At 29.3% G+C, this 118,241-nt stretch overlaps 7 protein-coding genes and 1 long non-coding RNA gene across 11 annotated transcripts; 3 read left to right on the forward strand and 5 right to left on the reverse strand.

The window, feature by feature from the left end:
• Positions 1-6,317: 6,317 nt before the first annotated feature.
• On the reverse strand, positions 6,318-8,378 carry LOC111034320 (chromobox protein homolog 5-like). The gene is made up of 3 exons (XM_022315474.1): positions 7,947-8,378; positions 7,647-7,855; positions 6,318-6,529 (listed from the first exon to the last, which is right to left on the reverse strand). The coding sequence occupies exons 2-3, from the start codon at positions 7,654-7,656 to the stop codon at positions 6,333-6,335; spliced, it is 207 nt and encodes a 68-aa protein (XP_022171166.1). The 5' UTR covers positions 7,657-7,855; positions 7,947-8,378; the 3' UTR covers positions 6,318-6,332.
• A 3,372-nt stretch (positions 8,379-11,750) lies between these two features.
• LOC111034321 lies at positions 11,751-23,974 on the reverse strand. The gene is made up of 3 exons (XR_002604518.1): positions 23,870-23,974; positions 19,472-19,586; positions 11,751-11,791 (listed from the first exon to the last, which is right to left on the reverse strand). It is a non-coding gene; the product is annotated as an uncharacterized LOC111034321 (long non-coding RNA).
• A 6,892-nt stretch (positions 23,975-30,866) lies between these two features.
• LOC111034319 lies at positions 30,867-60,540 on the reverse strand. Its single transcript, XM_022315473.1, has 2 exons — positions 60,042-60,540; positions 30,867-36,029 (listed from the first exon to the last, which is right to left on the reverse strand). Exon 2 carries the CDS (start codon positions 35,945-35,947, stop codon positions 32,441-32,443), a length of 3,507 nt encoding a protein of 1,168 aa, XP_022171165.1. The 5' UTR covers positions 35,948-36,029; positions 60,042-60,540; the 3' UTR covers positions 30,867-32,440.
• A 4,080-nt stretch (positions 60,541-64,620) lies between these two features.
• On the forward strand, positions 64,621-65,282 carry LOC111034323 (thioredoxin-like protein 4A). Its single transcript, XM_022315476.1, has 3 exons — positions 64,621-64,698; positions 64,792-64,928; positions 65,000-65,282. Exons 1-3 carry the CDS (start codon positions 64,621-64,623, stop codon positions 65,211-65,213), a joined length of 429 nt encoding a protein of 142 aa, XP_022171168.1. The 3' UTR covers positions 65,214-65,282.
• A 2,321-nt stretch (positions 65,283-67,603) lies between these two features.
• On the forward strand, positions 67,604-73,067 carry LOC111034325 (coiled-coil domain-containing protein 149). Of its 3 annotated transcripts, none has more exons than XM_022315477.1 (12): positions 67,604-67,884; positions 68,026-68,055; positions 68,172-68,312; positions 68,375-68,491; positions 69,308-69,412; positions 69,486-69,661; positions 69,733-69,805; positions 70,878-70,959; positions 71,022-71,166; positions 71,232-71,377; positions 72,078-72,125; positions 72,319-73,067. In XM_022315477.1, the coding sequence occupies exons 2-12, from the start codon at positions 68,050-68,052 to the stop codon at positions 72,462-72,464; spliced, it is 1,185 nt and encodes a 394-aa protein (XP_022171169.1). In that variant the 5' UTR covers positions 67,604-67,884; positions 68,026-68,049; the 3' UTR covers positions 72,465-73,067. The 3 variants fall into 3 exon arrangements, with proteins under 3 accessions (XP_022171169.1, XP_022171170.1, XP_022171171.1); XM_022315478.1 differs by having other exon boundaries at positions 67,604-67,735; XM_022315479.1 differs by lacking the exon at positions 68,026-68,055 and having other exon boundaries at positions 67,606-67,884.
• On the reverse strand, positions 72,852-76,231 carry LOC111034326 (copper chaperone for superoxide dismutase). The gene is made up of 6 exons (XM_022315480.1): positions 75,735-76,231; positions 75,321-75,531; positions 75,054-75,252; positions 74,929-74,995; positions 74,516-74,697; positions 72,852-73,203 (listed from the first exon to the last, which is right to left on the reverse strand). Exons 1-6 carry the CDS (start codon positions 75,744-75,746, stop codon positions 73,068-73,070), a joined length of 807 nt encoding a protein of 268 aa, XP_022171172.1. The 5' UTR covers positions 75,747-76,231; the 3' UTR covers positions 72,852-73,067.
• A 2,156-nt stretch (positions 76,232-78,387) lies between these two features.
• On the reverse strand, positions 78,388-97,201 carry LOC111034306. The gene is made up of 20 exons (XM_022315456.1): positions 97,097-97,201; positions 96,155-96,365; positions 94,896-95,142; positions 94,670-94,786; positions 94,270-94,548; positions 92,650-92,815; positions 91,689-91,858; positions 91,550-91,628; positions 90,264-90,464; positions 89,950-90,060; positions 84,808-85,015; positions 83,489-83,735; positions 82,996-83,112; positions 81,172-81,248; positions 80,892-81,093; positions 79,796-79,964; positions 79,543-79,712; positions 79,360-79,438; positions 78,726-78,926; positions 78,388-78,639 (listed from the first exon to the last, which is right to left on the reverse strand). The coding sequence occupies exons 2-20, from the start codon at positions 96,354-96,356 to the stop codon at positions 78,532-78,534; spliced, it is 3,150 nt and encodes a 1,049-aa protein (XP_022171148.1). The 5' UTR covers positions 96,357-96,365; positions 97,097-97,201; the 3' UTR covers positions 78,388-78,531.
• A 3,983-nt stretch (positions 97,202-101,184) lies between these two features.
• On the forward strand, positions 101,185-114,692 carry LOC111034310 (PAX-interacting protein 1). 2 transcript variants are annotated; one of them, XM_022315461.1, is made up of 22 exons: positions 101,185-101,489; positions 101,548-101,732; positions 102,003-102,183; positions 102,781-102,943; positions 103,009-103,172; positions 103,278-104,411; positions 104,995-105,204; positions 105,277-105,408; positions 105,467-105,637; positions 105,720-105,885; positions 108,773-108,906; positions 108,973-109,134; positions 110,661-110,783; positions 111,481-111,582; positions 111,679-111,916; positions 111,984-112,174; positions 112,253-112,509; positions 112,602-112,786; positions 112,910-113,139; positions 113,209-113,377; positions 113,438-113,740; positions 114,454-114,692. In XM_022315461.1, exons 1-22 carry the CDS (start codon positions 101,370-101,372, stop codon positions 114,546-114,548), a joined length of 4,815 nt encoding a protein of 1,604 aa, XP_022171153.1. In that variant the 5' UTR covers positions 101,185-101,369; the 3' UTR covers positions 114,549-114,692. The 2 variants fall into 2 exon arrangements, with proteins under 2 accessions (XP_022171153.1, XP_022171154.1); XM_022315462.1 differs by lacking the exon at positions 110,661-110,783.
• Positions 114,693-118,241: the final 3,549 nt, after the last annotated feature.

The raw sequence follows: 118,241 nt of genomic DNA on the forward strand, positions 1-118,241 counted from the left end.
CATACAGCCCGCATAGCCCGCAACTGCAAACAGGCGACAGCTCTTCGATGTGATTGAGTCACTCGCCGAAAATTAAAAGCTATAGATAACACAGACACACAACTGTGATGTATTTAGTTATTATTGAATCGTTGATAGATAAAATTATTACTGGTATTAATATTTTTAATATAATAATAATTATTTTAAAAATTTAATACGAAATTCGTAACGGAGAACGTACAATATTATAATATGATATATTTTCTAAAAATCTGCCGCCCCTCAAATCACCTTAAAATTGCCGCCCCGGGGCAATTGCCCCCCTTGCCCCCCGTTAAATGCGGCTCTGCGGCGATCTTAACTATACAAAATGACCAAAATTAAGTCAACAGTAGGAATTCGTTTACGTAGTTTTGTGAGCGAGTTTGGTGCCGATATTTTTTCTACGGATGGTATATGGTGCTTTTTTGTAAAGTTTGTAATGTTGCAGTTGCCTCCGAAAAGCAATTTAAAATTCAACAACACATCATTCGAAATAAGCATGCTCGTGGAATTCAACGAAAACTGAATCCAGTGAAACAAAATAATCAAGTACTATTATCTAATTTAACAAATAATAGTGATCAATCGTCTTTAATTTAGAGCTTTGTGAAACATTATTAGCAGCTAATATTCCACTTGCTAAATTAAATAACACACATTTTAGAAATTTTTTAGAAAAAAATATATAATTTAAAATCCCAGACGAGTCAACATTGTGTAAAAATTATGTTGAAAAATGCTATTTAAATACAGTATGAACACTATGAAGTATTAGACACTATGTAGGCGATAAAAAATGTGGGTTAGTGTAGATGAAACGACAGATGTTGAAGGCCGTTATGTAGTAAATATCGTTATTGGTACCCTGGAAGCAGAAAATTCAGGAAAAATATTTTTGTTATATTCTGATGACTTGGAAAAAAACAAATCATTCAACCATTGCAAAAGCGTTCGATAAAGCCATGTTTACATTATGGCCTGAAGGAATAAAACACGATAATGTCCTTATTTTTGTATTTGATGCTGCCCCATTTATGGTGAAAGCAGGAAGAGCCATTTGCACTCTGTATTCAAAAATGATGCATGTGACCTGTGTGGCGCATGCAATTCATAGAGTTGCGAAAGAAATAAGATCAAATTTTCAACATGTCAATAAACTTATAAGTTGCGTAAAAATAATATTTTTAAAATCACCATATTATGGTACACAAATGTTTAAAACTCTTGCTCCAGGAATTCCATTGCCACCCGAACCCGTAATCACGCGATGTGGAACCTGGCTAAATGCTGTAAATTACTATTGTGAGAATTTTTCTTATGTAAAAAAAGTGTTACTTAAATTAAATCATGATGATTCGACTACTATAAAAAGAGCAAAAGAACTTATGTCAAAATCAAGTTTAGAGTTTAATCTAATTAATATAAAATCTAATTTTGGTTTCATTCCTTCAGAAATTAAAAATCTGGAGGTTTCTGGAATCTTATTATCAGAATCCATTAATAAAATAAAACAAATTGATACTACATTGTCCCTTGCTCCTAATGTAATTGAAGAAACAATATCAAACAAACTGAAAAATGTTTTGATGATAACTAATGAGTTCAAAGTTTTAAAAAATATATCTGCTATTCTGGACGGTGATAATACAACAAGTAGAGATGGTATTCCGGAAGACCTTTAAATGATATGGTTCATTTCAAATATGCCCCTGTTACTTCTGTGGACGTTGAACGAAGTTTTTCTTCGTATAAAAACATTTTATCTGATCGCCGTCACAGCTTCCTGTTTGAAAATCTTAAGAATCATCTAATTGTGCAATGCAATAATATGTGTTCTGGTGAAAAAAAATATAATATAATTTTCATTAAATTATTTTAATTTATGCTTTTATTGATTTTTCAGAATAATTGTATCAAGAAGCGGTTACATTCACAAATCTATTATGTTCATAATTAATAATATATTTATTTTTAAAATACATTTTTTTCGCTCATCTAAGTACATTTTTAGGTCATTTTTGCATATTTTTTTTTAGTGCATTTTCGTATATTTTTAGGTCGTTAAATCCTAGCTCTAATTATAAGGATGAACATAGGTGCCTACTTTTTGGGGACTCAAACACCCATTAAAATTACTGAAGGGTGCTAGACACCATTAGAATATTGAAGATCTATAACGTGTATTTATAACCAAGTTTCAACAATGTTAGAATAAGCAAACGACTATTGAAATAAAATTCTAGCTGTGTTAACAATTTAAATTTTGAAAACGAAAAGAAATTTATTGTATTAATAAGAAAATATAAAATAGCACGATTTTGGTAACCACTAACTAACATCGAGTTAGATATCTTTTATAGCACTGCAAAGAGACGGGTACCTAACCTAACCGGAACCTAACTTTTTTTTTTCTTCGTGTTATCAAGAGCCGGAGGAAGGACTGCTGTTGGCATTATTTTCCTTCCAGCCAACATCGTTTTTTGTATATAAAATAATAAATTACAATAATATCTTACAAATATAAGAATATGAGCCTGTCAGGGAGCGAACTCTGAGGGCTAACAATGAACGTCTTTCGACAATACAATTTAATAACTTACATAATTTTAACTTTAATTTACAAATCACTTTAATTAACAATATTGCGGTTTACAAGTTATTTATATCATGCCGTACGCCATTCTGGGTGTCCCTTTCTCGGTGGCTTCTCCACCCGGCTCGCTAGCCCGCCGGTCTCGAAGTCGCGTACGTTGCTCAAACGTTCTCCCATCCTATCACCTTGCCTCAGCTGCCTGCCTCGTCCTTTCTTCTTGCTCTTTCAGAGTCAGGATTGATTCCACCATACGGTACAATAGCCGGAAATGTTTCTCCTCGTCATCGGTCGGTATATCTTCAAATGCTGGACCACACAGGATCTCCGGGAGATACTCGGCGCTGGGCGGTCTGCTCAATCGGGAGCCGAGCTCCACCCTGTGGCCACTGAAAACGTGCACTCGAAAAGCATGTGGTCCACGAAGTCGTTTTCGTGGCCACAGTGGTGGCATCGAGGTGAAGCGGCCCTGGCTATCCGGCACAGGTAACTTTGGAAGCGACCGTGCCCCGTCAGCGCCTGCGTCATGTGGAAGGATAGTGGCATCCACGGCACGGTTCTTCCGAGCCACCTCTTCACGTCTGGCAACACCTTGTGTGTCCAAGATGCTTTAGTCGTTGTGGACGACCCCTCCTACCACAAGGCGATCGTAGCATCGCGCTATTCCTTCCTTGGACGTTGGGCGCATGTCCGGGGCTCTCGGAGCGGTCCATCTTGTTCTTATTCTCTGCTTCTCGAGGGCGAGGAGGTCAGCGGGAGCATGGCGGCCAGGAATAGTGCGGCTTCGTCGGATACCGTGCGGTATGCACGAATCAACCTCAAAGTTGCGGCTCGATGCGGGCGGACTAAGTTTACCCTGGTCCGGGCAGAGGCAGCCACCGGTTTAATCCACACCGGGGCTCCGTACATAAGCTGACTCTCGACGACGGAACACAGCCTAACCTAACATAACCAGACGGGTACTGCAAAGATTCAAAATTTAAAAACATTTTGAAGGTCTCCAGTGACACAAAATCGTCGGGTATAATTAAATTCGAAATTACATTTTTTCAATGTACAACATGGTATAATATAATATTTATATATATATATCATAAAAATCCATAAGAAAATGTAAACGTTTTTAGTTAAGTAGTAAATACATGGCACCGAAAGGCGCAATTAGGAGAGCCAAAATTAAAATTTTAGGGGGCTAAATTGTAAATAACCACCCCCCCCTTTGATAAGGCAATTAAATGCATTATTTAAATTTTAGGGTGACATTATATTGACCTCCACCGAATTTCGCAGTTATGCCCATGATACCAACTACCAAGGCACCCATTAAGTTTTTTAAAACCTGACACCTATGAATATATGTTAGACACATCTTAAAATGGAAAATTATATTAATTGAGCCACAAGTCGAATCGGTGAAAGACATAAGCGCCAAAATGTGATAAGAAAAAAAAAATCGTACCTTACAAAAGCGCCAAAATCGTATCGTACATAAGCGCCAAAATGAGATGAGAAAAAAAATCGTATTTTACAAAAACGCCAAAATCGTATCGTATATAAGCGCCAAAATTCTAGGTACCTGTGTGCTACGCAGTGGCGGCTCGTGCCTAGGTGTGCAAGTGTGAGCTCACCACATATATTAATTAGATATAATAGTGAAAATGTATAATAATAATGCATTTATGTATAATAATAAATTAATTTTAACAAATATCTGTTTAACTGTATTTATTATATAAAAAAATTAAATTTTAAAAACAAACAAACGACAATTATTATTATACTCCGAATTAATATTTTTTAAAGTACTTAATATTATTTTCTAAAACTGTATAATCTCAAAATTAAAAATGCTAATAAATATTTTACTAATTACATTTATGCTTAAAACAGACTAATTTTTTTAAAATAAACTTTTGCAATAATTACACACCGCCTACTTTGAACACCACGAGCCGCCACTGGTGCTACGGTTAAAAGATATTAAATAACAGATAATATTATAATTAGAACTATATCGATCAAAAACTCCAAACGTTTAATCTTAATCGATAAATGTATTATTTTACAAAAACTCAACCAATTTATTAAATTTATATTTATTGCATGTATACATACCTATACTCATATTATATTTTAACAATTTATTATTGAACATTTTTTTAATGTAATATATTATATGAAATAAAATATTAAATTTGGCGCAAATGATAGGTCATTATTATACCTTTGGCGCTTATGCCATGTGTTAAGTACAACAGGTATACAATATTAGATTGGCGCTTATGTCATACAAATTTTGGCGCAAATGATAGGTCATTTTTGTACCTTTGGCGCTTATGTCATGTAGCCAGTCGAATATATTATAATAAATATTCATCATTAGTGTAAGGTACTTTGAACTTCAATCATCGGCGCTTCTTTATAGGAAGCTGAATTTGCCCACCCCTCTCTCAAATACACCACTGGTTATAGGCACATTATAGGTTTGTTCGTTTTAACAAAAAGTGTACACTTTTTCACAACAAGTGTACACCAAAGAGTGTTTTGATTTTGAAATAGTGTAGTCGTACACGCTATTTGTTTTAAAAAAGTTATACATCAGTGTCACTTTTTCACACCGACCATAGAGTGGGTGTAGCTGGTGTAGGTAGTGATGGTTATCATTTCTTATCAGCGAATAGTTGATTCCACTGATAGTCCATTAGATGGCGCTGCTGTTATCGAATAAATTCAACTCTATAAGAGCGGTTAATGCCGTTAGGTTAAATTAAATCTCACTAACCTCGCGTGGCTCGTGACACCGCCCGTGACTTCGTTACCAAGTCAACTCGAACAATGGCCCACGAGCCAAGCGTCATTACAAGACTTGAATTTCCATGTTCTAGAGAGAAATTTCAAATTTCAAATTATGACTGCAATTGTCCAAAATTACATTGTGATGAGGATGATATACCATTGAACACTTAATAGTGAATTAGACAATTGTATGGAACAAGATTATTGGTTAACATTTAAATTATCAATGGTTATTAGGTTTTGAGTAACATCAAAAAAATAAAATCATTTTTGTGCAAAAATTAACATTAATCCTAATTTTTTTTTTTACCTTTCTAGTCCCTAATCACCAGATAGATTCATTTACCAATTAGAAATGATGCCGAAGTAAAAAATTGGTGAATTTTCTTACCACAAGTTGCTGACGGACTGAAGAAAACACATCATAGTAAAACCCATACGTTTATCGCAAAATTAAATATTGAAAAAAATTCTAAACATTTTGAATTTGTAAAAAACATATCGCTGTTGCGAATGACCCAAAACAATCATCATTAAGATGGATTGCTTCAAGTGTTACCAAAAAATAAACAACTTTGTAAATAGATCTACTATGAGTTGCCATATATACTACTCTGTTATCTTGAACACAGTATAATAATATTTTTATGTTAAATAGTGTTGCATGATGCATATCATTAATAAAAATTATGATGTTTAAATGACTACAAGTTAATTGGTTGTACAGGGACAATGTATACATGTAACCTTAAAATGAAGGATAAATAATGAAAAAACCTTTCATTATATCATAATACACAACACTTACATAAAAATTCAATTATACAGGTATTTAAACTTGTCTACAATAATTTTAACTAGGAGGTACCTAATTAATATCCAATACAAAACTATATAATACATTTTACACATCAATATTTATTTATCGTTTTTTTTTAAACAAATTATTTTTAGACTTATATTCTTTAAGAATTTCAGAACAGTTAACCAAATGTTCTTCGGGTTCCCATGTGTTCAGATTCAACTCACAGTTTTTCCATTGAATAAAGTACACAATTTCATTACCTATTACTTGATGAAATATTATTTTTTCAACTTCATACTCTTCTGAATTTTCATCTGAAAAATATATATGTGATAATTTATTATATAGGTACCTCACACTTAAAAAATAAAGCGGTTGAACTCAAATTTTAATACTTTTTAAACTAAGTATGTACTTATAATTTATTTTTTATTAATAAAATCTCCAGATCATGATCATAGATCACTAATATCTACTTAATTGAATATAGAGATGCCCCCGGGATACCCATTGTGTGTTTTTATATTCTACCTGTACACAAAGATTTAATACACTTAATAAATTACATTAATATATAAAAACTTTTGTCATTGTACCAATTCATAAAAATATTTTTATTTTTTATTAATTATCTCGCGGCATTAAAGTCATTGGGAACTACAGAATAATACTGTCTATTGTATTATACAAATACACAATTGTGTCTATGCTGTAGATTACATAGGTACAACTGAAAAACGAGGTACAAAAATTATAGTTAGATAAATGACACCTACAGCATCCTCTTGCTGAAGACTGTCCAATCATACTTTTATTCTTTTTATATTTCAAAACTTTTACAACACTATTATTAATAAAATTGCCATAAATAAAGTATTTTTATTTAATTTTCACATATCAAGAAGGAAAATATAATTAAATTAATATTATCAAAATTATAGGATAAGAAAAAGGTATACATCGTTTGCTCCGATCGATATTCAAATGTAAACATTATTGTATGACAATAGCACCGTTCGATTTTGATAACTAAGAATCTGTTTATACATGTTGGATTGGATAAATTCACAATTAAATTCAATGACATTTAGTAATGGACGTTGGATTCATTAATTTTGTTTTAAATGTTATTAACCTTAAGTATAATTAACTAGGATATTAACAAATTATAAAAATTAAACTAACTTAAGACAGTTTTTGTATTTTATTTTTAATAAAAAATTATTTTAATTGTATTTTGAATGGCACAATTTATGTATACCTTTTTTGTACAGGTGCAATAGATGTATATTATACAAGTAGTCTCCCAAATTCGGGGCAATTGATGAACACCACCAGGAACAGGTGATCATTCCCCTTAAACCACCTTCAACCACTGTTCATATCATAAAGTCTTAATACCCACAATGAGTACTTAACTAATCATCTTACCGTCGGACATATTGGCTGACTGGAACAAACTAGCTGTGGAGCAGGTAAATGGTAATCCAAATGACTGGTTAGTGACCACTGGCCGTCGACGTCGGTATTCAAGTCAGCGGCAACGTTTAGGGGTGTCAATGAACTAAACCGCGTAATGCTTATATACACGACTACAAGAGTGAGTATGGCGCCTCGAGTTCGGCAATGAACAGCATGACCTGAGGATAATAACGATCAACGATGGAACACGTGTTATCACTGGTATGCTGTCAACATACACTACTGCCTACTTGATAGTTTGATACTTACAACTAGTAACTATATACTTATAACTTCACGAGTCACAACATTCTACTGTTGTCTGTGACATGCACATACTCTCACAGACCTTATCCTAATACTTTTTAAAAGATCAGTTGTTACTAATTGTTGCACCGTTATAAGTTATAACTATAGTAAACAAGTAACAGGTATTGTGTAAAACAGCACTACGGCCTACGGACGAAGGAAAAACATTTTGCAGTGATGTAGGCTGTTTTGGACGACAAGCATGCATATGTACAATAATTATTGTGGAGTTTAGTTTTAGACGTCTTCGGCGAATGATAAAGTCGGACATCTATTATCAGCATTCCTCTTAGTTAGGTGTATTCATTTCTAAATTTTACCACTGTAAAATTAAACGCTGCTGTCATGGTTTTAAAATGTATGAATCACGATGTAGGTAAAACCATGGCTAAATAACTTTTTATTTATTTAGTTATTTAGCCATGGGTGAGTCTATATCTGACGGCACTTTGGTTTGCGCGCCTTCCGCCAGGTAGCGCTAAAAAGGCCGATCAACAACCGGCTGCTATAGAGAAGGCCGTATTGTAATGCCGTTTTGCCTATTATCCGCGGTAGTTTTAAAATTTCAGACTTCAGTATTCAATATTCATTCAAATTTATAATAAATATAATCAAATATGCACTTTATAATATTATAATTTATAATACTATTTAATACTATTGACGTAAAAATAATAACTAAACTCTAAAGTGAAGAATAGAAGGATTCTCTATTCCTCTCTCGAGGTTGTTTGTAGCTTTTTATATATTTATTTTGTTTTTGTTATTATTATTTTTTTTTTTTTGTCTTTCTAGTTATATTTTTATTTATCCCTTTGTTATTAGCTTAATATGTGTCAATTATTATGTAATATTTTTTTTTCTTGTAAAAGAGCGTATGTCCGTTGATTATTAATAAATAAATAATTTAGACTACATATTCAAACATTGTATTTGTTACTCGTATTAAAAATAAAAAGTCTCTAAGAGATAAATTAGAATGTAAGAACCCTAGAGAACATTTTGATTTAAATGACATAATGCAAACATTGAATTTGTATTAAAAATCAGACTGCTCTTTATTATTGGTGTTTTTGTATAATTAATTGTATATTTAATTATTTTAGTATTAAGTTATATACCTACTTATATGTATTGTATAGTTTTATTTTGTCTTAAAAAAAATGTTACATAAAGATCAGTAAAATAATAAAAAAATTTGTGGACGCAGGCTTCCTCTCGGTGGTCAACGTGTTAAGTATTTCGTTAGAGGCATGTTACAGTACATAATTAAATGTAAAAAATATTATAATTTAAAACAAAACAATAACTATCGGGTAAGTGTTACTTGTGATGGATGGAACATGGCTGGTACATTCTTCCCTGCTGATTTTATTATTTTAGTGTTACTTAAGTAACCAGACTCGCATGCGGGAACAAAACATTTGTTGGGCATATTAATCAGCACAATATGAAAAATGTTTAAAAATAATAATAAGTTTTACTAGTTCTAGGTAGGTGTGGATGGTTATATTTCTACTATAGCCTATAGGTAGTGTGGTACTGTGGTACTATAGAATAATAAAATATAAATAAACAAGTTTATCAATATGTTAATAATATGTATATTATTCAAAACAAATATACTTAAATAGACAATATTGCTTATAAAATATTTTCAAATCGGCCTTCTTAGCTCTTCCTGGTGGACAATTCTGTAACTAAACTGCCGTAAAAATGGTACTCATTTATTTCTCATACGTATGATTGATAGTGATTACACCGTTTTACCTACATCGTGGTATGAATATTGAAATATAGAATAGCAATAATTATGGGCATCCAACTCATAAACTCATGATATATGTTTGTAAACTATTATAATCTATGTTCAGCGTTTACTCTAATTTTTTTCCTAATAGTCTAACACTCTAACCTATAGTGATTCACTGTGATTGAAATGAAATCATTTTTACTGATGTTTCATAAATATGAACAAAAAATCAAATCATTATACAATTTTTATATTTATTTAACATTTTAAAAGAAATAGTTTTATAATATGATTCACAATAGTTGTTGCAATTTTGGTTTTTTTAAAAATTCGTATAGGTAGGTACAACAAAAATATACTTTCTAAGAGCCTAGGCGCAGAGTACAATAACAAATTGAGTAAATAATAAAAATTTGAGCATTTCGAAGAGTAAAATGTATTAAATACGAATATAGTGTTTCGTTGTGCCTATTCAATTGTTTAATAAATTGAATATGTACATGTACATAGGAATTTGTTTAATGTATACAACATTTATCATCCCAGTCAATTTTTTAATTTTTTCAATTTTTGTTATTATTTACATATTTATAATTTTTTTAGAAATCGTTGATTTATGTTACCACAGTTACGTAAATACGTTATACGTATAATAGTCTGTTATTTACGAATAGCTGTAACAGTTAGCTGACAGCTCTCAGCTGACTAACACTAATCTGAATATCTGATCGAAAATACGAAACACTGTATAGTCTATGGGTGACCGCACACTGGTAAAGCAAAACTGCTATATAGAGACTAAAGTCGCTTTATTATGACTAATCAAAAATAAAACCTTTATATTTTAAGGAAAACACGCACACTGATAAAGCGTAGTCAAAACAAAACATTTTTGTCTTCAGTCATGAATAGAGTCCGGATTTGTATGCACTCAAAAAGACCAAAATAGTATGCATTTATGCATCAAAAAACTTCAAAATATGCACTTGATATGCTCTTATTTTTTTTAAAAATATGCAAAAATATGCTCTTATACCCAAAATACATGCATTTTAATATTTTTTTAAAAATTTCTTCCATAAATAATTCAACAAAATTAGATAAACTTCATTTTTTAATTATAGACATTAACTTTAAACATTTATTAAAGAACAGTAAATATTTAATAAAGAGCAATCCATGTTTTTATTAAAGTTGGAATAGTACTTCGACTTTTCGGCATTTTAAAATTTATAAATTGTAATGAAATGAAAATTTTAATTTATAAATTTACGGAACGCGAATTACGAAATGATATGTGGGCACTAGTGCACAATTTACCGGCGATAACATACGGAGAATAACATTTATTTCCCAAAAATACGTAATGAACTAATAATTTCAACGATGAAATTGAAACAAAATAATTGGCTTAATAAACTATTATACAAAATATGCATGAAAAAAATTTTAAACATGCAGTCATCTCTAAAATATGCATTTATATGCAAAATAAACTTTTACCTATTTATTATCTGTTGCACAAATCGTCCATATTTCTTACTCCCATCGAAATGCATACACTCATTACAAATATGTAAATGCATACAAATCCGGACTCTAGTCATGACTAATATTGTTTTATGGAAATAGAACCTGCGCTATTTTCATTAGTCATTGTCAAGCATTCACTGGATAATTATATCAAAATTATGCCAAATATTATTTATTTATGCTAAACTGTCTACAATATAAAGGTAATTATACATTATATATTATAATATATTATACATTATACACTATAACTACAAGTACTGAAATACGTAATTTTGAATTGAAAACATTTATTTTATTTTTTGTTTTTATTTTTAAGTACTAATAAAAAAATTTAAATATCTATAACATCTGTACAAACTAAATATTTTAACTATAATATATAAGCTCAAATATGTTTAAGCAACTTAAAAAACTTATTTGAAACATTATTTTACTTACTTTAATCTAGGATTTCCACATAAAGTTTTTCAAGCAGTGGAAATTCAAAAGATGATGTGTCACATCGAACTGCAGAATTCTTTAAAAAATAAAAACAAATTATAAAATATCAGATAGAATTTAAATTTAAAAATAAAAATGGGAAGGGGTGTATGGGCGCCCACAGGCATATGAGTTTTAAGAATCAAATTTAAAAAAATGTATAAAAAAATGCACATTAAAACAAATATTAAAGACTGTAGTCTACAATATCAGTTTTCCTAAGCCCATAGCTTTATTTACGATAATTAGAACATAAAACAATGAACTTGAGTACAATTATTGAAAAAAAATTTGAAGGGGATTATGGGCGCCCGCAGGCAAATGAGTTTTAAGAATCAAATTTAAAAAATGTATAAAAAAATATGATTAAGTATAAATTTAAAAATAAAAATGGGAAGGGGTGTACGGGCGCCCGCAGGCAAATGAGTTTTAAGAATCAAATTTAAAAAATGTACTTTAAAAACAAATATTAAAGACTGCAATCTACAATATCAGTTTTCTTAAGCTCATATAGCTTTATTTACGATAATTAGAACATAAAACAATGTACTTGAGTACAATTATTGAAAAAAAATTTGAAGGGGATTATGGGCGCCCGCAGGCAAATGAGTCTTATGAATCAAAATAAAAAAAATTATAATAAAATATGATGAAGTATAAATTTAAAAATAAAAATGGGAAGGGGGCATGGGTGCCCGCGGGCAAATGAATTTTAAGAATCAAATTTAATAAATGTATAAAAAAATTTACATCAAAAACAAATATTAAAGACTGCAGTCTACAATATCAGTCTTCCTAAACTCTTAGCTTTAATGTCAATAATTAGATAATGAACCAATGAATTTTTATGAGGTACTAACTTGCTATCAAATTTAAAAAAGTTTTTAAAAAGTTTAAATAGAGTTAAATAATAGAAAAAAAAATTGAAGGGAGGCATGGGCGCCCGCAGGCCAACGTGTTTTAAGATTCAAAATAAAAAAAATATTAAAAATTTAATATAATTGATATTTAAAAATAAAAACGGGAAGGGGAGTACGGGCGCCCGCAGGCAAATGAATTTTAAGAATTAAAAAAAAAATGTATGAAAAAATGTGCATTAAAAACAAATGTAGAAGACTGCTGTCTATAATATCTGCTGTATTTAAGTATACTAACCTAAACTCATAGCTTTATGCTATTTTATGCTTAATTATGAAAAAATGTGAAAAAATATGATCAGAGTTCTATTGACTTTACCTCAGTACAATAAAATAATGTGTTGATTGAATGAAAGTTATTATGGGTACATGAAATTAATGTTAAAGAGTTCTAAGGGCTCATTTACGTTAAAGCTATTTTTTACTTAAATAATTTAATGGTTGAATTAAAATAATATTGTGTTTCAAACAATAACTAGCATACATTTTTAATAAGTATACAACAATTTCAAATTTAGTAATATTTGTATTTTTGTTTTGGTCTTAATTAATAAGTTAGAAAAAATAGATTTTGTGCAATGTGGAAAGAAGTCAAAAGAAAACATTTCGGGAATTCTAAGTCAAAATTATTTTAATACACTAAACCTTATATTAAATTAAAACTAATAAATAATTTAATACTGATAACCTCACAATAACTCATCATGCCGTCAACTCTCATTATTTCTTAATTAAGATTTTGTTTTATTTTTTGATACATTAGAATTTTGAAATTAGTTTTTATAATTTTTTGTGATAGACAAATCACTTATTAGTGTTGACTGTATTTAAGTTATTATTAATTATAAGTACTGGTACAACGCTAGCCGACTGGCTTTAAAACTGTGGATACAAATTTAAAAATTATGATGCTTAATTAAGTTCTAATTTCTTTTGGTAATATTTAAATATTTTCTTTTATTATTATGCTTATACAATATCGAATACCTTGGTAGTTGGTAGGAAAAGATCATTGCAATGCACTCGACCAGGGATGATAGTATACTACCACTAGCCTACTATCATCACCACAGCTTCACCTCTCCATAGCCCTTAGGCGTACTAACCTCTTTATAACTTATTTTAACCTTCTGTCTTAACAGCATAGTCGCGCGAGTTGGACAGTGTGGGGGGTGCTAGTTTAATCACCCCCGTTTGGCGCGCGACTGACAGAGGGTTAAGTGGGACCCTTAGAATAAAAAGATCCTTATTTGGTTTTTTATTTTTGTGTCCGCTTATCAAGTTGAACTTTTTTTTTTAATATTACAACTTGAAACAACTTGAAGCATACAACATATGCGAAAGGCGATAAAGACTTTTATATGTGCATCAACTTGAAAGTATGATTAGATGTACATTTAAGAAGTAACTTGTTAGTATTAATATTTTATAAGCATGTGTTGGCCCCGTGTTACAAGTGCTCATCAATGTGAGCAGATCTCATTTAGCAATGAAAGTTTCAATATTAGAGTGATTATTTGGAATTAATTATAATTAATAATTATTATTTGGAATCAACAAAGATGAATGATAACTGCTTAACTAAAATTTGATATGTTTCACACTTGTAAGACGCATTTGAACAATTGGAGACCACACATTCAGATGAAGCGTCTTTCTGAAAGTAAAATTTTTTTATTAATTATTTAAGCTTCATATGTTTTGTAGTAAATTCTAGGAAGATGTCTAGATTTGAAGCAACTGAAAAACGTATTGAAATAATTTTATTTTGAAATTCTTTGAGCATTATCTGGATGATAAACTTTCTCCCCTTCCACTGCCAATAACTGGGTAAAATAATCGTAATTTTTAGCGATTCTATGAACCGTGCACTATATGGCTAACAGCATCTTTTGTAGGGGTCACGGTTGGATCCGATCATAACACGTGTGCATGTGGAGCTAGGATTCGTCACTAAACACCCAGGTGGTCACCCATCCGGATACTAGCTACGCCGGCCGATGATTGACACCCATAAGGGACTTCAGCCAATCACCACACCACACCAAGCCCCAACTGCATTCTTCTTATTTTGTACCAATTGTATATTACATATTATTTTGTATGCCAATTTGATTGTAAATAAACCGTTCACTATGGATAACAGCATCTTTTGTAGATGTCACGGTAGGGTTCGAGTAACACTTGTGTAAGTGGAGCTAGGATTCGTCACTAAACACCCAGGTGGTCACCCATCCGGATGCTAGCTACGCCGGCCGATGATTGACACCCATTAGGGACTTCAGCCAATCACCGCGCCACACCAAGCCCCAACTGCATTCTTTTTATTTTGTATGCCAATTTGATTGTAAATAAACCGTTCACTATGGATAACAGCATCTTTTGTAGATGTCACGGTAGGGTTCGAGTAACACTTGTGTAAGTGGAGCTAGGATTCGTCACTAAACATCCAGGTGGTCACCCATCCGGAAGCTAGCTACGCCAGCCGATGATTGATACCCATTAGGGACTTCAGCCAATCACCACGCCACACCAAGCCCCAACTGTATCCTTAATATTTTGTATTAGTTATTTATATTATTATATTTCCTATTGCAACGTGAGAAATTGGCTTACGAATACTGTTTCAACCACGCCACAGGAAATGACATACAGATACTTTAACATAAACTATTACACAGGTAAAAGAGTATCCGTAACTACATATATTATACACAATATAGGTTTATTTTATTTTTTTTATTTAGATAATAATTGCAATACGTATTTTACTAGAAATATTACTTTAATATAAGTTCACTTGATAATTTCATATAACTATTAAAAAAAATTATTGTAATCATTTAATACTATTATTGTCTTTCATTAATTTTGTGTATCAACTTTAGTAGGTCAAAAATCTAAAATACTCCCCATCCAACAACAAAAAGTAAATTTGCCAATACTTGACATACATTTAAATTACTAAATTCATACTTTACTAGAAAATTCGTCACCTCCTCACATAGTACTTCACTCCAATAATAAAGATTTGGATGAGTTAAATACTTAAATATTACAATATTAGTTGCTTCCAATCTTGTAACACTATGTTTATAGGGCCTAACCACAGTTTTTCTCTGATCTCAACAAATTACTAAAGGACTAGTAATTTCATTTCATTTCTTAGAGTAATGTATAAATAGAATGTTATCATTCATCTAAGTTAAACAATGTGCTGTGATTAATTTATTATTAGGTATCTAAAATCTTTTAACTTTTATTAAACATGTTACATGCTTATCGAATATATTTTGATATTATTTACTATGTATCATTATTTTTTATCTTTGACAAACGTTTTTTTAATGAAATAGCATTTCAATATACTAATTTTGTCTAATTTCTATTGAAAAGACAAATTTACAAAAATTATTACAAGGGTAAAAATTGCCTAATTATTATGAACGAAGTGTAACTAGGGTCATAAAAAAATTGTTGTTAAAGTTATCTTATATGGCGTGATAAATTTAATGTAAGACAATATCATTATTTCATTATTTTTTTTTATATTCTAAAGCAAAATATTTTTTGGAGTACTTATGGAGATTATAGTAATCAAATTTCGGACAAGTATAGGCAGGTTTTTTGGCAACAAGTTGCGTCAATCGTATCTGCGATAAGACCAGTAACACGAAGTTAAAAGTAATAATTAAAAATGATTTCTGTGTCGACGATTGCCTCACCGGTGCAGATTCATTGATGGAAGCAATTGAATTGCGTGACGAATTAATATCAATTATGCGAGGTGGGGGATTCGAATTATCAAAATGGACTACGGACCACACGGATTTATCTCCGAATCAAAACAAAGATGAATTAAAGACCGTACCAATGGATAGAGAAAGCGTGAAAACTCTAGGTTTATATTGGGAACCAAAAAGTGATTACTACATATACGTACGTCGTACAAGTACCGTAAGTAAAAACTGAAACAACAAAAAGACATATTCTTGCCGGCCTAGCAATACTTGAATTTTTTTTGAAATGTTTAAATTTAAATTAAAAAAAATTATGGTAAATTGAGTGTATCTTATACCTATACTATTGATTAAAAAAAATACAGTCAGTGGAATCAACATAAACAAATATCCGCCGAAATTGATAGCCGGTGGAATCAATAAATAAAAAAGCTTGGCGGAATCGATAGCCGGCGGAATCAATACAAACAAATATCGGGCGGAATGGATAGCCGGCGGAATTGATATTAAAACGGCGGAATCGATAAAACCCTGTTATTTGACCCATTCGTCTTAGCAGGTTCGGTAATATTGGTGGGTAAAATATTGTTACAAAGTTTATGGATTGAGAAAATCGGTTAGAACAGCCCAGTTCCACCACACATACAAGTACAGCGGGAGACATACAATAATTGTCTAAACGAGCTCAATTCATTTAGTATACCTCGTTAGCTGGGCTCCGACAAGAAAAAATTAATAGAGATTACACGGATTTGCTGATGTATCCACGAAAGCACACGGTGCATGTATATATGTTACGCGCAATGTGGAATACCGGGCAATGTAAACCACGAAATACGATTTTTTTTTAACCAAAGAGTATTATTTTTTATTACTATTACCTATTTATAGTATTGATTTTTTTTTTAAATAAAATATTAATATATTAAAATTAAAAAAAAAAAATTAAAAAATTAAATATAATTTATTTAAACAATTTTTTATTTTTATTTTAAAATCATTATTAATTTTATTCATTTATCATAATACAATAAATTATGAATTTGTTGAAACATTGTGTATAAACTTATTTTTGTTACTTATGGTACTGCCTATTTAAAAATCAAGTATAGAAAAGCAGACAGACTATGTAATTCTAAGTGTCATATGCTTCTAAAACTTGTTCAAATAAATAGGTAAAATTATAAAAATAAAATGATGATACTTGTTATTTTTTTTTTTTTGTTTTCCATCAAAATATTCGTATTATAGTACATGAATAAAATTAATAATGATTGTTTTAAAAAAAAAAAATTATACTATAAATAAGTAATTATAATAATTTATAATAATAATAAATAATAATAATAGTTGGTTAAAAAAAAATTCGTGGTTTACATTTCCCGGGCAGGACCACATTGACTGGGTAATGTACACATTGTCCGGTATTCCACATTGCCCGTAACATGATATATATGCACACAACAGACAAGGATGGAATCGTTAAATCGCAATTAGTAGGTGCTAATAACTTAAGTGTCGTATCGCGCCATTAAAGGTTATTTCAGTGCGTTACATGTTTCAAAGCACAGCCAAAAAATGTGTCGCTTGTAATAGGTAATCTGCCCACGCTCCGAGGTAGTTTATATATATTTTATTAATATTAATAGTAACAGTCTTACTACATTTTAAGTAAAAATACGTTAACTGGTTCAACTAAAGAAAATTGTTTGTTATTAGATGTGTTACCATTTGAGTCTGTTTATAAGAAAATAATAATTGTATATATAATTAAAAATTTTGAATCATATCTGGATATTAATAAGGTAATAGTTAAAAGAGAAAATAGAGCATTTGATGTTAAAATGGAATATCCTAAAAAAACGTTTCGTCAATAATTCATTGATTATATCTAGGTCCACAAATGTATTACTTAATGCGCCAAGAAATATAAAAAAAGGACATATTCATTACAGAAGGTAATCGTATATTCGATTACTACAGGAATGAAAAAAAAATTCATATTTGGTTATTTTCAATACTTTAATAAATTATAACGAAATATATTTTAACTTTGTAATTTAATATTAGTATAAGTATTCTAATTGTATATGTATTGATTACTAAATTCTTGTAAGTTTTTTTTTCTACTTATAATTATGTTATATAACTCTCTACCACCATCACAAGCAAGTGCTTAAAGGTGCTAGATAATTTTTGTTTTTCTTAAAATAAAAAAAATAAAAAATTGGATTGGTTTTGACGCTAGGGTAAAAGAGATCAAAAACCCATGGTTTGACATAGAAATACGTCTTTTCATATTTTTTTGTTCAACTTGATGACACTTTTGAGAGGATGTCTACGCACTATTTGTTGCTCTTTATGTCCCACACGCAACAAAGCAAATTTATGTTTAGCAGAACCAACCATTATTAAAGTAACAATATATGGTTGGTTCCGATACATTAATTGCTTTGTTGTGCGTGGGATACAGAGAGCAAACAAATAGTGCTCTGACATCCTCTACCAATCTTTTTATTCTATCCCATAAGTCAAGGTTTTCAACCTATTGCTAGGTAGTTTTTCAGCTGATTGCTTTAGTGTCCTTTGGAATTCATGAACCTTTCCTACGTATTCGATATTGTTAACCAAACTATTCTACCTCCACACTTCCTATTCTCCCTCCCTAAAAGTCTCACTCACTCTCCGCTCCCCCCATCACCCTTTCACCCTCAGTCTTTCTCCCTCCCATTTCTCTCTTTCTCTCTCTCTATTACCCCCTTTTTTTCCATCTCACTACCCCTCACTCTCTCTCACACACACACACACACACACAGTCTCTATAGTGCCTACAGGTCATCGTACCTGATAATCGGTGAAAATATTTAAATATTACAAAAAAAAATTTTAAACAAAAAGTAAAATAAATTTCATACCTGACCAATTTCCTAATTTTATTGATAGCCGGAATAGCGTTATACCAGTAGTTGCAGAACAATTAAATTGAAAAGTTGGGGGCAATACAAACTCTGATCATTTGACAATATTAAATAAATCTACTGAAAAATAAAAAGTACATACCACATGTTTTCTGCTATACAACCAAGTCTTTGAAACATTCACGTCAACACATTTCCCACTGCATAATATGACATTGTATTCAAAATTGGCAAATTTTCACAGACGAATACCATCTCTGAAAAAAAAGTAGCCTATAAAGTAAAATGTTCAACAAAATACATATGAGCTATTTGTTATTAGAAATTACAGATATTATATAGCTAAAATAATATATTTAAGTTTTAGCTTTTATCTTACCTATACTTGTTATTATGTGTTAATTTGTGTATTAACTATTTTATTCAAAAACGTATAAGTTTTATACCTTACGAAAGTCATGTTTCTTCACTAGGCACGGCAAGTTGTTATCTACTAGAACACTGCTACTGGTTCATTTTTATTTTAATAATAGTATAATACACAGGGACTAGTTACCATTACTGATTAGAAAGTGTGTTTATTTTATTTCAATATTTTATAAATATCGTTCAAATCAATTATTTTTATAATTAATTAATAAATAATATATTAATTCCTCAAATATTGTGTTTAAGAAAATAAATAATTATTGCAATAAATCAGAGTTAGATAATATGTTATGTGAGTACCTATATGTAAAAAATAATTTAGTATAATAATAACTGCAAGCCTGGGCTAGTTAATGAAAATTTTTAACTGAGTTAAGTTAAGTCGATATAAAACATTTCAAAAAGTTTTAAGTTAATAGTTCTCCTAATTTTATTTTTAATTCAGTTAAGTTAAAATTGATTTGGAAACTTACAACTAACTTATTATTTTTTTTATGTTCATAAATAGCCAGTTTTCGGGTTTTAAAAAAATAAAAGTGAATTTTGATGTAATACGTATCAACATCAATATACTAATTTTTACTATAACATTTATTATTTAATTTTTTATAAACAAACTACGCAACTTGGACTTGATTAAAAGTAACTCATTATTTAATAAATGTTTAGCAATAAAAATCAGTTAAGTTAAAAATGTTAAGGTATTGAAAATTATATTTAAAAAAAGCTGGTATGTGGAGGTCGCTCTGCTGCACATTAGGTTACAATTGGGTAACTCAAATGGACGGTGTTAAGTTTGAATTCAACGATAAAAAATCATTGTATACGAAAAAGGATTCTGAGCGAAGACGGTCTGTCAGTCTATAATATTACTTAATAATTTAGTATAATCGATGATATTATTGTGATTAAAGTAATTTATTTTACTAGTAAAATACAGTAAAATATAGTAAAATACGCAGTAGATTAAATTCATTAACAAAAAAGTACATTTAAAAAGTCATTGTGGGTATCAAATATAATAATATACTTTAAAAGTTTCAAGTACCCATGAATAATATTTTTAATTTACAACGAAATAACATCAATCATTATTCTTGGCAATTGAATCTTTAATTTAGTTCACATTTGAACATAAAACATCTGTGATAATATTTTTTTGATTTTTTAATAACAGAATAACCTACTTGCTTGGAACTTTGTTTTGAATTTTTAACCCTAACCTAAAAATTTGAATATTTCAAAAATTTTAAATTATAAAATTATTTGTACATTTTAAATGATGAGAATTTTGTTAAAATTTAAACTTTAAATGCTCATTACAAAAATCGTACCTATGTATTTTAAATATTTTTCAACTAACATTGTAAATATCTATCAGGAGAATTTTATTGAATTTTCAAGCTTTTTTGCCCAACAAATACAATTTTATGAACAATTAATATTTTATTAACATTTTAATAACCTCCTAAAAAAAAACTAAATAAACTAAAAAAATTTTTAATTCAAATTGTTTGTAAACAGCAAAATTGCATTAAGTATATGAATTGAAAATATAAACAAATGATGTGAATTTCAAATATCTGCAATTACTGGTTTTTTATTATAAAAAATAAGTAAAAATCACTACATAAGAAATGGAGTGAATATCCAATGTTGTCAAAATTTAAACATCAAATGCTTACAAAATTTTAATTCGACTTTCCGGTAGAATTTTTTTTATTGGTAAAGGCAGACAAACTTATAAGGAATCTTGTATTAAGTTTTAAAAACTTAAATATAAAATGAAACATTTTTATGAATTTCTAACTCAAAATATTATGCACATTTTCGTGACTTTTACTTAATTTGTCAAAATTCAAAGTTCAAACTCTTATAAGAATTTGTTGTCAAAATTGTATGGTTTATAGAAAACGCCGTTATAAATATTTAGTAAAAATTTCATGTAAATCTACGGTATTTTTTTTTTTTTATTTAAAGTTACATCAAAAACCAAAATCGATTTTGTCGAAAACCGGGTTTCCGTAAAAATTCACTTTTTTCCTTAATTTTTTTGTTTGTTTTTCCTGCCGCTCTTGAAAACTATTGAGAATTTTTTACTTTTGTCCCCTCGAAGTACCGATACTATTCAAATTTCTACCAGAAAAGATGCTTGTCTAAGAAAATCTAAGCCCTTTTATTCTCCCAAATTAACGTGATGACAGAAACAAAATAAATAAATTGTAAAATCAATGCATTCATCTCTCCGCTCGGAATCTGAAAGAAGTTAAAAAGTCAAAATTTACATAACTTAAATTTTTTAACTCGTATACACCCAGGTTTGAATAACTACAACATTTTTGAATATTTGAACGCCTGTGCCTATTTATTTCATTACTATTTAGTATTTATTATATTATGTAAAGAAACCTGTACTAGTATAAAAGTATATTTTTCATAATCACTAGTACGGGGTGATTACTTTTTAGGATAGTGAGTTTACAACTCTGTGAACATTATTGTTTTTTGGAAACAAATATAATATAATGAAATATTAATATATTATAATAGAACAATGAAATATATATAACACTAAATTAATAGTGTCCTGAAACAGCTAACTTTGAATTTAAAAAAATTATAGGTCATAAATTAAAATTGTGCCTTATGAGTAATCACTTATAACGGGTATTTCTAAATTAAACCGTATAATGAATGTCTATTTCAAATACTTAAAAATAGGTTATAATTATAAAATTACCCTACGATCAGGGAGCAGAAAAACGACGATGACGAGCGGCTTTTGTATATTATTTGATCTCTCGTATTTTATGCATTTGCTCTCAGAAATAAAATAATATGTGTGTAAATAGGGGTAGCATATTTTTCATGAAATTAAATTTTTATTTAAAAAATAAATTTAAACACCAAAAAAGTATGAAACTAAAATTAATTACTTTAAACATCGACGCTTTAGGGCTTTGCCAGAATTCCTGATATTGTGTGTGTGCACTGCGGAATAAATCAGATAAACGACTGAACTTAAGTCTGAAAATATTGAGATTTATTATGAAAAAAAAACTGTACGGATCGCTTTATGTTCCTTGATCATGTCTGCAGCTTTGCTAACTGAAATTTTAGATCGATTGCGTCTTTGCAACTACTTCGACAATCGCCACGGATTGTGTTATAATTTATACAACGTCAATATGATAAAACCATAGATGTATAGTATATTACAAAATTGTATATCAAGGAGGTCCGTGCTTGAGATTTAATCATTAAGATAATGAAATGAGGCACGACAATAACCAAAATAGTTTATAATTTTAAAATTTAAATTACAACAATATATAAAGTACCTATTATTTTAATAATTAATTAAGGTGGTGTTTAAATATTCGAAGCACAAGCATATTTATTTATGAGATATTAAATAAAAATCTTATTGTAAATAAATGTGATTACTACTTTTTAGATTTAACATAAAGGTATTCAGTGCCCAATGCATCACATTTACGGTACATCGACTATACCAACAATAATTTGTAAAATTCCAAGTTGAAATCTTTTCTCTGAATACGCACGAAATTAATAATTATTATTTGTTGTATTAATTTTGAGTGCATTGGTTAGGTATATTTTAAGCTATTTGAGAATATTTAAAATTTCCTTATTTAATTTCCGATACATATTCAATAACCAGCAGAGCGACTTTCCCAGCTTTATAAAATAATTTGATGTTTGATGTACGACGGCGTCACTTGGCTCGACCACAAGCAGACGGCATAGTAATATTTATATATTTCTCAACATTTATATAAACTAAAAATAAAAATTTTTGAATTTTGCGGGACATAAGAAAATGTACTGTACTACTGTAGTATGATTACTGACTAGTATGTACAACACTATTTATATCTAATTAATTGTATAAATATGTTAATATTCTGCGACCTGGATATGCCGTCGTCGTTTGTGCTGTAAGCGTATTTTTTTGTGTAGCGCGCTAGGGAACAAAAAATATGCCCCTACTTTACCCGGGTAGCAAATTGTCTGTGACAATAAATTTTGATTTTGAGACCAAAAAGTAAAATATGTAAGCCCCAAAAGAATAAGTAATCAAACTTACGTATGCTCTTCGTATATCGACTGTTCGGGGAATATATAGCTGCAAGGACATATCTGGAGTCCAGACGCCATATCGAGGAACTTCTTTCTTCATCTAAATCCGAAATGAAAAAATCGAGATTTTTTATAAAAATTACTTGAGTAGAATGAAATATGCGAGCAAATGTTTATTGTTGCCTTACACATTTCTCTTTTGTTCAATGAAATTATTAGAATTGTGAATCGTCTCATACGAGTGACGACGATCGGCTTTTGCCATAGATGATAGATATAATATAATATGTTGTTATCAGTTTTCGAGTTTTTGAATTCTTTGGATGACACATTGACACGATACATTTTTTATTTCAGATTCCGAAACATAATATTATTCGGAGTGTTTAAATCTAAACAATTCAGAACACGGAACTCTGCGTATAGGTCATTTAGATACACTACTGTCGCGAGTCCATTTTTTTGTCCGGCATCTCAGAATATTGTTTTTAGTCTTAACACTCTTAACGGTTAAACTATAACCTAATATAAAACTCTAGAAGTGTCGAGACATGAAAAAAATTCAAAATTAGGCTTTGAAATTTACAGAAGTAATAAAAAAATGGATACTTTAATCGTTAATATAATATTCTCTCTGGGCTCAGCATTAATATGTTATCAAATAATATTATTCTGTAATAGTATGCAGTATTTGCTAAAAAATTGTGTGATTATATTATACTACTACACTATAGTGTAATAAATAATTTAATATATACAGCTGTTTAGGTACCTAACTAAGGCTCTCACATAAAGGCAAGTGACTGGGGAAAAAACCTTATGACCAAGGATCGAGACTTATAGCATTTGCATACTTTTTTATTTATTGTAAAATGTAGCAGCGTACGAAATAAATTCATACCAAATCTAAAATTTGAATGTGCCTATTTTGCATAGTTCATACATTTTGCCGGAAATCGCTTATTTGTACGTTATTGTGCTTAATTTGCATATTTTGGAAAATTTTTCGAAATTTCAACTTCACAAATTTCACCCCATCTAAAAAGAAAATAGTAATGCAGGTTACTCGCAGTCTTATGTACCTATTTGCTATGTACAACTCACCCTTATAATTTTCGTGGTTTGAAAGTGTGCCATCCGCCGTTGAAAAACGACTGTGTTTCAACTGTGCTACGTCGAAAACTATACCAAGTCCAACAATAATTTTTAAATCATCATTCAGCAATCTCAATGATATGGAGTTTAGTTTGAAAGAATACAGTGAAGTAAAAAACTAAATGCACAGAACTAAACTGTTTGGGATTTTTAAATGTAACGAGAATTCTAGTAAATCATTTATTTATTGAAACAGATTAAATTACTGAATATCAAGAGTACTCATTAGCTGACTTGCAGTGTTGTCTGGCAATTGACAATAACAGGTATTGTATATAATTCTTTCAAAATAATATATTATTTAATTAATTGTTTTAAATAATTTTTAGATATTTATTATCCGGAGCAGTTTTTTATGGACATGATCATTATATAGCGTATGTAAGCCGTGTAAATAGATGGGAAGTGCACAAAGATTTGGCAAAAAAAATTAAAAGTACCCCTAATTCAACAAAAATAAAACCACATGTAATTTTATATGTGAAAGAGTAAAAAAAAGATATGTACATTGGTACAAAAAGTCAACTATAGCAATAAGAGATGTGTATTTTTTTAATTAAACAAAAAGACAAAAAGGTTATATTTTATTATTTTTAAATTTATATTAAGCGTTTGTTACAAGATAAATAAAAGTAATAAGAATCAATAATTAATTAAATCAATTTTTTTTTTTCAATTTTCCTTTTACCAATAATTCTATTATAGTGATATGACTCCAGGATCCGGCACCAAAATGAGAAAAAGTTCGCAAATGATTGAAAGAGTATGGTGGCGAAAAATGTTTTTGATGTATCGACCTGACGTTTTGTAATAAATGACGAGAACCATGAACCACGATTTCTAACTTTAATAATTCTTTTTTTCATTTATTAAAAATTAAAATGTATCAACATATTTCATGTTACAACAAGTTAGTTATTAAATAACGGTAACAATGACAATTTAATTTAAGATTATATATAAAATATAATATTTGAATTTTAAATTTTGTATTCGTGTTATTGATGTGGGGAATATGTGGTGTGTGTGTGTGTGTGTGTGTGTGTGTGTGTGTGTGTTATGGGGTAGGAGTTACAGGGAGTGTTATTTAATTAGGGATGTTAAAACAGCAAGAAGGGGGTTAAGTATAGATTTTAGTTCGTCGAGGAATTTGGTGATGATGTGTAGAGATTGATCGGGTGGTGATTTATTGGCTGCGATTTCGGCGTATGACGTTTTTTCTTTTGAGTTTGAGTTTGAACTGAGGGCTTCGTTTCCACTTCTTCGAAATGAAGGTGGTTTAGCAAGAGTTGGAACAGGTTGATTTTCTTTATTTATTTTTTTAACTTTAGGTTTGGTGTGGTTTAATATTTTTTTAAAGGATTGGCATCCTTTATAGTTTGCAGTATGGTTTCCACCGCAATTTGCACATTTTGCCGGGTTCTTCCCGTTGTTTTGTGCATTCTTCAGTAAAATGTTCTTATCCGCATTTCACGCAACGCAGATGGTGGTGACAGTAGTTACGTGTGTGTCCGTAAATTTGGCAGTGGTGACATTGAGGAGGACCGAGTTGTCTCTTTGGATATTCGAATTTGACGATTGAGTTTAATATTTTGTTGATATTAAGTATTTCACGATTGTTGGTATTACGAGCCAGGCTTATATTAAATAGAGATAGTGGAACTTTGTTCGCACGGTGTGGTATATTTGAAATACTGATTTCTTTGTGACCAAGGTCACTTAAGCAATTTATAATGTCCACGGTAGGAGTGGAGTAGTGATGGTGGCGTAGTACGACACGGGAAGGTTGGGATGAACGGGGGAGATAAGAGTGGTGCTCGTAATCGACTTCAACCAGATAAAATTTAATGGCCATCCAATTTTCATGTGTGTTCGACCGAACGGTAATGTTCGATCTATTAGATTTGCATTTGAAACCCCCTGGTCCCACTATGCTAGTTAAATATTTTTTGAGGATTATGAAATCGGTAACGTTTTTTAATACGATAGTTGGAAGTTTTATCTTACTCGGTTCTGGCGAGGTCTTGGTAGTTTGTGAGACTAGCTGAGATTCTGTTTGCACTAAAACATTGTCTTATTCCTTCGTTGCTAAAACTTGGAAACGATTTGGTGTCACGAAAAATTTACTTTTCTTCTCCTCGTGAATTGGGAAGTTTGTGGAGGTCGACGAGTGAATTCTCTTTGTAGAGTTTTCCATCGATTTCTTTCTCCGATCAGTATTTTTGTTTAGAATAACAATTGGTGAAACCGTAGCCATTAAACGTTTTTAATGCCTCATTAGTCATTACGGTAGGTAATTAAATGATAAGATACAATACGCGACGCATTACGAAACTGCGGCGCACTAGCTATCGCTTTGACTGTCTGACTAACTTTAATAATTAAAAATTAATAAAGTACATTTAAAATGAATACAATTTGAAGATCTGAAAAACATAATCTATTTATTAACAAAACAAAATAAAAATTGTTATTAATTAATGTGAGCTCTTATTTGACGACCATGAGCTTATAATATTCAATAACCCATGTTATGTTCCTACAAATATAGAGTAAAAAGAATTAATAAATACATTAAAAAAAATAAATTATTAATTTATGTTTATTGTAAATTGTAATATTACCATGTATTAAGACTATAAGGGTAAGAAACAATATTATTCTATATTAAACTTATATTAAATTGTAGCCCGATATATTCTGTAAAATAATTCTGTAAATAGTGTATTTCAATTGTGTATTACATAATATAATTTTAAATTGTACTATAAACTATACCTACGTAATTATAAATAAGTTAGCGGCTATTTGCAAAATGTTAGCAGCATATTTAAATTCGTAGCTCAAAAGGGGGTGTAGCGTGAAGTTGCCCCCCATCTTATATTTTTCATACCGTGTGGGTAATTTATTTGCAAATTCTGAAAACCAATTTGCAAATATTTGCAAATTATTTACAAAATTATAATATAACTTTCAAAAAAATTGGTCATGGTGGGGCGGCCAACTTCACGCACATGGGAGGCCATACTACAGCATAGGTCTTACGTGGTTGAGACGACAACAATTATCCGCCGCCCGGATGTGTATTCTTAACTACCCTACGTTATTTGTCTAACGCCTAAACGTACGAGACACCTACTCAGAAGATTCCATGTACATCAATTTGAGCATTTAAGCCTTTTGTATTCAGCAGCGAATGCTGCATTAAACATTGTTTACCCGATGAAATCCGTAGGATCTGGCCATTATTATTATTGCATATACATAGTTAACAAAATACATGTAAGTATCATGCTATTGAATGCAAATACATAGCATTTTCTGTTGTTGTAAAAAACTAAAATATTTGTGTCGCATAGATACACTATGCATAATAATATTATATAGTCCTGCATCAAATAAATAGTTAATTTTTTTAACATATATTTATGTGTAACCATACAATTAAGATATCGTTACATGAATATATTAGCAGTATACAATTTAACGTTACTCATTCAATTTAGAGTGAATTAATTATGAAATACAATATTATATCATAACACTGAGCATTACTGGTCATTTTAAAATATTGTATTTTATTTATTATTATGTATTTTTGAGTAAATATCGTATTTAAATCTAACTGCAGATTTGTGTTTAACTTGTTATACGTATATTTATAATGGACTTTTTATTTGAAACAAAAGCAGGGTATATCATAGACATTTGTTTGATCTATTTAATTATCTATTTATATGACCGTCGATGAACTTTTTTGTAACTATTTCACATTACATAGTTGCAGAATTATTTATACTGCATGAAACCCAGAAAAATTATGCTGATTTAAAATGTATGATATCTTAGTTATTTATTAACAAGATTATGAAATTAAAATGTACCAATATGTATTGATTTTTTTTTTTTTATTATTAGCTTTTAGTGTAACTATGATAGCTCAACAATTATTGAATATGTATTGATATTGTAGAAAAAAAAGAAGATTATTCATTTCTTTTCTTTTATTTATGTGAAGTGTGTTAATATGTATTTTAAAGTTTTGATTTATTGAGTATTGTAGGTTTAGGGGCAGGGGGGTGTGGGTGGCTCTGCCCTCCACAACTCTGTGATGCATTCACAGATTGAGCACCCTGCGTTTTAGAGGTCTAGTTGCGCCATTGCATATAGATAACTTAGAAGACGATAGTTTCGTTGAAGAACCTATAGGGTCAAAATTCGCAAGTCTAAAAGAATTATTTTTATACTACCTGCTATATTTTAAATTCTGAGTGGAGCGAAAAAATGAAAATGTAAAATAGTTGGACAAGTGGGTACCGCTCTGCTGTTCAGTAGTTGTCAAGCATGTCGTTGTAATGGATATGTTATAATTTAATTCAATGATAAATCATTGTATAAAATAAACGAATTTTTTTTTTTTAAAGCACATCATTGTAAAATCAATACATTATTTCGCTATGCTCCGCTCAGAATCTAATATCTAATTAATTAGAATTTGTTATTAACTTACCTCAATGCCACCAATAATTTCTCTTCTGGAGTGATACTTTTTCTGAAATTAGTATCAGTTTTTCGAATTTAATCGTTAAGTATTTCTAGAATATAATCAAACGCGTCGGTACTCATTCGTGTAAAATTCCTAAATTTACATTCGTAATTTTGAAGTTCATGAATAAAACATTTAACTGTATTATTTTCAGTTCGTTTCAAGTTCAAAGGATGAACCCAAAGATTTTTTTTCCTGTTCAATTTCTCTTAAAAGAAACCATAAAATAGGAATAGCAGCTTCCTCCTCGTCGGACGACATTTTGACGACTACTTGATATACTTTGATTTGGCTAACTATATTTTATCTAGTGAGAGACAACAATGATTTATTATGACTAAAGCAAAATGACTAAATATGACTTACATTTCTTCAGTCAATTTTGCTTTACCAGTGTGCGGTCACCATATGTCTATGAGTCATATTGGGAAAACATAAAAACAGACAAACACAATACAGTATTATGATAGGTAAGTATTATAATATAGCAATTTAATTTGTATGCTTTACAATTTCATACCTACTACCTTTTATTTTAAACTTTGAATTAGTCAAAATTATATAAATAATAATATTAATATAGATACAGCTGATTCAATAATTAGCATTTCATATTCGTTCCAATATATAACAATAATCTATAAAAATTCTTTTTCAAAATATAAAAGTACAAAATATACTTAAGTTCTAAAATAAAACACAAAAATATTTTATTTTCATAAGTAAATAAATGACTTTAATTTTATATTATATACATTTCAACAACATAAAAATTAATTTAAAAAAAAAAGCTGACTACCTATTACATTAATAAAAAAATAAATCATTCCTTGTATATATAGAAGCACATTCTTGATCAGGAGTTATCTTTCAATGGAAACAATATAAATGAATACCGAATTAAAGTAATCACATTATTATAATTTGACTTGACTCTTCCCGAAATTTAAAAGCACAATCAGCTTGCAGCTTCACAGTACATAAAACAACTAAATATTTGTTGCTTTAAAATGTTGAAATTTAGAATAAATCCTGAAAATACTGAATATCTACCTTAAAATAAAATGGAAACGTTAAACGTTTAAAAAAATATTTCTTACGAATTATTAATTAAGACACAACTTAATCATAAATTATTTCAATACATACTACACAAAAGTATATTATTATAGATAAAAATTGGTACGCGAAACAATACATAAAATTATATTTGTAAACTATAAATAATATAATATTAATTTTAATCCTTATCTTAAAAACAATGTTTGTATACTTAATGTGTGTTACATACTTTATAATATACCTATATCGTTTAATATTATATTGCACTCGAATACTTAACAATGATTGCATCGAATCAAAATAATATACGTTGTCGCCTATTTACTATACCACCGTGTACTGTCCAAAAATAATATTTTAACATCTAATGTCTTACAATATTATAGATAATATTTATATTATGTATGATAAATATATATTTAACAGTCACAGATTAGGGCATTTTTCATATACATTATTTTATTTAAATAATCATCGAAGTACAATTTGATTTGGATTCATTTTAAATGCAATATTAATCTAATAAAAAATTATTCAATTAATTTTAAAATACAATCAGTTATTCTAATAAAAAAACCAATCATTTTTCGAATTATTTTTTATTTAAATAAATGTTCATTCGAATAATTATTTAGGTAAAAATATGTCCAACTTTAGCTGTTTGCAGAGCAAACTACATTAACTCGTAAACGCGTGCAAGCGTTTACGTAAGTTCGGAGAAGCAAATATAAGATATCTTCTAAAAAATAAAATAATGATAATAATAAATAATAATAAAGATGATGAATGGATTATAATGAAGCATCAATACCTTGTCGTTACACTTTAGTGGCTCACACGGAGGAGTACAAGGATGTATGTCTACACCCATATCGAAATGAGTGAAGGGTGACTTAAAATGTATTGATTGGTGGCTTATTTCTTTATGAGGCGGCCTATACAATTTTCTGGTAAACTCAATCTAGTAAACTGAATGTACAACATATTATTCTGTTATTAGGACTACCCTAATTTAACTATAAGCTTTATGATTATTATAATGATATTGAATCTGTATAAGATAAAATAGGTCTGCCTAATAAAACTTTATGTTTAAAGCATAAAGATACCAAAAAACTAATTTACACTTGATAGTTATTAAAACAAACATAGAAAAGTGTTATAGGTTTATTTGCTTACTTTTTTTACAGAATTTTATAAATCCCATTAAGGTGAAAACCCGTGTTACAGAAAATCGGGTTTCTTGCGTTGCAGTAATGCAATATAAAGTATTATAGTAGGTAAACAGTAAGTAAATATAGTAGCAGTAAATCGCTTTTATATATCTAATAATGTATGCTTTTCGGTTTAAGTCTTGTTGAGCATACCTATTTTTTTTTTAACATTCATTAGAAAATATACGATCTGTATGATAGTTACAATAAGCATATGAGCTGAAAAAAAAAAATAATGCAGTTGAAGATGAAACGTGAAGGGAGTAGCTACCCAGCAGTAACGCTCGACGTGTGAGCAGACCTAATTAATTTTTATTTGTCTTGTAGATTACAACACTGTCTTAATAAAACAATATAACGGAGCATGTAAAACGAAAAATATAAAATATAAGTCGAGATGACCTGAAGTACCCAAATTTATTATAATGTTATATTATACGAATGTTATTATTGATATGAATCAAATTTGATTGAAGCATTTTTTTTTTAAAAATAAATTGATCGTTACAAGTAGGCAGTGAAAAGGTCTCTAAAATGTCGACCCTCCCACCACGCCATACGGAAACGAATGTGCCGCGCAACTTTAACGCGGCGCGCGTCGTCACGGATAGTAGCCCAACGAGTTTTCAATTCCCGATTTGAAAAAAGTTGACAGGACGTCGTCGCCGCTGCCATCGTGGACGGAATGTCGTCTGGAGGTCGGCTTCATCTGCTGCGGCAGTGCAGGCCGTCGCGCGTGGCCGTTATACTGCACCCGACAGCCTGCCATGTGCACTGCTTCGGAGCTATACGACCGCCTACCCGCCGCGACAGACGCGGCAGCCAGTGGCCCATCCGAACGGCGGTGACTTTGCCTGCCACCGCCGCAGCCGCGTGTCTTCCGTAGCCCCGCAGCGGCATCGGCGGGAGCCGCGAATAATGCGTAATCGATTGCGCGAAAGTTGTCCGAACCGCTTGAACCGGAACGGCGGTGGTGGTGCTTGGCACCGCGCGGTGGTTGTGGTCGGCGTTGGTGCACCGCGGATGACGACGAGTACACGGTGGCCGCGGATAAGGACGACGACGGTGACGACGACGAACCTGCCGCTGTGGTCGAATTAACACCAGCGGTGGCGGTGGCGGTGCTCAAACAGGCCCGGTGCGTCATCTGCAGGTACTCGATGCTCTTGGACGGTTCGATGCCGCACCTGCCACCACCTGTAGCCGCCGGTGAAGATTCGCCACCCATACCGGAGCCGCTGTCGTGTCGTTTCTGCAGCAGCATGAGCAGCTCATTCTTTTTCCATGCGGTGCCCGGCGAGTCAGCCCTCGACACGCTCGACTCGGACGCCGCGAACCCGCGGCTCTTGAGCTCATCGAATATGTTGCGCGGGCGCCGCGGCCGGCCGCAGTAACACTTGTCGCTGTCTGCGCAGCTGTCAGAGTCGCAACTACATGACACCAGTGACGTGGTAGGTTCCGCCGCGCCGTCGCCGCAGCAACTGCACCCGTCATCGTCAGCCACACCACCCGCACTACACTCAGAACAGCTAAAGTAACCACTGGATGCCCGGTGCAGGCAACCGGCCTCGGACGCCGTAGCTGTTCCTCGACCGCCGCCTCCGCCACGCTTTTTGGACGTCTTTTTGTAGAGCTGTGGCAATTGCTTCAACAGTTGTTGTTGGAGCTGTTGATGTTGCCGTTGCCTCATCGCTGCGGCCGCAAAAAAGTCACTGTCGTCGGAAGTGCTGCAGATGGGTGACGACGACGTGGCAGACGGCCGGCGACCTTTGCTCGCTGACATGACTGCTGACCGTTTGACCGCAGCAACCCGCCGTTGAAACTTACGTTCCGGTTTTCGGTCCGCTGGCCGGACATCTGTGGACGACCCTGCTATTGCCAAACACGAACATCGACGTCGCCTTTGTTGTTGTTGTTGTTGCTGTTGTTGTTGATGTTGCTGCAGTAATTGTTGTTTCCGGGACGCTCTGTTCCGGTTGCGCTTGCAAAAATCCGGCAACAGCACAGCGCCGATTCGTGACTTGGCCGCCCTCAAGCTGAACGCATCGCGCAGCTTGTCATTGAAACGGCGCCCGCGGCCGGCCGCCTGCGTAGCGACCGCTGGGCGCCGGTTGTTCCGCTTACGTTTCTGTTCCGTCATTATCGCCTTGGTACGCTGGTATAGCTCGTCTTTGGTAAGCGTTAAAGCCAATTTCATTAGAAACTCCTTGTAAATGGGCTTCAGATCGTTGTAAGACATCCCCTCCACGTTGATGATGGCATTTAATATGTCGTCCATGTTATTCAGGCCCTCTTGAGCGCGCAACTCGTTGAACATGTCAGAGAAACCTATGACGCCGCTACCATTGCTCCGGCGGCGGTGCCTGTCTGCCGCGGCCGTCTCAATGCCGCAACCAGCCACCCGCCTCGAATACTTAGTGGACGCCAACCCGTTAGAGTTCAGAAAACTTCTGCTCCTGGGTATTGCTACTTTGGTGAGTATGTCGCCGCCACCGTCCAAACGTTGCTGCCTAGTGCTGCGGGATTGTATATCAGCCTCCGCCGGGCCCGCAGCGCTGCTACTGTTACACACACCCCGCTGGAGCGACGACGGCTGTTTGACGGTTAATCGGAACGTTTTAGCTCCGCTGCACACGTCACCGCCGCTGCCGTCGTCTGCCCGTACATCAGACGTCATCTCCGACAGAACGCTTTCGCCGTCGTCGCCGGCGGACGTCACAGCGCTGACGGATGATGTGGACTTTTTGTTTCTGCGTGGCGGACGAGGCGGTGGTAGGGCAGGTGCCTCCTCACTCACTCCACCACCTGTGACGCTCGAACCGGCCGTGCTGCTCATGCTCGTAAACCCATTCCGCTGTCGGATGACCCGCTTGGCCGAGGGCGCGGTCCGTCGACCACCCCCCTCGCCGGCCGTCGGCGCATCTACATCTACCGCCTCCGCGGCAGAAGACATGGCCGTTACGAGGGCCCCGTATAGGTTGGCCGCCATGAGCAACGCGTCGTTTTCTGTCTCGCATGCAAACCCGTGACATTCTAGCCGCTTGCCGGCCGCTCGCGTAACCACCGCGAAGACAGGCGAGTGGTCGCCGGCCGCATCCAGCCGGGCCCTATCACCGGCGTCCATGTCCCGGAACAGTGGCGCCTTGTCCGATCCATCTGGATCGGCGATCAGTGGCAGGAAAGCGTACTCGTAACCGACAACGGCGGTGGCGGCTTCTCCGACGATTCTCCGTTGTGGCGTCGGCGACCGGCGGCGGCACACGTATTTCAGGGCCGCCCACACGGCGATTGACGGGAATGCGTTGGTCCGCTGTTCTGTTTCACCCACCCCGTTCCTGTAACGGATGGTAAGACCGGCTGCCGAAATCTCCAAGAGCCCGGAAAAGTCACGCCGCTCGTCGGTCCGGGCCTCATCGTAGTTGTCGTTGCGGTAATAACCGCAGTGAGGGATCCCACCGCCGCGGTAATGGTGTTGGTTTTCCCGGTAACCGAAGTACATATCTCGGACTGGCTTTTGAAGGCCCTCCAACGAGGATATCTTGCCCGATAGCCCCGCGCATCCTATATAGTGTACGTGGAATTTGTTGCTACTTGTTTCTGCCCCCACCGCTGAAGAGTCCATTGACACGTCTGTGTCGAGTTCCGAAGAACTGATTTCCGCAAACATCTTTTCGATTTTCTCCTGTACCGTATTCTTGTTGTTGTTATTATTGCCGTTATTGTTTCTATCATTGGTGCCGGCGGTATAACCATAATCGAAATAGCCTCCGCCTGCATCGCCGTCGTAGTGATTTGTGTCGTCGACCAACGATTTGGTCTGACGACCGGCACGGTAGCCAGACGTCCGCTTTGTATCGCCCGCAACGGAAGCGGTCGTCTTGAACATGCTGTCTATTCGTTTCTTTGACGCTATCGAACTGGTGTCGTCACTGAGCAGTGCATCGGACACCGCCGCCACCGACGCCGAAAAATCTCCTTCCGCTCCACGCAACCGAAAACTTTCCATTTCGGTTTTGATGCTCTCGTAAAAATGATGGCCACCACCGGCGTTTTGCGGGTAGTTATCCATCGTGTAACTACCGTATTCCTCACACGGGCGCAACACCATGTTGTCTCTACTGTCTCGCGAATTTCCTCCTCCTCGCTGCAGTCGATATTTCGATGGCGTCAGCTCCAATTTCAAATTTCACCTGTGAAACCAATAAGATTCCAATCTATATTATCCAGTCAATATTATTATTATGGTTAAATTATCATAATTCACATAGGTATTTATAAATGAAGGCACTCAAGATAGTGGTGAGTATGGTGGTCGAGAGAGAAGAGGAAGAGGAAGACCGAAGAAGAGAGACGAATAGGCAGAATAGTGAAAATGAAATAATATGAAAATAGCTGATGCAAGAAAATTATGAAACTGCTATGAGAGGTATGGAACAAGACATATGTGGCAGTATAGTTGGGAGAGACAGAGCAAGGAACACAAAATTGAAAATATATACAAAATGTAATTTATGTAAAATAAACCATGGTGATATATAGTAGTAGATGTGTGTTTCACTATAGCTGTTATCAAAGTATTCTCAAGACTATAGCCAGAGGGGCTAGGATTTAGACCCCCGAAATGAACAAATTACATTTGAAATTTTAAAAACTGCTAGTCAAAAAATATATTTACACTCTAAACCACCCTTGTTTCTTTTGCAGGTCTAGGCTGTTCTTGTGTTATTGTTTAATACACCAAAATGTATAATGTTTTCACTATCGGTCTCACGCGTTTAATAAAGAAACAGAGGTAATCCACGATTATGGCTCTAAGGGCTCAGTTTAGTAGGCTAGTTTGGCTTAGTTTGTATTGAAATGAAATCGAACACGATAAAATATGGTTACACTTAAACCTAATAATATGTGTAACTGCAGGTAATATTAATTATTATTTATCAATTATTAATAAACCTATCATAATATAATAATTTATAATATATATATAACATGGCTATTATAAATTATTTATTGCTATTATTATTTTATCGTTGAGTCACAATTTCTTCATCGTAGTAAATACTTATGCATTTTATTTATATATTGCTTATGTATGGTGTTGAAAGGTTATAAACTTATAAATTTAATATTTTAGTACAAGTTAGAAGTTAGAAGTTGGAAATAACTTTTTACTTTAGTCGTGCATACCTGCAATAGTGTATCCAATAATATACCTATAACCTATTACCTATACATTTATAATCAACAATAAATTTTATATTACTTCCGCGATTCCGCATAAATATATATTAAATATTTATATGCATTATATGGATTTTATTATATATTTTAACTTTTATGTCCTTTGTGTATAGGTCATCGACATCTTTGTATGGCAAGCCAATAACTATTAAGACATGAAAAAAATAAGGGTGTTAAAATACACCTTCTTGGCGACCTGGCTACCCCCTTCCAAGCTGTAATCATTTCTAAAAAAACGTTTATTTTTAAAAACCAAATAAAAAAAAAATTTTAATATCGAAAGTTTTCTAAAAATTATGACGTAGCCCCCTCCCCCCAGCCATATCTCTGAAGCCGCTCCTGTCCCAAATGATAGGTAAGTACATCAGGAGTATTATATAAGTACATTTTAGTGTGTGATATAGTACCTATTTATAATGCCGATCAGTATATTATACATATAAGATTTAGGTAGGTATACCTAAGAAAGTATTCCGTATTTTAACATTTTTATTACAAATTCTTTAGATTTCCGTTATATAGTATATTGCTATTGGCTATTGGTGTATTACTCGCACCAAAATAGCACAGTGCAATAATTGATATTGAAAAGTGAAAGGACAATACACATCGTTCAAAAACAATAAATATAAAACGTTATTATTATTGAGTGTAATTAAAACAATAAAAAACTTGTTGATGTCCATTGAAAAGTAATTTAATTTATTCAGCAGGTATTTATTATAGTACAAAAAACTTTATTCCTGTGAATTCTATATAAGTACCTTTCAATCAATAAAATATAGGTTATAGTTACTAATTGCCACTTGTAACGATATAATAGTATTAGTATATAACTTGTCTTTATAGATATTTAATTATCCTATAATAGCTTTTACAAAAAAAGTGCAGGTAATAATTTATACTATGCCGTTCGTGAAATTTTATATTCCTCCATGAACGTATTGAATTACGTAGGTACAGCATCACGACATACCTAATTAGCAATTAATGTTAATAATGAAGACTATAAATCAAAATAATATTATAATGTAATGAGACGGCTAATTTCATCATAAGTTTAAAAAATATATAGGTATGTATAGACGTATAGTGTATACTTATTTTAATATTGATCTAAGCTTGTCGACGGTTTCAAATTCTGCAGTCGACTCGATTTCTTGATTTCTATACTGTGTAGGTATTAGGTATGTTACGGATCGTGGATACACAACAGCTTTGTTATAACATTTCCGCATAGTTTTAAGCATTTAATTGAGTAAAATAAGCTTCAATATTACATGATTGTTGATTATATATTGATCTTCAATTTTAAGCAGTAGGTACTATAATATAGTAAATACGGCAAATTAGTTATAGTAATAGTACTCATATATAGGTACTTAACAGTTAGAATTTTTTTAAAGTGTAAATACTAAATTTAAAAATTGTACGAATTTAATGTAAATGAAAATGATATAATGTCATATAAAATGACACCTATTCAAAATTGAATGTAATATTGGTGAACCTCTAATATATAAAAATGCTTGTATTTTGTAGCTACATATTTTTTTTTCTACATAATTATAATTATTATTTATTAAATAACTAGAGCTCTCTATTATTTTAAAATGTTTTGTATATTATATAATCCATATATTTAAATTACAGATATGAAATTTTAAGATGTAAAGATGGATCGGTGTGGACCGATAGATGTCTTGACCCCCAGGGGGTTGATTAGCAAACCGAGCAGAGGCAGACAGAGACCCAAAGTTTACTATAAGAAAATTAAAAATCAAATAGTACAACGTATTTGGCTATTGAGTATATTAAATATGAATGTGTCGAATATTATATGATATAATAATATTTTGACTATCTTATGAATTATAGTGTACCTAAATAGGAAATAGCTGTCTATGAGTTACACAAATAATAATATAGTGAATACTGCTGGACAGGGAACATTGATCTATTTTGTTATAATTATTACATAAAGAAACGTTGACACGAGTCTGCGCTTTGATTTTAGAAAAAACCATTTCGAACGCATCATGCATTCTATTGAATTAGCCGATTCGTTTGATTATTGTGCGCTCGTCGGCCATTATTTTAAGACCATGAAATCAATTTGCCGTCAAAATAAAACCAGGCCTTGATGGCTTCAAATGATATTTGAACGCATCTCGCCAAAAAAATACGTATGGAAAAAACGCGTTAATAGAAAAAAAACATCACTGTCAAGCATATAATATTTTTGGATATAAATGTATATACCTATAGGCTATAATGTATTAATTAATGTGCATACAAATGATTACATTACATTATAACGAATAGCTGTCCCAAACAGTTATTATAGTTCGAAAGCTCGAAACCATTCCCGGAAGGCTCGTGATTTGAAGCTATAGTGTTATTTTCGGTATTTTTTCTTTTTTTAATTGAGCGCATTACATTGTACCTGCGCGTTATAAAAAGATGCGTATAGACTATGTAGATATTATGTGTAACATCGACATTTTAATAGCTATTAAAATTGTTCAAGTTAATTTCTAGAACACAGTAACTGGTTAACAATAATCTGTGTAAACCATACGTCGACTGTCCTATTCTAAAATTTAAATAGGCAGTTGCCAGTTTTACACGGGCAATTAGGATTTGAAGGTATCTATGCGTGTAATACGCGTACTTAAAATTAATGCTTGATTGATAGGATAATAACACAAACGTAATATTATTATTTGAATAATCCCGGTCCCCGTGGCGTTTCTCTGTATAATATAATACAATTTAACCTATACGATAATATTATTCTCGCTGATCCCTTCCTTTTTCAATAATAATTGCAGTTTCTACAATATTATATTCATGTTCAAATACTAATTATTATCTACTCCAATTTCGCTTTTGACCAAGTATACTATATATTTTACAAAAAAAAGGATTATAATTTATAATAATAATATAACAGCCATAAGTACTATGTAGAAAATTCAAAATATTAAAAACATGTTATAACATAATACACACCTTCCCGCGGCATGGCTGCATACCTATATGCCGAAGACAAGTTTTTAAATACCTACTGACCATTTACCAAATTAATTATTATAATTTCTCAGACTAATAGAAATATTTTTTTTAACTTAGAATTATATTAATATGTTTATATTATCATACCTATACCTATTATTCACATTATAATTTCTATTTTCTATACAATATATTTAAATTTGTCTGCTATAAGACCCACATAATTTATTCCTAGACAATTATTATATAATATACTGTGGTTTTGAATAAAATACAACCGTAGAAGACCCCGAGGTGAAGTTTCGAAGAAATTAAAAAATTTTAATAAGCATGCCTGCTCCGAACACAAAATTTGACGAAGTTGTCACCAAGGCGCTAACCCATATTCTATAGTAAGTTTTAAACTGCACCATAGACCGCATGGCCCATATTATTATTTATTACGTTATTACATAATCGTGAGGTGGTCATTGCAGTTTTATTGCAAAAGTAAACGATCATTCTTCGCACGTGGGCAGGTCGTTGAAATAACGGGTCATAATTATTAATTTGAAAGCGGTTACTGCGATGATTATCAGCTGTAAAGAAGCTTAGATGTTGTACCTTTATAATTATTTTATTTGGTACCTGTTGAATTTATAATTACATAGTATAGTTTTAAATATTACGTAACACATACAACAGTTATTACTGTTGTCATGGAGATAGAGATAATAGTTATGATTTAATATAAAATTAAAGATTAAAAATTATTATTAACTGTTTAATAAGGGATAATATAGTATTTTTTTCAACCAAAAAATAAACACTAAGTTAAACGAAATTAAACGAAATTTACACCACATACATACCTACGATTGTCTATAGTTTAATAAAAGGTGTTTTACTTAAACAGTAAAATTACCTACTAAATTTATATTGTTTCTATAATGATACTACTTATATTCTGCCCTGGCACAAAGGCAAAAGCAATAATATTCTTAATATAAAATTTTTGGGAAAATGAAGTCCTCTGTTTTGGCTATTTTCTAAATTAATTATATTTGGTTACTAAAATACATAGAAATTACTCCAAAAATTCCGAAAAGCTGTTTATTTTGGGATGAATAAATAATTTTGACATTGTTCTTATAAGAAAGAAGTTACCTATAGGTATTGCTTTTCACTCTACCATTACCCACATAATATTATACTAATTACTATATTTAGGGAAAAGTTATGAAATGCAGTATCATCATCAATATAATTTAGCATTTCTAATAGAAAATTCAGCTAACTACAGTGTTATGTGTAAGCGTTGTATATTAGGGCATATTTTTATAATAAGATATATACATATATATATATATACACTGACGTAGGTATACCTACGTGACTACGGGAATGGACGCTCGGGCGGAAATCTGCTGATCCGCAGCAATTCCCACCCTGGCGGTTTAAACAGAAAGGCCTCTATATGTCGTGGCCGGTAGGATAGTCGCTAAGAAAGACACAATCAGGCAGAACTTATTTTGGTTATAGGTATAAAAAATGCATGTAATAAGTGATAAGCAGTACTTAATAAGTTATAGCAATTTGCAGCTTAAGTAGTAAATAAACGCATCATTTAACCATTTAAATATCATATTTGCTTATAATTCTTAACACGTCCTAATCTCTTAACCAAGGAAAATTACCTTATGGTACACATCAACAGTAACGAAATAAATAAAAATATATTTATGAATCATTAATAAATAATAACTTAGATATTGTTTTTTGAAGAGTCGCTTTATGACAACGCAATTATTATCTATATCAGTACCCAAATACTGTGTGATATATAACAACTATTCTAGAAGAAAATGTCTGTGGATATACCCCTTCTCAAACTCTAATAAATGTAAAGTGGACTGATTTTCAACAGAACTATTTCGGTTAGTTTATATTAGGTTGTTTTGACTACATATAAAATACAGGTCTAAAATTATGTCCATTGGAATTTATCCAATAGTAATAACTTTTTTATTTTCTGTAACTAATATAGCAACAATAAATAAATTTTAAAAAATATAGTTTTTTGTGAGCCAACTATAGGTATTCAGCATTTATGTGTTGAATTGTAAAAACTAAAAAGTAAGTAATACTTGTTAGTATGTTTTAAGATAGTTTTTACTGTTAAACCTCGGAAGGTTTATTATTTTAAAAACATTATAATATAGAGTGGACTAAGAGTGGCTCCGATCTACGGCTAAATATATTATGATGATGATCAAATCATAAAAGACAACAGTTGATTATATTGCATGACCTTAAACAGCATTCACACTTTATATATTTACTACTTTTATTGAGATTTGTAGTATTTGTATGTATAAAATAACTCACTTTTAAGTAGAGCACAGTATGTATAATAAAGTTGATAGCTTTATAACTTATAATAATAAATAATAATTATCAGCTCATCCGTATACAACAACTGTTGACCGAGCAGTTTTGAGTTCAGAGACAGCATTCGAATACCTATACTACACACAACGTGTTAGATCTTCTATGGTCGTATTTTCAAATGACAAGTAACCAAAAGGTTAAACGTTCGAACAGTAATCTGCTTAAAAAATCATGTACAGGAAATATAAGTAGGTAATAAATATAAGTAATATAAGGTATTAGTTTATTTTAAACTTAAAGTGGTCTTAAAAATTTTCTAACTACCTGATTATTATCGATTGTCAAAAAAAATAAAGATAGGTAATAGATAGTGATTCTCTTCTGCAGGTACACAATGACATTTATAAAATATTTGGATTAATTTTAAAGTATTTACTTCACGAAGTACGATAATAAATTCACGCTGCTCTACGGTATGCAGTATACAGTTAATAACAACAATATATTATGATAAATTATACCTAATAAATAATAATTAAAAATATAATATATGCGATGTTTTGGTAAAAACAAGTTCAATGTACCTACCTATTACTAATTTAAAATAAATTACTTATATTAATTTAAATAAATTATGATATATTGAAATATCTTTAGGAAGGGTCTGACGAATCGTATTTTGCATGCAACGACAGATCATCGAATTAAAATTTAACACATTCAGCAGTGATGACTTACTTAATACCGAGGTACTTACAATCCAAACCAAAGCTACTATTTTCTGGTTTTTTAATATTTGAATTTTGGGTGTGACCTATTGAATGACTATTTATGTTGTGTATCTGGAATGCCGTAATTTAACAGAATGATCCAAATGTGTAATTAATTCCTGGACGTGATTTAAGCGTGATTCATCTGCATCACATAGATGCTCTTTATATTTTACAGATTTGTTATTGACATTTATGATTTATAGACTATTTTGATTTTCTGACACTAATATAACATTTAATTATTGTCTTACACATCTTTAATAATAAAAGTGATAATTTTTTAAAATTTAAATTCATCTTAGCTATAAAGATATTTATATTAAACTTTTTAAGTACCTAAGTACCTTTAAGGTAGGTACTTTATTATTATTAACACTATCTTTTAAATTATCTTCTGAATTTCCCTTTATAATTTATTTGCTTAAAATATTAACAATATATTTAAATTATGTATATAATTACTTTTTTTCATTTGTTTAAAAAAAATATATATACATTTTTTAAATTTAAAAATAAACAATTCAAAAAAGCTCACTCTGCGAGAGTATTAAATTACCGGTTTTTAAACATTTTTGAATACAATGCAATTAATTGTAATTCCATATACCTACAATTTATGCACAGTAACTACAGTCTACGGACAATAAACAAATACCTTAATGTCGTAATAATAGTAATTATATGTACTGGTAACTAACGAATAAACACAACGGGAATATAAGGTATTCTCAATGTTTAGAAACCTAAAAGTATGGAATGACACTAAGGATCTTACTGAATCTATTGACGAAGATGTTATAAAAATCGGTCAAACACTGTGGATTTGCATAAGAGTCATCCATTTTATTCCTTATCTTATCGAATTTATAAAATATATATAACTATAAAAATATATAGGTTCTATCATGGTAGAAATAATTTCTATCATGGGTTCTATATAATTACCATAGTAAATATAGCAGATAATAGATATATTTATTGATTATAGCGTTGTCTGTGACAAATTAAATAATGACAATAGATTTACCCTGTTTTAAACCCCGTTTGATATAAACTACATAATATATTGTGTTAACACATTCATTTGGATGGTTTTGAAAAAATATAAAGTAAAGGTCTAAAATTATATCTTATCAAAATAAATATTTTATTTGCGGTAGGTCCGTCACCAATGGAAACCCTATGCAAACAAAAAATATTCGTTTTTAGTGAGCCCCTCTTTAAAATGCAATTTTTTAAAATTTGACTACGAGGTGCATATCTTTGGGATAGTCGTATAAGATTACCTATGTAAACAATGTCGGAACTATGTGTGCAATGGACTCGACTGTGGATCCTTTACACACACATTAATTTTCTTTTATTAATATAGGTACGCAAATAATTTATTATTTTCGTGATTATTATACGTTTTGATAAACATCTCTGTTATTTGTTATAGATTTATAACTAACCTATAAAATACGTAAAAGGTATAACTAAATGTCTTTGATAATATGATTTCATATAAAATATATAATATTATTAACATTGTACAATGTTCAATATTAACTATTTGTAACAGAACACCTGTCAAAATCTTTAATTAGATATGTAGCGTTTGTACATTATTTATTAACTGTGTCCGATTATAATAGTTATAATTATTAAATCTTCTGGAGTAACGGTTGGAATACAACTCGTTTAGATTTGGACCTACATAGGTGATGATAGAATTTTTGGTTTAATAATATGGTATTTTAATAGGTACATAGATATCCGCTATACAGATTGTAAAACATTCAATTATTATAAAATTTGATATTTTAAGCGTGTTTTTTATATAATATAATATACACATATAAGCGCCTTGACCGTTTTTACGTTTACAATTCAAGTTTAATAGCGCATAATAAAACAGTTAAATTATTTTATAATATGTGGTATGTACTACTGAGTACTGAAATTATATACAAATGGGGATATGGGATAATACGAGCACAAAATATATTTTAGAAAGTGAGGCTTCCGGGATCCACAAAATATATTTTTATACCTATGACATGCAATAAAAATACCGTCTTCAATAATAATCCGATTTTAACCCGTGAACTGCATTGCACCTATTTACAATGCAAGTCATAATTAACATATAAAAACTAGTTATTTTTTATCGTAATCGGAGTTCAAGATTCTAATATATCGTTTTACTACATTAATAGTTATTTAATTTTGTATGACACAAAATTGTTGTACATTTATATTGTTGTTTATTAAAGTGGTATTTAAACCAGGGAAGTCGTTGTGCTGTAAAGTAGGTGTAGAGTGTACCTCGTCATTGAGTAGGTCACTGCAGCAGTGATCGTGGATATCAAGTTAAATACGAATTCAATAATATATCATTTCACATGAAACTTGATTTCGAGCAGAGGCAGCCAATATTATTTTCAAGGATAGGTATTTTATTATCTATTTATTATAATTTCTTATCAGTAATTTATTTTTCCACTTTTCTTTTTTTGCCAAAAACGAATAGCATGTATTTATTGTATTGTATTATAATATAGTAATTATTATAATATTACTATTGCTGTTATTAACAAAGTGAATACCGTCGTACACTCGCGTAGTAGATATCGATGTTAATAGGTTCGTAGTATATATGTAGATTATAGATACCTATATATACAGGTGTAACAGAAAGAAATGACAGTAATTTAAATAACTTATTAATCAATATTTATTTTCATATAACTATGAACTTTTACTACATGTATTAATTACGTATTATTATCCATTAATTATATGAAAAAAAATTTTAAATATTGATTAGAACACAAGCTATTTAAATTGTCATATCTTTCTGTTTCATCCTGTGTATTTATAAAAAAGAATACAATTAATCTATATATTAAAAATTGAACCTTGTTTAGAAAATAATGGTACAAGTAACAACAACAAAAGTAGAGCCCCTATGGATAATATTTTTAAACGTATATCAAAATGTCTATAACTAACACGGTGTGATGTTTTTGTAATACGTTTATACGTTCAAGAATTTTGAAAAGTAATTTCTTCTACCGATGAAAAAGTACGGTTTTGTAAAGTTTGGAGTAGGTTCTGTGTTTTATTTCGTGTATAGTATAGTCTGTAATTATTTTAAGGGCATTTTATTAAACTTTGTTTTATTATTGGTGCATTAAACAGTATTTTTCTTGTTATTTTAGAACATTCAAATTTTAAATCCACGCCCTATGATGACAGCCAAAAACACACACTAGTCATTATAAAGCGAATACAATCATGGGCGGATAGGCTAATTTTGGCCTACCGGGAAATTTTACAAAGGGGCCCCACACATGAAAAAAAATTATTTCTCTCATAGGTAATTGCATTTTATTAAAGGGCCCCATTACCGAAATACGAAATGCCCGGTTTCCCGGTAGGCCTATCCGCCCATGAATACAATCACAGAACTAATCTCAGAAAAAATGGACAACATTTTGTAATAGCTATTCGTATAACTGTTTTAGAAACAAAGTTGATTCTAGTGCATTCAATATATATATGTAATATACTGGCAATATTTAAAAGTATACGATACAAACGACGGTGTAATAAAATGTAATATCCACACTTACGAATTACTATTGAATTATAAATTTTAAATGCAAATATGATTTTATGAAAAATAATGTGAACTAAACTCTGTGTGAGACAAATGAATATTAAAATATGTACAATGTACTTATCTACAATGTGTAGCTGTATACAGTATGCCACTTACAATATTAGTGTACTTCCTCGGCTATTCTTTGCAGATAATTGTTTCGATCACTATAATGCAATACGAACGAATTCAGATGAAAACTCTATTTTTCTCATTGCGTCAATGCAATATAAAAATAATATAATAATATACCACTAGAATAAAACGGAATACGAGAAAAACCTTTTGATGTTGTACGAATTAAGTAATCGCCAAAATTTGGTCCGTAAATAACGGTGCAGTGCAAACTGCGGAGTTGGGATAAATCCGGTGGCTTATGTAAACGATTCTGTGACCGAAACAATATATTATATGCATCGTTCTGATTATTTTTTTTCCTTTATAATATTCACAAAATATATATTTTATATGGTTACCGTTACATACCGCATGTACAACTATGTGTCTATACTCTATATATAATATAATATAACTATTTATTATATGCAACTTCATAATAATAAATATATAATGGTTATTTAAGTAACTATCTATATAGTGTATAATATATATAGTTAAAGGGCCATTATAACCATAGTTTATCAAGATATGTATATATTTGGTGCAGTGTTCAGACGTTTTAAACGACTGTGATTTATGTTAAATCTGTGTTCATATGAATCTTTCTATGCATCAATAAAAGGCAATGTATGTGCGTGTGTGTGTCTGTCACACTCATGGTTCTGAAATTTTTTAGGCACATGTCACATAAGTAATCTTAAACTCGAGGCTATTCACCTAGAAGTCTAGTTTTTAAAATTTGAATTTTTAAGAGGGGGGCTCACGGAAAACGAAAATTTGTTTGTTTGTACAAGGCGCCACTGGATGAGGGAAAATTATAATAACTATTTTATATGTCTTAAGTCGTAACCAATGGCAACCGTATAAATAGATATTTTAAATTGGATGTAATTTTAGACCTATATTTTATATTTGGTAAAAACAACTCAAATAATGATGATATTAAAAATATGTCTAGCTTACATTTAATGGAGTTTAAGACAGGGTAAATCCACTGGCACGACGTACCTAGGTGGGTAATGTGGTTAATACAAAACATACTTTACAATTTTACTACACAATAAGTATCAAGTATCATCACTTTTACTCATAAGAGATTTACAAGAATGTGGTATCAATAAAGTTGAAAATTTAAAAAAAAGTCATCGAATAATTTGAATTAGAATACAGCAAAGGATACCTTTTTGCTCTACTATAAGGATTAAATCTGATTATAAATTGCCTTTTAAAAATATTGTGTACACCCTGTGACGGCAGAATGTACATTTTCGAGTTTAAAGTGGTTTAAATTTTACCTAGTAGGTTATTTTAAGTAGTATAGTATGTTGAAAATATATAATCGGGTTTTATTTTTTACTCACTTTAATTATTTATAAGAAATGTATATTTTTTTTATTTTATTTCAAGCTGGACTTAATGGATCAGCAACTATGTTCATAAAGTATTAATATACTAGTACTATAGTTCCGTTTAATATGTATATGCAATTATTGACAAACTACTGAACTAGACAAAAACTAAGGAAACTTGATAATTTGTTGAAAGTTTTTTATTTATGCATTGTTACTATTAGTTGCAGAAAATAAAATAGTTAATTGTGATTAAGATATAAATTGAGACCTGTATTTTATACTTGGTCAAAACATCTCAAGTAACAGTATTAAATTAAAAATTTTAAATCCACGGGAATTTGAATTGTTTACGGGCAATGCCCACTTTGTGTATGATCATTGATCAGCAACTATCAATTATATAATAACTACAATAACATATCTATGTATAATCATATAAAATAATATATTAAATGAATTTTATTATAAAATTGATTTATACATATTCCGTATGATTAAGTTTCTATAGGTACCTAAATCTTTTTGTTTGATATAAGAAGCTCTAAATTTTACTGGCAAAATAGCCTATATAGGCAAGGTATAGTCTACGGTTAGACTCCAAATTAAATCATTAAAGTAGAAAATGGTTCAACCAAAAGTCTTATAAGTTATAATATTATCTACTAACTTTCAGTGAAATAAAATCCTATCTGTAATCCTTGCATTCGTTATATTATCTAGAATTATTTGAATTTTGGTGAACTTTTGAGATGTTTAAAACCTAGTTTATTTTTAATACCGAATCGTGTATAATAAATATGTCACATTCCTAAATTCGTTTTTATTTCAATGATAATGAATTTAAAATCTTTTACAAATAAAGCTCATACTGATTCCTCGTGACAGCAACACTGACAAGATGATCGTTAAAATGTCAAATGCTGTAGGACGTATAGTGTAATAACCCAAAATTATTAAAGTACCAACATATAATTGGACCTGGACGGTATATATGACAGTCGTCAAAAAAAAAAAATTGATAGTCTACTGCCATAATATAAAACTCTTCTGTATAGAGTGCATTTATTTCTCGACATGTTTTTCGATCATTTTAAAGTCATTTTCATAGTGATGTATACCTCATTAACTGCAGTAATATCACTATTACTTATTACATTTGCAAAATTGTTATGAATTCAGCGTTTACATACACGTCACACGATATGTGACCATATTATTATTATTATATTAACCAATTTCTTATTCGAGACCAGTTTGTACAATAAACATAGAACGTAGACGAGCAAGTATAGCAGATAATATTATATATATATATATATATATTAAGCTATTTAGTTGTTATACTATGCGTGTCAACAAAAAAAAATAAATAAATAAAAAAACCCGCTTATTGTAACCGAGAAATATTAAACATTTTCCACGGCCTTGTCTCCGATATCGATACAGCGCACTGTACATCATTATTATTATTTTATCTATGGACATTGGACACAAACAAAGTTACGTTATGGAGTAGGTGTATCATATATATACATATACATAGTTATAATATAAATACGACGTTATTTATGTATACACATACACATATATTTACATACCTACCTATTTGGTAAACGGTGGATTTTTTCTCATCTTAGAGGGAAACAATTTCTAAAACCACCGCGTCGGTATATTATTATAATGCACCGTTTTTACCTGTGAAATAACATGGTCGAGTGTAATATTATGCATAGGAAAATATTTTGATCATGCATCTTCTTGAGAACATCGAGAAAATCGAACTAATTGGCCGTGAGTAAATGGGTGGGCACCCGTGCAAATGGACTGGCTGTGTTTGTTGATATTATTGTTATATACAGTGTGTATAATGTAAATTGCAATAGTCTTATATAATATATACTGTACAAAGTTTTGTCTCTGTCTCATAGCCTTATTTCCATATATTTTGCTGTGACACTAATGTTTACAGGATATTTCGCACCAATGGCGTTCTCATCCAGCACTAATTCTTTATTAATGATGTATTTATTAAAAATCTACTTTTTAAAACTGTTCAGTATACCTATTAAAGCTTAGATAAGACCATAATATTTTCAGATATACATGCATGCATTGATTTTTCTGAAACTACATGTCCAGTGTTGATATAATACATTTCTTGTATATATTGTAGTGCAATATTTACTCAATACGAAGACTCAGCAAAAAAATAATATCGAAAGCGTTTTTAAATTTTACACAAATACATACACAAAGTGCAACGTGACTTACTATTAAAATATACTAATAATAATATTACACAAAATTGTCAACTAATATTATTCATTAAATTTGATTTATCGCATGGACGACTTAACAAGTATGTACCTAATTCTAAATTAGAAAATATGAAAAATAAAATACGATATTATAGGCAGGTACTGATGATTTTATACGAGAATAGAATATTTAAAGAGAACACTGTTTTGTTGTTTAAAAATGAGAACTCATGACCGCATAGATAAAGTAATATAGTATTATAATTATATTTATGAAATATATTTTTTATAGGTTAACAAGGTACGAATTATGATGACAATTTGTTAAATATCCGAGTGCTTGTCGAGTGGTGACATTGAGAGCAAACAGAATGAAGAAACGGCCAGTGAATTGACAGTGCGCTAATTATGTCAAGTAATTTACCATAAAATGGCGTATTGGTCGAAAGGAGATTTGACTCAACCGGTGGCGGCGGTCAGCAGCCTTCTTTCGAGATCATCCGCCGTGGAGACTACACTTAAGGTCATGGTACAGTGATATTCGTCTAAATTGTGGTTGCATACCACAAAGTGTTACTGCACTTTAATTTTATTTCGAATTACTCGTTTTTGAATATTGAACATTCTTATTCTATTTTTATAAAATACCCTTTAAACATATTCATCACCATAAATTAAATGTATAGGTTGTAGATGTCAATATACGCTGAATTCATAGGCGTAACTAGACTTTAAAGTTAGGGGGGTTTCAGCCCTAGCATTTTTTTAACGAGTCAAAAAAGTGGGGGCTCCGTCCTCCCACCCTTCGAGCATGTCACATTAATTGTTATCAAATGTAAATGTAATTCAAATAATATTTAATTTAATTATTCTAGTGTGTGCATACAGTGTATACGAACCATACTGATTTTTCTCTAACAATATCTATTGGGTATTTAGGTTTGATTTCTAATATATTATATCTCATATTATTAAATGAATATTTACCAACTCGATTTTGGTGGGTGCCTATTGAGCGGTGGGGGGAGGGGGGTAACGACCCTTCATATTAATTCATTTTTTTTAGTAAATAGGCATAGAGAAAAAGTACCGTGAAGGTACTTACTACGAAGTTTGTTAATTTGTAATTATTATTTGATTTTTTCACCGAAATCGAGTATTTCCGTGTACGCATATATAGTCTTTACATAACATGTATATACCTATACAAAATATACCCAAGACCAGCTTAACTTCCATAACACCATATTATACATACCGGATTATTGTTTGTATACCTTAAATACTAATATAATAATATTATCACTATAGGTAGAACGTATAGACGTACAGAGTGACACACACACACGCGTTAATATAGCTTAGAGCACTAACGGTACTCATCACACGTATCATCATTGCCGCCGTCGTAATATTATATACGTATACAATGTACGTAGAGGCAGTTCTGCAAAATTACCCGTATTGCTTTATGAGCTATACAGCTGTCTTGTAAAGTATTTGAATGTATGTATTTTGAATACTTTAAAACTAAGTATTTTAAGAACTGTTTGAAAATCAAATACTTCTATGTTAATGGTCAATACTTTTCAAAATTCAAAAGAATTATTTGTCACATTTCAGATTGTTTTTTTGATACCTACCTAAAATTATATTCAAAATTAAATTGAATATATTTAACATTTACTTGAATATCAATTATTTATTTTATTTTTCATTAATAATGATCTAAGTATTGTTTCATCAACTATAAAGTATTTTAGAACTAAAACATACATTTTTTGTTCATTGTTTAGTATTAAACGGATTAGGTAGTACAAAGTTCTAATTTCTAATGACAGGTGAATACGACTTTACAACATTAAATCAGTAATTACTATAGTTAATAATTACCTATACTTGTACAATCAAACAAGTACAGTAAAAAATTATTTGAAAGTATTTAAGTACTTGCCAAGTATTTGTAGTTGTTCTTAAAAGTATTTTAAATATTTTTCAAACGGATGTATGTGTATAATTGTATCTGTATTTAAATACGATTTTAAAAGTATTTTTTACAAGACAGCGGTTTACGGTACCTATGTCCGTTTATACGCTTTTATCCTGTATGAATTTATGATAAATTGACAATAATATTAATATATAATGAATAGTAGTACGCATATGGAGTACCTGCCTAAAGCAAACTATATCCATGTCTAATATTTGTACCATAAACTCTGCAATAGTCAACTTACAGCACATAAACAAAACCTGTACAGGGGCTAAGCCGCTAAGCCATTAATAATATTATATTATACTGAGTTATAACCAGTATTGGAACCACTGGATTTTGGGACAAGTCACTAAAGTAGTAGGTAATATATTTTACGTGCTTAATTATACGTACAGGTATAGTATAATATTGTTTTCAATGGTCCAGATGATTCGAATGTGGGTCACTGGGGTTATACACTTATACGAGTTTTTTAGGTGTAATACGCATGTTAATGCGGTAGTCTACATATTTTAAATTGTACAGAACACGTCGTAGCCGGTACCTATATATATATATATATATATATATATATATATATTATATTATATTCTATTTTTAAGATGTTATTTTCAACAATAAACTCGCGGAAATATATTATAAATTATAATGGCATTACAAACTTAATATACCCCGTCGGCTTCGACTTATTTTAACAACCGGTCGTCACGACATTCCATTGAACCAAACTCCAAGCAAATAATTGATATAATATTACATTTGATTTCTTTGAGTGTAATATATTTAATTGAATATTCGTCTACAATTTCGGTGCACCGAAATTATTTTGTGTGCGTAGTATTTTAATTATAATAATATAATATAATATAACTATTTAAGACGCATCGCTTCAGACTTTTCTTATTCGAAACAAATTTTTTTTAACTTTTGACTCCAATAATTAATTTATCCATGTTATTGTTTTTCTTAAAATACCGTCCCAACCAAATTTTAACCGATATTTGTTCGTTTTTTGATTTATTAAACGAGATGGTTTTATAAATTGGACTTTGCGCTTCACAAGCTGAAAATTTTCTCCTAAATAACTGCCTGATAATCAATAATCATTTGTATTGGTAATGACATGATAAAACTATTTCCCTTACTATTTTTGTTTTGATTCAACTGTTATTATAATTATAATCATATCTACTTCGTATTTTTAAACAATAGATAATACTAAAAAATACATCATAATGTAAGTACAGTTATTTTTGTACTGTATACTCAGGGGAGTGCCGAGGTGGTGGTTTTGGGGGTTCAAACCACCCCCAAATTGACTGGCTTATTTTTTTCAACTTCGTGATATTTACAAAATAAAAAATAACATTAACATAATATTATGGGGAAATCCGATACTATAATAATTAATATAAAAATAATACAATATTTGACGATCTTTAGTTTTTATTCCCTTTAGTACATTTCTGCGTATTTTATATTCGTGGTACAACGGCAGGTTCTTAACGCTGTTTTTGGGTTTTACGTTAAATTGAATGAAATCAGTTTTCTCGTTGCCATATGGGTCTTATCGATGACATAATAATAATTTTATTACAACGAAAGCAAATCATAAATATTTGTAATCTTTCACATCATTTCTGTAACTGACAATACCGAGTACCGATACAGTATTTTCAATTTAATTGTGTCGTTATGAACAGTAAAATAAACCTACTCTTAATTTGTGTATAATCTTTCATTTAGTTAGTGTTTACAACGATTGGTGATCTGTTGTACTCTTACGTTTTATTATTTTGAAATTTATTTTCATACAGTTATTATTATCTAAAATTCGCCAACATAATTGTACATTAAATTGTGAAGAGATAAACAACGAATTTAAAAAAAAGGTTAGTGACAAATTATTTTATCTGAAAAAAATTAAAATATAAAATGTATAATTATTGTTTTAAAAAAAATTAAGCGTAGAAAAAATAATAAAAAATAATTCGTCAATCATATTTTTATAAATAAAGTTATAGTTACATATTATCAGGGCTCGTAAGTTCAGGCATTTGCATGTTTTTTTTGCTACACAGAGAAATATACTAACTGAGATACAAATCCGTTTCATAACAATAGTAATAATAATATGAAGTTTAATAATGCATGTTTTTGCATGTTTTAGGTGTAAAGGCATATTTGGCATATAATCGTTTTTTTAGAGTTTATAGCCCATTATATTATTTCATAAAAAAATTGTTTAGAAAAATATTTGAAATGTTTCTTGTTTCTTATTTACTTTCCCGTTTACTGAATGATAGTGTTTTGATTTATTTTGATTTTCGTGTGACTACTGACTTTTCTAGTATTTCCCTATTTGGATTTTATGCGTTTTACTTAGTACCGCGGAAACAATTCCGTCGTCGAAACGATACCTGTGCAAGCATGTACAGGTGTCAGGTATGTAGTGTTCTTGCACACGCCAGTCGCCGATGAGTTGTTTAACTGTACGAGTCGTGAAAATGTCAAATAACTAATATTTCATTCCAAATATTTTCATTGTAGGTGCACGATAACGGTGTACAAAAATTAGACAAAAAATGACTACCTAATTAAAATCAATAAAGATGACAAATCCATATGATTATATGAACTTCACAAGTATTCATTTTATTAATTTTGGTTGTTAAATATATAAAAATTAAAAGGAATAAAATACTTTTAAAATTAATGGATATATTCTTATTATTTTAAAATTTGCTCATTAATATTTTACATAATGCATATTTTGAGTGCATAATTTAAAAATGTAAGGGCATTTAAATGCACATTTTCGAACTTTTTAGTGCATATTTTGCCAATTTTTAGTGCATGAATGCATGCTTATTTGTGCTTTTTTTAGTGCATGAACTTACGAGCCCTGCATATTTTATATATTTAAAAATGTTTTCCTAAGTACTTATGGCCAGTTACTTTCCATTAGCATCAGTATCAAGAAGAATGGACTTTATTATATAGATAACTAATTTATTGATTTTTATTTTATTTTTGACTAAACAAATTTACATGAAATATTAAATTTTTTTTTATTAATACAGTATATATTTACATTTATTTGAATTATATTGTTCTAAGTATTGAAGTTTAACTTTAAAACTTTAAGGTTAAACTAAACCATCCCCAAAAAGAAATCCTGGGCACGCCCCTGTGTATACTTAAGTAATGTATTTTAATGTGAGTAGAGCAGCCACAGCTCAACAAAATAAAATTGCCACAACTATTTTAACATGATTTTCTTGTCCAGTAAATTAAATTTTGTTAAAATTATTGCTAGTTCAAGGCAACGTGGTCCACTCTCTCAATTATTCAAATCAATATTTCCATTAGTTAAATTTATTCATTTAAGGGCTTTTAAAATCACCCTGACTTAAACTAGAAGTAGAAGATAGCAAAACACTGGAAATCATATATAAGTAGATCATCATTTTTTTTTTCAGAATTTGTATTTATTTGTGTTTTTTAATAAATCTTTAGCTTTGGCGGCAGGAGCCATAAGCTTCATCAATTCAATAAATTTTTAGGCCAAGACATTTATACCGAGGCTTCCAAAGGTGAACAAGGATCAATGAGTAGGAACAGAAATTATAATCGACAAAGAAATCATAACACATCAACTTCAGAAGGAATGATAAATTTATACTGCCGAAGCCATTGCCATAATAGTAGCACTTAAACTTATCGAAAATTATCTACAGTTCACACCAAAACTAATCATAAACATCATAAACCAAGCCAACAATTTAAAAATCAAAACAAGAATGTACAAGAATTTATTTGAACACCGGGGTATTGCAGAATATACGGAAACGATTTAGCCAAACAACGACCAACAAATGTCAAATATAGCAGTATCCGAAGCCCCAAAATAAAAATACAGTGCAATATTAGACACCCAAAATAAAATTAATCACACAAAATATTTGGAAAAATCACTGGTCAAACCAAAATACTAAATTACGAGAAATTATGCAAAGCATAAATCGCTGGAATTCATTTCATGCGGATTGACCCTCACAATAAAACATCTAACGACAGAATGCAGATCAAATTAAGAAGAAAGAAAAAAACATAATATATCAATGAGGCCTATATGAAATAATTGGGACCCGACTGTCATGTTATTCTTTAGGAGCATCAGAATGAAAAAAGTACGTTAATCTGATAATATTGGTAGGAATATAAACATTAAAATATTACATGTTAATGAAAATAAAACCATACAAATTCTAAATAGCTGGGAAGCCTGGGAACATAAAAGTACCTACCTATCCTGCAGGTTTCCTCAATATTCCTGCAATAGAAATAGTTAGTAACAGTATAATTATTGATAATATTTAAGTACTTCAAAACAATCAAAATATAATAGAAAAGGCTTTTATTTTTTAGGTGTGCCCAAGTTCCCTGTGTGGCTGTGCATCCACAAGTTATATACGATGTACATAATATCTATATAAAACCTATTTGCTAATCAAATTTCAACTGTCTATGAATTAATTTTAATTCGAAATCTCTTCACTTGCATTGCCTACAATATTTGAACTGTACCTAACTAATTTTGTATCAGTCGTATTTATCGACAAAATATACCTCTATACCTATATACCTAGCCCTATGCAATTTTATATTTATACCTAGGTACCTTTAATTCTTTAAACTATATGTATATGGCATATAAACTAATAAACATGTGTATTAAATATTACTATTTTTGATTTGAAAGCATATTTAGAAACTAGCGAGGCTGCAAGTATATTTTTGTGTGGAACTAGCACGAACATTTTCGAGTAGGACACGCAAAATATATAATATAGGTTAAACATATTTTATTAACCGTTGTTTTTAATATAATGACTGGAATTTATAAGATAATGAGCTTAAATAACACGTTGATATTAAAACGATGATACTTCAACTCTATTAAAAGTGTTAGGTGGCCAAACGTAGATTAGATGTTTTTCTGTTGTTTATAAGTACGGTCTAATTACTTATAGTCGTACCGAATATAGTGTACGAATACGGAGACATAACTTCATTATTACAGTAGGTACTAAATACACTATTACTTAAACTGTGTATTTTAGACGACAAGCTATAATACAACTCACGGTGTTAGGTACGTATATTATTTGCTCGACATATTATGTGATATCACTTTCGTAATTGATCTACTTAATTACACATAATATGATCTTTAACTGTTTAATAGGCGATCGGCCATTATAGACACGTAATTATAATGCAGTATAAATTCCACCGTTTAAAAGATCTTTACGATCAATACTACGACACATTATGTCGTATATTTGATATAATAGGTATCTAATGACACCGGATGTCATATCTTCTACTGCAGTACCTACAATGATTTATATATTCAAAACTTAGAATTTAAATACAAAAATATGGGTTTAATAATTAATTACCACCAATTATAATTTTAAAAAACATTAGTTAAACCTAGTGAGCTGTTTATAAGACATGCATTTAGTGTTCAACAAAGTAAATAACATAATATTTATACAGTGTTTGTCAAATATATTTTAAATGCTATATTTCATAAAGCCATATTATAGGGTTTAATCACATTAATCAAAAGGTATATTAGAATACCAAATTAGGGATGATAATGATATTGATTGATCTTTATACTTTAAAGCCGTTTAAGTTTAAATAATTATTTTTTAATGATGAAATTATTTTACTAGATTAGTATATACCTATGTGGGCACCAGCAACATAAATTCATAAGAAAAGGTAAGAATAATAAAGACTGAGAAATGTGAATAGATGTGTTCTCATGTAGTTGGCTATTTACTTTGAAGTAATAAAAGATATATTGATTTAGGTGAAAATTCGTTTTATATCATGACGTGAATAAACAACAATTCCGTATACCCACAAAAAGTGCTAAACGCACTTAAAGAAGTTTTCTCTTTAAAAACTTTTATTTTAATGTTTCAGGTTTCAGGACATTTTTTTTATTAGGTGTTTAGCTAATTTGCATTAGCGTTGCATAGTAAACAAATTGTAATGTTCATCTCTGCTAATAATAATATAGGTACTATCTGTGTAATAATACACAATTCTAACATCTCCATACCATATGCTGTTTTTTTTTGTTGGTTAAATTCAGAGTGAAGCTATGAATGTATTTATTTTACAATGATTATTGTTTTTTTGTGACTGTGTATAAAGGAAACCCGTGAATTCTTATACGCTTTTGACAAAATCGATTTTGGTTTTTAGTGTATATAACACTATATAAAATTACCCTAGAGACATGACATTTTCACAAAATATTTTTACTAGCTTTTTTTATACATATTCAAATTATTTTCTCTCTTTTTGAGCTATTTATGGGCATAAGAAAATTTTGATTCTTATAAGTTTTTTTTAGGTATTGTCATTACTCCTTTTATAGTACTATTTATACTCAATGGTATTGTCGATAAAAAAATTTTCACTCCATCAAAAATTTGAAAATTGTATTCAATGTTTCTCATGATAATAAATTCTAGATCCTCAATATTTCATTCTTTATATTTTTGTAAAACAATTTTTAAAGCAAAGGCTCCCTCAAAAATATAAATCGGGAAGGTTGCCAAAGTCCAAAATCCCGGATAATACAGCACATAATATTATTTTTTTTTTTTTACAAGTGATAAAAGAATTAATATTAACAGTCTTAATCATCCTAAGTTAATATAAGGTATTTATAATGATTACTAAAATATATTAGATTAGGTATCATATTATCGTATTAAAGCAATATTTATATTGTACATCAATAATTATATATCTATATTCCCTATCGTATTTATAAATGCAATTTTAGTGTAAATTTCTACCTAACATTTTATATTAATTTCAAATATTTTTAATATAGGTACTTGATACATTGATACTCATATAATAGTGGGCACTTACTCATTATAATGAAAATATTAATGAAACAAATTATTCTTATTAGAAAGCATTATATTTAATATTATATTAATTTTTATATTTAAATATGTTAGGTAAATTATGTGGATGCTTAAAATTAATGTTTATAATTGTTATAATCATCAAAATCTGAAGTCATGCCGACTCAAACTAATTTATCGGGCGCAAGAAATTATTAATAACACATAACATTTTAGTGGTATTTTGTTAATAAATGTTCTTATATTATAAATTATATTACAAACTATTATTATGTACAGCCGTGTAGGTATTGTCCAGTTGCAATTTTCAAATGTGTTTATTTCTTATATATAATAAACAATATAATATCAGACATTGTGTTATACTATTATATATATAAATATTAACGGTACAACTGTATAAGTGTAGTGGTACGTAAAGATAAAATAAAACTCGTCCTCGACGTGCACTTACCTATAACGTGTGGACGGTGTAGGGTAGCTGGTGAGGCGGTCAATCGCAACAGTCATCGTCGTCGTCTCCGGTCAATGGTATCACACACGCACATACATATATATACATGTATAATGTATTAATAATATTATATTGTATTATATGATGTTATATCGATGATAAATAAATAACCGTTCGTCGGACGCGCCCGTTGATCTCGGACGGAACACCGATGTATTTTATTATTTTGTTTTTTTTTAATTTTTCACTACACAAGAGACATATAATATATTATATTGCGCGTATACCGTAAAAAATATTATACATATATTATTATATTAATATAACTGGACACGACTGCGACCGTCGACGCCGATCTATCTAACGTTTACGCTCCGACTGACACAACCGGTCCGCGCCACAGACGCACCGCGTTTATAGATTTTTCATCTTGTATTTTGTATTATATTTTTTTTTCTTAAATTAATCGTTTTTTACCATTTCCCTAGACGGCCGAAGCGCACTCGTGCGGCAGAGAAGGAGAACATAACTCTGCAGGGGGAAACGGTCCGTAGTGCACCCGGTGAAGAGGGACATATGTAATGAGTAATGACATATAGGTTGACATATATATTAAGTACAACATAGGTACACTATAAATTATAATATTATTATTGTGTACCTATACATCTAGGAAAACAATTAAGGAAGAAATGAAGATAAAATGTTATACACATAGGTACAAAATATTATGTTAATTTTATAATTTTTTCCTTACATAACATTTGTTTTAAGATATTGAATTTGAAAGTAATTAAAAAAAAAATATCGCTCTTTTTTACATTGTAAGTTATAGGTACCAAAAGATCAGAAAAAAATTAATTTAAGTAGCAACAATATAGAATTATTTGAAAAAACTTCTGTTTTTTTACCAGTTTAATTTTTATGCTGAATATGAAGGAACAATCCGATTTTTCCATCGTCATTTATTTTAGGGTTACTTATACCAAAAAAAAAAAAACACTGGAAAATAATTAATTTTTAAATATAGGTATATTTTTTAAATTATTAATTGTAATATTGTGTATTAATTAATAACTTATAAGTGCATGAAAAAAACATTTTGAAGGGTGTTAGATATAGGCAGAAATCGGGTTGAGGGTTAACCCCCGAGAAATAACAGAAGCCCCTGCCCCCCCCCCCAAAAAAAAAAAAATTGGAACTTTATTTGAAATGTTACTATTACTGTTATTTGTTTCAATCCATTTAATTATTCATAAATATACTATATTATTTAAAAATTGTAAAAGATTTAGCCAGCAAATGGCGCTAAAAATTCTTAAAAATCTAAATAGGTAGGTAGGTACTAGCTATAATGTCCATACTCTATAGTTGCGACCATGGGCATAGAATAATATGGTTGTGACTTGTGAGTTGGGACAAGAATGGCTATATAATATTTATATAATTCTGTAATGATTTATGATAATATAAGGAAAATTACAAACTACGTAGATTACGGACTACGGAAATCGAGTGAGTTATGTTTTCGACCAATAGTCAGTGTTGTATTGTTTTGTAATTTTGTATCATTTCTTATATCTATCATGCATAATTGATGATCTATAAACATTATTAATATTAAAACTATTAACTATAGGTTAAATAAACAAGTGTATAATGTACTCGGTGGCGTACAAATATGAGAGTGAAGGGTTTTCGGAATAAACAAGAATAACAATATTGGATATGATAAGAAAAATTTCGTCCGCAATTCGGATTAGACCAGCGGTTCCCAACCGTGGGGAATTCCACTCCAGGGGGAAATTTAGAGTCTGGTCGGGGGGAATATAGCGATGAAGGAATTACAAAAATAATTATTTTATTTTAAAATGTGTAAAATTAAAATCACTATATTAGTTATCAGATTATCGGACATCCAGCAATTATAATATATTAGGTATAACGATAGACCGAGATATTATTTTTACATTATGTTAATATTTTTGTTTTCGATTTTTTTTTCTTATACTTAATATTATTACTTCGTACGTTGATTTATAATACAATTTTAAAAATGATGAAAATAATAAAAGTAAATAGTTGTATATTGTAATAATTACAAGGTTAGGTTAGGTTATAATTATTGTATGTTTTATTTGTACGGCTCACAAAAAAAAAAAAAATTCGCCTAAGATAGCTTTCACCGAATGTTTATTCTAGCATTTTTTGCATTTTTTAGGTACCTACACAATAAAATGTTCAAAATATTTTTACATTTTATGTGCTTAAGAAAATTTCTATTTTTATTAGTTTTTTTTTTTAAATTTATTGTTCACACAATATTTTCACTATGTCAAAAAACTTGAAAAAGTATATAATATTAACCACGAACTACTACATAGGACTGGACACTGTATATAATAAGGTGGCTACAGAGTTGTACGGCGGTCGTACGTTCGCTACGTAACTGCACTCTAGTGTCTAGTAGCGATTTTTTTATACTGTGCTGTTGAAAATTCTTTTATGTGATAAGTCGTAGTGACTAGTGATAACAGAACAATGAATAACCATCACATATTCAAAAATTAAAATCAGTACTCAAACTTATTATATTTTATATTTTAATTAATAAAGTAGTAAATATTTATGTAATAAATGCACATTACTACCTACGTTGCTACCAATAATTTAGAAAGTTTTTTTTTTTTTGCATGGTTTTTTACTTGCTTTTGGTTGGATATACGTGAATATTGTCTCATTCGCATAGTAACATAATAGGTAATTATAAATAAAAAAATTTCATTTTTGTGATTGGTACATGGAAATGCAAGCAAATATTGGTTGTTTTCTATGAAAAAATCAACAGTTTCTTGAAAAACGTCATAGCTATCACAAAATTGCTCAAATGCCTCCTCTAAACCTATTATAATCTCAAATATTTTCCTATTGGGAAAAATTAATCCTCCTCTTGATTTTATATTGGTTATTGATGCCTCAGATATTGATCTGTCCCCTAAAATACAAATCAGTAAGTTTTCATTGTTTTTTAATAGTTATTATTTTTACCTTCTTTAAATGCTGATAAACAAATATCACAAGTAGTTCGTTTTATAATTTGTCGAAGTAAATAACCACATATATAATATGTAATTGAGTCTCTTGTTGATGCTATATGATAGTTATGTTCAGCAAAAATGTCATCTACTTCCCAACGTTCTTCTTTTATTAAAGAATCCAATCGACTTTTTAGATGTTTAATTTTATCTTCACGTATAGATTCTTTAGAAGCAAAAATGTCATTGAGATCAGATATAGTTATTTTGGGTGAGTCTGAGGTTTTCAATATTGTACAGTTCCCAGTCTTAGGAGGTTTGAGAATAGAATAAGTTGAAAGCATATGATATACTTGTAGGAACGTTGGACAAGAGGGATGATCATTGGGGCCAGTAGCCTGGCGGACGGTTCCAAAAAATTGCTAAAATAAAAAATATCACTTTCTAAATGTAGGTATTATACTTGCCACTTGGATATTGACTATTGTACATAACTTACCTCAATTTTGTCCTGATTACATTTATTAGTAAGCACATATGAAAAATTACAATTATTTAATAAATACATTGATAGATCAATAGTTGATTGTATTGTAACTCTAAGACCATCTGCTGTTGTCGTAGTTAAAAATTGATCTTTTGTAATTTTTTTGTTAATTAAATTTTGCTCCCAAATATATAACGGATAGATTCATCCTTAGGTATAGAAGATAAAGTAGCATTTTCATTATTACTTTTATTTACTCTACTGTCACATATTAATACAGAACATAAGCGACCCATATTAAATAATTTGATGTAAAACAATATAAATAAGATACAACAGACTCATTACCAGTGATTAAATTGGAGGGGGGCACGGGGGGACGAAATATATTTATGTTAATATTTTTATTTTTTATCAGTCTATTTATAAATATTATAATATAATTTGTTCATAAAAGTTAAATACGAAATGTAGTAATTTAGTACATCACTAGATAGCATCACAGTCGCAAACGTACGTAACCGTACAACTTTGTGACCGGTGTCCCACCCTCCTCCTGCCATAAGAGTCCAGTCCTATGTAGTAGTTCGTGATATTAACTATGGTCGCAAGATATTTAAGCCATAGGTGGCGCTGCGTACGCTAGGATTGCCACTTTAACCCGCGTAGTATAGGGATTATTCTTGATTTTTGCGTTTTTTATAAAATATATTTATTATTTTGGACCATGACCCCGTAATTATGATTTAGCTATAAGAATGTAGAATTCATAAATGTATAAATGTGTATCGACGTATCGTACTACCTTAAATCGTGGTTTCCAATGATTGGAAAAACTAAAGTGATAAAGATTAATGAACGTTTTTTTTTATCAATATTGTTGTGTTTTTGTGATTGTTAAACAGACCAAGATACGATAAAACTATACATTTTACAACTTTACTTACAGGACACAAGAAGTATATTAATACATTTATATTTTAGTTCCACTCTTTATGTGAAACAAGACCTCACTGCCAAAGTAAAAGTTTCTAAAAGTTTTTACAAATCATTCAATATGTCTTATATGTTAGCGCATTTATTTAACGGCTGGCAAGTCGATCAGGCAATTCTCTCGGAGGAAGATAGAGTGGTTGTAAGTAGAATATTTTACCAAAATTTAGATTTAATTAGTGCACTAGAATAGTTAACCATATATTTAATATATTTGATAAATTATAATTTACAGGTTATTCGTTTTGGTCACGATTGGGATCCTACATGTATGAAAATGGATGAAGTTTTGTATAATATAGCAGAAAAAGTGAAAAACTTTGCTGTTATATACTTAGTAGACATCACCAAAGTACCAGATTTTAACAAAATGTAATTAAATAAATAATTTTATATCTTATATAGTTTTATGCTCTTATTACAATCATTGGTTATTTATTTAGGTATGAATTGTACGATCCATGCACAGTTATGTTTTTCTTCCGTAACAAACATATTATGATTGATTTGGGTACCGGAAATAACAATAAAATTAATTGGGCACTTGAAGACAAACAAGAAATGATTGATATTGTTGAAACAGTATATAGAGGGGCCAGAAAAGGACGTGGTTTAGTTGTTTCTCCTAAAGATTACTCTACAAAATACCGTTACTAAATAGTTAGTGTAATATACTACTTAATATCCTATACTATTCATCTTAAATAAATGTAATGTATTATGTATTGTGTGTGTGTGTGTGTATGTATATATATATATATTTTAATTTAAGTATTGTTTTAATAATAATATTTAATACACTTCTGTAAAGACAAATTAAATTTTTTTGACTACTGTAGAAGTGAAAATAATATAAACAATTTAAAATTATTTAACTTAAATGCTTCCTATTTTATAGTTCTGCATTTTATTTACAATTTGAAGTACATATCTTGTATAGTGTAATACTTGTTGTATTGTGGTTTTGTTATATGTTTAAAAGTTGTATGAAAGAATTCTGAATTCAAAATATTTTGCAAATAATTTTCTATCAGAATACTCGTAATTAATCCTGTATAAATATATTAATATTCCAATTATAAATATATATTTTAATCCGTGAAAATTGAATGGAATTATACTAGGTTGGATACCACCATGATATTGTTTGTGATAAATTTATGATTTTTGACTACATGGTGCCCAGCAAATCCAATTTCTATACAATACCGCAATACTTATACTTATGTATTTAGTAATACTCTGCGTTATTAATGTTTTAACGCATGGTCACAGAACATAGTATATAATGGATAGGCATTGTGTACATCAAAGATGAAAAAGTTGGTAACAGAATACTGAGCACTATAGAAAAATATTTTATTTTGTAGTTATGTCAGTTAGGAGCTTGTGCTAGTAGTTAAGAGTAAGTTTTAAAAATTAAATATTACTAAGTAATTTAGAATAAAAGATTAATGGTAATCATGATTTAAGATAATATCTTAATTTGTGATGGTAATGTAACTTATATTTATATATATTGTTCTGTGCTTATAATGGTGACCCGCAGAATAAAGTTACAGACTATTTATTATAAATACTTATTTCTAATCAATGATATTACATAATAGTATAATACATTATCGATGGTCACCATCATAGACCTGGTGTATAGGTCACCATTTCACCACAGAATAATTCAGTGGCATCATTTTGAGGGTGGCAAAGTGAGCATTTTACTGTCGAATTTTTAAAAGCAGCTTGATGGGCCATTGTCTGCTTCATGCTTGTTTCCGTTTAAATATTATATTTTACTATCCCAAAAACATGCCTATTTTTATAATATTATATCACTTAGATCACTTTGATAACAAGGTTTTTTAATTTACTCAATTGGGCTGGTTAAAATGTTTGACACCCTTAATTAAAAACTGAAATGCCGCCACTGGAAAAGATTAAAATATTTCAATTATTTCAGCTATTCTGTGGTTTCACTATTGTTCTATGCTATTGACTACTTAGTGCATTGACCATTTATTTATATTTATTTACTAGCTGAATCACCCGGCGTTGCCCGGAAAAACTCCTTTTAGGTGTAAAACACTGTGGAAGCAAAGTATATTATATTGGTATAATTGGTATATTAAGTACATATTGGTGTAGGCGTGATGCATGAGAATATTTTTATCGTTAAACTTCTCAGACCTTATAAGAATTATTATCGTTGACCTTCGGACAAAAAGGATAGGTTGCTGGTAGCTGGAAACCCGCGGGCCGCCATGAGCCCGTGCACAATACGTATTGGCGATGAATAATAATTATAATTGTTAATTACTCGGGTGTTACCAATTTGCGCTAAAAAAATGAATTCGTTTTGAGTATAGCCCATTTGCGCCAAAATAAAAAAGGTATGTTTTTTCCGACAGTCCACTTGCTCCAAATTTACCTGTTATAATTATAATAAGGTAATATATTTTTTATGTGCAATTTTACTTAAATCATAATTAATTATTTTTAAAATAATAATCAATAATAGCTGTATAATACACATTTTTTTGAAACAATAATCAGAATAAATACAAATTGTTTTTAAAAACTATAGGTAATTATTAATTATTACGAACTGTTATAATTTATAACAAATAAGTAATAATAGTACTTACATATTTTTTACTATAAACTACAGACGTCTTTAAAATATAAGAATTAACCAAGTCATTAATTTAAAATGTTTAAGTAGGTAAATTTGGCGCAAATTGGCTGTCTGAAAAAACATACCTTTTTTATTTTGGCGCAAATGGGCTGTATCCAAAACGAATTAATTTTTTTGGTGCAAATGGGCAATGCCCAATAACTCCCCTAAAACGCAACATTTTTGAAAATCTTTCTTAATGTACGGTGAAAATATGAGAAAAACTCTATTCCCAATTTCAAGTTCGTATGTAGCGTAGTTTTTGAGTTACAGTGATCACTGATCAGTGACTATTTGGATTTTATATATTGTATAGATACCATTTATAGGTCAATGACTTAGTGTTATCAATTATCACCGTATTTGTTTTATCAGTCTAAAATTCGTGTTATCATAGAAACACAGAATAATTTTGTGATAGAACAGTAATAATTAGTAACAACTACAACTTACAAGCAAGTTTGTGCTTTGCCACAAGTTACAACTTATTCAGCATTAATACTTAATGGTTAATATTATTATAGCTTTAAACTCGATGTTTTATAAACTATTCTATAATAATTACAGTAATTGATAATTGTCAAACAATGATGACAGATGTGCTAGTTTAATGACTTACTTTTTTCACAAAAAGAATACATAGGTTATCATTTAAATGTTTGTATTAAATATATTAATTTCTTAATTGATTAATTATAATTTAAAAATAGTACAATTATAACTCCAGTGCACCTTCAACATTGTAACATATGTTAAAATAAATAATAATCAACTATTTTTTTTCAATACCATTTTTAGCAATCAATCATTTAACTTTCAAAAATGGATGTAAGTGTTCTTAGAATCTGATGTACTCACATAATTTTCTAGTTGATATTTTTAAACTATGCTACTGAACTGTAGTAGTAATACTTGATATATTGTATGTTAATGAAATTACGTAGAGTACTGCTCTGGAACGTAAATTGAATAGCAAAACAGCAGCTCTCACAGTATTAAGTGAAGAATTAGAGAAATGTCGAATAGAACGGGATCATTTGAAAATCATTTTAGAAAATAAAATGTTACATAGTACATACAATAGAGTAATATAATCAATCTTGATAGATAGGGTTTCTACTAAAATTATATTTATGCATATATTTAGAATTACCAATTGAATTACGACAAACTCGTGAATCAACTTAGAGAAGAAAATAAGATACTGAGATTGGAAGCAGAAGATATACGTCAAAAATTACAAGATGCTCAAGGTGACAACCAAGTAAGACATTTTAATTTATTAGTCATAACCAAATAACTAATAAGTATATTGAAAGCTTCAATTATTTGGAGCAGACAGTAAAACTTCTTTCGATTTATTACTTAAAGGTAGACGTTATTTAATTACAAATTTCCAAACAAATCTAACATCCGTTATAAATGCATCTATTCAATATTTTGATGTTTGCTTTTTACCTAACTGAAAATTAGGAATTATTAGTACAACTGTTCATGGTCTTAAAACTTAAATCAGAATTTTATAAATACATATTATATTTGTCAGTTATATTAATCTATTTTCCATATTGTTGATCTCAGTATAAGATAAAATAATATATGTATATGAATCTAGGGAAAAATGTATTTGTTTACTATTTGTAATTTATTTTTAACGAGAAAACATAAATAGGAGAATCCCTGCTGAATTGCTCTCTTCAGTTTTGAATGTACATGAAGTTATGTCGTAGACCTATAAAGAATATTAATAAGTCCATGAGTGGCATGAGTTATGTTAAATAATTAGTAGTAATTAGCAGTAATTGTTAGACTAACAATTAAACTTAAATAGAATCTCATATTAACAAAATTAGTTGATCATTCCCATAAAACTATATGATTACTTATAGAAAATAAGCGATTACATGGTTTTAAGTGTGGACAAAATTAAAATATAATATTTAGAGAAACTTCCATTGAAAAAATATTTAAAATTAAATAACAGAGAATTTGTTGATTAGTTTTTGTATTTATAATACTTACTAGTATATAATGTTTTACAATAATTTAAAAAAAAATAATAATAATAAATTTTTAACAGGTTTTAAGAACTGGCGGTTTTGTCAAGGATTGTATAAATACAATATTAACAAGCTCTGATAGTAAAGAAGAATTAGTAAAAAATTTAGAAATCATCCATTCAAAAGTATGTGTTATCGTTATGTAAATATAAAATTGTTAAATACATTTTTATAAAATTTGTTTGTGTTAATTTTTAGTATCAGCAATTAAAGCTTGATTTTGGTTTATTACTGGATGATAAACAAGAATTGATTACCGAACGAGATGGATTTAGGAATAAAATACGACGGTTAAATTATCAATTAGCAGCTTCTTTAAATGCTAATAAGAATCAACGTGTATTAGATATTGATAGTTTGTTATTAGAAAACAAGTATGTACTTCAATACAAATAGTAAATATACTTAGAATAAATTTAAAAAATATCAATTGCACGATATTTAGGTATTTAAATGAAAGTCTGCAGTTAGAGATCGCCGAAAAGGAAATGATAAGGAAAACAAATTCACTATACCAGGTTTATGTCCTTTACAGCTTCTTACGGTACAATTTTTGAATGTAGACTGTTTTTATTGTACAGTTGATGAGTTGATCATGGATTGTTAAAATATATGATTCATTCATGTAGTTTGGGTTGTTTTTTGTATCATATTGTTGTGTTATTGTCATGCACTTTTTTATTTAAAAACTATTCTTATATTATTGTTACAGATTAATTTATGTACTAAAATATTATTTTATAAAAAAACATTTTGTTTTTCAACTTAAAGAAATAATTTTTATACACATTTTATGATGGTGTGATGAATATAAGGAGCAAATTTTATCTTGTAGTAAATTCAAAAAAATATTTTGATTTAGTTATACTTAGTAATTTAAACAAATTTTTAACATAAGTTTTTTTTAATAATCAGAGAAATTTAAACTTTTTGAAAAAATGTACTACAATATGTTTTTCAAGCTATTTATATTATATATATTTAAAAAATGGTGAAGTACATGGTTATTTATACTGAATAAATTTCATGCTGGAATAAAAACCGAAAATAACAGGCAAGCAAATTTTTACACAATATAATTTCATTTATAGCTGTCATTATGTATAATGCCTTTTATTAAAAAGTTAAATTTTTTTTTTAGACTTGATTTAACGTTTGGCTTATAAGAGGCTTAGATTTGTTGTCTAACTCGCATGTCAATATTTGGTATTTTTGTATTCTTCAGAGTTCTTTGTCAACTGTTTTCTTTGTAAATTACTTACTATAGAATAACCACAGTTTTACAATTAAAAGATAAAATTGTTAACTGTGATGTACTGTTTATTTTTTAATAACTTACTAAAATCGTCTTATTCTGTATAATTAACTAAAAAATATATTATATTTTGTGCTAAAAATTAATAATAACACTTCTACTATATTTATAACAAAAATGTGTATTAAATCTTTATTTACTATTCATTTTTTACTCACAAATTACAAATGGATAGGGATCCTATAAGATTTTTTTTATAAATAAATGTATAGTTCATATTTTAATTTTAATTTGTGATTAAAATGTATTTATTTAACAAAATATTATTATTTTAGAGTACATCAAAAACTAATGAAGATTCATCTTTAGTGTCTGCTAATAATTCAATAACCCGTAAAGTAATAGCTTGCAAACAGAGTAAGTTGCATTATGTCATACTAGTATTTATATCAACAAATTTTAATTTTAGTTCAATTTAGTGCAACAAATTTTGGAAACTGGGAATCTTCAAGCTTTGTTTTCAAACAACACAACCCTTGCAGATTTAAGAAAGTTATGTCAGACACTATTTGAAGCATTGCAAGATAAAACTATAGCACTTAATCATCAGAAAAAAACAAATAAGTATTGTTATATTTATACGATTTGGTGTATTTTTAAATGTGTAATATTAAAATTATTTTGCATAGAATATTAGCTAAACGATTGGAAGACTTAGAAAAAAAGATAAAAACAATTAATCAAGGGGAAGCCATTATGTCACCTTCGCTGGTTTTATTGAATGAATGTTCAAATACATCTGATGATACTGATTTTGAAACAAGTTCTATTGATGGTAAGTAAAAACTAAACCATGTGTAATATTATTAAAATACACAGAGGATTAGAAAGTTTGAAGTAACTTATTGTAAATATTTTATTTTTGGTAAAAACAATAATTAAGTAAATCATAGGCATGCGCCTGTACCTATGTCTACTTGTTACTATTTAGTGTTCGTGTACTGTGTTTAGTAATATTTAGATTTTTGATGTACACTTTTCTTAAAATATAATGAGAAATCATTTTCATTATTGGTTTTATTCTTATTGATGTCAATAAAAACAGGATTGCTTTCCAAGTAAAGGGCACTATAATTTGTTCTAGGCTCAACCAAAAATTGCGCCTATGAGTAATAATTTAATAATATTATTAAAAGTCAAAGAGAAAATATATTTTTAATAAGCCTTGAGCCAGATCCACCCTAAATTGTGTATTTTTGCATAAATAAGCATGATAATATGACAGATGATTTCACAATAGTTTTACAATAAATTACTATCACCATTCACCATGTTCACTTATTAGTCATTATAATAGCTATTGAATTTCACTATAATAGTAGGGTTCCGACTTTAGCTTTAAAACCAATTTCTTGATTGATATACCTATGATATTACATGATGATAATTTTTAAATATGATTAACAAGTAGTAACAATATATTTTAATGTACTTATTTTATAAAATATTACTTTTTTTCTTCTATTTTATTTCAGAATCAAACACTTGTCTAATCTCTAAAGAAGATGATTCTATTATTAAAAGTAAGAATTTTTTATATTATTATGTTTATAGCATAATTGAAGTGGCTCACAGAGGTATTTTGAGAGCACATGGAGTTTAAAATAGTTAAATTCTTCTGCTGTCGGTGAGGTTTGAAAGTTATAAAAAATCTAATTTTTACACTCACTGAAAAAATTCCTCTAAATATTTTACTAAACTATTATTTGTTTTCAGATATTAATTTAGATAAGTATCCTAATGAAATGAATACACTACCAAAAAATTTGCAGCAACTTGTAACTGAGGCTATGCAAACAATGACCTTTGATTCATCTACTCCTACCCCTACTAAAGCTTGTCTTAGTTCTGCTTCAGATTAAATATATTATGTAATACTCTATACAATATAATGTTACATTTTTTGTCATTTGTTTTATTGTATACTAAGTGTTATTGTACAAAGAACCTAGTTTACTAGAACTTGATTTTAAGTTTTTAACTATTTATAATTTTTTCAAGATAAAGTTAAATTATCACTGTCACACATTCTATGTTATGTTTGTTATGTTTAATATTGTATATGTCTAAAACCGCAATAGCATCATCGCCATCATGCAGTTTATATATGTCTGTAACGCTTTTTCTAAATTTAAAAAAAATGATATACTTATACACTGACATTTTTAAATATTTGATTCACCAACTTAAAAAATCTACAAAGTATAAACCATTAATAGAATCTAAATAACACTAAGACACAATTGGTGGAAGGATATTTTGCTGTTATAGTGTTAATTTTAGCTGGTACAAAAACATTTATTAAAATATTATTTTATTTTTATTAACCATTTTACATTAGAACCATTGCACTTTTTCTTTACAATAAAATAACAATTGTTTAGTTTAATATCTTTGACACCTGTATAATACTAATTTGTAATATTCATATGTTTTAAATAAGTATACCTATGATTGTTCTATCATTATATTTTTCTTTGTCTACCGGGCCCAGCCAGCGGTACATCTCTTTCTTCCCAAAGTGTAACACCATCACAAGCACATATTTTTTTGTTATTTTCAAATAAGCCAGAAGATCTAGCAATAATACCACAGGCAATTCTGTAACAATAAAACAATATAAATTGATTTGTTGAAATAGAAAAAACTATTGCTAATGATTATTTATAACAGAGGACTTTTAGCCTTTCCACATATGTTGAGTGCAAACGTGCAATCGTACAAAAAAGCCGGCTAGAAACAAGTTTGTTTCGTGCAATGACAAACCCAAATCTATAATTTAAAGTTGTCTACTATAGATATTTTTTTGCATCTTGAGACACTTAGGTTTATTCCTGTTTTAGAGATTATGTTTGGACATTTTCTTTAAACTAACGATTATCAAAACAACAACCAGTTCCTATAACCCATTAAATTATTTGAAATTCTGCATGCAATGTGCCTGAAGGTCGATCAAGTATTTGAGTGTACATTTGTTACTGATTTAGCTATTGTCAAAGTCTTATTAATAGATACTATTTATTAATTAGGACCCACACACTGCAGTGGTAAAAATGCAGCTGAACACCACCGCAGCTGCAGTGTATACCTTAAGTTGCTGAAAATGAAATGTTTGTGCATATTCTTACAGTATATTTTAGGGATTTTAAGTGCATAAGAACTTACATGTTTTGTGTTTTTTTAGGTATATTCTTAGCAGTTTTACAATAGTAAATAATAATGACCAAATACTTCATTTATGTTTTGAATAGTAGAGTAGTCTTTTTATTCAACCACATATTAAATAATTTCTGAAGTGCTATTTTAACATTAAAACATTTTTTCATAGGAAATTCATTTAAAATAAATAATTTATTTAAATTGTTCTTTTATTTAAAAGATTTTAAACTTTACTGTGTACAACATATAATTACTGTTAGGTATGGAAAAATTTTCCTGTCTCGAATTAAACTTTCAGACCAATCAATATCAATATTTATGGTTAACTGATTGACCATTTTATTGAAAATAACAAGAATCAATTTAATACTGAAAATAAATAAATTTAATATTTATTTATTTATTTTTATTTACATTTATTTTAAGCATATGATGTTATAAGTATATTATAAGTGTTGACATATTTTTTGGAATAGAAATATTTAAGTCATATAAAAAAATTTTGGGGGAAAGATTGTAATACCTATGTTCTGTGTCATGATTTCAGATATACTTCAATATATTATATAGTATATTTTAAGTCTTGACTAATGCTTACATTAACTAGCATACAAATAAACAATAACCCCTTCTTACATACCGAAAGTCATAACCTAATTGAAGCAAGTACCTAGGCATCCCAAAAATAATTTTTCAAATAATGTTTGTTTTTTTTTTTTTAACAAATAATTATAGGTAGTTATTCTTAATTTACCTTTTCCCGCTATTTCCATCGATATCTGATGTATTAATTTTGGTTTTACCACAATCATCTTCATTTTCTGTGATACCAACTGATCGACCAATTAAATGTGATACATTTATTAATTTATCTTTAAAGTAAAATATTGCCCTTCCATCTTCATTAGCAGTGATATTTCCTAAATCACCTGTGTGCTGCAACATTAATTAAATGTTAGTGAACAAACTGAATACAAATAATGATAAATGATAAACAGTACCAACCAACTATAGCTAGAGTTCTTGTATGGGTAAATTCATAAAAAAATCAGTCATATCTATATTGATAGTCCCTATGGGCCAAAGCAGAAAACGCGAGTAAAGCTTAAGCTTTATAATAGTGCAAAGTAAATCATAAAAAATATATTCATTTTTATTTTATCATACCCTAAAATTTGGATCATCAGTTTGATTTCCGTGTGGTGTTTGTTTCAAATTAAGATGATTTCCAATTCTGTAAATGAATGACTTAATTAAAAAAAATCAAAATAAATTATTTAAATTGTTCAAACCTATCGCATCCATTAGACAAGTCTCCACATTCATATATATGAATGCCATGATTTCCTGGAGATAATCCATCAATAGTCCCATCCACTATGCATTCATCATTGTTTATCTGAACAAACCGAACAACACCATTTATACCCAATTTACTGTATCCAGTGGATCCACCAAGCATAGCAACAGCTGCGCCCAAGTTTTTGTCAACTACAAAAAAAATTAATTAAGTTGTATAAGATGTATGTAGAATAAAGACTGAACAAGATGATTATTACATGTAGCACTTCCATATCCTTTAAGTACTGCTTTAGCACCAGTTTTTTCAATAGAATTCAAAATAAGGGAAGACGGTTGATTTGTAGTGATAGTAACAATTCCAGTTTCATAAGATATATGAATGTCAGATTTTGAAATTCCATTTTGGCTTAGTTGATCTTGTATTTTAACAGCACATGATGGAGATGTCATTTTAACAGCAAATTCTAGCTATAAGATTAAAAAATAAAAATATAAGTGGATACCCAAAATAATTGTTGAATTATTAACTTAAGGAGAACATTTAATATTTAAATACAAAATATTATGTCAAATTGCTATCAACCAGTATAGATTTTATTAGGTAGAATACCTAATACAACAATATCTAGTTACCTGCATTGTAACAAAAATAAAAGTTAAGTACATCTTACCTTGGCAGACATCTTAGCTTTATTGTATTGTTGTTTTGTTGTATTAAATAATCATAGTATCATACGCATCGGCATCACTAACTTACTGCTTAAATATTTCTAGCATTAACAAGTATTAACCCGAGTGTAAAAGTATTAAGGGTGATGGTGTGTGGTAGATAACAATAAACAAAAACACTGTGTAAAAACTAACTCACAGATAGGCAGACTGTAGGTATGAATTATCGTAAGTATTAAATATTATCTGTTAAGTGGGGTTATTATAGAATACCAACGAATCAAATTTGTGGTTATAATTAATTATGTTTTAACTCTTGAAGGGAATTTCAATGAACAATAAACTGACATGTAAAATCAATGATTGATGAATAAAACTGGTAGCGGTTACTATTAGTGGCTAATGCATAGAATATTAATTTATTAGTTGACAGAACTGTAGAAATACAGCGCGGGCCAACGGAACATTTTTTTATAGCAAAATAGTAAATAGGTCCTAAATTATCACTATATAATATATATATATACCGTGACTGAATAATTTGATAAGATACTGCAGTCTGCACATAGACATATTAATATGTCTATGAGTCTGCAACACGGCTTTAGATAGAATCTAATCTTTAGTTATATCTAATTCTATATAATTCTATCTAAAGCCGTGGTCTGCAACGTGATTTGCGATAATATGAATACACAGGATTTCTAGCGGGAAGGGGTAAAACTGTAAAATGGAGGAATTCCTCCCGGCCCCGGAAATTAAAGAAACAAATATAAATAAAAAGTTGATAGGGAATGTTCACCCAGGGCCGGGTGCGCACCAAAGCAATTCGATCGCACTGGTTGTAACTTGTAGTGCGGAGAGGGCCGCCAGGTTATTGCAATAGGCATGCAGTTGTTGTAGGTCGTGACTATTTTTTTTTCACTGCATTCAGCAATTCAGCATTGGTGTGCGCTCTAACAGTGTCCCCTGTCAAAGTATTGATATAGGTGGTCAAAAATAGCGAGGCCCCCCCAAACCCGGGCCCGTGTTTCTCTCCGAGTATTATGTCTTAACTCTTAAGATGTAGTAAACTTAAAGGTAGTTAACTACCAATAACCATACTATGTACCAGTACCAGGTAGCTATTAACTATACCAGTCTATAGGTAGCCGCCAGCCGGTAGCGGTAGTCACTCGGCGACAGTCGGCGTCTTTATATTTTATCCATGATATAACTAGTTATTATATCATGATTTTATCTACGCTCGGAAAGTGAGTCACTGAGTCGTAATGCGTAAATCGTAATTTGACGACATTTAGTTCAGTACATTGTCCACCAGGAGCGCTAAAAGACCTATTATTATTTACTTCAAATATACATATATATATAGCCGTGTGCCCGTATTCGCTGTATGTACTTAATTTTGTACCCAATACCCATAGATTTAAATCGAATGTACTTATTTAAAAAAACACCTACGTAGAATACCTGAATGCAATTGCATCTATTCTGTGGTGATAATATCTCTTGGACAGTAGGACATCTCAGTATAAATTAGCTTGGAGCCCACACATTTCTTCAAAATTACCGATACAGCAAAGATATCAGCAACTTATAAGTCAATAAGTATAGAAAATAAATCAGCAAACCTCTTTAAGCCGGAGATATTCTCTATAATATATTGTACTATAAGTTATAAGTTATAACAAATTATACAAGATACAACCGTTATTATTCAATGCAGCGCCAGTTTAAGGTAATCCAGTAATTGTGCCAAAGAAAATATAAATAAAATTTGACTTTTCCGAACAAAAATATTTAAAATTATTTCAAACGTCCCCTGTTTCATACGAAAATAAACTCTTAATACAGGCTTTAAGTTCAAGCTAACTCCAATCAAAACTCATATTACCTTATATTTGACCAAATAAAGTTTGTCGGAGCAGTGTGAATTTCTAATTCCAATACAACAATTCTCCTTTCATTGGATCAAACGTGAACCCCCTCTTAATAATAAAAAAATCCCCATATAGCCATGTATATATGTATATAATATAATAATATGTAATATAAATGGGTAAATAAATAAAAGACTCATTAGTATAGGTAATCTTTTGACGTTCATCAATCAACACTATTCATATTCCAGGTATAGCTGTTATTTATGAAATTATATCTTTTATTCCAAATATTTTTTTTTTAATTGTATTTTATAAGTGCACAAACACATTCCAAATGTTAAGAAATTTATTATATTAATTAATACCTAATAGTTTGGATGAGTACGACTATGACAGGGAAATTTCATAATTTAAAAAAAACAATTGGACATTCACTCTGTAGTAAAGTAATTAGAAGGTGTTGAGTAAAATATGCTAAATCTATAGGTAGGTTACGTCATCGAGTAAGTAATTTCATTGAGCGGATATACCTACGCTACGTCAGTGATTACTGATTAGTCTATACTCTATATTTCTTAGGATATTTTTTTTGTACCTATAAGCTATATTAATACTGCTTTTAGTAGTTTTTTATGTATGGTAGGTAGTACCTTTATTATATAACTTGTATACTTTATAGTTTATTAAATTGAAATTCCCATTGGCTAGGGGAAAACCCTAAAATCCTCTCTAAAACACACGATAAATTGATAAATAATATAATTATCAAACATTAATAATCCTTAGCTAGTGTATTTTATTTATACATTTAAATCTAACACAAATACATTAAATTATTTACATTTTGACTGTATGATGTAATAGCTAGCGGTATTTAGTATTTGGCATTGACAAACAATTCCTAAAGAAAATTGTTTTAGTCTTCAATCATTTTGAATTTCAGTGGGCCATCCGGCATGTATATCGGATGTACAGTGTATTCCAAATCACCATACTCGTACTTGACTTCAAAATTCTGAAAAATCTTTGATAAAAAAATTATAATAAGTTATTATGATTTGTTATTTACAGCCAATGTCCGAAAAAATGTATTATGATCACTTCATATACCTTTGAAACAACTGTTTGAAGTTCCAAATCAGCAAATCTACGGCCCAGACACATTCTTTTGCCATAACCAAATGGTAAACTAGCAAACGGATGATGTTTATAACCACTTCCTTTTAACCACCTTTCTGGTAAAAACTGGTCTGGCTGTGAAAAATATTTACTGCTGTTGCTAATAGCGTAATGTTGAAACACGACTTGCACCTATTATTGAATAATAAAATATACAAACACGAATAATTTATATACCTATGTAGGTAATATTATGATGTATTATAAGGTTTTTGGTAATACCAATATATCACAAAATCATAATTTCGTAAAATCCTAATGAACATTTAGTTTGACGGCATTGATCGTTATTCAATCATTCATTCAACACATTAATCTATATTAATAGATGCTACACCGTGAGTGATTATTTGAGTTTAATAGTATAGGTAATGTATAAATATTTGTAAAGATTGTACCCACTTGTCTATAGTTTCATGTAAATATTATGAACTTCATATTATAAGTAGATAGGCATTTAAAATTGTTTTCATAAATATAGAATGTTAACTTTTGAGTACAACTTTTATTATTGATGCAATATACTACATTACTACTTATATAGTAAAATGTTATATAAACTTACTCCTTTTGGAATTTTATATCCACTTATTATTGTCTCCTTGGTCATACAGCGACCATTTCCAATAACCACAGGATACATTCTACAAATAAACGATTTACACGCATTACGTAATCCAGTTTAAAATTCTACCTAATACCTAAATACATAATACTTTTAAAAAAATTAAAAGGGAATATTTCGAACCTCAACGTTTCTTTTATGCATGCTTTTAGATATTGCAACTGTTCAAGTTTGCTGGAAGTTAATTTTGAATCAGCATTTGGTAATACGGTTCGTATTTCTTCTCTAAGCTTCATTTGTTTATCTGGGTGTCGACTTAATTGATAAAGGATCGATGCAAGAGCTGCAGAAGTCTATACATAGTTGAGAATAATTATTCATTAGTAACTAAGTGATGTCAGAGATGACCTTAGTATTACATATAACGTTATCTCACCGTGTCTATGCCAACGATAAACATGTCTAACGACAGTATCTGAGCTAATTTCGGATTTGATGGATCCAAACTAAGCACTCTTTGTAACAAAGATGATTGGCTATCTGGACAAAATGATTTTTGAGATAATAGTTGATCCATTGATCGGTTTATATGTTTGGATGTAACACTATAAAAAAATAATAATAATATAATTGGTTTAATATTGTACACATTCGATTACTTTGAATTTTTAAGTAATAAAATATTAGTAAAGTATATAGTTATATATTATAATGACTGAAAGTGCAAAAGAACATTTATTCAATTCACTTAAAAGTCAAAATACTGTTTTAAAATATTATTATACAGATAATAATTTATGTGACAAAACGATTTTGAGTTTTTTTGTTTAATTAGTACCTGTTCAAAATTATTAAAATTCGCAAATCATTATGTATTTAAAATTTCACAAAATTTTAAATTTTAATACCCAAGTTTTGAAAATGTGATACAACAGCCTGCCGAAGTTGATCTTACAGCATATTTAAAAAAATCACAATTTTATTTAACCAGCATTTTAAGTTCAAACTGTTTAATTCCTTTGATAGGAAATTTGAATCAATTGACCTACCTACGATAATGTATTAAATCCAAACCGACTATGCACTAGAAGAAAGTTTTGTGGTTTGTATGATTTATTTTTAAAATAATGACTGTCTGTCGACATTGACATTCACGAAACCACTTTATTTTTTACTGCTTTTTTTAGTCAAAATATTTATAACTATTACTAACTAAGAAAAACCTAACTAAACTATTAATACCTACTAAGAAAATTTTCTATGGACATAACATAGTATTTATAGAAAAGTAGTTTTCGACATTTTAGAGTTCTAAAAAATATAGTGTGTAGCTATGTAAGGGAACATACTATAATTAATTTGTATTTGTTTTGTCTTTTAGCTAAACTTCCAAGCACCACCCTGATTCTCGCAAATGACACGTCATTGTCGACATATTGTCATTTTTTCTGATTACATACTATTTCATTATGTAAATATGAAGTGTATAATAATTTTAAATATTCATTTTTAGTATAAAATTTAACCCTCACTTGGTAATGGTATCCAACGCTTTTATGTACTTTCTCCAAGTTGGTGTACTAAATAATTTCCAAAATGGTATTTTTAACTCTAACTCCGGGACATTTGCAAAAAACGTGTTGATGGCATCTATTAAATTTTGCGTATCCGAGTCTACTGCGTGTTCATCTTCAAGGCACCCGAGTTTTTGATCTAATGCCACTTTGGCGATAGCTGTAAAAATCAAATAAGTAATAAATTTGTGTATTCATTTTTAAAAGGATAATTTGGTACGCTGTACAACTGGCTTACATTCAAGCGACCATTTATGAATTTCATTTAAAAAGTCATCAGGAACTTCTTGGTCTTTATTTTTTATCTTTTTTATTCTAAACAAAAAATAACATATGTTGGTACTTTATAAATTATTATATATACAAGAACTATATATAAAAACCTATACTTATATACATCAGATCAATAATAACATAATATAGTGACGTAAACAATATTAATGTGGCAATGCAAATCCATAATATAGGTGTAAGTATATGTTACAAGTTATATTGCATTTTAATGATTTTATAATATTTAAATGGAATACAAAGTTTTATCAAATGAAAGAAATAATTTATTGTAAGTAGAATACATAGTGGTCGCGGCTTATTGGATGTACTTTGGTATCAGACTCGATTAACCGAATGAGTTAATAATGTACGGTAGGTCCAAGAATATAAGATATTCATACTACGCATTGTAATAAAAAAATATTTAATTTGGCTATGGATCTACTTGTAGATATTCATTATTATGTATTTATGTATTTATTTATGTATTTTGTATGGTATGTAGTCATTCGTAAAGGCAAAGAAACATACAACGTGTGTAGAAGTTTATTTTTACTAATCAAACATTTTTAGCAGGAAAATGTGGTGTATTTTATATTTGCCTCCCTGAATAAAAAAGGTTGATAATTTTTATACGAATTGTCTCCTGGGGTACCATATAGTTTATCGTAAACGAAAAGGGTCTAGTATAGGTCTAGTATTAGTTGTCTCCCAATGAGTGAGTAATAAATGTATAATGTATTATGTGTACCGTTCGTCCGTTCCTAAACGATTTAAACATTTTGTATAGATATTTATATAATATAGGTATTTATTATTTAATAATAATCTTAATGTAATATATTTTATAATTTTAATTATATTACCACAATTTTTCAAGTTGTGTATATTATTTGTATTATTTGTATAAATGTATATAATATATACAATATTGAATATTTGAATGTATCTAGCTGCCTAAGAATGGTATTTTGAATTATACTATATAGTTCTAAATATATATTTTTAAACAATGATTAACAATTAAATTATTTTCTATAATTTTAGTATGAAGTTCATCTTAAACTTAAAATAAAACCACAATGTTTGCTAAAATAAAATAGAAAAATATCTATATACTTATATCATTTTAATTTATATTATTGTTACTATAAACTTAATTTTTATAATTATTATAACATGATATGTTTTATGTATTATTCATCTATTTACAATTTACATGGTATATTTTACTATGTTAGTGATTTTTATGAACTACCACGGCGCCATTTAATACTATATGGGAGGCTATACTAGTTGTTGAGATTTTTGGAAGGCAATTCTTAAATAATTTTGAATTACCAAATCATCGTAGACAACAGGCAGCTAGTGTATATTAATTTTCTTAATTAATTTAAGGAAATTCGTATATTTTGGGAGGCAACTATAGTGGGTACTAGGTATAGACCGGAAAAATGTACGTATTTTTCACAAATATAAAAAATCACGCCAATGAAATTTACATTAAAAAGGTATAATCGGTGGAAAATATAATCGTTCCTAAAGCCTTATAATACAATAAGATTATCTTATTAACAGTTAGGTACTATATTGTTATATTATAATAAAATATAGGTACTCGTAGAGTATAGTAGGTACATAAATTATACTAATATATCAGTGTGAATTGGTACTGATGTACTGTGTACATTTAATTGTATGAAACTAATAAATAAATGCAGACAGAAGAAATAATATAACCCAAGTCATAAGTGGTTATTAGATATAATAAATTGAGTAGTTTTCTAACCTATTGACAAAGGCTGTTGCCGTATCTTCAATAGTCCCGATGTAAAATTTTGCTGTTCTCGGTTGCAGCATAGGTTGTTGTACTTTAGCTCGGAATTCGTACCATTTTTCACCATGCCTAAAATATAAAATGGGCAAGTACCATTAGTGAAGTCATCCAAAATCTAATACAGGAATTCAAATTCATTATACTGTAGGTAACCTATATATTGTATAGGTTTCTGGTCACGCATTAAAGTATCACTGTATATATTTATTGCCTTATTATAGGTGTTCATAAGTATAGATATTTAATGTGTGTGACGTAAAACTATAGTTTTACGTACTGTCTATATATATATACATAGACAGTACGTAGGTCTCTTAGTTTATTATGTACATACTCTTTGTCTTTTTTTATTATACATTATATGTCGGTGTTCAAATTATAACTTACTATTATTATACAAATATTAAAAAATAATAATTAACAACCTTGACTGATGTACACTTACACTGCTATAACACCGGCCAGATCACCAAAGAAATCCTTCCTTAAAACGTGCTTGTAATAATTTAATGATGGCATAGATGGTCGATGTGGCATGAGCTCTTCATTTCTGAATACTTTTTCGATTTCGTCAGCGTCGTATAGAAACACCATATCCGGCCTCCCGAGCAATTTTTCGATTTTTACAATGTCTCCGTACTCTTTCCATAATCTCAACGACAGTTTGTCTATTTCAGTTACTTTATAGTCACCTATTTATTTATACGACATATCATACTAAATTAAAACTTTATTATTCTAAACATGTTTTTTTAAATATATGCAAAAATATCGAGTGTTTCATATAACATTATACAATTAAGGCTGTTGAAGCATTGTGTATTTTTCGTGGTTTTTGACCAATAAGTGGAAGGTCAATTTACTTCCCGATGTTTGATCACTGCTTTTAATATGTGTATATATTTATTAGCTTTTATTTTAGGTTATGAAGGAAAACATTTTTTGTTGGTATTTTAATTTAACTAGCCTTAAAATCAAAATTATTTTAAAAAATAAAACTATTTTTTTATCATTTCTATATAATATAAATGTATATTAATAGTTAATGTAAACTTTGAGTAAATATTTGCTCTATATATAACCATATAAAAACGTAATAAATACAAATGTTTTGACAAAATTTGAATTGACGTACTACTCGTATTTATAGTATCTCCCTTGAAAATTGTTTTCTCTTTTATGGCAGTTTCTACTGGGTAGTAAATTAATACCTGGGTTTAGGTCCTTAAGGCAATTTAAAGGAACATTTGAATTCTTATAGAATTTTAAGTGATTTTAGCTCTTTCATGCTAACACTCTTAATGTATTCACACAGACATTCCATAAATAATAAACTGCCAATATTTCAAATTGTTTACTTTAACAGCCTTAACACTTTCTTTTTATAATTGTTAAATAATTACAATTCCATAATTTTGTACCAACATAATATTATATTACAAAATAGTATGTTCCATTGTAAGTACTCATGTGTAATGAGATTGGGTATTTTTTTTTCAAATATAAATATATGAAGAAGTACTGAAGCGCCTATAGTAATAACATTATTGTACAGAAAAAAACGTATTGTATTAATAATCATCATAGGTTGATTTTTAGTTTAATAATAAAAAATGTATTAAAAAATATTTCAAAACAATACAGTTTGTTTACTCTGCATCTTGATATTATATTTTATGAATTTATGATTGTTTGATTTAGGTAGTAGGTACCAGGCACCTGGTACTTATCATATTAGTATAATATATTGTAATATACGCTTACCGATATATGACATGAACCTCCAATTATTTCCCAACAACGGTAACGACCTAGGGCCCGGTAGTTCCGAATACTCTTTGGCAAAATCTACATCTCCTTGTAATACGCTCGTAAAAGCTTCAGTCGACTTGTTAGCATGGTCAATTGTAATCCGTAAATTCCTCAACCGTCTGGCCAAAACGGACATATTACTATTTTTATTATTGAACGTCTACGTGACCTGTAAATAAATATTTAAGTGCAATGTGCATATTATATTATTAGTCCGTTGAGTGTATAGCGCATTTATCATTTTTTATTTATAATTTTATTGTACAGCGTGGTTGATGACGACGCGCTGTGATAAAATAAAAAAACATATTTACTCCGGGATGTACCCATACAATAGATGACATCAATATGGATATAATGGTTCTTCTACAGATATATATACCCAACATAGATTGCAGGCCTATAGCGAATCGATTCATTGGTGTTATTATATATGTCGTGGCACACCGTTATAGGAAGGCACCTACCTATATTAGAAACTTTATTTGTCCTAGATTTCATTTCGAATTCTCGTCGCGAACAAATATTGATAAGTTTACGTTTGATTCAACATTAAAAAAGCTGTACTTCTGTACTTTTGAATTTCAATCCGATCGAAAATGTTTTTATATTATGTAGAATATGCGTGTTGTAAGACATAACACCAGATTAGGAATCTTTATTGTTCATTGCCTTAAGAAGTTGGTTCAAACAAATATTAAATATAAAATATATCTGAACAATTTTTAATATCTTAACTAAGGAATTTTTTTAATAAAATAACATTTTTTTTTAAAAAAATTTTAATTAATGCTCAAGTTTTTCTTTGAAATAAAATTGGGAAATAAACAAGGAATATAATATGTCTATGTTATTCTTAGATTTAAGTTTTTGATATTGCAACTGTACATAAATGGTGTATGGATTTGAATTTACACAGTTTTCAAAATTATAAACAAAATATAATATAAAATAATTTATAAAATCAGTAAACCCGATCTGCAACTGTATTGTTTCCCGCATTAATGCATTTATTGAACGTCGATATTATTTGTTCTTTTTATATAATAATATTAAAATTATTTTTTAATTACCTGTTTAATTAGTTGTGCGTATAGTAGTATACATTTTATCCGTGTATGTACAACTATACGACCCGAATAAATAATTTCGACCGCAGTTTATAGTAAATCCATCACGACGGTTTCCGCAACTGGTAACTACACGACAAACACTAAACGCGTATAGTTTGATACTCGTTACAATATAGGTAGGTAGGGTTTTCTCTTTCGTAAATTCGCCGTGGGATGAATTAACTTAAATGTGTATTTCGTAATGTATCTATACCTATACACAAGCTAAGACCCGTCAGTCCGGTTTAGAAATAATGAAATTTGCAGTGAAAGGACGGTATTGCCACGGAGATATTATATAGACACTAATTTCACGATTGTTTATCCCCTGCCCAACGATCCATCCGGATGGACGTATCTGATTATTATAAAAAAAACACGAGTAGTGGTGTACATTTATTCCGGTTCTGGCTTACTTCACACGAATTATTTTTGTTAGTTGGTCTTAAGATATATTTTTGATTCGTTACACATAGTTAAATTTTCATTTATTTTAAACTTGTTTTTGGTTATCTTTCAAGCATAGCTTCGTTCATCAATGTTTTATTCCTTTGTTTTGATTTTAAATAATTTATTATGCTGAAAAAGCTGATATTTTTTAATTTATCGGAATATGAACAGCTTAAGAGGAACTTTCCATAAAATTTGCAAGGTTTTTGATCGTGAAAAAATGTTTTTAGCGACACTTCTAGAAAAAAAGATAAATATTTTTATATGTACCTACATATAGCTCAAAAAGAGTCAACATTTATTGAACATTTGGTGATGAGAGACAGAAAAAAACACATGGTAAAATCAATGCATTCATCGCTCAAATCAGGATCGAAAAAAACAGGGAACTCGTTCTGCTGTATAGTAGATGTCTACAATTATTATTCTGAGCATGGATGCTCTGTTAGTCTATATTTCAAAGGATATCTCGTTAGAGATGGTGTTTCTCATGTCGTTATATTGTTTAAAAAAATTATTTAAGTCAAAAATATAGAATTTCAAAAAAAAACAAAACAAAAAAACCATGTTTCTTTATTTTAACCTAGACATTTGTTTATCCCAATTTAAAAAATATTTTAGTACGCAGAAACGCAGTTGTACCAACAGCAAAACCAACTTAATTTTTTTTAATGGTAACGACTATATTTTTAATAGATTTTGCTTTCACAGAATTTTTTTTTTAAATTTGTCATGGTAAAATTATCAATTTTGGTTTATCAGTTTATTAACCACGGTTCTTTAATTTAGTAAATTATTTATGGTTTAAATGAAAATAATTGGTATAAATTTAATTTACTATTGCTAAATATTTTTCAATTGTTTTTAGTTTTTTTTCTATAAATGTGAGTAATTTTTTTTTGGAGGAGGAGGTAAAAAACTTGAAAATTTTTCAAAATCAGATTTTAAATAACTGCATTATAGTAGAAACAAGAGAGTGAGCGAGTATGCTACCTGTTTATAAAATATTAATAAAATAATATATTATATACATTATACATATAGATATAAGCAATGCGATTAAATAATATATATATTCCAACCAAAACCAAATTTTATTCAATGATTTTAATAATATCAAATATTTAAATTATTATTTTTAAAGTATATTCTGAAAAATCTATCTACAACATTTTTTAATCTTAAAAATTAGCAATAATTGAATTCATTAGCAACTATATCTAGCAATAAATAAACAATGTTAATTTGTTATAAAAATAAAGTACATCGCATTATATATTGTATTTACTTTACATATAATCTAAAATATGAAAAATGACTAAAAAATATCACTTAATGGTACGTACCAAAATTCTTAATACATCCGACTACTATAATAATATGTACTTTATTGAATACCTATACCTATATCTAATTATATGCATCCAGAGTGTAACAGAAATAACTGGCATATGTAATTATTGTCTATTGATTAATCATATTGTATAATGACTTAATCATAATAAATTGAAAACAAAAAGTGATATTTAATTAATAATAATCAAAGGATTAAATAGAACAGTCGTTATTAAATGGTTGGGTAATTAAATTTGTCAGTTATTTCTGTAACGCTCTCTTTAGGCTGCATAGCTTATAATCTGTAGACTATATCAAGATAATTGTTAACGTTACTGAAGTTCTTAAATAGTTGTTTCTTTAATGTCAACCATTTTGTGATTTTAAGATTATCGAAAACAAATTAAAGAAAGAACGGACTGAAAAGATTGCCACCGATAACAACCGGCATAAAAAGAGAAAAAAGAAATCCAAAAACAAACAACAGCAGTCTTTTAAGACTGACAAAGTAAATGATATAAATGGACAACCAACAGATTTCTCGAAAAAATATTGTAATAAAGTTAATCATACCGTACGCAAAGAGAACAAAAAAGAATTGAAAAAGCCAGGTAAAAAAATACACTGCACAAATTAAGTATAGTAATTTAAAAGCTTGACTTTTCAGAATTAACAAACGAAGTTGTCGATGTTAATTTTGGAAAATCCGATATTGGTTTGAGAAAAAATAAAAAATCTCATAATCTCATAGATGTAAAACCACCGAGTTCCACAGAACTGAGAAAGCCATACGTGTTTAAAAAGCGGATAGTTGGTCGATCGAAAAATTATGATTTTATTTGTTACAGTAATCGTTTTAACCATTTACCTGAAAACCACAACTGTATTGAATTTTGTAGTAAACAAGACCAAAAAAAAAATTATCAAAATAATTGTCAACTAAATAATGAAAAATCTAATGATCAACGTGATAAATTAGTTAGAGTAATCACACCTTTAAAAGATTGTGACAATGCAGACCAATGTTCAAATTCGGTTTTTTTTACAACTCAAAATAAAGAAAAATTGTGTGACAGAAATATGAAGTGTCATGATATTAAAACAATGATCATCAATAGAGGGACCAAATATACCACAGGTACTTACCTACATAACGTGGTTTTTAAACAATTATAAACACATGTTTATACGTTATTGCAATTTTATAATTATAATCAATAACTGGTTTTAAATAAAAATAACTACATAATATATTCTAAGTACATATTACGTATCTTTGTATTTTATACTTGACACCCATTTTTTTGCAACTTTTTTTTTATCTTATGTAGTGAAACATTCTGACAATGACGGTGAAGTCAGAATTTGGCAGTTGACCTAAGTTTTAATTTTTAAAGCTATAGTTAATTGAAATTTATAGAATTAGCATATGCATCTGGTGTGGTTACTAGCTTGTTTGGCAATTAAAATCGGAAACATCGCTCGACTTGCTATGTAAAACCCCCTTAGGTGGGTCTAATTGGTTTTTTTTAAAGGCATTATTTTACTTTTATTATAGGGCATTACATTTTCAGCCCTATTTATAAATATAAAATATAATTTATAGTGTTATATTTATTTTAAAACAGATTTTTTTGTTTATTGATATTTAAGATACAAATTGTCAGCATATAAATAATAGTAAAGAAAACTACAAAATGAAAAATTTCAATGATTTCCATGATAAACACAATTGGGATTTTTATAGTCATAATGGCCAAAATACCTACAGTATAAATAATGGATTCTTAAATAAAGCAGAAAATCCCAGAAGAAATAAATATAACAAGTATTTATGATTTTTGAAAAAATGTAATTGAACATGATTAGAGGTACAACTTTTTTAGTAATTTTTGGCATATATAGGAACATTAAACCAATAATAGAATCGTTTCATAAGAACGAATACGATAAAGGTTTAGTTTATATATGTTCTAAGTATACGGAACAGGAATTTGCAAAAAATCAAAAACTAAATTTGGATGTTATGGATATTCATTTAAATCCATTATTCAATTCAACATTTATTAGCACAATAAATCTGCAACAAGAAAATAAACATAATAATAAAAAGGTAATAAAAATAAATTGTATAACAAATAAAAAAATAGGTTTTTTAGTTATTGTCTATGTGTTGGGTTTGTTGATTTTATTATGACGTAGGCCTCTCAGTCATTTTGAACTTAAGTTCGCCATCAGGTGCGTACATGAATGTTACTTTGTATTCCAATGGTTTATGCAAATATTCAAGTTTGTGCGATCGTATCAACTATACAAAATTAAACATAAGTTTTAAAATTATATTAGGTATAATATCGTTCGTATAAGTACACTTTTTGTCAGCGTATAAAACATAATTTATTATAAGTGGATTAAATATAAAAATTAAAAATAGTTATTTGAATAAATAAATTATAATACTATTGTAATATTTATACTATTTTATAATATTATTGTGTAAATTTGAATTACCTTCGCCAAAAAGACTTGCATTTCTAAGTCAGCAAATCTTCTTCCTAGACACATTCTTGGCCCATGTCCGTACGGCAACGAAGCAAATGGGTGAATATAATCTGTTGAATGTTTCAACCACCTTTCAGGTTTAAATTTTTCACAATCCGTTACGTATTCTTCCATATTCCCCGTAACAATAGTTGGAAAAACTAACTGAATCTATTTGAAAAATACACTTTCGTTAGTTCGAATTTTTTAGCACTCAGTATTTTGAAGAAAGTTACCTAATACATTTTTATATAAAAATGTTAATAATGTTAGTTATTAAAAGAAAAATTCAGTATAGTTTATTACATCATCAGTGTTCCCGTGTTCCAATAGTAACAATTAAATTTAAATAATATATATATTTTTTTTAATTGGACTTAAGCCCAGCGACCAAGGCCATTAGCTGTTGTAGGGGTTATGAACTGTAGTAGTGGTAAGGTTGGTACGGTAGATTTGTTTTTACGATTGTTACGGTTGTTACGGTAGGTAGCAAACACGTGTATGTCTGGCAAGGTTTTTTACTAATTTGAACCTGAGTGGTCACCCATCCGAGAGCTAGTAGGTGTGGCCGTTACTTACTCACAGTCGCATTCCGCGACTGCAGGTAGCACCCAATGCGCCAAGCCAAGCCACATAATATATTTTGTTTTTGTTATAACATTAATTTTTTATATAATTTCCATATTATATAGATATCAACTTCTAAATCTAAGATGTCCAAGCAAACTTATAATATTCAAAACTACTCAAAAATGATAAAAAATAATTCCGGTTCATTTTACGATCAAAACAAACAAGAAGATAAAAACGACCCAGGTTATTTAAAATGTGATAAAACTATTGATAATTATTCAGAGGAAAACGTAAATTGGACGAAAAAAATCAATTTATATAAAAATAAAGAAAATATAAAATATTATAATAATGAAAGCAATGAAAATAATTACAATAGTAAAAAATCCATTCATATCAACAATTTAGACATTTTCACTGCATATTTTGATAAAAGTTAGTTTTTATTATAATTTGTTTCATTACAATTTATTACAATTAACACATTTTTATGTTTATAGTTTGGGAAACCGTTACACAAGAATTGTCAGGATACTGAACGATTAATGTTTTTTTTGTTGATTAGTAAAATATTTATTAAATACAACATTTTACAATTGTTTGTTTCATTTAATTTGGATTAGTAGGTATCTAGGTATTTAATTCATTATATACGGTTATGATTCTTAAAGCGATAAACTTACTCCTTTTGGTATTCTGTATCCACATATCACCATATCCTTTTGAAGGGTTCTACCATTACCAATCACAGTTGAATACATTCTGCAATAATCATTTAGTAAGTAAACCGTAAGCATGTTATATAAGTTCAAACAATTTTACCGTAATACTTCTTTGATAAATGCTTTCAAGTAAACCATTTTTTCTAATTTACTCGCGTCAAGCTTATCGTCTTTATTTGGTAAAATTTTCAGTATTTCTTGATGTATTTTTTCTTGTTCTTCCGGTCGTGTGGCTATTTGATAAAGCATTGAGCATACGGCCATCGAAATCTAAACAGCAGTTAATTTTACTGGATATAAGTTTGTTGTATAGTTCTAACTATTATGTATTACTTAAAGGTAAATTATCTATTTAGTAATTTTAATAACTATAAAAATATAAATTACAATATATTTTGACAGCAAAAAAATATGAAATACTTGAATGACCTTACAATTATGTATTTAGAAAGTAGTATTATACAAAACAGAAACATGGAAATCCTTAAAGAGATGAACCTATTTTAAAAAAATATAGCAAGAACACATGGATTATATCACATGCATTTTCAATAACCTAAACATTTATGTATCATTTTAAAATATTTTGTCTGCATCTTTAGTAGTAATGCATTTTAGAAATTATAAAATGTAATGTGTTTCTTCAGAAATACCAATAAAGCAGTAAACCCTGGTAGTTGAGGCGTATTTTTAAATAAAAAAAAATAAAAAAAACAGAAACAGATTTTACATTTTTGCGGTAGGTACCTACTAAGTACTAAGTTATAAGTAATATATAATATGAGAATCAAATATGTTGTTTATTCAAAAAATGCTACGCTGAAATGTTAATCTAAGCATCCAAAAGGTTTTCGATCAAATTATACGTATATACATCATACATGTATCATAATCACTAAATCACTTTCTAAACAAATAGGAATAATACATTTCAAAAACTTATAAATTGTAAGCCTACGAATAATTTTAAGTAACAAAATTAAAAATTATTACATAGCGTAGGTACCCATTTTATTAAAATAAACATACTTTATAATATAAATAAATAAATAAATACAAACCGTATCAATCCCAACTAAAATAAGATCCAACGCCAATATGTAAGCAGTTTTTGGATCAGGTTCATTCGCCAAAATTCTCTCAACCAAAGACAATTCTTTTTCATTCACCGATTGTGATTTATTTTTTAATCTCAACATTGCATCGTCAATGTACTTCATACAAATTCTATTAAAATATTAAAACTGTATTAATACAGATACAATTTGAACAATTTTTTTAGGGTATAAAAATTAATAATTTTTTTTAAAAATAATTTACTTAAACTTCAACGACAAATGTATGTAGCCTACATTATCTTAATATTAGGAAAGATAATATAAACTAATGTATGTTAATCTAAGTATAATATATGCACATATTGACATGTTTTAGAGAATTTATAATTTGTGGCTTAAGTTATATTCTGGAAAAATGTAATGGTTGAGGTCGTGTTCTCTTCGTTAAGTGCTTGGCGAAGTGCTGATAGGGTTGTTGAGAATAATTAATAGTATACACGTTCAATCATAGTATATTTAATATAGACAGTTTATTTTTAGACTACCTACTTTTTTTTGTAATGTAATAATTTTGCATATTTTATCATTTGTGTCGTTGTTAGCTACCCACAAATATAAAATGTGTACCTCAAGTTCTTGGAGTTATAATTTTAAAGTAATTCTTTGAAAATAGACTGAAAAAAATTATTTATAATAGCTCATTATTATCATAACAATTGTGTATGTCAGCGATACAATGTGCCCTACCTACTTTAGTAGACCATTTTTCGGTCTCAGTCAAGAAGCGTTGAACTATAATAATATGTTAGTTACTTATAACATACTAACCGCACTACAACTTTTGGAAATAATTTTTAAAATAATTTAAAGTCAGTGTTTCCCAATAAAGAAATAATTATGAGGATTTATATTTCAACACCCGTCACTAACTGTACTGAGGAAAGATAATTTTTTCATTGAATCGAATAAAAACTTCTTTGCGTTCAAAATTAGGACAAGAAAAATTTAACTCTTTAGTGATTTTGTCGATTGAAAGGGAAATGACATAAGAAATACTATTTGAAGACATCATAATTTAAACTTTTGCAGAAAAAAAGCAAGATGCAAACAAATGAAATAGTTTTTTATTACATTATTTTTTCTCATATGCTTTATTATGTTGCAAAGTAATAATAATTACAATTTTTTTAAGTTGGATTATTTGCTATTGTTTTTAAAAAAAATAATATAATGTAAATTTGATTTGAAGAAATTAGTTCGTTCAAGACACCTAATTGTATACCTATATAAAATAATTACATTAAATTGGTAGAGCAAATTTATTCGAAAACATCATGATCGATCATATTTTAATAAATATTGTATACCTATAGTCTATATTTTTTTAATAGTTTTGTTAAATAAGTATTTAAAATTTTAAAAATACGTTTTCTCTTTAATAAGTTTAACGGGGTGGCAAAATAAAATTAGCCTCGAGGCGGCAAGTGTGTAAATCCGTCTCTGTATAGGTATCTATTGTTTTGACCCATCTCCTATATTATTTCGTCATTGATTTTAATTTAAAAGATTTATTTTTATAAATCATGTAAGCATTTATAGTATAACAATTCGTTGCATACTTACTCAATGAAATAATCCATATTTGAAACATATTTTTTCCAGAGTGTGGATGGCAAGTATCGCCAAAACGGATACTTAAGCTCTAATAAGGCCACGTTGCGGAGTGCGTATTTTGCAGCATCGATTATTTTCTGTGGCTCTGAATTTTTCGGTAAATCCGGGCTGAGACAACCTAGTCTTGCGTCTAATGCCACACGACCGATACATTCTAAAGCCCATTTATGAATTTCATTATCAAAGTCAGCTGGCATTTCAGAATTTTCGTTTTTCATTTCTTGCATTCTATAATTATAGTTCAGGGAAGTATTATAATATAGGAATAATTAACATGAGAAGATATTGTTTTTGAATGTAGATCATATGTGAATGAGTATAGGGTTATTTAGCACTATATAATACGTACCTTTTTATAAAATAGTCAGAAACTTCTTCAATTGGTTGAATATATTTCTTAACAGTTTGTGGTTGCAAGACAGGCTTTTGAACTTTAGTTCTGAATTCTCTCCACGGCTCTCCGTGCCTATAAATAGACAATTTAGATAATAAGACACATATTATGATATATAGTCAATAATTATTTATATTGTGTTGTGTACATATTATATATTTGTTTTAGTTCTAACACTCACACTCCGACGACACCCGGTAGTCTCCCGAAAAATTGTCCTCGAACCTGACTTTTATATTTAACCAAACACGGCATAGAAGGTCTAAATGGTGTATCGCCTTCTTGTCTATACACTTTTTCTATTTCATCAGCATCGTACACAAATAACAAATCCGGTCGACCAACAAGATTGCCCAACTTTGCTATTTTCCCGTATTGTTTATACAGAATGTAGGAAACGTTTGCCAAATCTGATATCTGATATGGGCCTTCAATATAATATATAGTAATTAAAAGTTTGAGCTTGAAAAGTGCAATATTTGAATTCTTACAGTATAATATATACTTATATACAATGATCTATATATTATAATCAGTGTTCAGGGCTCGTAAGTTCAGGCATTTGCATATAAATCTTGTATTGGCGTAGTATAAAATAAACACAATTGTAAGTATAACATTTGGAAATTCATTTCAAGGGGTCAGGCGATACGCATGGAGTTCTATTTTGCATATTATATATCATTGTGTATTTGGAATATTTTGACATAATAATGTATATATTTTATGTTAAAGGAACAATTAATTTTTTTCACCTTTTTAATATATTTCCGGAACCAATTGTATCAATATTTTTAATGACTATAAAAATACAATTTGTATGAAATCTTTAAAAATACGGTCTATATTTTATAGAAAGTATCTATGTGATCAATACCTATAGAACTACTATATTATAATTTACGTTGATAGTACAATTGAATTATTGTTGAAAATATAAATAATCGACCCTTAACTCACAAGTCGTAAGTCAAATAAAAATTATAATAAATAAATTACCTACTGAAGAAAAAAATGTGTTCATTCATACTGTACGAGTTTGGTGTCAAAGAATATCAGGGTAAAATTAAGTTTTCTTGATAAATCAAAACAATTAATTCTATAATTTTAGATTCTGAGTGAAGCGATACTATGGTTTGTTCTTTGTGAGTCTGATGAGTGAAGACACTTTTTAGTAGAAGAAGGCTCAAATCATGAACTTCGACCGAGGTTTCTGAAAACAATCGAATCTATGATCATTAGCTTGTACTTAGGAGAGTCAAAAGTAGAACTTTCTCAGTACTTTTCAAAATGATTAGGGAAAATAGATATTTACTGTATATAGCATATTTGAATTTGTTTTGTAGAAGTATAGTTGTATTCAAATTTAAACTTTTTTTTTATAGCGCATAAAGTTTACGAGCCCTAACTGTTATATAATATATTAAATATTAATATTACCTATGACTGGTAACATTCTCCAAGTGTTTCCTATAATTGGCCATGGCGTGGGTCCTGGGACCTGACTATAGTGTTTGGCTGTGGTAAGATCATTAGTCACTTCTAGGTCTTCGGGTGATCCCGTGGAGACGTGGGGCGAATGTGCAGTAGCTGTCGATCGCCATCTCATTGATTGAATTTGAAACTGACGAATATTTTTCATTGTGAATAACTGTTGACATTGTTATAAATTTCTTTAATGTAAGTATTTAGGTTCTTTCAATTTAAAAAAAAATACAATATGTATACAATGGTGTATTATATTTTGGTACACAGTTAATTAAACTATACCAATAACAACAATAATAATTGTTTAGAAAGTATTGTACCATCATCTATATAATACACAATAGTATCATTGAGTGAACGATATTATATAATTATTTGACATTAATTAAATATTGAACAGTGAAAGGAAGATTCAATGGCGTCCAGTAGAAAATATGTTAACGAGCATCATTATTATAATATGTACCTAGTAGGTATATACGTTCTTTTAAATGTATTGTACCATAGTTTGTACTAAAATTTGTATTAAACTTAATACCAGCGGGTTTCTAAGAAAATCATATTTTAAAATACAAATTAAACGGCAAATAATAGAAATTGTAATATTAATAAATATATCCCAATGGAATATTTTTTCTAAATGTTACAAATATCAAAAAGATATTTTACTAAGCAGAATACTGAATATTTAATATCTACTTTGAAAATCTAAAATATGTTAATTAATTCAAACAATTATTTTTACAGAAAATAAAAAAAATGGACCTGTATCTGTAAATAATAGATATATTACTTTTAATATTTGATTTTCAATATTATAATAAAATTATTATACAATTAAGCGCTTTAGTGGTATTATTGCATATATTATTATAGATAAGTATGGTATCTTACTTTTCAAAGAATATCATTGAAGTCACCTGCAGCAGTAAATATATTATTCGATGAACAATTACGAACGCAGATGGACACTGGGCATCGTTATACTTGTGTACGTTGAACTAGTGAAAGTTCTACATATTTAACTCTTTAGTAGTGTAGCCAACACAAATGTTTATTTGTGGAAAGAAATTAAACAACATAATATGTGATGTTCTATATTTTATTATAATATAATAATTATACTTATATAAAGTTAAAATATTTAGGTAAAAATGTTTGGATTAAGTTAAAATTTAACTTGGACACCATTCGAAATATATTACAATATAGGTGCAGCGATTCATGAACGTACCAATATATATTTTTATAAGTATTAATAAAATACCTGAATACAACTATTAATACATAAACTTTTTTAATAAAACAATCATTTTACTTATTAGTTGTTTTAAATTCAAATTTGTTTGTATCAAGTATTATAATTTATAAAGTACCTACATATAATAATAGTTCTGGTGTATAGACGTATAGTAGGCGTCGGCTGTCGAGTGTACCACTCATTGAGTAGGTTATTGTAAATTTGAATTAATGTATTAAATTTATATATTTTATAATCCTTATTTCATAATATTTATTAAATTAAAACTAAAACTTATTTTTGGTTTAACTATTCGATTTGTCAACATTTCCACTTAAAATGATTAAAAAAAATTTGAGTATCTATGTATATTTTGAAAATTTTTAGGCTGCTATAAGAAAAACGTATAGTTTATAGAGTTTACATTTTTAACTAGAAAAAAATTTTAAAATGTTCTTCAGTTTGACAAAATACAAATGTTGTTAAAATTTGAACTTCAAACACTTATAATATTATAAAAAAATTGTGTGTACCTATATATTTTTGATATCTTTAATTCTCTATAAGTGCGATTTATTAATCATAAAATTGTTAAGCTTTTTGACTGATCTTTTTTTTAAACATTTGTAGAAGACAAGGCGTGATAGGTATGTCCAATTGGTAATTGGGCGGTAATAAGTGTGACCGAGAGTGATTTAAGCCTGATAAACATTGTAATAATAATATATAACACTGCAGACACTACACCACATACGTTATCTGATAAATAAAAATAACTGATTCATTACATCAATTTATCAATCCATTACAGTATGTTCCCCAAACCATTGATATACTTGTTATGTTGATACCATTATCATTTATTAATATGGTTCAATAATTGATAATTATTATAAACGACCACATAAACTATTCGGTTATCATTGACATATAAAATTTTAACATGCACTTATTTCGAAACTCCGAAAAAACTTATTCATTTTGAATAAGTCAACTTAAATCTTACTGCTTAGTACATAATTTGGTCTTAATACGTTTAAATTATAGGCTAAAACAGTATAATTTTATAGAAATATAAATATAGTCTTAAAGACATTTTATCTCTAGCTCATGAAAATGTTCTCCCCGAATTTGGAAATTTTCATATAAGTATACCTATACATTATAATTTATGATTATACAATATGGCAATACAAGATAGAACAATATATAAGTGTAAATTATTAGGTTTAAATATAAACAATTTAGGATTATAGGAAAGCTCACTCTACGAGCGGGCTAAATTTCTGATTTCTTAACGCATTTTAATACAACGCAATAATTCCATGTACAATCAATTTCTTTCACAATAAAAATGACATCAGTTCCGAAGCATAACCGGGATAAATAATAATTGATAGGTAAACAATATAAATCAAACATCAACGTATTGTGACAGTGAGATGATCAATTTTAAAATCAAAATTTATCGAAAGCAAATATCTTTGTTGTTTAATTACGTTATCTACTTAGATCTATATAAAAATATTTCAGAAGAATTTTAATTTTTTTTAATCGAAATATACAATCTATGCCGTAGACATAATAAGAATATGTGCTACAAGTAATTTCACATGTATAGGATGAGGGAAGAAACCACCCAGTGATCGCACTTCCTTTTGATTATTTATATATAGATCTTATGTATAAATTTTACTTTTTGTTTTGTTTTTTTTTTCGTTAATCATTAAGAAGATCTCTACACCTGTTTCTTTTTAGACGCCGTGGTGAGTTTCCAGGAATCGTGTGAGTTGCTAGTCCAGATATAAGAGGGTTTGGGTGAGAGGGCAGTTTATGGAAGAAACGTTTAAAGAACTTTTTGGCTTCTTCGTGTAGAGTTTTAATTTTTAAGTCGGAGTGTATAGCAAAATTTGAAACATAATAGGTGGGGCTTGGTGATGGAGCGAAGGATTTTGTTTTGAGTGATTTGTATTTTAATAAGATTTGATTTCTTGGCATTGCCCCAGAGTTGGAGTCCATATTATGTCCACATAGGCTTTATTGATGATTTGTAAATGAGCAATTTTATATTTAATATAGTATGGTTATTAGTTAATAATGCTTTAAGCAGCCGATTACGCGCGTTTAGGGCGAGTTTTTTTTCTCCTACGTGTAATGCCCAAGTGAGGCGTCGATCAAGGGTTAGCCCTGGATATTTTACCGATTGAGATGAAGAGATAGGTATATCAGCTAAGGAACTTCATGACATGGGGTAAGTGGTAAGTCTAAGTGTAAAGGTAGTATATAGCGATTTTGATTGATTAACTTCAACTCTCCATTTATCGTACCAATTTGACATTAAGTTAAGATGATGTTGAAGATTTAGGCAAGCTGAAATTGGGTCTTCATGTATTGCTATAATTGCCTTGTCATCCGAAAATTCAGCTACTGTTGAGTTTAGAGAGGTAGGTTGATCAGCGGCACATATATTAATATATTATATAGAATTGGTGATAGTAAACCACCCTGGGGAACTCCTGCATTAATGCTTGCAATGTTTGAGTAAGATGAACCAAACCTAACTTGAAAGTGGCGGTCGGTTAAGTATGATTTAATTAACAGGTAGTACGTTGGTGGAAGAAAAAGTTTTAATTTGTATAGCAGCCGTTCGTGCCAGACCCGATCAAACGCCTGAGACACGCAGGAGCAGTATTTTTTTTTTAGGAGAAAAAGTTATGGCGTCCACTAACCTGTGTAGCTAGTGTGTTGTAGATTGGGAGGCACGAAAACCTAATTGAGTGTTAGGAAGTACATTACTGGAGTATGTGCAAGGAAGGATTCTTTTTAAAATTAGTCTTTCGAATAATTTGGCGAAGAAGGGCAGGAGGCTTATTGGTCGACATGATGAAGGTAGATCGGGAGGCATTTTCAGTTTAGGGAAAAGAATGATGATTGAACATTTCCAAAGTAGTGCGAAGTGTGCCAATCTAAGGGCAATGTTAAATATAATTGTTAGTAGAACGATTGCTCTTTTTGGGAGACACCTTCCCACTTCAGCAGTGATTAAGTCATAGCCTGGGGACTTCTTAAGGCTGTATTTCTGTAAAGCAAATTTAACACCATTTGGAGTAAAAGATTTAGAAGAATTTTAAGTATGAAGTTTGAGTATTTTTAATTTTACCAATGTTTTTATTTTTTTTTAGTATACATACTTAATATCACAGAAAAATACAATATTAATATTTTGGTAAGCTTTTGTAAATCAATTTAATTTGTTTAAATTAGTTTTATAATTTATTTATATTTTATATGAATAGTTCATCTTTCATTTAACATCTTACTAGTTAACCACCTATTTACTGTATATAGTATATGGGTAAGTAGTAATTTAGATACTCACCGAATACCCTAGATATATAAAAATATGTATTTTGATGTATCTGTGCCGAATCGTAATTTGTAGCAAACAAGAATTATCACGGAAAAATAATTAATAGGTAAGTAACTCGGTCACATGTTACATTTCATTTTAAAAATATGTACATCAATTTTACCACAGAACAACATGTGATTTAACATATTGTAAATGTTAAAAATGTTCAAAAATAATAAATGATTGATAAATTGATCAAAAATAAGAACAAAAATGAACATATTTTGTAAATGGGATTATTTTTGTGATTCCGTTCGTTCTTGCTGCTGGTTACACTGTACTATACTGATAACGATTGTTTATATTTTTTTTAGGATGAAGAATAATGATAATATAGTTCGAAACTCAAAAACTTAAAAACTAGCCGAGGTACTCATGATTAAAATACCTAGTAATATTATTGCCGTGAACCATAAAGTACAAATGTAGTCACTTGTAAAATTTTCCTGAGATTATTAAAAGTCGAAACGGCGATGAAGTTCTGTTGACATTTTGTTTGAAAATCATTGTCCATAATGGATACTTTGGTAAAAGCCGACGAATCCCAAAACTCTTCCATGCAGCGGGATGGCGACAATAAACTTAAATTATTTGAAAAAATTGTCTATTTTTCTAGCGGGTCGATTGGCGACGAGGTAAGTACCGACTATTATGCACACGGAATTGTTAATTTTGGTGTTTTTAATGTTTTAGGCATTATTGGTGCTCAAAAACAGCAATGCCGAATCAACATGTTTGTTATCTGATTCAGTTACACATTGTATTGTCGGAAAAAATTATGTAGAAGCTGATGTTAGTGCTGCAAGGGAATTATATGATGTTACTACTGTAACCCCAGAATGGATCCGTATGTCTGTGTTGTGCAGTAAACTACTACCGTATCCTTTTATTTTCTGAGTTATTTACAAAGTGAATTTAATTAATTAATGAATAAGTACATTTTACAATTAAGTATGATTTTTAATTTTATTTAAAATTAAATTTTCCCAATCATATTATGTATTATATAGAAATTTGTAGGTAATTAAAATTGTTTAGTTTTACACCATAATAAACATATCAATCAATTTTTAATGAATATGTTCAATTTAGATGATACAAGTACTTGTGTCAATAATTTGTGTCTTTTTCTTAATAATTAATTATAGAACAAAACCATTTAATCCATTTGAAGATAATCTATTTAGTGGAATAAATGTATGTGTATCTCAACAGACTGCAAATGATTGTAAGATCTTATGGGCACTAGTCACCTATAACGGTGGTACTTTCCAACTAACATTGAACCTTAAGAAAACTACTCATTTGGTGGTCACCAAACCATTTGGGGTAATTATTAATTAATAATATGTCTGTAAATAGATTCATGAAAAAAAAAATAATTACTTTACTATGTATATATTTTATTAACTGTCACATTTGGTATATTTTTCTGGGTTCAGGACTTAAATCATTAGGATATTAAGAAGTTCTACAATGCTTTTTATTCGTTAATTTTTATAATTTTAATTGCTTCAAGTCCCAACCCCTGCTAATAAGTAACAATTATCAATTGTTTTTATTAATAAAAATATAATATTTAATTTATTATTATAAATATTTTATCATTTCTCAACCATTCTATAATAATTTAACTATGCATTTAATTTATATCAATACACAATGATGCAGACACAATATAATATGCTGACTGAAATAGTTTACCATAATTAGTCAGAATTAAAATGTTATATATTTTATATTTAAAAAAAAAAACTTTCTAAGTATATAGATTATAGGTGGAAAATGGTTTTTATTTATGCGACTATTTTATCCAATACTTTATGAAATTGTTTAAACATTATGATTAATTATGAATTTTATTTGTTTGTTTTTAAATTGATCAAAATATTTTATCAAAAACTGAAAAAATACTGTTTTATTTAGAAAAAATATGATGCAGTTTTATCAAGTGGTTCAGATAAGATCAAAATTGTAACACCCGATTGGATTATTGATTGCTTAAAAAACAAAGAATTGTGTCCTGAGACCAACTATCATCCTAGACTTCTTGTCATGCCCAAATTACAACCAACAAATCAATCTTTTAGTATGTTTCATAGTTATTATGTTATTTGAGAATGAAAATTGAAATTAATTTTTTTTCTGTTTTAGAATTACAAACTAGTGGCTTGTCTACAATTACTGGGTTTGCTGATTTTGATGCACCCGTTGAACAACCTGGAGGTGTTGTTCCCAAAAATCAGGGTTTAGAACAGTTAAAACAACGTTTACCATGGAATCAACCTCCTACACCACCAACATCTCAATCTGTTCATGTAATTAGAATTTTATTTGCATCATTTTTATTATATTTATTATTTCATGATTATATAGTTTAAATTGATAAATATATATATACAATTTTTTAACTTTTTTTTTAGACATCATCGTCTCAAGTAGCTCAAGGAACAGCTCAATCAAATACTACTCAACTAAAACCAATGATGTCATTAATGTCTACCCCACAACTTCAACGACTGTCACAACAACAAGTTCAACAATTGCAGTTGCAACAGCAAACACATGCTAATAATCAGCTTTTATCTCAGCAACAAATGCATATGCCTCAACAACAAAATCAATTCCAACAACAAATCCGTACTCAACAAATGCAACAATCTAAACAAATTCAGTTACAACATGGACAACAGTTGCAATATCAACCTAATCAACAACAAATGCAACAAACCCATATGCAATTGCAACAGGGACAACAAGCTCATCTTCAAATGATGCAAAAAGGTCAACAGCAAACGCTTACACAAAATCAACAACACATTCAAATGCAACAAAAAGTTCAACAGCTACAGTCTATTCCTGGCCAACAACTTCAAAATCAACAACAACAAGTCGTATTGCAACAGCAAAATGTTCAAATTCAGTCAGGTCAACAACAACAACAACAAAATGTCCAGCAACTCCAATCAAACCAACAGCCAAACCAGATACCACTGTTACAGCAACAAACGGTACAAATCCAACAGGGTCAGTTACCTCAGTTACAGCCCCAGTCTGTTCAAATTCAGCAGGGTCAGCCACAACAGCAACAAGTTCAAATGCCTCAATTACAACAGCAAACTGTTCAACTTCAACAAGGTCAACAGCAGCAGGGTCAACTAGCCCAGTTACAGAAACAAACTGTTCAATTACAACAAAATCCACAGCATTCTAACCAATTGCAACAGGCACAACAAATTCAGCCACAGCAGATACAATTTCAAACGAGTAATGGTCAACAAGTACAATTTCCTCAGCAAGTTACTCAAAATCAAAATGCTCAAGTTCACTTACAACAGCAACCTCAATTACAAAATGTCCAGTCTACACAATCTTCTCAGATTTGTATAGTATCAAATGGACAACAGCTTCAACAGGCTCAAGCTAATCCGTCAAACCAGCAACAACAACTCCTACTTCAACAGCAGCAGAGATTAATGTTTCAACAACGCATTGTGCAACAGGGTGGTGGGACTGTTTCAACTCAATGGCGAATGGCTCATCCACCATCTAATATGGTACTATTATTTAGATACATATTCTTATTAATATATTTAAATATTATTTTCAGTAGTGATCTGTGAGTATAATATATTCCACTATTCCACCTCGAGAAATTTAGATAATATATACTATAAAATATTATGTAAAAAAAACATGTTGTTTTAGATTATAAATATTTTTTTTTATACAACTAGTTTAGGGTCCTATTTTTCCATTTTAAAAAGACATTTTAGAATAAAAACTCCAATTGACGTTCAATTATAAAAAAAAACGGTATGATATACATTAAGCTATAACAGTGTATCATTTAAGACAAAGTCTTGTTGACTTAACATCTATTTAATGCAAATTATTCTACCCGCCCTATCCGATAACATAATTGTCATTTAGGTCTAAACTGTGAGTTTTGAAAGACCATCTTTAAATTTCCGGTTTTTTTAATAGTTATTACTTATTTATCAGTACTTATATTTTTAAATAAACTATTTGTGTAATTGTTATTTTTTATGGATGAACACAGTCTCGACGATTCTTGCTAGGGATCTATAATTGTTATATTATGTAATTACATGTGTGTATATTTTAATAATTTTATAGCCACGTGTTCAAGTTAACCAGCAACAATCCCAACAAATTCAACAACAACAAACCTTAGTTATTGGACAGCAACCAACAGTAAATATGAATAATGCAAATACACAACCAACTACTCAAGCTCAGTGGCCCCCACAACAAACTTTAACCATTCAAAGAACTATTCAACAGCCAATGGATCAAAGACAAGTAATATGGTCACAGCAATCTCCGGTAATTGATCACTTTTTTAAAATTCATAATTTATTTAGTAACTTAGTATTTATAAACAATAACTGTTTCTAGCATGGGCCACAACAGATGATACATATGGATGCAAAAACACACCAGCAAATACAAGCAATGAATCCAGCTGAACGATTGGCATTTATTAATAAATTAACGAAACAGAGGAACCTTGTCTTGCAACAATTTAATGTAAAATTGACACTAAATAATTCCATTAAAATCAATACAAATAATTATTATTTTATAGGCTCGCCAACAGCAAGCTGCAGGTGTGGCTGGAGGTACAAATGTTGTCAGACCAACAACAACACCCAACGGTCAGACCACTGTCATTCGTACTCTCAACCATCAACTGATATCGTCAACTGGAATGACACCAGCTCAACAAGCACAGTGGAATCAAATACGTCAACAACAAGTAATACATCTATAAAATTAGAATATCATAAATGATTGTGTTCTAAGCCATTTTGGTAGTTATAATTTTACTTTTCTTAAAGCTGTTGGCTCAACAACAACAACAGCAACAACAACAAATGGCAGGTGGAACTGTCACTACTGGATTACCAAGCAATGCAAAAACTGTTAGCAATACATTGGTGAACAATCAACAAGTTGTTCAACCACAAACTACAGTTTGGCAACAGTCACCTGTTACTGAACAAGGTTAGTAACTTAGTATTTACCATTACTTATTAATATGTTTCCAACTACTTTTACTCATTATTGATTGTTTAGTATGTATTTATCATATTATACAAATTAAATAGTAAACTAACTTGTGCATCAAAATGTATTATGCCAATCAATCTCAGGAACCAGCTGCATACCAAATCACTATAAATATGATTATCACACTCTAGATGAATATTATCATTTTCTAGTATAGATGGAGAAAATATGCATTTTGGGTGCATACATTACCATTGAAGGCTTTGCCCCCTCATGTTAGATTTTATATAATAATTGTACAGTCGTAATAGGCATAATCTGGGAAGGGGGAAATAGTGTCTTTTTACCTTATAGGTTTTTAGTTTTACCACAGTCTTTTAGCCCCCTCTCCTTCAAGAATTTACGGCAGACAGTCATCAAACCAACATCGGTTCGACTGTTTTGACCCATATCTGCATATTATGTAGATTTTTCAAATGTTAGATACAATAATGCAACTACCTAAAGTGAATTGATTTTTAAAAACAAATTCAAATTCATCAGCCTTTTTTCAAGATTATTATGGATAGTTTAGACGAGTTTTTTTTATTTTTTAAGAATTTATAGTTCAATAATTATTTAAATGTTTAGACATTTACTATAATTTAAATATCAAAAAATGATTCCCAAAATAACTATAAAAAATGATAATAAACTTGAACCATTTTACAGAATTTAATTTGGTATTTTGGTTCTTTCTAAATGTGGTACTGGTTTGTTGTAGCCCTGCCACTCAGATTTGTTATCTCCTTGTCACCCATAATAATATATACATGTTATAAATAATCTAATAATTTAACGGAAATCATTTGGTGGACCCCAACTCGGGAGCCCACACGTAAAATGTCGAGAGAATGTGAAGTTTGTTCAAATGGGGCAACAAAAAACGTAGAGGAATAGATAGATATTTTTAGACTTGTACATGGTGAAATTTATTTGGAGATCAAAACTAATTAATAGTAATGCGTTTAAAACGGTGTAAAGGATGTAGCAGAATTTTGGGAATCACAGAAAGCCTAAATATTTCTGTACATTTTTTAACATTATATTTTATATTTATACGATGTATATATTATTATGGCTGGTGGGGAGATAACAAACCTGAGGGAATCACTACCCTGTGAGCTTCAATGTTATATCTACCAAACTCGGGCCATTAATCGTTCAGTAATTTCCTACCTATGTTATGCCCCACCATTCTGGAAATCTGCTGAACCACTTCACTGTTAAACCAAAAATTACGAAATTTTGTAAATAGTATGTTCTGTACAGTAGTAGTTAAATATTCTATGAGTTATAATTTTGTGACTCCCAATACATTTATGATTAAAAAGTTAATTTAAAAACATTAACAATTTGAACAAATTGTCATTAAAACAATCACTTCAGGCGAGAGGTACCTACCAGAATTCTGGAAAGAACCAAATATTATTTTGGAAAATTTTTAGGACGTTACATGCAGTTAATAATTGATTGGGTGTATTTCCCTCCCCCCTTCCATGGGTATAAAAATGTCTAGTTCCTAGTAACATTTTGAATGATAGTTAAAAAAGTTGAAAAATGTTATTTTAATGTAATTATTTTATTTTATTTGCTCAAGATAAAATGTTGGATATTAGAATGTAAAATTCAGTTTTAGTGCAGGCCTCACATAGTTTGTTTAAGGCCTCCATTGTTGGGCTGTGTAGGGGGGGGGGCTGCTCTAGGCTATTCATTTTAATTTAGTTTGCACACTTGACATTTTACTCGTGCTACCCTCTCAAAATTTATCGTTCCTTAAACGTAGTTTACATACACCACAAATATACGGTATATACACAGAATACATGTCAATTTTAAATAATAACATATTATTTTTATGATTCTCTCTATACAAAAATACTCAGAAAAGAATATTTAGTTTTTTATATCATAACTTTTATAAATTATAAGACTTAACATGCTAAAGAGTCATATAAGTATTAGGTATGAGCATTGATTATTTATATATACTTTATAATATAATCAATGATATTAGGTACTTAGTAAATAGTAATATTTATTTATTTTAATCATAGGCCTAATTAGAAAAAAAACTCGCTGCATTGAGATTATTGTTACCTAATTGTTAGGGATAAATACCTATCAAAGCGTTCATGTAAATAGATTTGGGTTATTAACCTATGGCCTATAGGTACCTACCTACCATTGATTATAATTAGTTTAATCTGCAGGCAATTTAAATATAACTTTTAGAATATCAAATTAATATGTGTTTAATATAATGTACTATATACACACAACTATTATCAGCTGTATAAAAAAAACAAGATAAATATTTTAAATGATAATGTTAATATTATTTATAGAGTATAGGAGCTGTTTGCTTTTATTATTATATAACCTTATTTTTAAAAATGTTCAATTCTAAAAAATTGGTTTTCCCTAATTCCCATTACAAACTTACGGTAAAACCTAAAAACAATATCAATTTTAGTCTTAAATATTAATTGTAATTTTTCAATAAGAAAGTTTTAGTCAATACTCAATTCATAATATTGTAAATAGAATTCTTTCTATAATATTATAATATCAAATTTTCAATTTTCAAATTAAATATTGTTATTTGTTGCTGTTTAGAATATTTAGTTCAATATTTCCTAATTTTCTCTACAATTTTCTTACTTTGTGGAGGTTGATGGTACATTAAATTATTCATTAATATTCAACGTCAACCTAAATCCAGCAACTAAAATTAAATTAATTAAGTTTTGACTTGTGTACTTTTAAAATATAAGATAAGTAGATTCGAAGTTGAAGGTCTACGTTTGAATTTGTTACTATGATGAAAAAATGATTACAGGACATCAACAAGCTTCCGGATCTATGTCTGCTGCACAATTGGCGCAAATACATCAAAGACAACAACAACTCCAACAGTTAAGACTACAACAACTGCAAATGGATGCCTCACAAAAACAACAAACAATGCAACAGGTATCTTATCCTAAGGTGAAGTAGCAAGTGTTTGAAATCATGTTTTGATCATTGTTTTGTTATTAGGTTGCCCCTAACCAAGCACCAATTTCTGGAGCGATGCAGCCAAATGTTGTACAATCACCTCAAGTGGCTGCGGCCCAGACAATTGTTCAGCCACAGCAGACTACAGCATTACCTACAAATGAGCAAACTGAAACGCAGACGCCAAGTCAAGAACCGTTTCCAGTAAGTTCATTGTTGATTTATTATTTAATTTACATTGGACAAGTGTACATGTTATTGGGGCGATTGCTTTTTGGTGATGGACATTATTTTGGTGTTCTTGATACAATTTTGGTTTGAGATTTTCTATATTTACTTTTTAATGATACTCCTCTATATACTAAATTCTTTATAACTATACACCCACACATTATTTGTATGGATATCGTTTGGTCTAGGGGAAACCTGTAAGATATATGATGTGTTACACACTTAGGTATTTGATAACAAAACAAAAATCCGAATATGATTGATATAGGTACATATTATACAAAATATATTACACTAAAATTTATTTCGATAAGTTCAAGCTAATACATGTTTTAATTTTAATTGGAAGTAATAATTCCATAGATTACAAACATCAGAAATTTGCTTTTTGTAAACATCCTTAAGATTTCAATGAAGCCATAAATTTGTAAAATAGATGGTATACATTCTTTAACATACAGAGAATTACATGATCAATTTTCAACTTATTGAAAATAATATGTTACATACTATCATATTTATTTATGGTTTGATTTATAATTTTTTCAAAGATCTTTTGATGCTTATAATGTATTAAATCTAAAATTATTCTGTACGTTTCTTAATTTTACTAATTTGATGTTGTGGTTCTATATTAAACAATTTTCAAGTTCATAGTAGTTCTAAATATCTTCTACTCATAATTTTGTACTATTATATTTTATTTATATTATATACATGTAGGTATCTATTTTAGCTAAGTTTTTTGTCATTTATTTTATTTTTATTATTATATTCTTATATTTACATTTTATTTAACATTAATAACATACATATAAAAAATATTGTCCAATAATGTTTTGTAGATAATTCCTTAGTAAAAAAAAATAATTTTTAATATTATTTTGTTAATTACATCATTTCAAATTAAAAAATACATAATATGTAAACTACACTTTTTTTGTATTACCTATTATGTACATATATTTTTTTGAAATTGATGATTTTTGTACCTACATGTAAGATATAAAATAATTTATAATAGTTCATCAATTTAAATTTTAAAGTTTTGAATTTAATTGAGCAAGAAAATTATTCATCAACTTCAATGTTTTATCTTTTCTGATATTAAAAATATAATTTCAATAACATATCTTTTTTTATTAGAAATTGAACACGAATATTATTTTTAAATTTCTCAAACGTTTTCAAGATAATTAAAAATGCTATCTTGATCAATTAAATCTAAACTCCTGTAGTTTGTTCCATTTTTTTTTTTTTAAACCACAATTTTAGTATTAAATTTTAGTAAGTCAATATAGTCAAAGCATTATATATCACTGTTGAATAATTTCTTATAATTTATGTTATTACTAAGCTTACGATTTCAGGTGAAATCAAAATCATACGTTTTTATTGTAATATTATGTCTTAATTAATGCATACAAATATCCAATTTTTTTGGATAAATGGAATATTGCTGCTATTATGATTGCATCAAAATCATCATATTTTTCTAGCAAACATCTCAATCAAATCAACAAGCGTTGGTTGTAAACCCTAAGACCAAAACTGCGCTTGCTAATATGTTAAGTATACGTTTACAAAATGGCATATCATCGTCCACTTCAACACAGCAACAGGTAAAAAGTAAACACACGATGGACCAACGCTGTTTTGAATTTTGTCTTCGTAGACACATCTCTATGTGCATAACTTCATTCAGTCGATTTCTAATATTGAGCTAATGCATGGTCATTCTAATCTACACTATCGATAATATTGTTTAGGATATTAAAGACAGTTCAAGTATATCATGAAGTTATGATACTTCCATGTTTAAATTAATATCCTATAAATGCCAACTTTTTTGTATTTAATACTAGCAATTTTTATTGTTTTATAACTATATCTATTATATTTGTACTAATTTAACATAAACATTAATTTATTGCTTATTAATCTAATCTTATATAATTTTTAAAATATCTTATTGTTGATAATTCAATATGGTGTTTTGGTGTTGCTAACATTATGTAGTTTAATTTCTAATTATACTACAATATTAACAAAACTTGTTTATCTAGATCTACTGACTTACATAATAAATCCAATCATATTATTAGTTTAAAAAAAAAATTATATATATATATAATGATAACTTGCTAATATAATATTTAATGAATATTTGTTATTACAGCATGAGTTTGTATACAACAAATTATAACAATAATAGTTGATACCATTATTCAATAAAATAACATGCTAATATTTATATTTCAATTGTTATGTAAAAATATATGGCATACATTTATTGACCTAAATTTATGACTTTTATAGCAAATGTCTGGACAAGAAATAAGTGCTGCAGGACAATTAAGACTGATGACTGCTCAACATCATGCAGCACAACAACAAGGCAGTACTCAAGGCACATATCAGGTACATTATCAATTATCACTACAGTTATGTAATAGTATTGCATTGTAATGTATAATAAAGTAATGCATTTGTATACTTTTTTGTATGTGCGTCTAGTCTCGAACAGTTTTAAATAATGTCACCAACAATACTGCAACAAACCGTGCTGCCCAAGTAGTAAGTCGTGCAGCTGTTCAAACAGCCGTTGCTAATAAAACATTACCTGCAAACTACAACCAATCGGCTGCTGTAAGAGTTGCAGCAGTCTTGGCAAAAAGTGCTGCTGGACAAACTGTTGGTCATCAACAACTTCCTCATCAGGCTAGATTTTTCGGACACAATCCAAATCTCAAATGTACTTCAAATGCACCATCATTATATACCAATGAGAGATTAAACCATTTTTTTTCTTATATATTTAGTACCACCCGACAAGTGTTTGCTTGGTTGTATATTTTTGATTGTTGAGTATGATCGATGTCCAGATACCATAAAAGAAGTACCTACCTGGAAACAAATTATCCTGGACCACGGTGGAGAAATTGAACCATCTTACACCCTACGCCTTACACATATTCTTTGTCAAACTCAAAAGCATCCACTTGTTCAACAGGTAGCATAAAAAGTTAAAATTTAAAACTTTTATTATATTTTTTAGCAATTGTAAAAACATTGTTAAATATACTAATAGGGTTTACGTGATGGAAAAAGATGTATTACAGCCTACTGGCTTAGTGATATAATAACCAAACAACAACTTATGCCTCCTTGGTATGCCCTTCATTTTCCTACTCCATACAGTGAGGAGAGACCTTGCCGACAAATGCTGATTTCACTGACAAATTTTGAGAATGATGAACGCAATCGTGTTAAATTTATGATAGAATTGACAGGTGCTCGTGTTACATCTTACTTTTCTGCTGACAATAATATTTTAGTTACAAGAAAGTATGTACTTTTGCTATTTAAATATTTATGTCGATTCATGTTCATTTTCGATATGTTTACTAAATTCTTAAATTGTGGTTTAATGGTTTTAGATTAGAAGGTAAAAAAGTTAAAAAAGCTAGGGATATTAATCGACCAGTGGTTAATGTGCAATGGTTAAATGAAATTCTTTTTGGTCATTTATCATGTATGTATCAACCAGAGAATGTCAAGTACCAACAATTCAATCTAAACAATCCATTCAGAGTTGACTATAACTTGGTACTTCACTTAATGGGTAAGATATTGTAATATTTATAAAGTGGTTATAAAATTGGAATTTCAATAAATTTGTTGACAATTATTGAAACAATAATCATTTCTTTTTTGTCGAATTTTATATTGGTATTGTGTATAATAGGGGCATGGAAAATGCCAATTAATGTTACCCAAGAATCATATGACAGAGTACGTAATAATCATGTTCCTGCTAAAAGAAAACGGCCTAGACCAAATGCTAATTTGCCAGACCAAGAAAATAATGACTTAAGTACAGCTGATATAATCATTACAAATATCAACCCACCACCAATAGAATATCGCCCATGTGTTATGCTTTCTGGATTTGGCTTGGGAAAAGAAGAACAACGTGTATGCCATACTATTATTTGAAATATTTTAAAATGAATGATTATTATAGTTAAATGTTCTTCCTTGTAGATGGTCTTACAACTTGGTGGTACAATTGCTAAAAATTATTCAGATGCTACTCATTTAGTAATGAAAGAATCTGTTCGAACTACAAAATTTTTATGTTGTGTTTCAACTGTTAAACATATTGTGAATGCCGAATGGCTTAAGGATTCTTCTACTCAACATATGTTTTTAGGTATATTGATAAAATTATAATACATTTCTATGTTATACATGTTTAATATGTTTATTTTAGGCGAAGCAATTTACACTATTGAAGAAGTTTCTGTGGATCAGAAAGTAATTTGTAAAGTACATAAAATACTATCTAATCCAAATCGACATGAATTATTCAAAGGAAAGATATTTTATGTGACTCCCGGAGTTACTCATCCATCAGTGTTTATTGTTCGGCAAATAATAGAATCAGCCGGTGGTACAGTTGAAAAGCAAAGAAGATCATTGAGAGCTATACAAGAACTTGAACCTAACACGTATATTGTAATTGCATCTAATAATGATCTTCATTTGGTTTCTGATCTTATTCGATCATCTTATGGTGAGCAAATACTAAACATTTATGAGCTATACAAGAAGAAAATGACCTATTAACTTTTATTCTAGACAACCAGTTATTTAGTATGTCTATCTTATATTAAATTTTCGGTTCAAAATTAACCTATACAAAGAATAATATAACAGGGCAAAAGTCCTTGATTTTTTAAAATGTTATTATATACATACATACTTTCTTTACAACTATTATTATTTAATATTTTACGAATTTACGATTATCATTTTTCAATGCATGTAAAATATTATATTGCATAGAAAATGTCCTAAATTGTTATGAATATTTTTTAACAAGACAGTCCAATATGTGATCTACTTCTAAGGTTTTGTACCAATATGTTATCTACCTGATATAAATCTTTTTATCAAACATTTTTGTATTAAACAAATTAATACAAATTGTATTAATTGTGAGTTAGAAACCCAGTTTATGAAGACAAATAAACAATGGACATAATATACTATAATACATTTTCTATTAGGTCAAAAACCTCCAATTTATCGTTTCTTTCATTATTATTTGATTCTTATACATATACGATAAACTATCACATTATTAATATGTACTATATTAGTAGGTAGATTAGATTTTGATATAATTCTCAGACTAAACCCAAATAAAATTCCAGGGTAGATCATGTCTTGTACCTGTTTTTTTTTAAGCATGTAACAATTAGTAATTATATATTCTCATTTTAGGTATCTACTCTTCCGAATTCGTACTATCCGCAGTTATGACACAATATGTCAATTATGACATGGCTTATAAAAAAGCTAAAAAAATAATAAGTTAGTTACAAGAATTTACTACATTGTATATATAGTGAGGAAAGGAAGTATAATATTTCCTGTAAAAGTTTAAATTTATAATTGTTTTTTCATATTTTTTTGTTCAAATGTATAATTTAAATAAAAATTGTATCATAAAAAAATATTCACTTTAGAATGATATTTTATTAGTAATTATTGTATTGTATATTCCAAACTATTAAAATATTAATTCATTTATATACCCATATTTTCTTAATTTCTTAATATTTTTTTTCTTGTTTTTTTTTAAAAAATTTTGTATGTAAAAATAATATATTCTTTGATAACATTTTATTAATTTAGAAACATTGTCTCTTCCACAAGGGTAGGTTTAGTTATAATTCTCACACCAATTTTTGTAAATTAAATTAAATATATTTTAATTTAAAAATCTATATCTTTTGTATCAGTAATATTATTTTCATTCATACTGTTAATTTTTGAAATGTTAATAAAATATAATATGTTTAATTATGTAATGTTTTGTTTGCTTATTCTGATTCGCCAATTAGCAGAAGCAATAGTACCCATCATGGAATCATCCAAAATGTGTAGTTCAAACATTGTAACAAGTTATGTTATAATAAATATGAACAGACTTTGTTAGTAGTTGTTAAATAATATAAATACAGTATGCATATTCAAATTATTGTCTCCTCAAAACAAATTTATTTTCAGTTAAAATAACATTTTCAAAAAAAATTGTTGGGGTCTGATACAATGTATCAGTGACAGATCAATAAAAAACACGGATATACAATAGGATTTTGATGTTATTATAATATTAAATAAGGGACTTAGTTATTAGAGCACAATGTATAATGAAATAAAATGTTGGTATTCATAATATATTTTATTTTAAGATGACCTAGTAATACAAACAAAACAGAGTAAACAATGAAACTAGACCACTTCAATACATGTACAATGAATACATTTTGTGAAGTAATCAGGACATATGGTATCTGGGATGTATATTATTTATTTATAAGTTACTATTGAAGTATGCCATCCATTATTTTATAATGTAATGAACTGCTTAAATTGAAGTATTTTTATTAAAAGAATACTAGGTAAATATGAAAAATTCGTAGAATAACTAGTTTTTCAATTTTTTATAGAATTCCAGGTTAAGAATAAGTTAAGTATTCCCATCATTGACTAGTTGAAGCAGTGGCGTAGCCAGGATTTTTTTCGGGGGGGGGGGGCTGATCAATTTTTTACACAGCGGTGGTTTAGTTTTTGATCGAATACAATAGACCATTAAAATAATTTTTAAATTTTACTAACATTTCGGGGGAGGGGGCCTTTGACTTAAGTAAATGGAAATGCAAAGCTTCGATTAAAAAGTCTATACCTAAAAATATTACAATACTAGATTAAATTTTCAATAAAAGCAAATTTATGAAAAATGTATACATTTAGGACTACTTTCAAGAAGAGGCTTAATTATTTTTTTCTGATATGCACTCTATGGATTCCAACATACATGTTCCATTAATTTCGGCCAACTTTAATAACCAACAACCTAATTATCATGTTATACCGAATTGATTACACAAACAAATACCTACAGAAAATAAATGTAATTTAATTCAATTATAACAAAATTACAAATGCAATTTTACAAGGATCAGTCGCTGAAACTTAATTTGCCTGGAATTATACATTTATTGGCTTGCTTTAAATTCAAAGGATGTTATGAGAAGCTATAATTTATAATCAATACCATTATGTATCTCATATTTTTTTATATTGATTAGCATTACTCTATACATGATTTAATAGGTGTATTTTTTTTTTACAAATAGGTGTGACATAATAATAATAAAAAAAAAATGTATAATATTAAATGTCTAGAGTCAAATACTCTAGACTCTAGACTAAATTATATAAGCTTCAATTTTAAGGTTGCTTGTTGTTCAGATGGTTAAATAAGTTTGTCCAATCCTGTCTCCTGGAGGAACACTAATATGTCAAGTGATGGCAGGACTGGTCCAAGTATGTCGTACAAGTCGGATAGATGATTGCTATTCCTTGCATCAAAGTATGTTAAACATTCCTTGAGGATTATTTATTTTATTGTTAGTTCGACCCTACATGTCAATATCGGGTCTATACCGAGTCTATACCGAGTTGGGTCCCGAATACTAGGGGCTAATCTCAGGTAGTGTACTAGTTGGGTCCCGGATTTTAAAAGGTGCTATACTAGTTGGGTCCCGGATATTTAAAGGTGCTATACTAGTTGGGTCCCGAATTTTTAAAGGTACTATACTAGTTGGGTCCCGAATTATTATAGGTATTCCACTAGTTCCTGAATATATTTCGGTAAGTACTACACTAAACTAACATTTTCATTCCCATTTTAACAGACTGTCTATGATCTATTTAGACTATACAGGTATGGTTAAAAATGTTTTTTACAGTTTTTTTTAAATATTAAAGTATATAAGTAATTGATAGTAAAAATATTATAATAATTTAAAATATTATACAATAATATTAATACAATTTTATTAAATTGAAAAGTAAATGAAAAGTACTTTTACGTATATAATATGACTATTGGGATATTCGTAATAAAAAAAGACGTAAGTGGTTTTCGAGCATTCGTGTTATAATTTCAGTGTTATCGGTAGACGGTAATATCCGATAATTTTTGACATATCTAATAATAAACTATCTGGAACAGCGATAAATGCCGGTTAAACATCGACGAGTTGCATTAAAAACGAACATTAAAGACTGCAGTCTATACTAACAGTTTACCTAAACTCATAGCTTTACTATCAATAATTAAATCCAGCTTATGAAAATTAAAAATGGTATTCAAAAGTCACCGAAAATTCTATTTTAAAAATAAAAATGGGAAGGGGGACATGGGCGCCCGCAGGCAAATGCATTTAGAGAATCAAAAAAGAGAAATATATATATAAAAAAAAGGAACCAATTTAAAAAAAAATGGAAAGGGGGTATGGGCGCCCGCAGGCAAATACATTTTGAGAATCAAAAAAGAAAAATATATAAAAAAATTGGAAAGAATTAGAATAAATTCAATTCTAAAAATAAAAATGAGAAGGGGTGTATGGGCGCCCGCAGGCAAATGCATTTTGGGAATCAAAAAAGAAAAATATATAAAAAAATTAGAAAGAATTAGATAGAATACAATTTTAAAAATAAAAATGGGAAGGAGGACCTTGGCGGCCGCGGCCATATAAGTTTTGAGAATCAAAAAAAAAAAAATGTGAATAAATTTGCATAAAAAATAAACATTAAAGACAGCAGTCTATAATATCATTATGCCTAAACTCATAGTGTTATTTACAATAATTTTATCATCAGAAAATAAATAATTTAAGGAACCAGCTGGTTATAAAAATTTAAAAAATGTGAATAAAAAGTTGAACTAGAGTTAAGTTATAGAAAATAAAATTTGAAGGGGGGTATGGGAGCCCGCAGGCAAATGGGTTTAAGTTATGAAATAAAAAAACATTATAAAAAAATTAGATAGAATTCAATTCTAAAAATAAAAATGGGAAGGGGGGCATGGGTGCCCGCGGGCAAATGCGTTTGGAGAATCAAAAAAAAAAAAAAATATGAAAAAAGTTGCATTAAAAAAAAACATTAAAGACTGCAGTCTACAATATCGGTATTACCAAACTCATAGTGTTATTTAC

Source organism: Myzus persicae, unplaced genomic scaffold, assembly GCF_001856785.1.
Source record: "Myzus persicae strain clone G006 unplaced genomic scaffold, MPER_G0061.0, whole genome shotgun sequence".
NCBI classification, from domain to species: domain Eukaryota; kingdom Metazoa; phylum Arthropoda; class Insecta; order Hemiptera; family Aphididae; genus Myzus; species Myzus persicae.

What these genes read in the sequence shown, in the direction of transcription:
- LOC111034319 (XM_022315473.1), bottom strand. Translation starts at nt 35,947, where the DNA reads ATGGTGTTGCGCCCGTGTGAGGAATACGGTAGTTACACGATGGATAAC.
- LOC111034323 (XM_022315476.1), top strand. Translation starts at nt 64,621, where the DNA reads ATGTCTTATATGTTAGCGCATTTATTTAACGGCTGGCAAGTCGATCAG. An exon ending in CGGAGGAAGATAGAGTGGTT is followed by an intron (nt 64,699 to 64,791) that starts GTAAGTAGAATA and finishes TATAATTTACAG; the next exon opens with GTTATTCGTTTTGGTCACGA. An exon ending in GTACCAGATTTTAACAAAAT is followed by an intron (nt 64,929 to 64,999) that starts GTAATTAAATAA and finishes TTATTTATTTAG; the next exon opens with GTATGAATTGTACGATCCAT.
- LOC111034325 (XM_022315477.1), top strand. An exon ending in ATGCTCAAGGTGACAACCAA is followed by an intron (nt 68,492 to 69,307) that starts GTAAGACATTTT and finishes AATTTTTAACAG; the next exon opens with GTTTTAAGAACTGGCGGTTT. An exon ending in TAGAAATCATCCATTCAAAA is followed by an intron (nt 69,413 to 69,485) that starts GTATGTGTTATC and finishes GTTAATTTTTAG; the next exon opens with TATCAGCAATTAAAGCTTGA.
- LOC111034326 (XM_022315480.1), bottom strand. An exon ending in TTGTCTAATGGATGCGATAG is followed by an intron (nt 74,996 to 75,053) that starts GTTTGAACAATT and finishes ATTCATTTACAG; the next exon opens with AATTGGAAATCATCTTAATT. An exon ending in GATGGAAATAGCGGGAAAAG is followed by an intron (nt 73,204 to 74,515) that starts GTAAATTAAGAA and finishes TTATTGTTACAG; the next exon opens with AATTGCCTGTGGTATTATTG.
- LOC111034306 (XM_022315456.1), bottom strand. Translation starts at nt 96,356, where the DNA reads ATGAAAAATATTCGTCAGTTTCAAATTCAATCAATGAGATGGCGATCG. An exon ending in TTTTAGTTGGGATTGATACG is followed by an intron (nt 91,859 to 92,649) that starts GTTTGTATTTAT and finishes ACTGCTGTTTAG; the next exon opens with ATTTCGATGGCCGTATGCTC. An exon ending in TCATAAATGGTCGCTTGAAT is followed by an intron (nt 81,094 to 81,171) that starts GTAAGCCAGTTG and finishes TGATTTTTACAG; the next exon opens with CTATCGCCAAAGTGGCATTA.
- LOC111034310 (XM_022315461.1), top strand. Translation starts at nt 101,370, where the DNA reads ATGGATACTTTGGTAAAAGCCGACGAATCCCAAAACTCTTCCATGCAG. An exon ending in CAAGTCAAGAACCGTTTCCA is followed by an intron (nt 109,135 to 110,660) that starts GTAAGTTCATTG and finishes ATATTTTTCTAG; the next exon opens with CAAACATCTCAATCAAATCA. An exon ending in TACTCAACATATGTTTTTAG is followed by an intron (nt 113,378 to 113,437) that starts GTATATTGATAA and finishes TGTTTATTTTAG; the next exon opens with GCGAAGCAATTTACACTATT.